Source organism: Canis lupus, chromosome 32 (assembly GCF_048164855.1).
Source record: "Canis lupus baileyi chromosome 32, mCanLup2.hap1, whole genome shotgun sequence".
Lineage (NCBI taxonomy): Eukaryota > Metazoa > Chordata > Mammalia > Carnivora > Canidae > Canis > Canis lupus.
The window spans coordinates 36,302,091-36,444,384 of NC_132869.1; the positions used below are offsets into that span (position 1 = coordinate 36,302,091).

Genomic DNA, 142,294 nt, shown 5'->3' on the forward strand with positions numbered 1-142,294 from the left:
CACTTTGCAGAAGCTTTTTATCTTGATGAAGTCCCAATAATTCTTTTTTGCTTTTGTTTACCTTGTCTCTGGTGACATGTCTAGTAAGAAGCTGCTATGGCCGAGGTCAAAGATGCTGTGCCTCTGTTCCACTCTAGGATCTTGTTGGTTTCCTGTCTCACACTGCGGGCTTTCATCCATTTTGAATTTATTTTTGTGTATGGTGTAAGAAAGTGGTCCCATTTCATACTTCTGCATATAGGTATCCAGTTTTCCCAACACCATTTGTTGAAGAGACTGTCTTTTTCCCACTGGATATTCTTTCCTGTTTTGTTGAAGGTTAGTAGACCATACAGTTGTGGGTCCATTTCTGGGTTTTCTGTTCTGTTCTATGGATCTGTGTGCCTCTTTCTGTGCCAGTACTATACTGTCTTGATCACTACAGCTTTGTAATATAACTTGAAGTCCAGAATTGTGATGCCTCCAGCTTTACTTTTCTTTTCCAAGAATGCTTTGGCTATTTGGAGTCTTTTGTGGTTCCATACAAATTTTAGGATTGTTTATTCTGGGCATGCCTAGGTGGCTCAGTAGGTTAAGCAGCTGCCTTCAGCTCAGGTCATGGTCCTAGAGCCCTGAGACTGAGCCCCACATTGGGCTTCCTGCTCAGCCGGGATCTGTCCCTCTTCCTCTGCTCCGTTTGTGCGTGCGCTCTCTCTCTCTCCTTCCCTCTTTCTCTCTCTCTCAGTCTTTCTCTCTCTCAAATAAATAAAATCTTAAAAAAGAAAAGGAAAAAAAGAATTATTTGTTCTAGTTCTGTGAAAAATACTATTGATATTTTGATAAGGATTGCATTAAATCTGGAGGTTGCTTTGGGTAGTATAGACCTTTTAACAATATTTGTTCTTCCAATCCCTGGATAGGGAATGTTTTTCCATTTCTTTGTATCTTTACTTTCTTTCATAAGTGTTTTACAGTTATCAGAGCACAGATCCTTTACTTCATTGGTTAGGTTTATTCCTAGGTATCTTATGGGTTTTGATGAAATTGTAAATGAGACCAATTCCTTGATTTCTCTTTCTGCCACTTCATTATTGGAGATATAGAAATGCAACAGATTTCTGTGTGTTGATTTTGTATCCTCCAACTTCACTGAACTCATGTATCCGTTATAGCAATTTTTGGTGGAGTATTTTGGGTTTTCTATATAGTATCATGTCAACCGCAAATAGTGAAAGTTTGACTTTATTCTTGCGGATTTGGATGTCTTTTATTTCTTTTTTTTTTAAAGATTTTATTTATTTATTCATGAGAGACATAGAAAGCTAGAGACATAGGCAGAGGGAGAGCCAGGCTCCCTGCAGGGAACCTGATTCAGAACTCGATCCCAGAACCCTGGGATTATGACCTGAGCCAAAGGCAGACGCTCAACCACTGAGCCACTCAGGTGCCCCCAGATGTCTTTTGTTTAATTTTGTCATTTGATTTCTGAGGCTAGGACTTCCAGTACTATGTTAAATAATAGTAGTGAGAGTGGAAATGTCTGTTCCTTACCATAGAGAAAAAGTTCTCAGTTTTTCCCCATTGAGGAAGATGTTAGTATTAGCTGTGGATTTTTCATACATGGCCTTTATTATGTTGAGATATGTTCCCTCTACCCTACTTTGTTGAGGGTTTTAATCAGGCATGGATATTGTACTTTGTCAAATGCTTTTCCTGCATTTATTGAGAAGATCATATGGTTCTTACCCTTTCTTTTATTAATGTGGTGTACCATGTTGTTGGTTTACAAATATTGAAACACCTTATAGCCCAGGAATAAATCCACTTGATCATGGTGAATGGTTCTTTTAATGTACTGTTGGATTTGATTTGCTAGTATTTTGTCAAGAATTTTTGCATTCATGTTCATCAGGAATATGGGCCCGTAATCCTCCTTTTTAGTGGAGCCTTTGTTTGGTTTTGGAATCAGGGTAATGTTGGCCTCATAGAATGAGTTTGGGAGTTCTCCTTCCATTTCTATTTTTTGGAATAGTTTGAGAAGAGTTAGTATTAACTCTTCTTTAGTGTATGTGCTGCTGAAGCAAGCACAGATGATAACTCTTCTTTAAACATTGGGTAGACTTTCCCTGTGAAGCCATCTGGCCCTGCACTTTTGTTTGCTGGGAGATTTTGTATTACTGATTCAATATCTTTGCTGGTTATCAGTCTGTTCAAGTTTTCTATTTCTTCCTGTTTCAGCTTTGGTAGTTTATATGTTTCTAGGAATTTGTCCATTTCTTCAAGGTTGTCCTATTTGGTGGCATATAATTTTTCATAATATTCTCTTATAATTATTTTTATTTGTGTTGTTGGTTTTTATTTCTCCTCCCTCATTTGTGATTTTATTTGAGTCCTTTTTTTTTTTGATAAATCTAGCTAGGAGTTTATCAATTTAATGAATATTTTCAAAGAACCAGCTCCAATCTCTTGGTTTCCTTGATCTCTTCTGTGTTTTTGTTTGTTTGTTTCTATATCATTTATTTCCATTCCATTTTGTATTATTTTCCTTTTTCTGCTGGCTTTCAGTTTCTTTTGTTATTCTTTTTCTAGCTCCTTTATGTGTAAGGTTAGGTTGTTTATTTGAGATTTTTCTTGCTTCTTGAGGTAGGCATGTATTGCTATATGCTTCCTTCTTATGACTACTTTTGCTACATCGCAAAGGTTTTAGATCATCGTGTTGTCATTTTCATTTGTTTCCATGTACTTATTTACTTCTTCTTTAATTTCCTGGTTGACTCATTCACTCTTTAGTTGCATATCCTTTAACTTTGATTTATTTGTGGTCTTTTCAAATTTTTTCTTGTGGTTGATTTCAAGTCTCATAATGTTATGGTCAGAAAATATGCATGATATGATCTCAATCTTTTTGTACTTGTTGAGGGCTGATTTGTGATCTAGTATGTGATCTTTTCTGGAGAATGTTCCATGTGCCCCTCAAAAGAATGTGTATTCTGCTGCTTTAGGATGGAATGTTCTGAATATATCTGTTAAGCCCACCTGGTCCAGAATGTCATTCAAAGCCATTGTTTCCCTGTTGATTTTCTGTTTAGATGATCTGTCCATGGATGTAAGTGGGGATGTGGGGTGCTAAGTCCCCTGCTATTATTGTATTATTAGCAAATAGTTCCTTTATATTTCTTATTAATTGTTTTATACAAATGGGTGCCCCCAAATTAAGGTCATAAATATACAGAATTGTTAGATCTTCTTGTTGGATAGTTCCTTTTATAATGATATGGTGCCCTTCTTCATCTTTTATTACAATCTTTGGTTTAAAATCTACTTTGTCTGATAGAAGTATTGCTACCATGGCTTTCTTTTGATGTCCATTTGCATGATTAATGTTTCTCCATCCCCTCACTTTCAACCTGCAGGTATCTGTAGGTCTAAAATTAGTCTCTTTAGATAGTATATAGATGGGTCTTATTTTTTTTTAATCCTTCCCAACACCTGCATCTTTTGGAGTGTTTAGTTCATTTACATTCAGAGTAATTATTGATATATATTTAGTTCCTTGTTTTGTCATTTTTTTCCACAGATTTTCTCAATTCCTTTCTAGCCTTTCTCACTTTTGGTCTTTTCTTCCCTTCAAAAAATCTCCATTAATATTTCTTACAGGGCTGGGTTATTGCTCACAGACTCCTTTAGTTTTTACTTGTCTGGGAAACTACAAGAGAGTCACTTTAGATGTAAAGACATGTGTAGGTTGAAAGGGAAAGTTTGTAAAAAGATATTCCCATGCAAATGGCAAGCCAAACAATACTATATGACAATATTAAAATTAGAAAAAAAACTTAATTCCAAAACTATTATGAGACAAACAAGGACATAATATATTGGTAGAGGGGTCAATTCATTAAAAAGTTATAATACTTATATACACAAGGCAATAACCCCCTAAATATATAAAGCAAACAGTGATAGAAGTGGAAAATAGTTCTATAATGATAGTTGGAGACTGCAATATCTCACTTTCAATAATGAATAGAACATCTAAACAAAACACCAAAAAGGAAATAGAACAACACTGTAAACCAACCATACCCTAACAGACATACATAGGACATTACACCCAATAATAGAAGAATATACAATCTACTAAAGTGCACATGGAACATTCTCCTAGAGAGACCACACATGAGGCAATAGAAAAATCTTACCAGTTTGTTTAATCATTTACTTACTGAATAACAACTAAGTTGTTTCCAACTTCTTTGGTTATTATGAATAAAGCTGCTATGAAGATTCATGTCCACATTTTTGTATAAACACGGGTTTTCAATTCTCTTGGATAAGCCCCAGGATTGCAACTGCTGAGTCATATAGTTGTTTCATTGGGTTTTATTTAAGATTTTTTTTTTTTTTTTGAGAGAGATCATCAACAGTGGGGAAGGGGCAGAGGGAGAAGGAGAAGCAGGTTCCCCGTTGAGCAGGAAGCCTGATGTGGGGCTTCATCCCAACCCCAGGATCATGACCTGAGCTGAAGTCAAACACTTAACTGACTAAGCCACCCAGACAGCCCTTATTGAGTTTTATAAGAAAATGCCAAACTATCATTCATAATAGACCATTTTACATCCATCAGCAATTTATGAGTAACCCTGTTTCCCTGCATTCTTTTCCTTAAAAGTTTACTTAAGTAGTCTCTATATCCAAGAAGGGGTTTGAATTCACAATCCCCAGATCAAGAGTCACAGGCTTTTCTGACTGAGCCAGCCAGGTGCCCCTTTCCCTACATTCTTGGCAGCATTTGGCGTTGTCACTATTTTTATTTTAGTCATTCTAATATGTGTGTTTTAGTATCTCCTGGCAATTTTATTTTATTTTTTTAATTTTTATTTATTTATGATAGCCACAGAGAGAGAAAGAGAGAGAGGCAGAGACATAGGCAGAGGGAGAAGCAGGCTCCATGCACCGGAAGCCCGATGTGGGATTCAATCCCGGGTCTCCAGGATCGCGCCCTGGGCCAAAGGCAGGCGCCAAACCTCTGCGCCACCCAGGGATCCCTCTCCTGGCAATTTTAATTTGCAATTCTCTAATGGCTAATGATATTAAACATATGTTCATGTGCATTATTTGCCACCTATCGATTCTCTTCAGTGAAGTATGTCTTACCCATCTCTAATTCAATTTTTTCTTTTCTGCTGAGTTTTAAGAACTCTTACTAGTCCTTTGTCAGATTTGTGGTTCACAGATACTTTCTCTAAGCCTGTTGCATGTCTTTTCATCTTCTTAACAGGGTCTTTTTTGAGAAAAATGTTATTAATTTGATGAAGTCCAATTTACCAATTTTTTCTTATATAATCATGCCTTTGGTGTCAGGTGTAAGAATATTTTGCCCAGGTGTAGGTCCTAAACATTTTTTTTAGGTCCTAAACATTTTTTTTTCTGTTTTTTCCCCTAAAGTTTTACAGTGATTCATTTTGAATTCATTTTTGTGAAAGGTGTGAGGTTTAGGTTAATATTTTTTTAACCTCTGGATGTCCAATTGCTCCAGCTCCATTTCTTAAAAAAGTTACCCTTTTCCTGCTGAACTGCTTTTGCATTTTGTAAAAAAAAAAAAAAAAAAAAAAAATATCAGTTGGGTATGTATGTCTGAGTCTTTTTCTTGACTTTCTATTATTTTGCATTGATCTACATGTCTATCCCTCTGCTGCCAATACTACATAGTCTTGATTACTGGTTATTTTTTCAAAGCTCTATACTAACTCTAATGTGCTATGAGAACTGAGAACCACTGCTGGAGCCAGAAAAATGGTTTGAAGAGCCTGACTACTATGATTATCTCTTATAATCCAGAGAAATACAGTAAAAAGCATGCTTAGAAGCCAAAGACCTGTGTTTTGTATTCTTAGTGCATGAGGATGTGGCTAGGTGATCTAACCAAATCTTTTAGCCTGAGTCTCAATTTTCTCATCTATGAAACTGGGATGCTAATGCATATTTAGTCTACCCTTCTGGTATGCCTGTGAATACAAAAGGAAATATAGAGTCTGTCAGGTTTAGACTAAAGCCAGCGATCAAATACAAAGGGCTATTATTTGGGGGGTAGGGGGAGGAAAAGGAGATGCAGAGAGACTAAGGTCTTTCTTACCCAAGGTCACCTTCTATTTGATTTGGTGGCATTAGCTAGAAAAATTCAAGTTATTCAACAAATACTTACAGAGCTCATTCTGCCAAGCACTGTGAAAAGTCCCTGGGACACAAACAAAAAGACACAGTCCTCGTCCTTACAAATCTTCCTATATGTCCTATTTAGGGGACATATATCAGTTTTCAAAAGTTAAGTGAATTAAAATTAAATTTGTATTGAGAACTCCTTTAGAATTTCAGGACTCTTCTAGGTAGATGAATCCATAAATCAATAAATCATTGTTATGACATCTCTGTAAGTCACCAGCCATAGCCTCAGACTTTCTTTCTTTTTTTTTTTTTTTTAAGATTTTATTTATTTATTCATGAGAGACACAGAGAGAGGCAGAGACACAGGCAGAAGCAGGCTCCATGCAGGGAGGCCCATGTGGAACTTGATTCCTGAACTCCAGGATCATGCCCTGAGCCAAAAGCAGAGCCCAACTGCTGAGCCATCCAGGCGTCCCTATTCTTAGACTTTCATGGGATTTTGCATGCTGGCTTTGTAGAGCCAAAAGGAAAGAGGGAGGGATTCCCTGGAAAGAACTAAAAACATTCCTAGGTTCACGTGCTTGCAACCCCTTCCACGCTCTTCTCATCCCCATTCCAAATTTTTTTTGCCATTCATTTACTAAAACAAAACAAAAACATTCCAATTCAGAGTCCTATATTGTAGATAAAAAAATGTAGTTGCCTACCAAGTGGTGCAGAACCTGTAGAAAGAGGGCAATCCTAAGGGTCAGCCTATTTCTTCTGTGTGCTTCCAGGTCTCATTTTAGAAATTGATTTCAGCCCAGGTCTATCTGTAATGCAAATGCGTATGAAGTGGCTTTAACAGTTAGAAGAAGTCTGGATGTACACATTCCTCTAGACAGCCTGCACTGAAGAAAATCTCTTGGAGAATAATGGCTATTATTATGGAATCATTTTTAGTATTATTAAATGCTACTTGGTGTGTTTAGAGTGCAAGGCATAAGAATAAAACAAAATACACAATAGCAAAACATGCTACAGCACAACAAAATCAGAACCCAGTTCCCAGACTCCCAGCTGGAGCGATGCTCAGAATTTTGCGTGCCATCCCAGCCATTGGCGGGACTCTGCTGCCCTCAGGTGGCTGAAGTTATTCTTGGACAAAGCCACTAGTGCTCTTGTGTTAGGAAGTGCTATGATGATTTTTAGAATGGTGGAATGGCTGGATAGGTAGAGAGAAGGGTAGATTCATTCACTTAGAAAATATTGAATTTCAACTATTTTCCCAGGCACTGTGCCAAAAGCTGTTAGGAAGTGACATTTGAGATCTGAGATCTGAAAATTGCACTGGCATTAAGTAAAGCAAGGACTATGGTCAGAGCTGCCCTGTGCATTGGTTCCAGGAGAACAGTGACAAGGATTGAAGAAATGATCTGTGGTGATGGGGACAGAACTTCACAAATATGCTTCATTCTTCAGGGAGAAAACATAACTCTAGCTAACCTTTGCCTATTAATTCAAATCCATTGGGTTAACAAGAGAAAGAATACAGAACAGGTAAATGTGGGCTTTAGATACACACAAGGGGTATAAGGAAAGTTCTAGGTGGGGACAGAGAGGGAGAGTAAGAAGAGCTCTTTGCCTCACTGAAAAACAAAGTGAAACAGGTAAGAGGACAAGATACCATATTTAACATGGTTGGTCCTCAAAGATGATGACACCCAGTATTAATAAGTCTTTATAATTATGTAACTTTTTATTTTAGAGAGAGAGAGAGGGAAAGCATGCACGAGCAGGTGGGTCTGAGAGGGGCGGAGGGAGAGGATCTTAAGCAGGCTCCACATCCAGCAAGGAGCCTGATACAAGGCTTGATCTCATGACCCTGAGATCATGGCTTGAACCAAAATGGAACTGGGTGCTCAACCAACTGAGCCATACAGGCGCCCCTTAAGTCATTATATTATTGATGAGTATGGAAATTGATGCATTCCATTTGACAGCAATCTACAATTAGAAATTTATTGTCCAAGATTACTTGTAGGGATATATAGAGAAAAGAGTAGATGAGACCAGTGCCATTCCTTCATCTGGGCTTAAATAATGGCATCAGAGACACTTAAGAGCTGAGTTTCTTGAAATTGAAATTTGTGCTGGGACTTCTCTGCAGCTGAGAGACTTAGCTCCTTTTAGGATTCTGTAAAAGCCTACGTAAAAAGGTAATACCTTTTAATTTCCTTTGAACTCAAACATGCATTTATTGAACAACCTGTGAATGCAATGCTGGGCTGGGGAGGGTGCCCAGAGATAACTTAGATCTGCTTTTCTGACCTCAAAGATTTTGGTCTAGAGAGGACTGACTTGTAAAAATAAAACACAGTAATTAAATGGGAGGAAAGGCTATAATATAGCTTTGTGGAAATATGGGATAGGGAAAATAAAATATATTCTAATTGGAGGGATGAGGAAGGGGTAGGCTTCTAGCAGATGTGGCATTTGGGCCTTGAAACACAAGTGGATTTTAATAGGTCTGGGAGGCTCAGAGGAAGGACGGGTTGGTGTCTCTTCCTTTAGGTTGAAGAGCATGAACTGTTATGTTAGGTTTTATTGAGCACCAATAAGGTGCTGTGTGAAATGGAGAAGCATAAGAACCACCATTAAGGGATGATACAATATATCCCTGAGGAAAAAAATCATATAATATTAAATGATACTGTGTGATCAAGTATCAGAACAGTTACAGAGTCCAGAAGTGAAGCACAGATAAGGGCCAAATACAATTTTTTGGGTAGAAATTACTCGCTTTAAAAATATTTCAGTGGCTTAGTTGGTTAAATATCTGACTCTTGGACTTCAGCTCAGGTCATGATCTCAGAGTTGAGATTGAGCCTGGCATTGAGCTCCACACTGGGCATGGAACCTGCTCAAGATTCTCTTTCTTTCCCTCTCTCCCTCCTTCACCCTCTCTAAAAAAAATTTTTTTTCAATGAAATCAGCAGGAGAAAGCATGAGGCATAAGATGCATATTACTTTTGCCATTACTTCTCCAAGCTTCTAGATTTTGTAAAAAGTTTTTATTTTTCATTACATGAAAAATGCATAATACATAATACAATTTTGTTTGAAAAAATTCAAGGGATAAGAAAAAAATTAAGAGTAAAAAAGAAAAATTCTTCCTTCAAAATCTCCCCTTTTCCACCCAATCTCATTTCTTTCCTTAAGGTGACCACTGATACCTCAGAGATGGAATGAAAGGTAGTGGGACAAGGAAGCCCAGGGAGGGTAAGACCTCAGGTAATACCTCAAATATAACCCACTACGGTGGAAAGACCTCCACACAAACTGAATATACCTCATGAACACCATTTTAATACTTGCCCAGTATTCTTTTTCTTTTTTAAATTTTTTTTAATTTTACTTTTTTATTTGAGAGAGAGCACAAGCAGGGGGAGCAGCAGAGGGAGAAGCAGACTCCCTGCTGAGCAGGAAGCCTGATCTGGGGCTTGATCCCAGGACTCCAGGATAATGACCTGAGCTGAAGGTAGATGCTTAACCAAGCCACCCAGGCGCCTCTAGTTGCCCAATATTCTGACAATATTTTGGAACATTTATTTAGAAAAAAACTTTATACCATTCTCTTTTTTTTTTTTTTTTAATTATAGACGATGATCCATTCTGGCTATTTTCGGACATATACCCCATTACATTTATGTTATATCATTTACATCATAGTATGTATATTATGTTAAGGCTTTTGGCATATATTCCAAATTGCTTTTCAAATAGTTGTAAGTATTTATTCTAGACGGCTGCTAGCGCACTGGGAGGGCACACCCAAGACTCCTGCATCAACCTTGAAAAAACTGTCTGTGCTAGCTGACACCATATCCTCAGCTCTTAATCATTCCTTGACTCATGTGGTCTGGCTTCTGCCCAAACCAGTCCACTGAAACTGCTTCTGTCAAGGATCCTGTTGCTAATGGAAGTTCTCTTGTTTGACTTCTCAGAGGCATGGGACAGCCTTAAACTCCTCTCCCACAAAGCTTCCATTCTCTCCTGCTTTTCCTCTCCCCACTTTACATCTCCTTTGCAAGTCCATCCTCCTCCTTCTGGCCTGCCATGTTTTCCAGGCATCTGACTAGGCCCAAGGGCCTTCACCTCTCAAAGCTCTGCCCGGGCAATCCCACACATCCCCCCTTCTAGATGCTGATGCCTCCTACATCTTCCTCTTCATCTCAGCTGTCTCTAGAGCCCCACATCTTTGGGCTCACTGGATAGGCTCCCTCAGTAGGAGGCCCCAAGCCCGTCTCAACAGAACTATGTTAAAAATAAACTTCTCCGGCAGCCCAGGCGGCTCAGCGGTTTAGCACCTGCCTTCAGCCCAGGGCCTGATCCTGGAGACCCGGGGTCGAGCCCCACATCAGGCTCCCTGCATGGAGCCTGCTTCTCCCTCTCTCTCTCTCTATGTCTCTCATGAATAAATAAATAAAATCTAAAAAAAACCCAAAAAACTAAAAACTAAACTCTTCCTCCATCACCCACAACTCCTGTATTCCCCGTCTCACACCACATGCAAGGCGCTCAAGCCAGAAAAATGAGCATGATCTCCTTCTCCCTCGGGGCTCACATTCAGACAATTTCCCAGTCTCTCAATGTCTTTTCCGCTGGCCCCATGTGCCCAGTCTCCGTCGTCAATTCCCGCCTGGAATCCTGGAACAATCTTCTCCCCTGGCTCCCCGCCTCTTCCTCCCGCTTCCTTCCCTCCCACCCATCCTCGACCCAGCAAGGAGACCCTTCTGAAATGCAAATCTCATCACACCTTTCCCCCAGCTTTAGACCTTGCAGGATCTCCCCCTTGCCGCAGCATAGAACCTATGCCCTTTTGCCTCCTGAAGCAGAGATACGGGTGCGCACGAACTTTCGGATATTCTCCTCTCGTGAAATTTATTCTCGGTGGTGTCGTTCTGTGCACTTTAACACCTGCGAAGAGTCTGAGGCCACAACTCTCTGCCGCTCCAAACCACACCCTCATCCTATCCTTTTATAGCCACGTTCTCCCCCATCCCTAAGCCCAGACAACCGCAGACCTATTCACCATAGCTTGTCTCCAGACTTTGTCTTTTAAAAAAGGAGGAGGGAGTAGGGAGGGGGGAGAACTTTGGAAAAAGCAAAACAAACCCAAGCCCCTGAACGCGGCTTTAATGCCTACGCAGCTCTCCTCCCTCCCCTCCAACACCTGCACCACCACCACCACCACCACTTCCCCCCGCCTTTGGCTGCAATTAGGCGGGACTATTTCCGGTTGTTGCGGGGAGCGTCCAGCTCTCCCCCGTGCGGGGAGCCTCCTCCCCGCGGTCTTTGGGGCGCGGGCGCCTCCTCCGTGCTCCCCAGCGCATCCCGGACCCCGCAGCTGCAGGACTCGCTCCCGCAGCTGGACGTTCGCAGCCGCGCGCGCCGCCGAGGTCGAGCGCGCATGCGCACCGCGGCGTGGGCGGAGCGTCGTGGCCCCGCCCCCCGCGCGCCGCTCGCGCTCCCCTCCCCCACCCTGGCTGCGCCTGCGCGCTGGGGGCAACCGTTGCAGGGCGCCGACGGCCCCGAGGCGGCGACGGTCGCCGCAGACGCCCCCTCGTTTCGGTGCTGAGGTACCCGGCCCGGCGGCCCAGGACGTTCCCGTCGCATGGCGGAGTGCTGCGGACGATGCCCATGAAGTCCTTGGTCCTCGTAGCAGCGCTGTTGCTCTGGCCTTCGTCCGTGCCGGCCTATCCGAGTGAGTGAGCGCCCGGCGGCGGCGGCGGCGGCGGCACAGGGGACGCCTCTGAGGGAAGCCCCGCCGCCCCCCGGGGCCCTACAAGGGGCGGGGCCCGGGCCTGACACGCGGGGTACCTGGAGCTGTGACCCCCCGTGACCCCTGCGGTTGACCTCTCGCCCCCTTTGGCCAGAGTCTCTGCACGTGGGACAAAACGGGGGGGCGGGGGGCTCTGCACGCTGCGAGCCGAGTGGTGGGTTTTTTTCTTTCTTTCTTTCTTTTTTTTTTTTTTTTTTACATTTTTAAAGGTGCACACAAAAATGTAATGCCTCCAGACACGTGGGAAACTTATGACATTTCCAGTTGACAGATAAAGTTTTATTGGGACACAGCCACGCTCGTTCCCTTCAGGACTTGCCCACGGCTGCTTTCCCGCGTGAACAGCCGCAGAATTAGGTCGCTGGCCCAGAGACAGACGGGGTGGCCTGCAAAGCCTCAAGAACTTGACCCTGTCTGACCTTTTACAGGAAAAAAAAAAAAAAAGAGGAGAAAAGAAAAAAACAAAAACAAAAACGGTCTGTCCTTACCCGCTGTGGTAAAACGTGGAGAGCGTGTGGATCGTGGTGCCTGTCGAGGGCACCCACCGACCCCGTTACCCCATTAGGCGCTCCTGCGGCTCCTCCTCCAGTGCACGCGGCATTCACAGCCTCATTCATTTAAGCGGAAGTGAAACTTTAATAAGAGGACTTGTTCCCGAAAACCAGTAAAGGTCAGAAATCAAAGCCGGCCGCGGCTACTCCGTTAACGTGCGGACGTGAGGCGGTGTTTTACGTGGAGTGTCCCGTACCTGTTGTTTCACGTAGGACTGACCCTGAGCCCAGAGGCTCGTCCGTCTAGTCCATGGTGACAATTTAGTAACGTTGGGGTTGGTTTAACCGGAAAAAAGGTTTGACAGGTAGGTGTGAAAAAAGTACCAAGGAGCGTGCCGGTTAGGAAGCGCTGCGTTTCAGAATTTGTGAAAAGGTCTTGGTTAAAACTTAGATTTAAAAAATGAAAATAAAAAAAAAATAATAATAAAATAAAATAAATAAATAAATAAATAAAAAATGAAAATATGGGGGACCTGGGATCGAGTCCCACGTCGGGCTCCTTGCATGGATGGAGCCTGCTTCTCCCTCTGCCTGTGCCTCTGCCTCTCTCTCTCTCTCTCTCTCTGTGTCTCTCATGAATAAATAAATAAAATCTTTTATTAAAAATGAAAATGCAACACAACCTGCATCATTCCTGGTAGTGAGAAAAATTCTGGATAAAGTGTCCTAGAGAACCAAAGTTAGCCCTTTAAACACCAGCACTTAACGACTGTTAGATTGTTTTAGAGATGGCTTTGTAAAATGTTTCTTCTTTACCGTAAAGAAACAGACACCCCGAAGATGACACCTTTCTTGATGTCTGATGGTCGTTATTACTAACCTCAGTTATTGCATTTTTGGTAGCTGTAGATCAGTGAGTCACAACTGACTGACATGTATGGAGACTTTGGTTGAAGTGACATTGATACAGTCACAAGGGGCACCTGGGTGGTTCCGCCGTTGAGCGTCTGCCTTTGGCTCAGGTGGTGATCCCGGGGCCTGGGGTCCTGGGATCGAGTCTCGCATGGTCCCGCATCGGGCTCCCTGCATGGAGCCTGCTTTTCTGTCTGCCTGTTCTCTCTGCCTTTCTTTCTGCATCTCTCATGAATAAATAAATCTTTTAAAAAAATTACTGTCACATAGTACACTCTGGGATTGCTGGATCCTCACTTAAGTCAGTGCAGTCTCCTGCCTAAGTGCATCATTTCATGGCCAATTCTTTTCTTTGTGCCCTCTTCCTTAAGCTTTCTTAAGGCTTGCAGGAAATGAAAAGATACTTCTCAGAAAAAAGGGCAGTTTTGTGTTAAATATGTAGATGGCCCAAGACAGAAGGAAAATATATATACAGTTCATAGAACACATCTTGAAAATGTAATTTACTTCTTTTCCACAGAAGTGGATTAAGAGATATGTAGGGCAATGTTAGTATGGGTACTTTCTCTAATTCTTTTTTTCTAAGTAATTTTATTTATTTATTGGAATAAGTACACCAAGAGAAACCAGGCTTATCCTTGTGTTTGATTTAAATGAGATTTTTCTTGGGACGCCTGGGTGGCTCAGCAGTTGAGTGTCTGCCTTTAACCCAGGGTGTGATCCTGGAGACCTAAGATCGAGTCCCACGTAGGGCTCCCTGCATGGAGCCTGCTTCTCCCTCTGCCTGTGTCTCTGGCTGTCTCTCTTTGTGTCTCTCATGAATAAATAAATAGAATCTTTTTTAAAAAAAGAGATTTTCCTTATGTTACATGGCCACTATTCCAACATTTGTTGGCAAAAGAATCATATAAAAAATGCTCCACATAGCTTTTTATAATGAAAACTGCAGCTTTGACTTTTTTTCCTAGCATGCTAAGCTTTAAGGTTATCTTATACAGAGATCATGGGTATTAAGTAATTATATTTGTTGAAAATCTCGGTACTTCTTTTAATTGTCCATACCTTTCTAATAAGCTCAACCCAAGTTTAGCTAGTACTGGCTTAATCTAAATTCAGTTGGATATGAATAAGGCTTGGGTATACAGCAGTCTACATTCCTGTACATGCATACACAGCCTGATGGTGCTGGATAAACACTCTTTTACTATATACTTAAGTTTATATACATTCAGTTAATTTTCTTATATCTGATTTTTCCATAGTTTTGGTTTTAAATATTTTCCAAATTTAAAAATGATACCTCTTTAATGTATATGCAGTGTATGACTTGCTTTACTTCTTTTTTTTAAAAGATTTTATTTATTTATTTGAGAGAGAGAGCAAATACAAGTGGGGATAGGGGCAGAAGAAGAGGGAGAAGCAGACTCCCCACTGAGCAGGGAGCCCAATTCAGGCTTGAACCCAGGACTCTGAGATCATGACCCGAACTGAAGGCAGATGCCACCCAGGTGCCTCTGCTTTACTTCTTAATGAGAATTCTTGTTGCTTTAAAAAAAAAAAAAAAAAACCTCCTAAAGTATCATTTACATAATAGTTATATATTTGGATACTATTATGTAATTTGCCTTTTATAATTTTAATTCACCAAATATTCATGAGCCTGAAGCTACAAACACAAGAATGTGAAATATTAGCTTTTGGGCTCTTTTTTAATATTTCATGAATAAATTGTTTTTTCCTGATTATCTCTTTGAATCAGTCAGCAAAAGTAGAGTTAATGATACAGGATTGTTTTAAGCTCATATAAGAAAACCTCTTAACTTGCTTCTCCAGATTGGTGTTTAAAGAAGACTCAATTATGTGTGTTTATTGGCATATATTTGTCCTTAGGAAGGCCTTTGTCCTGATAGACCACAAAAGGCAAGGGAGTAGTAACACAGCAAACAGCAATAATTGTTGAAATGTGTTGGTAAATACATTCAAAAGAAAAGCAGATACCTTTTGTCTCCAGTTCAAAAATAAAATTCACTACTAAGGTTGCAATTTCCCTTTACACTGTTTCAAGGCCCAAGGCTATAGCACTGGGAGGGTCTCTCAGATCTGTAGATGGAAGGCCATAACACACTTCATTAATGTTTTAGATAACGAGGAGCATGTTACCTAATAGGTGAATGTCCAGAGGGTTGCTTTTGGGGGGCATCGTAGTAGTTGCACTAGTCCGTCCTTCAAATGTTTTATCGGAAAAAAGTACTGTCTTTCTGTTCCTTTGATAAGATTTCATTTGTTTTTTTAAAGACTTCTTTTTTTCTGGTATTAGCTGGTTATCCCATCACCACTTTGTATCTTCCCTATTCTGAATGGGTTTGGCCATCCTTCCAAGGAGACAGTAGATAGAACGTAGTATTAGAGACCAAAATACCTGGGATACATACCAGATATTGTTATTTAGGTCATTTTATTGAACAGAACTAAAAGAGATCTATTTCAAAGTCATGAGTTTGATTCTAATTAAATTTTAACATTACTCCTGGAATAATTTGTTTTTAACTTTTTATTGGAACAAAATTTGTTCCCTTTTTGTAAAGAAAATTTGGAGTGTGTGGCTGGCTTGGTTGGTGGAGCATGTGACTTGATCTGGGGGTTGTGAATTCAAGCCCCATATTGGGGGTATAGAGATTACTTAAAAATAAAATCTCAGGGACGCCTGGGTGGCTCAGCGGTGGAGTGCCTGCCTTCGGCCCAGGGCATGACCCTGGAGTCCCAGGATTGAGTCCCGCATTGGGCTCCCTGCTTCTCTCTACCTGTGTCTCTGCCTCTGTGTGTGTGTGTGTGTGTGTGTGTGTGTGTGTCTTATAAATAAATAAATAAATAAAAATCTTTAAAATAAAATAAAATCTTAAAATAAATAAATAAAAATACAGTTTAATGAAGCTGTTTTGGTTATGTGTTGCAGGGTACAGATCACCTCCCAGATTTATTATTTCACATGATTCTATGGGATGATTGACTCAGTAAGGCATTTCTGCCCCAAATGGTGGATTTGAGGTCACTTATTCAGCTGTATTCAGCTGGAAGCTCAACTAGGATGAGAATATCCAAAATGGCCTCTTATCTTCCAAGGTCTTTCTCTACATGACTTATCTTTCAGTACTCTCACCCAAATGTCATTCTACCGTGGCAGCTTGCTTCTAAGTGGGAGCTGTATAAACCACCAGTATGCAAGCTCTTATCAGGCCTATGCTGTGTCAGACTTGCTGATGTCTCCATAGGCCAAGACAGTCACATTGGGCAGGACCATATACACTATGGGAATACACTAACCAAGAACATAAATACCAAGAAGTGCAAAGCCATAAACTTAAATTCCTTCCCCCCACCAAGCTTTATTGAGGTATAATTGACAAAATTCTACTATATTTAAAGTATACAATGTGATAATTTGATATATGTCTACATTGTGAAAGGATTCCCACCACTGAGTTAATTAGTATGTCACCTCACTTAATTATAATTACCTTTGTGTGTATCATCAATCATATTCACAATGTTGTACATTAGATCCTCAGGCCTTACTCATCTTATAACTCAAAGTTTGTACCCTTTTACTAGACTATTTCTTCTACCCCCAAACCTAAAGTTGTATTTCTTTAACTGGAACACTTAATTAATATGAACAAAATTACTTGTTTTGTCTGTCAGCAAAAATTTAAATCAACAAATTATAGGAAAACTCCTAGATGAATAATGTAATGTTTCCCTTTGTGACCATTCTTTAATCTCCGTGGTTTCTCCTGAGAATTCAAACTGCTATCAGATATTTTTCCCACTACAGAGAAGGTGTTATTTCTTTCTTCATTCAAGATTTTTTTCTTTGTCTTTAGTATTCAGAAGTTTGACCATATGTCTTGGCATGGATTTCTTTTGGTTTGTTCTGTTTGAGGTTCACTTAGCTTTTTGAATCTGTAAGCTCATGTGGTTTTGTTTTGTTTTGTTTTGCCAAACTTGGGATTATTTTCAGCCGTTTTATGTCTTTGAGTACTTTTTCAGACTCACCCACTTTCTTCTTTATTTCCAAGATATGGATGACATGAATGTTAGGTCCTTTTGTTATACCCTCACACATCTCTGAGGCTCTGTCCATTTCTTTTTCAGTCCATTTTCTGTTTTTCATGTCAAGTATTTGCCATTGTTCTGTCTTCCAGTTCATAGATTCTTTCCTCTGTCCCCTACATTCTGTTGTTGAGCCTATCAAGTTTTTTTCATTTCAGTCTTTGTGTTTTTCAGTTTATAATTTCAGTTTGGTTCTTCTTTATACTATTTCTTTTGCTGAGATTTTCTAGTTATTTGCTGAGAGTTTCTATTTTTCTTTCTTTTTAAAAAATGTATTTATTTTAGAGAGAGAGAGGGTGCAAGCAAGGGGTGGGGGGGGAGAGGGAGAGGGAGAGAAGCATACTCCTCACTTAGCATAGACCCTAATGCAAGGCTTGATCCCAGGACCCTGAGATCATGATCTGGGCTGAAATCAAGAGTTGGATGTCCACTCTACTGAGCCACCCAGGTGCCCCAAGACTTTCTATTTTTCAGTTGTGTCAAGCATGTCTATAATTACTTGTTCAAGCATTTTTATGATGACTGCTTTTAAATGCCTGTCAGATGATTCTAACATTTGTGTCATCTTTGTGTTGGTATCTGTTGACTGCTTTTTCTCATTCAAATAGAGATTTTATTAGTTCTTATTGTGATCATTGGCTTTTGATTAAAACCTGGACAATTTGGGTTTTATATTGTAAGACTCTGGATCTTATTTAAATCTTCTGTTACAGGGCAGCCCTGGTGGCTCAGCGGTTTAGCGCTGCCTTCAGTCCAGGGCGTGATCCTGGAGACTCAGGATCAAGTCCCACATTAGGCTCCCTGCGTGGAGCCTGCTTCTCCCTCTGCCTGTATCATTGCCTCTTTCTCTCTCTCACTATCTCTGTGTCTCAAATGAATGAATGAATGAATGAATGATCTTTTTTTTTTAAATTAAAATAAAAATTATATTCCCCCTCCTTTTTTTAACCAAAGAAGAGGTGGGAATGGTTTAGTTCTCGTTTTTAATTCAGCTTAGAAACTATTGAATCTTTGCCCAAGATTTAAGGTGACATGTTTTTCCTTTCTTAAAAACTTTAGAGTCAGAGAAACTAGGTATATTATTGTATAAGATTTTTAATATTAGCATTTTATTACTATCATATTTTATTGTAATTTTTGGCATGCTGTCACTTTTTAGGAGCATAGAGTCTTTTATTTTATTTTTTTCATTTTTGAGTAAAGTTTTTCTGGGAAAAAAATTGTTAAAACAGGTAATGCATAATACATTTTAGTTTTACCAATTAGGAAATCCCTCCAGAAACAAATAAGGGTGTAGCCTTTTGGATTTTTACAAAAAAATACATCTATATATACCCATTCTTTTAAATAGACATTGTAGAAGAAATTATTAGCTTTTTTACACCCGTTACCAATTGAAGTTTTAAGTATGCAATTAGATATTTTAATTTATGCTTGATAATATATTTTTTAAGAACATGAGACTTCCAAACATCATTTTTAAAGCTCAATTGGTTTGTAATATATTTGCATAGATAATAGAGCATTAGGTTTTCTTGGGGTGGTTTATGATGTAGTTTCACTAAAAAAGAAAAGCCACATAATTTACATGTGTTAAAAACCAATATTTATTGTTTAAAATGACTGACTAGAGCTAAAAATCATACTTTTTATTTTAAAAATTTGTAATATCTCTAGCCACAGAAATCATAATTCCTCAGCTGAGATGGGGAAATCAAACCACTCCTAACTCTTTGGTAGAAGAAAAAAATCTTATGAGGTCTACTGTCATATCCATAATCTTAAATTTAAGATATTTTATATTAATTTTGTCATAGTTCAAAATAATAAAAGTTATGGCATAATGAAACTGGGAAATATAGCTCAGTTTATAGAATATCTTCAATTAGTTCTACTAACTGAAATGAAAATAACATCTATTGATAAAAATCAAATTTTTATAAACTAGTTCTTTAAAAATGATTTTTTTGTTTTATCTTTATGTTAATATCCAGTAACTCTAATTCAAAACAGAGTGATAAGCATGACATATTTTAAATTTTATTTATTTATTCATGAGAGACAGTGAGAGAGAGAGAGAGAGAGAGAGGCAGAGACACAGGCAGAGGGAGAAGCAGGCTCCATGCAGGGAGCCTGATGTGGGACTTGATCCCAGGTCTCCAGGATCACGCCCTGGGCTGAAGGCAGGTGCTAAACCGCTGAGCCACCGGGCTGCCCATAAGCATGACATTTTAAGTATATATGTACAATAAAGTACACAAGTCACAGGCTTAATACATTTTTATGGTTAATGTCCCTGTATAACCAATGCCTGAACCAAGTGACAAAATATTACTAGCCTAGACTAGTTTACAAGTATTGTATTTTAATGCATGCAGCTATTTAAAATCTTGCATAGAGGGGTGTTTGGGTGGCTCAGTTGGTTAAGCTATAGACTCTTGATTTTGGCTCAGGTCATGATCTTGGGGTCGTGAGATCAAGCCCCTTGTCTGGCTGAGCCCAGAGTCTGCTTAAGATTCTCTCTCTTCCTCTGTATCTCCCACCACTCACTTGCTCTCACTTGCATGCTTGCTCTCTCTAATAAATAAATTCTTAAAAAAAAATTAAGTAAATAAATAAATAAAAATAAAATCTTTCATACAAATTTAAGTAACTGAAATTTCCTAAATTTCTTACATTTCCAAAACTAAGTTTCTCCAGAGAGAACTTATATAGAGAGAAAGACTATTCATATAACCACATGAATCATTAGGTTAACCAAATAAGATTCTTGAATATGACAGATCAAATGACTTGTATTTTTCATCTATCTCGAAGTGTACTAAAAAAAGAACAGGCTTCTTTTAAACCCTAGTACTGTAATGCTGCTACCAAAAAAGAATTGTCAATTAAAACATTAACAATCTCAAATGAAAATTAAGCAATTAGAATAGAGAATATATCAGACTGTAGTGTGTTTAACAACAAAACAGTTTTAAAAATTACACACAACCCCAAACAAGATAATTTGACTGTTCACTAGTTGGAGTGGAATGTAGTCAAATTATCCAAAAGCAGTTTCAATGTTCAAGCTTGTTATTCAGTCAGTATTTTTGTAGTAAGTTTTAATATTAATAAATTGTTATTGACAGAACCAATAATTATGTCAGTTTTAATCAAGATTTCCAACTAAAGTAATAGTTGTATGGCTTATTATAAAAGGGAATGCAATTATAATTTAGAGGAGGGTTTAAAACTCAGGTAGATGTGCTTTAAATTAATGTTAAAAGTCAATTGGAAAAGATCAGTTAAAATTAATGTCTGTACATATATATTTTTTACTTCTGTTAACCGAAATGGCCTAATAACAATGTCGCTCTGTAATGTTGTTTTTGATATGTGCTTCCAGCCCTCAGATTTTTGTCTTTAATATTTTCCATAAAAAGAAACTAAGACTCCTTGAATAGATAGCTGATTTCTGTCTTTTGGGAAATAAAGTACAGATTGAAGGGGTAAGGATGAGAGTGGAGCAGGAGATGGCAGGGAGTCAAGCAGCAGTAACTACCGGAGAACAAGCAAGGATCCTTTAAAAATTCAGAGGTTCTCTCAAAAGGATACAGGAGACAGCTTTCAGTGGCTCCAGCTGGCTAAGTTGTGACCATTTGAACATAAAAAAAGAAATTTATAATAACTGTTAAAAAGTATATGAGTCATAATGAAACTCAAAAGTGTAATAACTACTTTTCAAATACTTAATACTTGGGTAAATTTTACTTATATGTTTAAAAATAGTTTACATTTAATTTTATTTATGTGACCCAAATAGGCATGGTATTTCTTTACACAAAAACTAATACAAATCAGTGCTTACAAGAAGATCTTACTTTCTCCCTGTAAAATATTTATGGACATGCCCATGATTCTTTTGTCAACCTCCCCTAACCCAGAGGCTACCCCCCACACACACACAGGATTCACATATTAGAAGATATGCTGCATATTATTTCAGACGTTAATGAAATGTGTCAAGATGGTCTGTTTACACTAAGGTGCTCTCCCAACTGGTCCTGATAGCTATACCACAACAGGATGAAGAGAACTTGATGCCAAAGCCAAGTGACCTCTTAAATGTGCTTGAAACATAGAAAATTATGCTTTTTATTTTCATTTGTTTGCTTGTTGATGTGTTTGTTAGTTGTTGCTGGTGGCTATTTTAACTTTTCTTCTTGCCTTTTGTGGTTCTTAAAAAGAATGGAGTAGATGAATACATCCCTACAATGTTAGAAGCCAGGAACTTACACGCTAGGCCTTCTGCTTTCCTGGTCCAAAATAATCTTGCCCTGAGAATTTCATTTGTACCATTTGGTCCTAGGTGATAAAATGAGAAATAATTTGTGTTGCTTACTCTTCAATGAAAAATACCTAATTTTTTAGATTCTTGACTTTGTGGTTTCAAGGCCAAGAACACTTAATGACTTAAAAATGCCTAAGAGGCGTATTTCAATAAAAAGTTTAATTTTTTTTTAAAGATTTCATTTATTTATTCATGAGAGACACAGAGAGAGAGGCAGAGACATAGGCAGAGGCAGAAGCAGGCTCCCCGTGGGGAGCCCAATGCAGACCTTGATCCCAGGACCCTGGGATTACAACCTGAGCCAAAGGCTCAATCACTGAGCCACCCAGGTGTCCCTTAGTAAAAAATTTAAATGTTGATCAAATGTAATAGCTGTTAGAGAAATACAAGTCAAAAACTCAATGTGTTACGACTTAACCCCCCCAAGGGTGGCTAGTCAAAAGGACAGATAATAAGTATTGAAATGATAGGGAGAAATTGGAACCCTCATGCATTGTTACAGGTGGGAATGCAGCTGCTTTGGCAGTTCCTCAAGGGTTAAACATAGTATTACCATATAATTTAGTAACTCCACTCCCAGACATGTGTTCAAGAGAAGTAAAAACACACATCCACATAAAAACTTGTACATGAACATGACAGCATTACCCATTATCACTAAAAAGTAGAAACAAGCCAAATGTGTAGCAACTGATGAATTCATCAACAAAATGTGGTATGTCCATACAATGGAATATTATTTGACCATAAAAAGGAATGAAATACTGACATCTACTACAATATGGATGAGTTATAAAAATATTATACTAAGTAAAAGAAGCCAGTTACAAAAGAACTCATTGTTTGATTTAATTTCTTTGAAACATCAAGAATAGGCAAATCCATAGACAGAAAGTAGATTAGTGTTTGTCTAAGGCTGAGGGAAATGGGGAATGGGTTTATTTGGGGGATGATGAAACTGTTTTAAACTTAGAGTGTGGTGATGGTTGCACAACTGTGAATATACTAGACACCATTGAATTGTATACTTTACAATATATAAAAGATAAGTTATGAAGATATTTTTTTTTATTTTTTTAAGATTTTATTTATTTATTCATAGATACAGAGAGAGAGGCAGAGACACAGACAGAGGGAGAAGCAGGCATCATACAGAGAGCCTGACGTGGGACTCGATCCAGGGTCTCCAGGATCACGCCCTGGGCTGCAGGCGGCGCTAAACCGCTGCGCCACCAGGGCTGCCCAAAGATATTTTAATCATAGTAACCCTTAGAGATTTTTAATCCCCAAGGTTGTAATTTACTTAAAGTTATGTTAATGAAGTGTTACCTTAGAGATTAAAAAAATCTAATAAAAGAAAATTAACAGAACTTAAATTTAGTTAAATTTATGTAATCTAAATTTGTATTAGGCCATTTAGTAAAGGCCAGTTAGAAGAAGTATAGGGGGGCAGCCCTGGTGGCTCAGTGGTTTAGCACTGCCTGCAGCCAAGGGTGTGATCCTGGAGACCCCTGATCGAGTCCCATGTCGGGCTCCCTACATGGAACCTGCTTCCCTCTCTGCCTCTCTCTTTCTCTCTGTGTCTCTGATAAATAAATAAAATCTTAAAAAAAAAAAAAAGTGTAGGGACTTTCTGAAAATTGGGGCTATTTAACTACAATATTTATAATGTTGTTGATAAACCTCAGACTTAGAAATTTAGAAAAATATAAAAACTACCTTTGCCTAAAATAAGAGAACTTTTTTTTTAAGTCCAGATTTTCTCTCTAATAATTATTGGACAATTAGCTAAGAAACGAAACCAAACAAACAAAACTCCAAACCAAAACAAAAGACCATCTTTAGACCAGCAGATTTATTTTAAACATAACGTGGCATTTAGTTTCCTTCTACAGCATTCTTATAGAATTTTATGAAATTTTTCTTTTACCTGTGATTATTTCCTTAAGATAAATTAGTGGAGGTACAATTAATTTACATACTTGCCAGCATTTGGTTCATCCATTCAGTCATTCATTTAACCAGTACTTTTTGACTGTCTGCTATGAGTGTAGGCACTGGGTAGATCGGGGGATATAGAGAACAAAGCAGACATGGTCATAGCTTGCAAAGAGCTCACAATATGTAGTAGTTAAAAAACAAACACATATAGCTAAGATTATCTTAAATTCTGTAAAGAAAAGATCAATTTGCTAGTGAGAAACTACTGAAGGATCTGGGGATCATAAAAGAAGTAAAGTTACTTTTTTTTTTTTTTAAAGTAGGCTCCACACCCAACCCAGAGCTCAGTGTGGGGCTTGAACTCATGACCCTGAGATTGAGACCTAGGCTTGATCAAGAGTCAGATGCTTAATTGACTTCCAGGTGCCCCAGGAAGTTACTTCTTTTACTAAGAAAATAACTATACATATGCCAATCCTAGGTTTTATTGTTTTTAAAATATTTTACCTACTTGACTGACAAAATAAAGTTTGTTTTTAACTTGCATTTCTTTTATGAACAATGAACTTTAGCAACTTTTCATGCTAACTGGCTTTTATTTCTTAGACTCTCTTCTGTCTTTAATTGGCCATTCTATGAGAAGGAAATACTTATTTTGAACAGAAGTTTTGTATTGATTGTTGATTGAAGTTTTATATTGCATTGCTCATTTTAAATCAGATTTTATTACTTTCCTCAAAATAAACTCAAAACTAACTTACTTTTTGCTTCTGTGTGAAGTGAATATATTATATATCATTGACTGTCAGTTTCTGCCCACACTTTGTAGTAACAAAAATGTATCAAATTTGGATCAGTTTTAGATATTTTTCCAAAGAAAACATAAGATGGCCAACAGACACATGAAAAGATGCTCATCATCACTGATCATCAAGAAAATGCAATTCAAAACTACAATGAGATACCACTTCACAACTCTCAGAATGACTAAAATCAGCAAAGAAACAGGTGTTTGCAAGAATGTGGGGAAGGCAATCCTCTTGCACTGTTGGTGGAGTTGCAAACTGGTGTAGCCACTGTGGGAAATAGTATGGAGTTTCCTCAAAAAGTTAAAAATAGAACTACCCTACAATCCAGCAATTGCACTACTAGGTATATACCCAAGGGATACAAAAATACAAATTTGAAGAGGTACATGCACCCCGATGTTTATAAAGCAGCATTATCTACAATAGCCAAATTATGTAAACAGCCTAAGTGTCCCATTAACAGATGAATGGGTAAAGGTGGTATTTATATACAATGGAATATAACTCAGCTATAAAAAAAAAATGAAATCTTGCCATTTGCAATGATACCGATGGAGCTATAGAGCATTATGCTGAATGAAGTAAACCTGTCAGAAAGACAAATACCATATGATTTCATTCGTATGTGGAATTTAAGGAATAAACAAGCAAAGGGAAGAGAGAGAGATGCAAACCAAGAAACAGACCATAGAGAACAAACTGATGGTTACCAGAGGGGAGGTGGGTGGGGAATTGGTGATATAGGTGTTGGGGATTAAGGAGTGCACTTGTCATGATGAGCACCAGGTACTGTATGGAAGTGTTGAATCACTATATTGTATACCTGAAACTAATATTACACTGGAATTTAAATAAAAATTTTTAAAAAGTGAAAAAAGTTTTTGGATCAGTTTTTTAAAAATTCTAAATACATCTTAAAATATGAAAGGGATTTTCATCCAGTTGACAGCAAAATTTCACATTTTATTTACATATTGATTGATTGTATTTTAATATTTACATGTATTTTAAAAGAGGGTTGTATTCCTTCAGGACATTTTTTTTTTTTTTTGGTGGTTCTATTTTGCCAGAATCCTTGTGTCATCTTTTTATGACAATATTGTGTAATTGTTATGTGTACCTGCTTTGAAATAAGCCTCTGTCTGAATGCCATTATTACCACCTACAAATCAAATATAATCTTAGGCAAATTACTTATCCTTTCTAAGTGTCCTCATTTTCCTCTTTATAAAAAATTCAAAGCCCGTAGTGCAATGGCTGGCACATAGTAATTGCTCAGAGCTATTATGGTCTTTTCAATCACTGTCTTCCAATTTTCCCCTTCAGATTTCATGCCACTTTTTTCCCTACATTTGTTTTACCAATTTGTTAACTTTCTTATTAGTCCTGTCATGTGACTAATTCTCCCTGTATTGTTTCAAGAAGAGAAGTGCAGACAGTCTCAAACACATCTATGACATCCATATCTGTGATTCTTGTTAAACCTTAAGCCTATTTATGAAGGAGCCATCCTGCTTACTAGAGGCACTGAAAAGCAACATTACAGTTTCTTAAGGCGGAAGGGGTTCTTGTCTTACCCACATTCTGAGACATTGGCTGTGTTTGGTTGGATCAATAGCTGGTAAAGATAGGGATATTATAAAGCACACCAATGTAAACTACACATATCCAAAGTATAGAAACAACTTCTAGCAGAGTAGTCTGGTCTTTGTAAGAATTTGAATTTTGTTCATCTTTCTAGTAACTTCTAAAGAATGGGAAAAAGCAGGTTTTCATACTGGCCAAGGCTATTTGTCAGGACATTTGAGGCTTGACTATCTTTTACAACCTTCCCTGCAAACATTTGTGTAAAGATCAAATTGATTGGCAAGAACAGTCCTGATTAGTGGAACTGAGAAGTCAGTATGAACTATGTAGAGGTACATAAGTAGGAGGTGGGAAGTGTGTGAGGAGAGAATAAATTCAACATTAGAACAATATGGACGGGATCTCTGGGTGGCTCAGCGGTTTAGCACCTGCCTTCAGCACCGGGCATGATCCTAGAGACCGAGGATCGAGTCCTGCATTGGGCTCCCTGCATGGAGCCTGCTTCTCTCTCTGCCTCTCTCTCTCTGTGTGTATGTATGTCATGAATAAATAATTTTAAAAAAAAAAAAAAGAACAATATGGAGACAAAGAGTCCATGAAGAAGAGAAGAAAAACAAGGTAGAAGATAGGGTGCTGTATTGTTCCACAGCCATGAACAGGCTTTTTAATGTTGCCTAAGTAACAGTATAAAGGGATAATGAGTACTTCAAATTTTTTTAGGAATCAGCCAGCAGAAAGGATCTCCTTTTTCTGTCCTTTGACAATCTAATTTACCTAATAGTAACCTGGGTGTCCTCTTTACTGCTCTGAGAGGGATGAAGCTAAATGATTAAAAATGGAATGTTTAGCAGCCTGTAATCTAATGGCAATGCCTTTTTGAAAGCATTTAAGACTTTGTCGACTATAGATTTTAGATGTGCATGTGAAAAGTGACCCGGAATTAAAATTTCTCCAAAACAGACATAAAAAAATTTTATTACGGAAAAACTTAAAATATATACCCAAGTAGGAAGAGTGGTATAATCTGCATGTATCTATAACCAGCTTCAACTACTAACCCATAATTAATTTTGTTTCATTGATATGTCCACTCATGGTCCTTTCCCCTTCACATTCCTGGTCCCCCTTCCCAACTTCTCAGACTTGAATTTTTTTAGAAACAAATTCTATACATTGCATAATTTCATCAGTAAATATTTTAACATGAAGCACTGAAATATAAGTAAACACAATAACACCGAGAATTTCTCCTAAAAAGATAATAATTCCTTAGTATTATCAAATATCTGGCCAATGTTCAAACTGCCCTGATTCTCCCTCTTCTAGTTTGTTTGGTTGAAGTGGGACTCAAATAAGATTCATACGTGTAATTCATTGATATATCTTTTAATTCCATTTTAATTATTTTCCTCCTTAATCTCTATTTTTGTCCTTGCAGTATAATTGTTGAAATTGGGCCAGATGTCTTATAGTTTCCCACAGTCTAGATTTTGCTGATTATATCCCTGTGGTCTAGTATATATCTTCCTTTGCTGTCCCAGGCATTTTCAGCATATTGTTTGTTAGATCTAGAGAGACCTGTTAGAATCAGGTTTTGACCATTTTTGCAAGACTGCTTCATAGGTGGTATTGTGTTCTTTTATCAGGAAATACATAATGTCTGATATATATCTTTTTGTGATATAAATAATCATTGATATTGATAATCATTGCAAATGTCACATAATTATAGGTGACTTCTTCATTTCTTAGAATAAGTTTATAAATTGAAACTTCCCTCAGAGCTATTTTTCCATATGCAGTTGGGTCTGTTTCTGTATTTCCTATTTTGTTCTATTCTTCTGTATATTCATGTGCAATGCTATACTATTTTTATAACAGAGGCACTATAATAAATATTTTAATATCTATTGGGGCTAGTCCCTATTTTTTTGGGTATTCTTACTCATTTTTCCTTCCAGATGAACTTTTCTCTAATTCCAGAAAACAATGATATTTTGTTAGAAGCATATTAACTGTACACATTAACAGGGAAAATATGACATCTAAGCATCTTTATGATATTGAATCCTCTTGTCTAAGAACAAGGTATATCTTTCCATTTACTGAAGCTTACATTCCTTTATCATTTTTCTGTGGCTGCTATAACAAATTACCATAGACCTGGTGACTCAAAATAACAGAAACTTATTTTCTCATAGTTTTAGAGGCTATAAGTCTAAAATCAGTTTCACTGTAGCCAAAATCAAGGTAAAACAGAGTTGTGTTCCTTCTGCAAACTCTAAGAGACAATATTTTGAGTGACTCGTCTAACTTCTGGTAGTTGCCAGCATTCCATGTTTTATGACCCCTTCGCTCTGATCTTTGCCTCCTCATCCATATTACCCCCACCTCTTCTGTGTGTCCAACCTCTGTCTGTCTCTCTCTTATAAAAATGTTCATGATTGGATTTACGGTCTAATGAGATAATCTAGGATAATCTCCTGTCAAGATCCTTAATTTAATCACATCTGCAAAAACCTTTTTTCTTATAAGACAACATTTACAGGTTCCAGGGATTAGAACCTGATTTCTGGACGCCTATATTTAGCCTAATGTAATTACTCCTATAGATTTTGGACATGTATTTTTAAACTTATGATTAGATACTTTCTCTCATTATTTGTTATCAAAATATCATCTTTTAACTGGTTTATGTTTGTATATTGATTTTTGTATGTTGATTTTATAACTTGCTACTTTACTAAATTAAATTCTCTTACTCCTTATAGTAGCTTTTCAAAGGATTCTTTTGTGTTGTCTAGATATCTATTTGTATCATCTATACATAAACATAGTTTAACCTCTTTCTTACCAATTCTCATGCTTCCAGTTATTTTCTATTGTCTAATTACATTGACTAATACCTTCAACACAATGTTAAATAGTAATGGAGATATTAGTATCCTGATCTTATTCTATGTTTTTACATATATATATAAAGATTTTATCTATTTACCCATGAATGACAGAGGGGTTGGGCAGAGACACAGGCAGAGGGAGAAGCAGGCTCCATGCAGGGAACCCAACGTGGGACTCAATCTCGGGTCTCCAGGATCACACCCTGGACTGAAGGCAGCGCTAAACCACTGAGCCACCCGGGCTGCCCTTATTCTATCTTTATCAGGAAAGCTTCTAGTGTTTTTTATAGAGAGGATCCAAGGCATATTTTTAATATGTATATTTTTTAATTTGAGGGATTTAACTTTATATTTTAAGATGAGGAATTTCAGCAATTATCTTTAAAGAGCTTTTATTTATTTTTCTTTCAAGGGCTTTTAAAGAGTTTTTCAAGATCTAATTTATTTGGTTCTATGAGATTAAAGGGCAGATGTAGTATCTTAATTTCATAGTTAAGTAAATGTTGAGAGAAATTAAGTAATTCCCAAGGTTATGATGCTAGAAACTGATACAGGCAGGCCCAGGATCAAAAAAATTTTTTCACTGCTACATATTTATTTTACCTAATATTTTCCTCCAGGAAAACCTGGAGGAAGGACAATGCATTAGATAGATTCAAGACAATGTGTTACAGACCTATGAGATAGATTCAGGACAATGCGTTACATACCTATGAAAATACATACATAAGCTATTTTCCTTTCTAAAATGTGAGTTTTAATCGCTTTACTATAGTAAGCGATTGGGTGTGTGTGCTTGTGTATTTTTAGAGTAAAATATATATAAGTAAGTGTCAAGTTCCCTTTAATGATCAACTTTAATCTCATTTCCTCTCCTCAGAGGCAATGTAGTATAAACTCTGAGGGTTGTGGGGTTTTTGGTTTTTGTTTTGTTTGTTTGTTTTGTAATGCTAGTGCCAAACTTAAGCTTTGGTCGTAGAGGCATTCATTTCAAAGAGCTGTCCATGTCAAAGACCCTTAGCTTAAACATGTTGCCAGCCACTTGCCTAGATAAAGAGCCGCGCCACCTCTCCCTACTGAGGCTCCTTTGTTTTGGAGACTTATTAATTGATTTTGATAACTGACTTTTTGGGCCAGGTGTTTTTTCCTCTTCCTGAGCTTCAAATTCATGCTCTTATGTTTTAAATTCATCAATAAAGAGTGAACCCTAGGGCCCCCACATTTGACCCTAACAAAAGGAGAACCCTTGGCCCATATGCACCCTCTACCTCCCACCACCCTCTCTCTGTCACTGTCTCTGGCTCCTCTGCTTTCCCGGCGCCTGCGTGGGTGCGCTCTCTCTCTCTCTCTCTCTCTCTTTCTCCTCTCTGTTTTTCTTCCTCCATCTCCCTCCACCTCCTGCTGTGTGGCCACAGGTGTGCTATGGAATTTCCAGGTCTTATAAGTAATAAACCTTTATTTTTCAAAGTTTCTTGAGAGTTGTTGCTGAAGGGTGTCTTGCAATCATAGTAAGAACCACGTGGGTCAGCCCAGTTGTAACATTGATTTGAAAAGGGGGAATATCTGTGAGTAGCTCACTCCAGGGCCCAGGTGAGTGCCACCAGGCATTTCTAGCCTTAGGCCTTACTAAGGGATAGGCTGAGACTGGCACAAAATAAGCAATAACTTACAAGGGTTACGTATGTTAGCCTTCTAGTCCATGTTTACAATTCCACAATTCATAGACAAAATGCATGATAATGTGAAGGTGATTTTAAGAAAATTATTACAATAATAATAATATATCAAAATCTACCTCCTTTTTTCGCCTATCATCATCGTATGGATCTTGACGTATGCAAGGCTTTTCTAAGCATAACAACATAAAATGCAGAATCTATTTTTTTTTTCAGAATCTATTTTTAGAATCTAGCTCTCCAAACAAGTCTGGTGTCTTTCCACTATCACTTTGCCTCACAGTTTAGTTCTCATTAAGAAATTTTTAAATTAAAAAAATACTTTCAATTTTGCCTGGAGAGGGAGGATTTAGGTAGGAGTTATGCATTAGAGTTTGGTAAAATGGGACTTATTTTCTTGAATTAAGTCAATTTATATCCTTGATAGTGGCAAAATTATTTCAAAATGACATGTAATACAAAAGAACAGCAATTAAAATTAAAAACTATCTTAGGAGAGGGGAGTTGAGCAGAGTTTCAGAATATATTATTCAAAAATCTTTTTTTGTTTTCCATGTTGGCTTCACCAACCACTCAGATGCAGCAAAATACCAGTATAAGTAGAACTGCCATTTTGTTTTTAAGAGTTAAATGTTGATGATTTAGACCAGGAATTTGGCAAACTTTTTCTGTAAAGGGCCAGATAGTATTTTCAGGTTTGTACACCCTATGGTCTCTGTTGCAACTACTCAATTCTATTGTTACAACCCAAAGCAGTCATAAATAATACATGAACAAATGGGCAAGACTGGCTGGGTTCCAATAAAACTTTATTTACAAAACAACTAGGTGGGAAATAAAGGAAAAAGAAAAAAATTAAATTTCCTTACAACTTACAGCCCATTCACAAGTCCTTGAGACTGGCAGAGTGACTTCCCTCCAGGAACTCAATTCCCTTGATATTGATAGTTTGCTAAGGGCAAAAGGCAATCTTAGCTTAACATTATCCCTGCCTCCTCTAAGTCTCCTTTAACATATAATAATAGTTCCTTTGGAAACTTACTTTTTCTCTCCCCTCCCCCGCCCTCCTCAAGATATATGTTAGCCATCATCCTTCATGTGTATAGCCCACTGATAATACATCTGAAGGGTCTCATGGCTAAGGTTTTACTAGATAGTAATAAATGACCTTTTCCTAACAATAGCTAGCCCCTTCAAAGTCCTGGAAACCTTCCTACCAAATTCCTTAAAGACTTATACTATCCCTAACCCCCTCCCAACTTGAAACTATATAATCAGCCACCCCTCAAAATCCCAGTGCAGCAATTTGTGCCCATGGGTGCTGTCCCTGTGCTTTAATTAAACCACCTTTTTGCACCAAATATGTCTCAAGAATTCTTTCTTGACTGTTTGCTCTGAACCCTAACATTTCCACATCAGATATGACCCACAGGCCATAGTTAGATCTGTTTTGTTTTGTTTTGTTTTAAGATTTTATTTATTTATTCCTGAAAGACACACAGAGGCAGAGACACAGGCAAAGGGAGAAACAAGCTCCTTGCAGGGAGCCTAATGTGGGACTTGATCCCCAGATCTTGTGATCATACCTTGAGCCAAAGGCAGATGCTCAACCACTGAGCCACCCAGGCATCCCCCATAGTTAGATCTTTGCTGGGTTGAAGGCAGTAGTATACTGGTAAATGATCAACAACTGGCTTTTTGGAGGGACTGGTAAGCCCAGATTTATAGCATTTGTCTATTCACATGACGTAAATACTCCCACCATAGTTGATTTCAGGGTATGTATTTGGTGTTACTGAACAGGGACATAGAAAGAGATAAAGAGTGGTACACTATTACATAGCATCTCTACCATACATCTACACTAGATGTAAATAACCTCAAGGCCATAGGTAATAGTAAAATGACAAAAGAATAAGAAGTGATGAATTTTGGATATTTTTGTTACCTTTATTTTGAATACAGTGTATTTTAATTATAAATTAAAATTATTTTAAATAATGTCTATGTTTAACATTTGGCTCACAAAATTCCTTAAAAATTTAATGACTGGTTTTGGTGAGCCAGTATGAACCAATTCTAGCACACCACTGTGGTGAAGGATATAATAAAGAATTTTGTTTTAATAATCTGCCTACTGAATCATATGGAAGAGTAAAAGCAAAAAAATACAGAGAATTGTGTTAACATGCAACTTTTGCACTAATCTTGTTCATCTGTTAATCTGAAAAAAATTTTTTTTTTACTTAAGTGGGAATCAACTGAGTCAAAGGCAAGGTACTTTCTTTTTTTAATCTTAACTTTTAAGTAATAGCATATGAAGTCAATTTGGGTCAGTAATTCTGTCAATATGTTATATATTATATTAAGTGTTATTTACTGTTTGATTTTTTTTTCCTTAAGGCATAACCGTGACACCTGACGAAGAACAAAACTTAAATCATTATGTAGAAGTTTTACAGAACCTAATACTAAGTGTTCCTACGAAGGAGCCAGGTCATGAGAAAAAATTAAAGTCTCCAAATAATGTTTATTCTATAGGACCGAAGGTATCAAAATTAAAGGAGATAATCACACATGGAGACTCTTCAACTGAAAATGATGTTTTAATCAATGCTGCTGGTGAAGAAACCACAGCTTCCCCTACTGGAGGCTTCACACTGGAAGTAAGCAAGAGAAAACCTACTGAAGTTACAGCATTCTGGTCAATTAAACCAAATAATGTTTCTGTTGTTTTACGCACAGACGAACCTTATATTATAAAAGAGCCAGAGCCAGAAACAAAACCAACTGAGGGACCAAAGCCATTGCCTACTATTACCAAAGACTACATAAGTCCAGATGCCACCTCAGCCCATCCATCTGTCACCTCTTTAAATAGGTACACTGACATGGATACCATCACAGAACCAGAAGACGTTCCTCAGCTCTCAGGTGAATACGAAGTGGACAAGCCTGAGTTACAAACATTTGTAAGACAGCCACAGCTTTTGAGTAATGATGACATTTTGAAAAAAATTTCAGATATTAAGTCACAGGTACAACGGGTACCTCTTGCTGAAAGCCTCAAGCCAGAATACAGAGAGGATATTCGAGCCTCTAGAGAGCATCTAAAACGAAGCCTTGCGTTAGCAGAAGCAGCAGAACATAAACTACAAAAAATGTACAGATCCCAGCTATTACCAGTAGGACAAAGCAGTAGTGGAATTGAGGACATTGAAAGTTTTATTAACATGCTGTACAATTCCAGATCTAAATTACCTGAATATTTAGATATTAGATATGTTCCACCAGAGATGAGAGGAAAAGCAACTACAATATACAATGCATTGAGAAAAATATTATGTGTAAGTCGACTAGAAACTCAAAACCTTATTAGGGAGTTATTAAACAATAATATAAAAATGTTAAACCTACTTGATATTCCATGACAAAGTTGATTTAAGGGAACTGTGCATTTGTTTCATTGGAGAAATAAACATATTAGTGATTCACAAGTTGGATGAAAATATTTTCTATCGTTGTTGAATGTGCTAACATCTTTACATGTCATATATTATAAAATTTTCGTATGCCCTAAAGCTGAATAATTTAAAATAAAATTTTGGTTCAGGAGTTTGTAGTTTTTTTTCTCATTAATTAAAAATTGTGAAGATCTAATCTTTAAAATGTTTAAGCTTTGATTTTACTTGATTAAATTCACCCATTTTATGAGTTAAGAGACTGTGTGCAATCTGTAGACTGTTTTAAATAATTGAATATAAATATAAAATTTTAGTACATATGGTCTTTATTACTCTTCCAGAGAATCTGAGTTTTCTGCTTGAATAGCAAAGTTGGAACTTGAATCAGCACTTTTATTTGTATATCTGTCTGTCTCCTTTGAAAGGTGGATGATATATGAAGGTACATCCCTGTTTCTTTATTAAGTACTTTGGAGTATCAGTGAGTGACTGTAACTTGGATTTGAAATGTAGCCATTCTCACTCATTTCCTGTTGTTTGTTTTGATACCTATACAGTGAAGCACTGCAAATCTTTTATAGGAGTATGACTAACATGATTAAGGTTAACTGGGTAATATTGTGATTATGGCGCATATAATTTCTCTTTCATGATTTGACCAGCATTATATTTAAATTCATTTATCTATTCCTTCATCAAACCAGTCATTTATAGTTCAGTGGAGATTTATTGACTTTATACTATGTGCAGAACAAAATGCTAAGCTTTGGGGATATAGTAAGACCTATTTCCTTCTCTCTTGGAGATTGTATTATAGGAGGAAAGACAAGACATTAAATAAATAACTTCGATAATTTTAAATTCTCAGTTGTGACAAGTTGTTACGAATCTGTGAGAAATTTGACCTCACCTAGACCAAAAAAATGCTACCTAGAAAGTAGCATTTAAGGTGTGATCTGAAAGGTAAGAGTGTGTACACAGGGAAGCAGCATTCCAGGCAGAGGGAGCAGCAAGTGTGATGCTCTGAGTTGGGAATGAGTATGGCAAGTTCAAGAAGTAGCTGGAGTGTAGAAAGGTAAGGCCCTTCCACAGAACACCTCAAGGTGAGCTGGTGAGGTACATGGGATTGGAACAGACTCTGCAGGACTTAAACTGTATACGTATTGACAATGCTGGCTGTTCTCCTACGATCAGTGAGAAGCATTTGTGGATTTTAAGCAAAGGATGGGTATGATTAAATTTGTGTTTTTAAAAAACCACTCTGGCAGTGGTTTTGGAGGTAGATTGAAGTAGAAGTGCACTAGGTAAAGGGCAAATTTAGTTTGGACTTGTTTGAAAGAAGTGTTCATTTAGGGACGCCTGGGTGGCTCAGCGGTTTGGCGCCTGCCCTACCGCCCTGGAGTCCCGGGATTGCGTCCCACATCGAACTCCCTGCATGGAGCCTGCTTCTCCCTCTGCCTGTGTCTCTGCCTCTCTCTCTGTCTTTCATGAATAAAAAAAAAAAAAAGTGTTCATTTAGAAGTAGATTCAGCAGTGTTTGGTGATTGCATGGGCATGGAGACAGAGTAGCAGGGTTCAAAAATAATTCCTCTACAGTTAGCTATATCATTAAAAAGCCCACATAGGTTTTGTTTCACAGTAATACTCTACTGTTTCCTGTTGCTTGTTTTTTGTTTTTTTTTTTTAACTGTGTGTATTGCTTGTTTATAAAATTAATTTTACCATGGAAGATTTCAAGCATGTGAAAAAGTAAACAGATTAATGTAATAGACGTATGTACCTAATGTCCAGTACAACAGTGACCTACTAATGACCAGTCTTGTTTCACTGAAACCCTCACCCTTCCCCCTTTCTCCTATTTTATGTTGAATTAAATCCCAGATACTTTTTCATTTCGTTTGTAAATATTACAGTGTGAAGCTCTTTAACTCTTTTTTAAAAAATGACCACAATATCACCACACATACAAATTTAAAAATTCTTTAGTTTATCATCAGATATCCAGTCATTGTTCAAATTTCCAACTGTCTAATAATTTTTTTAAATTTAGAGTTTGTATGAATCAAAGATCCAAATAAAGTTCACACATTGAGATTGGTTGATTTGACTCATAAGTCTTTTAATCTGAAGAGTTTTCTTCCACTTCTCTCCCCACCCCGAAGCTTATTTATCAAAGAAATTGGTCATATGACCTATAGTTTTACACCTATGGATTTTGCTGACTGTATCCTCATAATGTCACTTAGTATGTTTTCCTGCCCTCTGTATTTCCTGTATATTGATAGATGAATCTAGAGAGGCTTTATTAGACTCATGTTTGTCTCTCTTTTTTTGGTCAAGATAGTATAGATCACCTAGTTGTGTTTACTTTTGTATTTATAGAGCAGTCTGTGATGTTTATTACCTAGATAGAATGTTGATCAGGTGTTGCAAAATGAACATAACATGCCTTCCTGATTAGCGGGAATATCTCTATAATGAGACACTTCCCCCTCTATTATTTGATTCCTAGGGGTCCAGTGTGTATTGGAAAGACATCAAATCTTTCTCTAACAGTTTTCAAAATAATTAGTTCATAAAAATCCTTCAATGGTGACCTGCTTTTTTCAATTAGATCTTTATTCTTTTGGAACAGTTGGAGGCTTACAGAGAAATTGATCAGAAAATAGAGAGTTCTCACATGCCTCTCTCTAGTCTACCATAGTTTCCCCAATTATTTACATCTTATATTAGTGTGGTACATCTCTTACAATTGATGAACCGACACTGATACAGAACTATTAACTGTAGGTCCATAGTTTACATTAAGGTTCACTCTTCCTGTTGTACATTTTATGGGTTTTGACAAATGTATAATAACATATATACACCATTACAATAGTAATTGTAAACCATACACAATAGTTTCACTGCCCTAAAAATACCCTGTGCTTTACCTATTCATCCCGCACTCTTCCTCTTCCATCCCTCCAATCCCTGGCAAAACTGATACCTATTTTTTTTTTTGAAGATTTTATTTATTTGAGACAAAGAGAGCATGAACATGAGCAGGGAGAGGAGCAAGCAGGGGGAGAGGGAGAAGCAGGCTCCCCACTGAGCAGGGAGCTTGACCTGAGGCTCCATCCCAGGACCCTGAGATCATGACCTGAGCTGAAGGCAGACACTTAACTGACTGAGCCACCCAGTCGCCCCAAACTGATAGTTTTACTGTCTCCATACTTTTCCTTTTCTATGACGTCATGTAGTTAGAATCATTTAGCCTTTTAAGTTTGGCTTCACTTAATATGTGTTTAAGATTCCTCCATGTCTTTTTGTGGCTTGACAGCTCATTTCTTTTAGTGTTAAGTGATATTACAGTGTATGGATGTACCATACTTTATATACTCAGCCTTTGAAGGACATCTTGATTACTCCCAAGTTTTGGCAATTGTCAATAAAACTGCTATAGACATCTATGTGCAGGTTTTTGAACACAAATTTCAGTTGTGCCAGTTTTTTTCACACCTTTGAACATATAAAAATTAGCAAACCTTTATATTTTGGCCAATCTGATAGATGAAAAGTGTTATCTAGTTATTGTTTTAATTTTTTTTTAATTTTAATTTATTTATGATAGTCACACAGAGAGAGAGAGAGGCAGAGACACACAGGAAGAGGGAAAAGCAGGCTCCATGCACCGGGAGCCCGATGTGGGATTCGATCCCGGGTCTCCAGGATCGCGCCCTGGGCCAAAGGCAGGCGCCAAACCGCTGCGCCACCCAGGGATCCCTAGTTATTGTTTTAATGTATATTTCTTTAATTATGAGTGAGGTTGGACATCTTTTTATATTTATATTTTTATTTCTGAAAATGGCTCATTCGTGTTTATTTCTCTACCATTTGCTTTTCCGTAGCAATACATACAACCTTTTAATGTAACAAGGAAATTGGAATTTTGTGTCATAATTTTGCAAATATTTTGCCTGCGTATTATTTGTATTTTGAACTTTCCATGCAGAAATTGAAAACATTTATAAATCAAATTTATACCTTTTTCTTTGGGTGCCTTCATGTTTTTTGTCTTACCTTTCCCACTCAGATTTTACAAAATTCTTCTTTTTTATTCTCGTGTTTTAATGGTTTTACCTTTTTAAAAATAAACATTTTTAGAGCAGTTTTAGGCAAAATTAAGCAGGAGGTGCAGAGAATTTCCATATATATACACACATGCATGGCCTCCCCCATTATTGCTTTCCCCCACCAAAGTGGCACACTTGTTAAAATTGATAAACTTACATTGATGCATCATTATCACCTTTAAGTCTGCAGTGTACATTAGGGTTCACTCTTGGTAGTATACATCCTGTAGGTTTGGACAAGTGTATAGAGACATGTTTTCATTGATACTATTATAGTATCATAAAGAGTAGTTTCACTGCCCTAAAAATCATCTATGCTTTGCCTACTCATCCCTCTCTCCCCTCAACCTCTAGCAACCACTGATCTTTTTACTGTCTCCATAGTTTTGTCTTTCCTAGAATGTCCTATAGTTGGAATTATATAGTATGTAGCTTTTTTAGATTGGCTTCTGTCACTTAATAATGCATATTTAAGTTCCTCCATGTCTCTTCATGGCTTCATAGCTCATTTAGTTTTAGCTCTGAATAATGTTCCATTGTCTGTACCACAGTTTATCCATTCGCCAAAAAAGGACATTTTTGGTTTCTTCCAAATTTTGGCAGTTATGAATAAAGCTGCTATAAACATCCATGTACAAGTGTTTGTATGGACATAAGTTTTCAATTCCTTTGGGTAAATACCAAGGAGCACAATCGCTGGGCTGTACAGTAAGTATTTTTAATTTTCTAGAAACCAACTGTCTTCCAAAATGGCTGTACCATTTTGCATTCTCTCCAGCCATGAATGAGAGTTCCTGTTCCTCTACATCCTCACCAGCACTTGGTGTTGTCCATGTTCTGGATTTTTACCATTCTGATAGGTGTGCAGTGGTCTCATTGTCATGACTTATTACCTTCTAATTAATTTTTTAAATTTTTTGATAATTATAAACATGCAGTTTTAAGAAATAATGTGATGAGATCTAGTTAATGTACTCTTTACTCATTTCATGCAATGTTTATATCTTTGAAAACTATAGTACAATATCACAAGCAAGATAAATATGTTGATATAAGATACAGAACAATGGGATCCCTGGGTGGCGCAGCGGTTTGGTGCCCGCCTTTGGCCCAGGGCGCGATCCTGGAGACCCGGGATCGAATCCCACGTCCAGCTCCCGGTGCATGGGGCCTGCTTCTCCTTCTGCCTATGTCTCTGCCTCTCTCTCTCTCTCTCTGTGACTATCATAAATAAATAAAAATTTAAAAAAAGATACAGAACATTAACAATACCACAAGGATCCCTCTTTATAGCTACATCTACTTTCCTCCTGCTTTCACATCTCCTTAACCTCTACTAACCACCATTCTCTTCTCCATTTCTGTAATTTTGTCATTTCAAGAATGCTCTATAAGCAGAATCATATAGTACACAATCTTTGGGGATAGTCTTCTTTCCCTGAAGCTCAATTCTCTGGAGCTTGAGCAAGGTGGTTAACAACCTCTGGGTCATTTCCAGGTTTTGGCTATTACAAAACTCCTATCAACATTCATTTACAAGTTTTTGTGTGAACGTAACTTTTCATTTCTCTGGGATAAATGCCCCCAAGTGAAATTGCTGTGATGTATGGTAGTTACATATTCAGTAATATAAGAAGCTGCCCACAATTTTCCAGAGTGGCTAGACCATATCCACTAGCAACATAAGAGTTTCTCTGATAGCTCCCCAGCATTTGGTGTCATCACTATTTAACACTTACTTATTTTAAAGTGTACTATTTGATAGTTTTGGTGTATTTATAAAGTTTTACAATGATAATAAGGATTTCCAGAATATTTCAACATCCCCAAAAGAAAACTCCATATTTATTAGCAGTCCTTTCCCCATTCCTCTCTCTCCCACCTGGCAACTGTGTTCTGTTTCTGTGGATTTGCCTATTCGGGACACTTCATATGATGTAATCATACAATATGTGTTCTTTTGTGACTGGCTTCTTTCACTTAACAGTGTTTTCAAAGTTTAACCATATTCTAGCATGTATTCAAACCTCATTACTTATGGTTGAAGAATATTCCATATATGGATATATTGGATTTTGTTTTTGCATTTCTCAGTAGATAGACTTTGGGTTGTTTCCACTTTTTAGCTATTAGGAATAATGCTGCTACAGATGTACACATTTTTTTGTGTGCACATAAGTTTTAAACTCTCTTGGTTGTGTACCTAAGAGCAGAATTGTTGGATAACTTTACATATAACTTTGGGAGACTGCCAAACTGTTTTTGAAAGGGACTTAACCATTTTTTACATTCCCCCCAGCAACATATGAGGATTTCAGTTTCTTCACATTCTCCCCAATACTTATCAATGTCTTTTTTTTTATTATAGCCACCCTTGTGGGAGTGAAGTGGTATCTCATTATGGTTTTGACCTGTATTTGTCTGATGGCTAACGCTGTTGCACACCTTTTCATGTGTCTATTTGCTATTTGTATATATTCTTTGGAGAAAAGTCTATTCAGACCCTTTGCTTTTTAACTTGGGTTCTTTTTCTTTTTATTATTGAGTTGTAATTCCTTATATATTTTGGATACTTGTCCCTCATTAGATATACAATTTGAAAATATTTTCTCCCATTCTGTCAGTTGTCTTTTCACTTTCTTAATGGTATTGCCTTCAGCACAAAAGTTTCTAATTTCAATATAGTCCAATGTATATTTCCTTTTGCTACTTGTGCTTTTGTGTCATGTCTAAGAAACAGTTTCTGAATGCAAAGTCCCTTATCCAGTATGGCTAGCCTCCTCAAAAGAAGATTAAAAAGCCACATAAAGACTGAGACCCACAGAGAGAACACAGTGTGATGACAGAGACGCAGATTGGAAGCGCAAGGATCAACGGCCATCACGAAAAGCAAAGAAGAGGAAAGGCAAGATTCTGCCCAGAGTCTCAGAGGGAGAATGACCTTACTGACATCTTGATTCTTGAATGCTAGCCTCCAAAACCACGAGAAAGAAAATTTCTGTTTTTTATTTTATTTTATATTTTTAAAGATTTTATTTATTTATTCATAAGAAACACACAAGAGAGAGGCAGAGACACAGGCAGAGGGAGAAGCAGGCTCCATGCAGGGAGCCAGACGTGGGACTCGATCCTGGGTCTCCAGGATCATGCCCTGGGCCGAAGGTGGCACTAAACCACTGAGCCACCCGTGCTGCCCAATTTCTGTTGTTTAAAGCCATCTAGTTTATGGTACTTTGTTATGACACTCCTAGGAAATTAGAATAGTCTTGGCATTTAATTCTTTAATATATATGGCTTAATTCCATCTACTAGTATTATTAAGGATTTTTGCACCTATATTAGTGAACAATATTGATCCATAGCTTTCCATTTTTTGTCTAGTTTTGGCATCAGAGCAATATTAGCTTCATCAAATGAATTGGGCAGTGTTCCTCCTTCTTCCATTTTCTGAAAAAGATTATGTAAATTGGTTTTATTTATTTATTTTTTAAAACCCCCCCCTTTTTTTTAAAGGTTTTATTTATTTATTAGAGAAACACACAGAGAGACAGGCAGACAGGCAGACAGGCAGAGGGAGAAGCAGGCTCCATGCAGGGAGTCCCACTCGATCCCGGGTCTCCAGGATCATGCCCTGGGCTGAAGGTAACTCTAAACAACAAAGCCACTGGGGCTGCCCTGTGTAAATTGGTTTTAATTCTTCTTTGAATATTTGGTAGAATTCTGAAGTGTACCCTCAGTTTTCCCGTTCTTAAAATATCTTCATTTTCCCCTCATTCCTGACAGATATTTTTTGCCAGATAGAGGTTTTGGGGTTGATAGTTCTTTTCTTTTCATCCCTTTAAAACTGTTGCACTAATTCCTTCCTGCCTCCATGATTTTTGGTGAGAAACCCATTGTCATTTGCCTTGTTTTTCTTATTGGTAAAATGTCATTTTTCTCTCACTGCCTTCAAGGGTTTTTCTGTTTTTCTTTGGCATTAAATTTCAGATATATTTTTAAAAGATTTTATTTATTTATTCATGATAGACACACAGAGAGAGAGAGAGAGAGAGGCAGAGACACAGGCAGAGGGAGAAGCAGGCTCCATGCAGGGAGCCTGATGTGGGACTCGATCCCTGGTCTCCAGGATCGTGCCCTGGGCCAAAGGCAGACGCTAAACCACTGCGCTACCCAGGGATCCCCAAATTTCAGATATTTAACTATATGTCTTGGTGTAGATTATTTTAGATTTATCCTATTTGGTATTTGTTCAGCTTCTTAAGCCTATAGGTTTAGGGTTTTTGCCAAATTTGGAAAATTTTTGTCCATTATTTCTTTGAGCACTTTGCAACCTCACCTTCTTCTTTCTTTCTGGGATTCCAATCACATGAACACTAAATCTTTCATTATAGTCACGTGGATCCTGGGCATCTGTTCATTTTTTTTCAGTCCACTTTCTTTTTATTGTTCAGATTGGGTAATTTCTATTATTCCGTTTTCAAGTTTACTTATTATTTCCTCTGTTTCCTCCATTGTTCTGTTGAGCCCATCCACTGAGCTTTTTGTTTCATTTTGTTTTATTTTTCAGTTCTAAAACTTCCACTTAGTACTTCTTTATATCTTATAGTTCTTTGCTAAGACACTATTTCTTTGGGAGGAGATTTTATACTTTTTTTCATTTATATCAAGCATGTTTTTAATGTTCATTGAAGCACTTTTATGATGGCTGCTTTAACAACTTTGTCATATAGTTCTAAAACTGCTGTTATCTTGATGTTGACATCTATTGATTATTGTTACTACTGGGTAGTGGTGAAAGTTCTGACTCTCCACTAGGTCTCCTCTGACACTACTCTAGTGGTGAGGAGGAGGGATGCTTCATTACTGCTGGATAGGGGTGGAATTCATGCTACTCATATACTCTTCACTAATATGAAGTGAGGGGTTAAGTACACCACTGGAGATGAAAGTCCTGGCTTTCTACTGAGCCTTATCTGAAACCACACTGGTGAGAGGACGGTCTTTATTTGGCTTTTGCCTTTGGGAATGGGGATTGAGTTGGAGGTTACAATTTTTCTGTAATGTTTGGCTGTAATAGAGTGGCTACTATCTAAAAGTTTTGTGTGTTGCTAGCCTGCCCCTTTCCAATCCTTTTGTTAGAAAGAATGGCTTTTTTTTTGGAATTTTTATCTCAGTGCCTGCTATGTTTCTGGTTTGTCAGCTTTTTTTTGCTCTAAGTCTGGGATATATGAGGGGAAAAAACAAAGTGTGGAGAATGCACCACCATGTCATTTCTTGGATTCAGAGTTCTGTGGCCAGGATGCCTTCTTTTTTCCCACTATTTAGAGTGTTCTTAGGTTTATTTTATATATAGTGTCCAGGGTTTTTAATAGTGTTTAGGAGTACTTTATCCTAAAGACAGTGAAAATATATTGCAATATTTTAAGCATTTTTAACAAGTCATTCTAATTGGTTGCAGTGTAGTTAAAGGATAAGACAGAGCAAGACTGGAAGTAGAAGCCAGTTAAAAGCCTGCTACAGGAATCTTAAAGACAATGATGTCTTGCACTTGGATGATAACAGAGGAAGTAGAAATCAGTAGTTGAATGTGAGAGATATTTAGGAATTAAGAATCAATAGAACTTGGTGATTGTTTGATATCCAAGATAAATAAAGGAGACAGGAGTAACTTCTATGTTTCTGACTTGCACACTGGGTGGGTAGTAGTTTGTTTTTTTAACAGCATTTATCATAATTATGATTTTATAGTTATTGGTATATTTATTTGTTTAATGTTTGTCTCCCATGGAAGGGCCATGAAAGTTTTGTTCACTGCTATAATCCCAGTCCCTAGTACAATGTTTGGCCTGTAATTATATGCTCAATAAATATTAATACATTACAGTATATTTAGAAGAGTGAACATGATTGGGACTCCTTGGTAGCTCAGTTGGTTAAGTGGCCAGCTTTATTTCACCTCAGGTCATGATGGTTTTGAGATCAAGCCTGGTGGCAGGCTCCATGCTCACTGGGTAGTCTGGTTGAGGATTCTTTCTCTCTCGCCTTTTCCCTCTGCCCTTTCCCCTGCTTGTGCATTTTCTCTCTCGCCTTTTCCCTCTGCCCTTTCCCCTGCTTGTGCATTATCTCTCTCTCTCTCTCTCTCTCTCTAAAATAAATAAATAAATCTTTAAAAAAATAAAAGAGAGATCATGATTGTGGGGAAGATTATTTTGGAAATGTTATTTTGAATGTATTAAATTTAAAGTGTCTATGAGACATGTCTCAGTTACACATTGGTCTAGAGCTTAAGAGATAGCAGTAAATAAGGATTTGGTAACTATCTGCTTATAAATGGAAATCTAAGACATTGATATAGAGAGATTGTTCATGGAATATTTAGAGGAGCAAAGAAAGCCAAGAATTAAGTCTTAAGGAACTCTACATTAAAGTGACAACAATAGGAGCTTTTTAAGCAGCAGGGTAAGAGTAGTCAGAGTAGTAGGGGATATATAGGAAAAGTGTAGTTAAATAGAAGGCAAAGGGAAAGTGTTTAAAGAAAGAGGGAGGAGTTATCTCTGTTGCAACTGAGAAACAAGATAAAGACTGAAAAGCATCCACAAATTAGTTTAAAAATGGTTTTGGTAGAGACACTGGTGAAGAAGGCATATTGGAAGAATACTTTGAAATAACACGGGGCAGCCCGGGTGGCTCAGCGGTTTAGCGACACCTTCAGCCCAGGGCGTGATCCTGGAGACCTGGGGTCAAGTCCCATGTCGGGCTCCCTGCATGAAGCCTGCTTCTCCCTCTGCCTGTGTCTCTGCCTTTCTCTCTCTCTCTCTGTGGGTCTCACATACATACATACATACATACATACATACATACATACATAAAATCTTTTAAAAAAATAAGAACATGGAAGCAGAAAATATAGAAAATTATTGAAATGCTTCACTGAATAAGAGAAAAAGATGAGAGCTGGAGGGCAAAGTAAAGCCCAAGGAAAATATTAGTTTCTTTATTATTTTCAGATAGACTAGACTAGACCATGTTTATCAATGGATGAAAAGGAGCCAATAGAAAAGAGATTCAAGACAGGGTGGGAGGGTGGAATAATCAGTAGAGGAAATTAGATCCAGAACACTGGTAAAGGATTTTTACTTCATTTTTTTAAAGCTTTTATTTAAATTCCAATTAGTTAATGTATGGTATACTATAATTTCAGGTGTATAAATTCAGTGATCCAGCACTGCCATACAACACCCAGTGCTCAACACAACAAGTGTGCTTCTTACTCCCCATCACCTATTTCACCCATTCCCCCCACCCATCTCTCCTCTGTTAACCATCAGTTTGTTCTCTGTAGTTAAGAGCCTGTTTCTTGGTTTGCCTCTCTTGTTTTTCCCTTTGCTTGTTTATTTTGTTTCTTAAATTCCACATGAGTGAAATCATATGGTGTTTGTCTTTCTCTGACTGACTTATTTCTCTTAATGTAATACTCTAGTTCCACCCACATCATTGCAAATGGGAAATTTACATGCATTTTGATGGCTGAGTAATATTCCATTGTGTATATACACCACATCTTCTCTATCCATTCATCGGTTGATGGACACTTGGACTGTTTACATAATTTGGCTATTGTAGATAACACTGCAGTAAACATCAGGGTGTATGTATCCCTTTTCCTTTACAGTCAAGAACAAGACAGGGATGTCCTCTCTCACCACTGTTATTTAGCATAGTATCAGTAGTCCTAGCTACAACAATCAGGCAACAAAAAAATAAAGACATGCAAATCAGCAAGAAAGAAATAAAACTTTCATTATTTGTAGAAGACTTAATGCTCTGTATGGATAACCCTAAAGACTCCACCAGAAAACTAGTAGAACTGATTAATCAATTCAGGAAAGTCACAGGATACAAAATCAATGTGGAGAAATCTATTCCAGTTCTATACACTAGTAATGAAGCAGCAAAAGAGAAATTAAGAAAACGATCTCATTTATAATTGCGCAAAAAGTAGTAAGATACCTAGGAATAAAACTAACCAACCTGTGAAAGATCCGTGCTCTGAAAACTATAAAATATTGAGGAAAGAAATTGAAGGTGATGAAAGACCTTCCATGCTCATGGATCAGAAGAACAAATAGTGTTAAAATATCTATACAACCCGAAGCAATCTACACATTTAATGCAACCCCTATCAAAATACCAACAGCATTTTTATTTTAGATGGAAAGATGAACATTTCCTTTATTGCAAAGGGGGCAGAGAAATAAAACAAAGAAGGAGAAAGAATGGATTCAAATAAAGATAGGTTTATAGGTTTGGTAGCAAAAATTGAAGTAATTCTAGATTGTAGGTGCTGATGCTTCTCTTTCTTCTCCTTCTCCTCCTTCTCCTCTCTCTTGCTCTTTGTCCTCCTTCTCTTCATCCTCCTCCTTCTTCCTCTTCTTCTTTTCTTCTTTTTTTAGTGATGTAGAAATTGAAGAGATCTGCTGAGGTTGAGTGAGTTAGAAGGTTTAAAAGGGATAGCATATGTTAAGGGCAGGTGTTAAGGAATGGTAGTTTTGTGTTACTTATAGCTTTAGAAAGTATGATTATATAGAAACTGCAGTAAAATGTGATTTGAGAACATTCAAATATCTTCTAACAATGTGCTTGAACTTCTATTTTAAGAAAATGTTTACATTGGATTAAAGCATTGTGAGAGGGGACACCTGGGTGGCTCAGCGGTTGAGCGTCTGCCTTCAGCTAAGGATGTGCCTTCAGCTAAGGATGTGATCCCAGGATCCGGGATCAAGTTCCACATCGGGCTCCCTGCATGGAGCCTGCTTCTCCCTCTGCCTCTGTGTCTCTGCCCCTCTCTCTCTGTGTGTGTCTCTCATGAATAAATAAATAAAAATATTGTTTAAAAAATAAAGCATTGTGAGATACTGCTCTGTTTTATATGTTTAGGTTTTGATAGGAAATATTACTTCTTTTTAAAGATTTTATTTATTCATGAGAAGCACAGAAAGATAGAGGGGCAGAGACACAGGCAGAGGGAGAAGCAGGCTCCCTGCAGGGAGCCAGATGTGGGATTCCATCCCAGGACCCAGGATCACGCCCTGAGCCAAAGGCAGACACTCAACCGCTGAGCCACCCAGGCATCCCAGGAAATATTATTTTAAATTGAAGCCAATTTCTACTTGATTTCAAACTTATTAGTTCCTACTACAATCCCTTTTAAATTCTTTTTAAAGTAATCTATATACCCAACATGGGGTTCAAACTCACAACCCTGAGATCAAGAGTCACATGCTCACTGACTGAGCCTACCAGGCACCCCTCTACTAAATCCCCTTTTGATGTTTTCTGCAGATTGAGATTTGACCCTCAGAATGACTGGTTTTGACTTTAAGCAGGAATGATATAACTCAACACTTATGGACTTAGCATCAACTCAACTTGAGTATTAAACTAGCCTTGATCTTGTGCACGGTTCTAAGTTTCCTATTGCTTCCTTATTCCTGAGACTTCATCCCCACCTCACACCCCAGGTTTAGTAATCAGAACCTTGTACCTGAATCCCAAATTTAGTGATCTGTCGTCCCTTTAGTACTGCCTTAGACTAATTCAATCCCTGGTCAGGGTCAGATCCTAGCCCACTGGGTTGGCACTAACTAATAGGCCTAGCTGACGCTTCTTGCCTTCATGAGTATTCTCTTCTTCTACTTACTAGGTTGCTTCTCAAACCAGCAGCATGAGCATTGTCTAGGAACTTGTTAGAAATGCACATTATTGGGCCACACACCCACCGTCTCTAATTCAGTGGTTCTGGGAGTGAAGCTCAGCAATCTGTGTTGCAACAAGCCCTCCAAATGATTCTGATGTGTGCTAACGTTTGAAAACCACTGTATCATAAACCTGCTGCTTTCTAGGGCATCCACCCTCCTGTGTTAATGACCGAGAGCACATCAATATTCTATATTCTCATCTACATGCTCTGTCTGATAGACTATATGCTCAGTGTGGATAACTGATCCTCATTGCCTTCCACATCTTGTGAATTGTTCCTGTCAGCCTGTTCAATCCTATTTGCCTTCGTGTAGAATTAGGAAAGCTGTAATATGTAGTCAGAATTTTGAGAGACAAAAAGTCTACATTATGTATTAATTCTTAAAGCAGAGTCACAAATTAGCATATGTGTCATTAAATTAGTAATACTAATTGTATTTATTAGTAATAAATACAATTTGTATTGTTTTGTAAGGAATAGCATCTAGTGGACAACTATTGGACAGTACTTTGTATTTTGCTTTGCAATGGACACTGGATAAAGATGATAATTTCTGATTCAAACATGATATAAAAACAATGAAATGGAGACACCTGGGTGGCTCAGCAGTTGAGCGTCTGCGTTTAGCTCAGGGTATGATCCTGGATTCCCGGGATCGAGTCCCACATTGGGCTCCCTGCGTGGAGCCTGCTTCTCCCTCTGCCTGTGTCTCTGCCTCTCTTTCTGTGCCTCTCACAAATAAATAAATAAAATATTTTTTTAAAAAATGTGTTCTGCTGAAAAAATATACTAGTGACTTTGCTAGAATTTCCTACGAGAGTTTATTAGCATTTCCTTTATAAAATGGGAGGTGTTTTCTATAAATTATTTTATACTTATTTTTTGCTGTTGTCATATTTCTTTTTTTTTAAAGATTTTATTTATTTATTTGACAGAGAGAGAGAGAGTAGAAGCCAGGGGGAGAAGCAGGGGGAGAGGGAGAAGCAGTCTCCCCGCTGAATAGGGAGCCCGATGTGGGGCTCGATCCCAGGACCCCAGGATCATGACCTGACCTGAAGGCAGATGTTTAACCGACTAAGCCATCTAGGCACCCTGTTGTCATATTTCTTATTTAAAAATTTTCCAACTTTATTAAGGTATAACTGACAAAACTGTAATGTATTTGAAGTGTACAATTGATAATTTGTTGTATGTCTACATTGAGAAAGGATTTCCACAATCAAGTTAATTAACACATCCACCATCTCACACAGTTACCTTGTTTTGTTTTGTTTTGTTTTGTTTTGTTTTGTTTTGGTGAGAACATTTAATTAAGATCTACTTTCTTCACAAATTTCAGTTATACAATACTGTATTATTAATTAGAGTCAGCATGCTATACTTTAGATCCTCAGACTTTATTCATCTTATAATGGAAAGTTGTGTATCTTTTTAACAAACTCTCCCCATCTCCTCCATCCCCTATCCCCTGGCAACCACCATTCTACTCAGTTCCTTTTAGATACTATATATAAGAGATACCAGGTGGTATTTGTCACTGTCTGTCTGGCTTACTTAATTAGCATCATGCCCTCAAGATTCATTCGTATTGTCATAAATGGCAAAGTTTCCTTCTTTTTTAAGGCTGAATAATATTCCATCACCTCTCTCTCTCTCTCTGTCTCTCTCTCTCTCTCTGTCTCTGTGTGTGTGTGTGTCTCTCTCTCACACACAACACACACACACACACACACACACACACCATTTTCTTTATTCATGCATCCAATGACAGACATTTACGTTGTTTCATATTTTGGCTGCAATAAGTATGAAAGTACAGATAACTCTTTGAGATCATGATTTCATTTCCTTTGGAAATATACCCAGGAATGGGATTGTTGAATCATATGGTAGCTCTATTTTTAATCTCTTAGGGAAACTCCATACTTTTTTTTTTTTTTTAATAAGGGCTGTATCTATTTACATTTACCAATGGAGTATAGGGATTCCTATTTTTCCACATCCTCACCAGTATTTGTTATCTTCTTTCATCTTGTTAATAGACATATAACAGGTGTGAAGTGGATATTTCACTGTGGTTTTGATTTGCATTTCCTTGATGATTAGTGGTGTTGAGCACCTTTTCATATACCTATTAGCCATTTGTATGTCTTCTTTGGAAAAGTATCTATTCAGGCCCATTGCCCGTTCTTAAATTGGGTTATTTGTTTTTGCTATTGAGGTATATGACTTTATCATGTACTTTAGATATTAACCACTTTTCAGGTATATGGTTTGTAATTTTTTTCTCTTATTCCATGGATTGTCTTCAATTTGTTGATTTCTTTTGCTGTGCAGAGGTTTTTAGTTTGATGTAGTCTCCACTGTTTATTTTTATTTTGTGGCCTTTGCTTTCGGTGTCAAATCAAAAATCATTGCCAAGATGTCAAGGAGCTTTTCCTCTGTGTTTTTTTTTTTCTTTTTTCCAGGAGTTTTACATTTTCGGGTCTTACATTCAGATCTTTAATCATTGCGAGTTGATTTTTTATGTATGGTGTAAGATAGGGATCAAATTCCATTCTTTTGTATGTGGATGTTCCCAGTTTTCCCAACACTATACTTTTCCCCATTGTGTATTTTTTGGCACATGTGTTGAAAATTAATTGACCATATATGAATGGGTTTATTTCTGGGCTCTTTATTCTGTTCCATTGACCTATATGTCTGATTTTATGCCAATAACATACTATTTTGATCACTATAGCTTTATTTTTAAAAAATATTTTATTTATTTATTCATGAAATACCCAGAGAGAGAGAGAGAGAGAGGCAGAGACACAGGCAGAGGGAGAAGCAGGCTCCATGCAAGGAGCCCAACGTGGGACTCAATCCCTGGACTCCAGGATCATGCCCTGGGCCAAAGGCAGGCGCTAAACCACGGAGCCACCCAGAGATCCCTGATTAGTATAGCTTTAAAATGTAGTTTGAAATCAGGAAGTGTGACACCTACAGCTTTGCTTTTCTTGGTCAAGATTTTTTTTATTTATAGACTCTTATTCCACATGAATTTTAGAATTATTTTTTCTCTTTCTGTGAAAAATATTTTATTTTTTTTAAGATTTTATTTATTTATTCATGAGACACACACACACAGAGGCAGAGACACAGGCAGAGGGAGAAGCAGGCTTCCCTGTGGGGAGCCTGATGTGGGACTCAATCCTGGGACCTCGGGATCATGACCTGAGCCCAAGGCAGATGCTCAACCACTGAGCCACCCAGGTGCCCCAATATCATTTTAATTTTGATAGAGATTGCATTAAATCTGTATATTGCTTTGGGACTATGGATGTTTTAACAATACTAGTTTTTTCCAATCCATCAGCATGAAACATTTTTAAATTTATTTGTATCAGATTATAGATTATAGATCTTTCACCAAGGTTTACATTTATCTTGAATATTTTATTCTTTTTTTTAAGATTTTATTTATTTATTCACGAGAGACACAGAGAAAGGCAGAGACATAGGCAGAGGGAGAAGCAGGCTCCCTACTGGGAGCCTAATGTGGGACTCAATCCCCAGACCTGGATCACACCCTGAGCTAAAAGCAGATGCTCAACCACTGAGCCACCATAGGTGCCTATATAGAAGATCATGTCATCTGCAAAAAGAGATAATTTTCCATTTCCTTTCTGATTTTGATGCCTATTATTTAATTTTTCTTGCCTGATTGCTCTGGCTAAGACTTCCAGCACTGTATTGAATAAAAGTATTGAGCACAGGGCAGCTCTGTCTTGTTCCTGATCTTAAGGATTAAGTTTTTCACTATTTAGTATGACGTTACCTGTGGGTTTGTCATATACCACCTTTATTATGTTCAGGTAACCTTTTCAAAAACCAGCTCTTAATTTTTTTGGCTTTTCTATTGTTTTCTAGTCTCTGTTTCATTTATTTCTACTTTAATCTCTGTTATTTCTTTCCTAATATCTTTAGGATTAGTTTGTTCTTTTTCTAGTTTCTTAAGGTATAAAATTAGGTTATTTATATGGAGTCATTCTTGTTTCTTAATGTAGGCATTTATTATTATAAACTTCCCTCTTAGAACTTCTCATAAAAGTAAGCATTCCAAAATACACATAAGACAAAAGAATTTAAATTTTATTAATCAGGACAGCCCGGGTGGCTCAGCGGTTTAATGCTGCCTTCAGCCCAGGACGTGATCCTGGAGACCTGGGATTGAGTCCCATGTCGGGCTCCCTGCATGGAGACTGCTTCTCCCTCTGCCTGTGTCTCTGCCTCTCTCTCTCTCTCTCTGTGTGTCTCTCATGAATAAATAAATAAAATCTTTAAAAAATTTTTTTATTAATCAGATATTTTAATATGCAGGCAGAAATGTTATTCAAATTAATTTTACCTAAGCAAAGCCTTAAAAGAAACTTCTTTATTAACATCTTTTCAATGCAAATTGTGAGGTTTAAAATAACTTTAATTTTGCTTTTTAATTGTATAAGAATACATATTAATTATTGGAAATTGAAACTGTAAATAAGCCAACAAAATAAAAACCAGTAGGATTCTTTTGAACCATTAACATGTACAAGTAATACATATTCTTAGAGGTAATACATTTTTCTTGTATTTCTTATAAGTAATACATGTTTTTTATATTCTTATTTGTATTGAGCAAATAGATTAAGTGAATCAAAAATTAAAATTTGGTAAAAAAAAAAAAATAGGGACACCTGGGTGGCTCGGTGGTTGAGCATCTGCCCTTGGCTCAGGATGTGATCCCCGGGGTCATGGAATAGAGTCCCACATTGGGCTCTCTACAGGGAGCCTGCTTCTCCCTCTCCCTGTGTCTCTGCCTCTTTCTGTGTCTCTCATGAATAAATAAATAAAATCTTTAAAAAAATTTTATTGAGACTTTTTTGTAGCCTAACATATGGTTTATTTTAGTAATTTTTTATGTGCACTTAAGAAGAATATGTATTTTGCTCTTGTTCATTGGAATGTCCTTTTTTTTTTCTAAGATTTTATTTATTTTTTCATGAGAGACGCAGAGAGAGAGAGGCAGAGACATAGGCAGAAGGAGAAGCAGGTTTCATACAGGAAGCCTAATGTGGGACTCAGTCCTGGGACCCCAGGTTCACACCTTGAGCCAAAGGCAGATACTCAACCGCTGAACCACCCAGGCATCCCGGGTGGAATGTCCTATATAAATGTCTGCTAGGTCTAGTTTGCTTACGATGTTGTCCAATTATCTAAATATTTAAAATATAAAAATATTTGTAGATCAAGTTTTAAGAAGTCAAATGTGTCCTCCTACCTCAAAAAAATACAACAATATAGAAGGTTGGCATTTAGAATTTTCTAAAAATTCTAAAACTGGAATTCTACTCTGGAGTATGGCGGCCCCTGCTCCATGGGTAAAGGCCTACAAGAACAGGTCTAAGGGCAGTAGTGGCCACTGTTGTGGTCAGGCTTCATTTAGACAATTTAAGAGACTATTATAATACTACTTCTCATACCCCTACCCAGGGCTTAAGCCACAACATTAAGTCCTGAATCTTGAGTAAGTGCATTCAGGTCAATAAACTCAGCTACTTCTGGGGTATAAGGACAGAGGTGGAGGGGGGTTCTCTGGTCACATGCCCATTGTCATATTTCCTTCACCATAAAATGGGTACCTTAGTACCAGTTTCACAATCACTTGATAGGCCATGGTTACAGATTCACTTCAGGACCTCCTTTCCAAACAAAAAGCTGTGTTCTGCTGCAGAGGGCGTGGCTTTGCTCCAACCTCTATGTCTGTATTATAGGTTCCTTATCAAGGCTTGCCAGAGACTCCTCATAGTGTATTTATCTACCATGCATATCTCTAGTGCCTTGGAGAGTCTGCGTCTTACGGTCTAAATGTTAGCACTGCTCACAGCCTGGATCTGTAATAGAGCCCTTTCTTATTTTGAGCCTCACTCAAAATTGATAACTTCTGAGTTACCCACTAAGTGAATTGAAGCAATGTTTTCAAATAAAGTTTCTGTTGTCTCCAAAATCCAGAGACCCATCAGATGCTGTGTCTCTTTCTTAAAGATAAGGGGTAATAGGTACAAAAAATTGATCTTATGGAAGGATGAACTGGCATGACCAGACTATTCATTAATATGACAGGCTTCCAACTTTTGGTAGGGTTTACCTCCTACCCTCTGGCACATTACCATAGAACTTCCCACTTTTTGTTCACTGAATCTGATTAACATGATGTTTTATCAATATAGTGGACCAGCACTATATTCCATGAAATGTGGACTATCGTGTGACAGAGAACAGAAGCATTAATATAGCATTGGAGCAAGACAATGAATGTGTACTTCTGTCCTTTCCATGTAACTATTATCCTCATTTCCTCTTTTTTGCTGATGGAGATTGAAAATACTGCATTTGCCAAAACACCCATCACATACTAAGTATTAAATATGTTGTAGCAAACCAGTAACACTTGGCACAGTAGCTATAATTAAAACTACCACTTGGTTGAGTTTTTGGTAGTCCACTACTTAATGCTACAATCTGTCTGGTCTCTGCAGGGGCCATAAAAGTGCATTGAATGGGGGATATGATGGGGATTACTACCCAGCATCCTTTAAGTTTTTGAGAGTGACTCACTTAGCCAATGCATAAAAACCCATTATTTCTACTGATTTGCCATCTTGGTTGTTGGGGGAGGGTGCTAATTTAGGAGCTTTTACTTGCCCTTCCCATATAATGATTCAAATGCTACAGGTCAGGAAGATAATGCAAGGATTAGGAGCTGCTAAGGAAATCTGTCTCAATGCACTCAAGGATAGTGAAATAACCAGAGGGTATTGTATGGACCCTTTGGAACAACTGCAAAACAACAACAAAAATAGAACAAAGAATCAATCTACCATCTGGCATCCTAAATCCTAACCACTCTAACCAAGAGCCATGATGAAAGGCCAGGACTAGGATGAGCAAGTGAAACACTTTGGTGCAGATTTTAAGGAAACACTCTCGAATGCATTTGTATGACCTTCACTTGCATGACCCTAAGAATGTATACCTCCTTGCATGCTGTACCCAGGCATCTTACTTGCTTCACCTTAGTCCTGGCCTTCTGTGATGGCCTCACTCCAAGTATAGAGCTCTTGCATATCCCAGTACTTCCCCTCCCTCTTCTACTCCCCTCCCTCTTATACCTCCTACCAACTCACCACACAGGAGAATCTTAGTAATTATGAAGCTTCAGCATACCAGGGATTGCAACCACACTACTTACTACCAGCAATGAGATGCTTGCTGCCATCTGACTCAATGGCCCAGTTTCAGAATCTCATCCCAAGGGGACTCCTTTCTAGGGCCATTCCCGGCACCAGTTATGTTCCTTTGGCGTCTCTGAGAGAGCAGAGTTTATGACAAAGATGTAGATACAGGAATTTTATTTGTAAGGTGATCCAAGAAAGCAGGGATAAAGAAATTTGGGGGGAAAGACAGGAAATGCAAGAGTATTTCTGAGATGGTAGCTCTGTGAGCAACTGGAATTTAATAATCCTGGGGGCCCTCTGACAAATTGTGAGGTATATGCCTCAGGATTGTCCCTCCAGAAGAAAGGTGGAAGTCTTCTATTTCTATTATTCCTATCTCCCAAGTGTGGAGGGTAGCTCTCTTATAGATCCAAGCTGTGTGTTCCTTGTAAACTGAGCACATCCTCCTGGTTTAGTTGAAAGCCCTGAGGCCGAAAGGGTGGTGAGGACTAGGCAGGTATGGGAGGCTGAAATCAGAGACAGGCTGAGAGAATGTGGCAGGAGAGCCCTTCTGATCTCTACCATGCCACCTCAGTGATAATATGGGCATTTTTAATACCACTGTGTGCTATGGATTGCCTGCTTCTTCATTTCTCCCAGACAAGGAGTATATCCTTATGTCCCTCAAATATGTGAGCAATCCAACCCTTGAATCCCATTCTGAGGGTCTATTTGGGGGGGGGGGGGCATATTCCATACTATTTAGGGAATCAGATGGTGCTCTCAAGTGAGGTAATTCAAGGACAGTTAATAAACTTTTTCAAAGGTATGGGCAGGGGATCCCTGGGTGGCGCAGCGGTTTGGCGCCTGCCTTTGGCCCAGGGCGCGATCCTGGAGACCCGGGATCGAATCCCACATCGGGCTCCCTGTGCATGGAGCCTGCTTCTCCCTCTGCCTGTGTCTCTGCGCCTCTCTCTCTCTCTGTGACTATCATAAATAAATAAAAATTAAAAAAAAATTAAAAAAAAAAAGGTATGGGCAGGCATATCATAATGAAGAATATAGTGTCCCATGGCAAGAAACAGCAGGAACACCATTATTTCCCTCAGTCCACAGGCGGAGGAGAAGGAGAATTATCAGAACCTGGAGACAGAGTGTGCTGTGTGGGGAGAGGTACTAATAGGAGCCGGCGGGACCTTGGTTAGTAATACAATCAAGTAAAAGGTGGTCTGTTTTTCATTGTCACCACACAAGAGCAATTGTAAACATCGTGAGTGGTAAAATGCATCAAGCTCCACCATGACAGCCTGGCCATCTTGCCTCTATCCACATAGGCCATGCAGGCAATGGCTTGAGCCCCCAATCTGAGTCTTGAAAGAAAGTAAAGCTCAGTACCTGGACAAGGCCTGGGTTAGGTGGGCATTTGGTCCTCAGTAAGTGAGTGGTGAGTCCACCCACCCACCCACCCTCCCACATGGGGACTTCCTCTCCCAGGACTCAGGGCTTTGTCTTCTTTGTGTTCTCTCTTCCTGCTCCTCTGTTCACTCAGCTCAAACCAGCCCAGGCATTCCTCTCTTGTTCCTAAATCCTTTCCAGACCCACCTCCCTTATCCTTGCCCTCTTGCTTACAAATCCTTAACAGAGCTTTTACTTTTTCTACTGGAATCTTTCTGGTGTTTTGCTCTAGCAGTGCCATATCCACTGGTCAGTCTTATTTGGCAGTTCTTGGGCAGAGGGCACCGCCTGAGTGTGTAGCTGTCTGACCAACTTACTACCGTCTGAGGGTCTGTGTCTATCAACCTTTATTAAAAACATGCAGCCTCCCACCTCCTGGAGCATCCTATCACATTTCTTGTCTCCAGCCAAGATCTCACCCTTCAAAAGAACCTCATTCAATTTGACTTCCTATGTGACCTTATTTCATTCTATCACCATGATCCCAATTAATGGGATCTAATTCAAACTGCTGAAGGACTGAACCTACTGCTGGTGCCAAAAGCTGACACTCAGGGAGCTGCGGTGGGGCTTGTGCTGGGGACACCTTGGTAAGGTCCCTAGCTCTGCTCCCTAATGGTCACCCTTAGTAGTCCTGGGAAAGAGCTTGAGGAGTAGGGATCACCAGTGTCCCAGTTGGGAGACAAACTGTCCTGGTCTGCCTGGAATCAGGGGTTTTGTAGGATACATGACTTTTAATGCTAAACTAAGAAAGCCCTGGTCACTCTAGTCTGGGACAGCTCAAGAGACTGGAAGGGAATCCTTTCACTCCCTATTTGGTGCAAAGGCTCCTCCACTGATTTTGCTCAATAGGTGAGGGTGTAAGCAGGGGTTTTTGCCTGAGCTCAAGTGCTCTGTCCCTGTCCAGGTAAGTGGTGACAAGAGATAGGCCCAGGTAAATCCATGCTGGCCCTCGCATCCTGCCTGAGCATGTAGGGAAGGGAGACCCGTACACAGGGAGAACAGAGAAACAGCCATGTTTGTTTTCTCTGAGATGGCAAGGCTCCATCAAGATAAGAGAAACCCTGGAAATAATGATACAGTCCCTTACCAGGTAAGTTTGCTGTTGCCCAGTGATGCCTGTGTACGGGGTCCAGAAGAAGGTATAAAACAGACTTTTTCTTCAGGTGGACACTGTGGGGAAAGAATTTGGAAATGCATCCTAGACAATTTCCCTAGGCGCAGGCTGCTCCACTGCCACCATTCAAGACACAGAGGCACACACACATGGCCCCTCATCTCCTCCCCTCTTGCTGCTCCTGTTTCAGATTACAGCCCCCTCCTAGGCTACCAGATGCACAAAGGGGAGCCAAGACTTTTGGCTGATGGATTTCAGTCCTAACAGCCTCCTCTTGGTCTCACAGATGTCCTGATATCGCCATTTTATGATGGGGGGTGGAGGGATGCTGCATCTCCCCCTGAAGAGATGGGCTGAGGCATAGGTGTGGTACGTGTGTGCAGGCTGGAGGCCGCTTCTAATGTAAGTTAAAGCTTCCTTGAACAGTGAGGACTGACAGGAGGCCAAAGACAAAGCCACTCTTCTGTGCTGACAAGAGAGGACCTGTGCCCGCCCAGGCATGGGGCTTACTCGAAGACCAACATACAACACAGCATGGAGCTCTGGGGTCAGGCAGTTTCCAGTCCCAGCTGTGTCCCTTATGGTTTGTGGCACAGGTAAATGACTTGATCCCTGTGAACCTCAGTTTCTTCATCTGTGAAAAGGGGTGATCCAAGCAACTTCACAGAGCTGTCGTGGAAAGGCATACGATCACAGCTACGGGCATACACACATGGTCTAGTCAGTGCCATAGAAACATATTAGGCGTGCATCCATGCATTACCGCTGTCTCTGTATTTTCTGAATGTAATCTTTGACATCTGGGATCTTGCTGATCCTGTAGGAACCACCCCTCTCAGGGTGGGTGAGCTAATTCCTAGAGGTAGCAAATCACTCCCATGTGAGTGTACCTCTCAGATGAGATCAGACATATTCAGTTGGCATGGCCATAGTGTGACTGTACCTTTCGATGTAAACCAACCACTCTGGAGCCCACACCCCAACCATGTCCTCAACCACCTCAAACCAGTCTCCCAGAGGGCTCTTGAACTCTGGGATACTCTTCACCTCAGGGCCAGGTACCAGAGAACAAGGGATAGTCCCTAACCCCCCAAACCTGCTATAATTATTCAAATTAGCCCATCCTCAGCCTGCTTACCCTGCCTCACCCATCCTTGCCATGGAGATGACAATGAAGTCTCCTGCCCACAGCTTGCTCTCTTCCCTTCACCTCCTGACTGACCCTGGTGCTTACCCCTGTGGCCCTGAGAGCCCTGGCATGGGTCCCATTTCTGGGGATCTACAAGTCTCATTTTATTGCACTTTGCTTTATTATGCTTTGAGAATGTTGCTTTTTTTCTTTTTTTTCTTTTTCTTTCTTTTTTTAAGATTTTAATTTTATTTATTCATGAGAGACACAAAGAGAAAGGCAGAAACAGACAGAGGGAGAAGACTCCTCACAGGGAGCCTAATGTGGGACTCGATCCTGGGACCAGGATCACGCCCTGAACTGAGAGCAGACATTCAACCTCTGAGCCACCCAGGAGTCCCTCTTTCTTTTTTCTTTTTTCTTTTTTTCTTTTTTCTTTTTCTTTTTCTTTTTTCTTTTTTTTTTTTTTTACAGATTGAAGGTTTGTGGCAACCTTGCATGGAGCAAATCTACGTGCACCATTTTCCCAACAGCATTTACTCACTTCATGTCACGTTTTGGTAATTCTTGCAATACTTTATCATTTTTCATTACTATTATTGTATCTGTTATTGTCTGTGATCTGTGGTCAGCGATCTTTGATGTTACCACTGAAATTATTTGGGGGACTCCACAAATCACACCCATATAAGATGGTAAACTTCATTGATAAATATTTTGTGTGTTCTGACTGCTTCTCAGACTGGTCATCCCCCCATGTCTCTCCCTGTCCTTGTGCTTCCCTACTCCTTGAGACACAACATTGAAATTAGGTCAATTAAAACTCTGCCATGGCTTCTAAGCGTTCAGGTGAAAGTCAGAGTTATGCGTCTCTTGTTTTATATCAAAGGGTAGAAATGATTAAGCTTGATAAGGAATACATGTTGAAGGCAGAGACAGGCCAAAAGCTAGACCTCTTGTGCCAAACAGCCAAGTGGTGAATGCAAAGGAAAAGTTCTTGAAGGAAATGAACAGTGCTACTCCAGTAAACACGCAAGTGATAAGAAAATGAAACCGACTTATAGCTGATATAGAGAAAGTGTGAGTGCTCTAGACAGAAGATCAAACCAACCACATTTCCTTGAGCCAAAGCCTAATCCAGAGTAAGGCTCTAACTCTCTTCAATTCTATGAAGGCTGAGAGGTGAGGAAGCTGCAGAAGAAAAATCTGAAGCTAGTGAAGGTTGGTTAAGGGAAAGAAATTGATGGATTTGAAGGGCCCTGGGGCAACCCCTGCCTAGAATTCCCATCCAGTGACCCATTTCCAACTGTTCCCTACCCCCCATCTGTCAGTTGAGGTTTTATGTTACGAATAACTTTAGCAACACTTGATTAGACTATTAGGGTGTTCAAGATTGATGGAGAAGTTGAAAAGCCAGGGGCAGAGACTTCACACATCCAAGGGAAGCTAGTAGATAGGAGGACTAAATCTCACTTGGTCGTGGTGAATAATCCTTTTAATGTACTGTTGGATCCTATTGACTAGTATTTTGGTGGGCATTTTTGCTCCATGTTCATCAGGGATATGGGTCTATAATTCTACTTTTTGGTGGGGTCATTGTCTGGTTTTGGGATCAAGGTAATGCTGGCCTCATAGAAAGAGTTTGGAAGCTTTCCTTCTTTTTCTATTTTTGGGAATAGTTTGAGGAGAATAGATATTAACTCTTCTCTAAATGTTTGGTAAAATTCTCCTGGGAAGCCACCTGGCTCTGGACTCTTGATTGTTGGGAGATTTTTGATTACTGCTTCAATTTTCTTGCTGGTTATGGATCTGTTCAGGTTTTCTATTTCTCCCTGTTTCCGTTTTGGTAGTTTATATGTCTCTAGGAATGCATCCATTTCTTCCAGATTGCCTAACTTGTTGGCATATAGTTGCTCATAGGATCTTGTTTTGATTTGTATTTCTTGGTGTTAGTTGTAATCTCTCCTCTTTCTCTCTCTCTCTTTTAAAATATTTTATTTATTTATTCATGAGAGACACAGAGAGAGGCAGAGACAGAAGCAGAGGGAAAAGCAGGTTCCCTGCAGGGAACCCTATGTGGGACTCTATCCCAGGACCCTGGGATCATGTCCTGAGCCAAAGGAAGCCACTCAACCAACCACTGAGCCACCCAGGCGTCCTGATCTCTCTTCTTTCATTCATGATTGAAAGAGAAAAGAATTAGAATGGAAAGACTAAAGAATCATGGGGGAAAAACCCTGCTGGGGTTTTGCAGTTCTCAATGATCAGTAATCATTGGCTGGATGTTCTTGTTGATCTTCTGGGGGAGGGACCTGTTGCACTGATTCTCACACGTCTTTGCCTAGGTGAAATTGCACCACCCTCGCCAAGGGGCCAGGCTAAGTGCTCTGCTTTGGATTGCTCTAGGTGGCTTTTGTTCCCTGAAAGCTTTTCATGGTACCTTTAGAGTTTGAGAGTGAAAATGGTGGTTCCCCCATCTCTAGCCACCGAGCTGAAAGCCCAGAGCCCCACTTCTCAGTGTACCCTCGGGGGAAAAGCAGTCAATCACTTCTGTCTCCCTGGTCCTGGTCTGCACTCTGTGCTCACCCAGTCTGTGACTGAGCATTTCTGTTTCAGGCACGCTCAAGTCTCCAAGGCCTGCAGATTCATGTGGTGTGCACCTGCACCACTCCTGGAGGAGGAAAGAGGAGTCTCACTGCAGTTCAGCCACTTCCTGGGCTCCTGCTCAGACAGCGGTCACCCACCCTGCCGAGATTGGAGGTATATGGCAACCCCCCCGCTCCTGGGCTCACTCATTACAGTTGGCTTCCCCCCTCTGATGCCTGGGAGCTCTGCTGCACTCAGGCACCTCCAGTCTTCCTGTGACTCCAAAGATCCTGAACCACACTCTCCCACCTGGGATTTCCCCCACACTTGGCCATCTGAGCACCTTTCAGGCAGAGACATCCCTCACTGGAGCCGACTTCTAAAAGTTCCAATTTTGCCCTCCACTGCTATAACACTTTCTGGTAGCTGGCTGACAGAGGTTCCCTTCCCCTGTGGTTTATCTTCCCATAGAGTGCCTTGGATTCACTTCTCCGCACCTCCTAGCTTGCAGAAAGTGTTCACTTTTCTGTTTGTAGAGTTGCAGCTGTTCTTTTCTTAGATCTCTGGTTGAGTTTGCAGGTGTTCAGAATGATTTGATAGCTATCTAGCTGAATTCCTGGGACCAGACTAAACTAAGATCTAATCCTCCACCATCTTGGATTCACCTCTCCCATTTTATATATATATATATATAGTGAAAGTTTCACCATCTTCATGCTGATTTAAATTATTTAAATATATATATGTGTATAATATATATATACCACTTTTTTATCCATTCATCAGTAGATGGACATTTGGGCTGTTTCCATAGTTTGGCTATTATAGATAATGCTGCTATAAACATCGGGGTGTATGTATCTCTTTGAATAACTATTTTTGTATTCTTCGGGTAAATACCTAGTAGTGTGATTTCTGGATCAGAGGGTAGTTCTGTTTTTAACTTTTTGAGGAACCTGCATACTGTCTCTCACAGTGGCTGCACCAGTTTGCATTCCCACCAACAGAATAAGAGGGTTCCCCTCTCTCCACATCCTTGCCAATACCTGTGTTGTTGATCTGACAGGTGTGATGTGATATTGTAGTTTTGATTTGCATTTCCCTGATGATAAGTGATTTTGAGCATCTTTTCATGTGTCTTCTTTGGAAAAACATCTATTCATGTCTTCTGCCCATGTTTTAATTGGATTATTCATTTGGGGGGGTGTTGAGTTTTATAAGTTCTTTATGTATTTTGGATATGTCACTTGCAAATATCTTCTCCCATTCCATAGGTTGCCTTTTAGTTCTGTTGATTGTTTCCTTTGGTTTACGGAAGCTTTTTGTTTTGAAGAAATCCAATACTTTATATCTGCCTTTGTTTCCCATGCCTCAGGAGACATATCAAAAAAAGTTGCTATGGCCAATGTCAGAGAAGTTACAAACTGTACTTTCTTCAAGGAGATTTCTGGTTTCAGGTCTCATATTTAGGTCCTTGATCCATTTTTTAAAGATTTTATTTATTTATTCATGAGAGACACAGAGAGACAAGCAGAGACACAGACAGAGGGAGAAGCAGGTTTCCTACAGAGAGCCCAATGTGGGACTCGATCCTGGAACTCTGGGATCATGTCCTGATGCTCAACCGCTAAGCCACCCAGGCATCCCCTTTAATCTATTTTGAATTTATTTTTGTATATGGTATAAGAAAGTGGTTCAGTTTCATTCTTTTGCATGTAGTTGTCCAGTTTTCTCAGCATCATTTGTTGAAGAAACTGTCTTTATTGCATATTCTTTCCCGCTTTGTCAAAGATTAATTGACCATATAATTATGGGTTCATTTCTGGGCTTTCTATTCTGTTCCAATGATCTATGTGTCTATTATTATGCCAATACCATACTGTCCTGATCACTGCAGCCTTGGAATATAATTGGAAGTCTGGAATTGTGATGCCTCCAGCTTTACTTTTCTTTTTCAAGATTGCTTCAGCTATTTGGGGTCTTTCAGGTTTCCATACAAATTTAGGATTATTTGTTCTAGTTTTGCAAAAAAAAATGCTATTGGTATTTTGATAGAATTTGCTTTAAATCTGTAGATTGCTTTGGGTAGTATAGGTATTTTAACAATATTTTTCCTCCAATCCATGAGCATGGAATGTCTTTCCATTTCTTTGTGACCTCTTCCATTTCTTTCATCCGTATTTTATAGTTTTCAGAGTTTGGATTTTTTACCTCTTTGGCTGAGGTTTATTCCTAGATACCTTATTATTTTTGTTGCAGTTGTGAATGGAATTGATTCCTTAATTTCTCTTTCTGCTGTTTCATCATTGGTGTATAGAAATACAACAGATTTCTGTACATAGATTTTGTACCCTGCCACTTTACTGAATTCATGTATCAGTTCTAACAATTTTTTGCTGGAGTATTTGGGTTTTCTACATAGAGTATCATGTCATCTGCAAATTGAAAGTTTCATCATCTTCATGCTGATTTAAATGCCTTTTGTTTCTTTTTGTTGTCTGATTGCTGAGGCTAGGACTTCCAGTACCATGTTAAATAACGATGGTGAGAGTGGACATCCTCGTCTTATTCCTCACCATAGGGGAAAAGCTCTTAGTTTTTCCCCAATGAGGATGGTATTAGATGTAGATTTTTTGTATATGGGCTTTATTATGTTGAGGTATGGTCCCTCTTCTCCTACTTTGCTTAAGGTTTTTTATCATGAGTGGGTGTTGTGCTTTGGCAAATGCTTTTTCTGCATCTACTGAAAGCAATATATGGTTCTTATCCTTTCTTTTATTAATGTAGTGTATCACATTGCTTGATTTGTGAATATTGAAACCAGGAATAAATCCCAGTTGATTAGGAGGAATGACTTTTTTTAATGTGTTGTTGGATTTGGTTTGCTAGTATTTTGTTTAGGATTTCTGCATCAATGTTCATCAGCGATATTGTCCTGTAGTTCTTTTTTTGTGTGTGTGGTGGTATCTGTCTGCTTTTGGTATCAGGGTATGGTGGCCTCATAGAATAAATTTGGAAGTTTCCTTCCTTTTCTATTTTTTGGAATAGTTTGAGGAAAATAGATATTGACTTTTATTTACATATTTGGTAGGATTCCCCGGGGAAGACATGTGGACCTGGACTTTTGTTTATTGGGAGATTTTTGATTACTCATTCAATTTCTTTGCTTGTTTTCAGTCTGTTCAAGTTTTCTATTTCTTCCTGTTTTTGTTTTGTTAGGTGATATGTTTCTGGAAATTTATCTATTTCTTGTAAATTGTCCAATTTGTTAGCATATAATTTTTCATTATATACTCTTATTGTTTATATTTCTGTGATGTTGGCTGTTATTTCTTCTCTCTCGTTTGTGAATTTGTTTATTTGGGTTGTTTCTCTTTTCTTTTTGATAAGTCTGGCTAGCAGATTATCAATTTTATTAGTTTTTTCAAAGAACCAGTAGCTGGTTTCATTGATCTGTTCTATCGGGTTTTTTTAGTTTCTATATTATTTATTTCTGCTCTAATCTTCATTATTTCACTACTTCTGCTGGATTTAGGCTTAATTTGTTGTTCTTTTTCTAACTCCTTTAGATGTAAAATTAAGTTGTTTATTTGAGATTTTCCCTGTTTCTTGAGGAAGGCCTGAATGCTACATGCATGCCTCTTAGAACTGCTTTGGCTGCATTTCACTGGTTTGGGATCATTGTGTTTCCATTTTCATTTGTTACCAGGTACTTTTTAATGTCTTTGATTTCCTGGGTGACTGATTCATTGTTTAGTAACATGTTATCTAACCTCTATGTACTTGTGTTCTTTCTGGATTTTTTCCTTGGTTGACTTCTAGTTTCAGTGTTGTAGTCAGAAACGGTACTTGGTATGATATCAATCTTCTTGACTTTGTTGAAGCCTGTTTGTGGCCTAGTATGTGATCTATTCTGAAGAATGTTCCATGTGCACTTGAAAAGAATGTGTATTCTGCTATTTTAGGATAGAATGTTCTGAATATATCTGTGAAGTTCATCTGGTTCAGTGTCTCATTCAAAGTGCCTGTTTCCCCGTAGACTTTCTCTCAGCAACTTTTCAAATCATCTTCCCTGATGGCCCCCTGGGAGGAGCTCACCGAGCCTCAGTCTGGGAGGGGTGCCCTCCATGATGACACCCAGACTTTAGAAGTGGCACTGAGACAAATAACAGCTGGAAATTGTTTAAGGATACTATTGCTCAAATGTATTCCACAGAAGCAGATGCTGAGATGTGAATTTGTAAGCAAATCATGTATTAAGCTCCCAGGGAATGCTGGTAAGGTGATTGAGAAGCAGAACAGGGAAGGGGGAAAGCCAAGTCAGAGCAGCCTCAGAAAAAGACCTCACCTGTCTCCTGAGAGTGCCACCCAACCCCACAGGGGCAGTCCACAGTTTAAGTGATACCACAGTATTAGTGACACCTGGGGTCAGGAAGCTGGGCCCTCATGATGCCCAGCCCATCACTCTCTGGGACAGTAGAAGGATGTTGGCTCCCAAGCAAGCCCTGCATTCTTGGCTTTAGCAGTTCTCCCAAAAGAGGTGAGTGTTCCACCTGTGGAATGTGGACAGGGGTAGAGAAATGATGAGAAGCAGTCTGCAGGGAGCACCAATGCTATCCACTATAAGCCAGTATTTCCTCAAATCCTAGGAAGCCCAGGGCTTGGTCGATAGAGACAGTGGAAAGGCAGCCTCATTTGGAGGCAAGTTGGGGCTTGGAGCCCAAAGATTCTGTTCTCATTATTCCATGAGTCTCTCTCTTGGCTGTATACTTCCAGTCCACAGAGCAAAGCAGGCCCCCCCTCACGTATCTGACAAATTCTTTTGCTCTTCATATAGAGACTTTCAGAAAAGTTGTTTTTCAAGAAGTGCAACATCTTCCATTTTAACTTGGCTAATGATTTCATCACACTACAACTATATTTTACTGGAAAGTAGGGTGTATCAGCCTAAGGGGCCTGCAGGGGGTGGGGGGAGTCTGCACGGAGATCGGCACTTAGGAGGAGAGTCAGCTACTGGCTCCACAGACAGGAGCCTGCACTGCCTAAACAGAACTGAATGTGGAGACTGGAAACATGTGGGATGTGTGATCGCTGGAGATTATTCAGTCCGTGGCCTTATTTTAGAGATGGGGAAACTGAGGCCCAGAAAGGCAAGACCCCTGGCTTCTTCTGCTTACATTTTCTGAGCACATCTCTGTGCCAGGACTTGAACTAGAGCTAGGAATAGAGTAAAAGGGTGCAGGAAACTCCAACCTTGTCATGATCATTTTTTTCCTTGAAATAATTCTAGATTCCCAGGAAGTCGCCAAAGGTCCCGTGTATCCTTCACCCAGTTGCCCCCAATAGTAACATCATAAGTAAAGCCACAGTGTAACATTAAAACCAAGAAGTTGATATTGGTACAACCCCACAGACCTTGTTCAGATATCACCAGTATTGACATGGACTATTCGTGTGTGTGTGTGTGTGTGTGTGTGTGTGTGTGTGTGGTTCTGTGTACCAACATCACATGTATAGTTTGCCTGCCACCACAATCGAGGTGCAGAGCTGTTCCATCACTACGTAGGAGCTCCCTGGGTGTTCCCCTTCATGTTGTATCCTATCTTCTGTTCCTCACCCTTGGCCACTACTAAATTGCTTTCCCTTTCAAACCTTGCCTTTGAGGGGTGGTGCGAGGCTCAGCCCAGGATGGGGCGGTGGGGGGGGTGGAGATAAGGATTACAAATCTTGGTGATAAGATTATGTATAAATACATGTAAATATAATTGCCTGTATAAATACAGAAATGAAACTATACCATGAAACTTGGGATGCAGTCCATGTAACACTCCTGAGGGTGTCTAAATCAAAGAAAATCCATTGAACCGGGACTGGCAATGGGATGCTTTCAGCCATTCAAAGGAATGAGGTGGTGCATGCAGGCACCTCTGTGATCATGTGTAAGTGTAAGTTCACATGTGGTGTGTAAGTATACAAACAAAACACCACAAATCCTCTTACCCCTGGAAAGTGAGACCAGGGGCTGAGGAAGGAGGGGGACTCCTTTTTCCCCTGTCTACTCCCTTGCACTGTTCCATTTTCACTATGGGCATACCTTGCTTTTATTAAAAGGAACTAAATCCTGTTTGAATGCTCTACAAGCAGTGTGGAACAGAAAATCTGTATCATCCTAGCCTTGCTTTCTTCTCTCCCCTGGGTTTGCAAAAGGTCCCCTCGGGATGTAACAGGCTGAAAAGGGTGTCTGCAGCCTTCAGTTGCCATGGCAGCCACTGCTCCTGGTGATACAGGAGACAGGCCTGGCTTTCTCAGCCCTGTGTGCAAGGGGCTTGAACACCCCCATCCCCACTGGAACAGCAGCATCCTCACACCAGTCTGGATTCCAAGTATTTAAAAGGTGCCTCTAGTAGCACTAGTGTGTGAGCGAGTCAGCAGTGTTCTTTCGGGAGGACAATGTTCCATGCTCTGTGCTGCCCCATGTACATTCTCTAAAGAAGGAATGTTTGCCACCTAAAAACATCTTTAGCTCCTGCCTTCGAGCACCAAGTCCCCCTCCTTCTCCACTGGGATAATCTGTTTTGCCAGCCTCCACTGCTTTCCAAACACCAAGTCTTGTTCAGAGGCTGTCTTTGGGCAGCCCATTCCTACTCCAGGGCCCATCACCCACTCAACTTCCTCGCTCACACCCAGAAACAAGAAGGATTGTTTATGGCTTCTGAGGAGAACCCTCACTGACTCTGGGAAGAAAATCAGACTGCCCTCCAAGAGAAGGGCTCCAGATGGCTTGCGTTCTTTTCCGGTGAAGTCAATAAAAACAGCAAATGACATAAATAAATTTCTCAAGGAATTACACTACATTCTCAACAAATACTTCTACTTTAATTCAGGTATGTCCTGATAGAGTGAAAATGCAGAGGGAACTAGAGAGAGCTAAATCAGCTTTCTTGGGGAGCAGCGGGCTGGGGAGGAGGACATTTGCAGTGGCCTTCAAAGGCTGAATAGGAGTTTACCAGGTAAAGAAATGAGGAAAGCTATTATATGTTTGGAATTTAAACCAAGGACCTGACTCTGTCTAGAGATTTCCTAAACTATCATGTTCTAATCCTTCTGCATCTCCAGGATTTAAGGAGCAGGTTCAGGGGCACTCAGAGTCTGGAAACAGGCAATGGCTCCTTGCCAGGGGCTAGGACAAGTCTGGTCAACATGGGGCCTGTAAAATGCCAATATATGCTGAATCCCAGATGCTCCATTGCTTCTCTAAAGGAACCAGTGTTCTGGGAACTGTTCCCAGCCTAGGGTAAGGTTTTGCCATTCGTGCTGTGGTTCCTATGGATACAAATGAAAGGGTTAAAGGAACACAAGGGCAGGGACAAAAAGAAGGACAAGGCAAGGTACAGAAAGCAGGAGAAGTCAAGCAAGTCTGCTTTGGGGAAGATCTTAGGCCAAGACTCATGGTAGGAACCAGGGACAGACTTTCTCCAGGCGAACATTTGAGCTCACACCCCTTCCTCTGGAATTCCCAGAGCCCCATGGCTCTTAACAAAACGTCTTCAACAACAAAAGGCAAGAATAATATTTTTATTTCTTCCAATTAAAAAATCTGAGTTAAAAAAAAAAATCTGAGTTTACAGCTCCTAGCCTTATTCCAAGAACCAATTCTTAGGAAACTAGATTAAGATATAAACATGCAGAGTTCCTGGATCAGCCCAAAATTCTTCTTGCACATAAGTAAGCTGCAAGGACTCCACCCTCCCTGCCTCCTTCCTCCTCCCATCTCATGCCAAGCAGGGCCTCACTTTGGCAGGCACCTTCTCAGTGTGGAGGCTACTGGAAAGAATGCTGTGTTAGGGAACCAGGGGTCAAGTCCCAGCCCCCGCAACTCTCAAGCTGCCTCTGGGAAGCCACATGCACACTGAGGCCCTAGCCTCAACTTCCCCATCTGGAGAGGAAAGGTTGTACTAGATCTTTCATAGAAAAAAAATCTGTATACATATTTTTAGTGAAGTCAGTTAAAATATTACCCAAGGAACTAAAAATTAATCTTAAGCATTTGGAAGCCACTAAAATAAATAATCTCCAAAGTTCTATGCAGACATAATTTCTGTAAGCCTCCACCCTGCTCCAAGCTCAAAAGTGGAGGGAGAGCAAGGAGGATAGAGGTGGACTTCCTTTCTGCAGTCGAGTCCCCACAATAACCCTTGCCTCCCATCGCCTGCTTTTAGTTAAGGGAGTCACACTTGTCAACTGTCTCCTGAGTTGAATGGTGCTGGCAGCGGCAGCCGGCACCTGCTGTGTGTGTTTTCAAAGGCTGCAGCAGTAAGTGTATCCTGTGCTAAGGATACAGAGGCCCTTGCCCTGCTTTGGAACCCTGCCCTGATCTCTCTGGAGAAAAGATCCCTCCAGGAGGAGAAGTGAAGTGGGGACAGGAGCCAGCATGCATCCAGTGCAACCTGCCTGGAGGTGGACTGGTGGTGTCTTCAGGAAGCCCAACAACCTCATGGGGGGGGGGGGAGGTCTGAGCAGCCCCTGTTTACAGGTGAAGAAAACAAGGAACAGGGAAAGGGAGCATGTTGGCCTGAGGCATCAAGAGGTGGACGCAAAGTGTCCATTTTGTGGGTGGTGGAGTGAGCTGGAGCATCAGGACCGTGGCCTGGCATCATTGCCCTGGCCTGGCAATCGAAGTCACGCGCACTCAGCTCATTCTACTTCAAGAAGGCTAACCAGGGTTCCTTTTTAGGAACTTGGTTGAGAATAACCAAAATGACCTCCTGAATGAGTGAAAATGAACTGAGTGTTCTGGGCCAGGTATTTCATCTAATCCTGCCAAGCACATGGAATGATGAACAGAGCAGACAAAGCCCCACGACTGAGAGCACAGGCTTAGAGGCCTCTCTCTTTCCACCTACGTGATCCTGTGCTCCAGAACTGCTCCCACTGCTAGGGGAGCAGGGAATCATACTTCAGTGGGATCCTAGGAGAAGAACACTGCTCTAGGAGCTCAGTACGGGAGTGACCACGACCCTCTGTGTGCCTCGGTTTCCCCCACCTGTGCCACAAAGTGTTCCCTTGGTGAGTCTTAAGGCCTCTCTTCAGGGCCTAAGGGCTTTGAACTTCTATGGGTGGGCTCCCAAAGTATCCCAAAAGCAGCACCCAGAAGGAATTCCTTCCCAGGGTTGTCACCTAGAAGCTGCCCACGCTCTGTGGTCCTTCCTGCTTTTCTACTTAAAAACAGTCCCTACGTGGCTTTGACCAGATCAAAGGGACACGCACTGCTAAACTCGCTGGCCAGAGGCTATCTCCATGAACTCTTGCCTGCTGTCTATAGGTGGACCATACTGACTTCCGTGAGGATATAAAGAATAAATAAGAATAAAGAATAAATAAAAGCTCTGTAAGGGCAGGAACCATGTCTCCCTCGATCACCGATTTATCTCTTGGAGGAATGCATGAAATAAAGAAAGTGTGGAAATAGTTTCTGCCTATTTAGAGCTGATGGGCTGGTTGGTGAGAGAAGAGGTACACGTGTAAAAGTTAAATAATGACCCAAGGACTGAGTTACCATGCAAAGCAATGATATGAGATATTGCAAGACAGCACATGTTTGTCTGTGGTGCAGCCAGTAAGGGCTGCGGAACACAGTGTAGCTCCGACCTAAGGACAGCAGGCTGGGACTTGAGGGTCAGGCCGGGTTTGCAGTTGGTGGGGTGGAGAGCTCCCAGAGGCTTGTCCCGCAGAAGTGAGGCAGTTCCCGCAGGGGCTCTGTGTTGCAAGGGAGCAAGGCACACTCAGGGTCTCCAGCAGAGGATGCATCTCTGCCACAGAGGGAAGGAAGCCTGCGCAGGGGTGGTGGGGCTCAGAGCATTCTGGTCCAGCCTCTGCCCCCTCAGAATGTCGACTGCACTGGGGGGTCTTACTGGAATTTCCTGGGATATGTTTGCACAAGCACTTTGCAGTCTAAGACCTGTTCTGCTAATGCTAATGCTCCCTGTGATTCTAGGGCTCCCTGCAAAAGCTGCCCTCTAGGCAGGAACAGCATTGGCTCTCCTCACATTTTCCATAAGCCGGGGGACAGCGAGTCAAGGCCCAGCAGATGACAGACCAAATGAGTAACTACTGGGAAAGCAGCTACAGGGGATGAAGGGGAGGAAGACATGTCTCAACCTTGCAGGGTTTAAACAGGTGATAAGGAAAGCTGGCGAAAATGTAATATCCTCTGAAATTTTATACATCAAAGTGATAACAGAATTTGCTGAAATTATGTTAGGTGACCTTAACTGCCCTGTTTCCCATGGATAGTTCATTTCAACTTTAGAGGGGTGGAGTTGGGCAGGATATATCATATTTCATGTTGTGATAGGATGAGCTCTGCTTGCATAACAGGACATGAGCCTCTGTGTATTTTTTTGATCTCAGGGGTGCCCAACTGAGGAACAGGCCACCAGGAGGAGAATTAGCCTTAGCAAGTGACCTGTAAACAACCCCTTGTTATCCTTCCTGCCAGATGTTTGTTGCATAACATGAATGAGGTCAACTTTTTTTCTTGTTCTACTCTTACACAATCTCCATAGGCAGGGGGAAAAATTCTTCCATGGAGCAGATGAGAGACTGAGTCCTGGAGAGGTGACTTTTCCAAGCCGTGTGATGAGTTAGCAGGCTGGGTGGGAGAGCCACTTCTCCTGGTTGATGCCTGGAGCTGGCTGGCCTTCAGATCCTGCTGACCCTCCTTAGAACCAGAGCGGGGCACTGTGAACCTTTGGCTGGAGTGGGGGAGATTGCTCTATGGGATGCTCATCTAGCCAGCCTGATTCAGTCATTCATTAAATATTGACCAAGTGACGATCACAGCCCAGGTACTGTTTGAGTTTTGAGACTCATGTGTAAATAAAACAGACATAAGTCCTCACCCTCCTGGAGCTTATATTCTAGTCGGGGGGAGGCAGACAAAAAAAAAAAAACATCATAAAGAAGCTCATTATTCAAAAAAAAAAAGAAGCTCATTATATAGTGTGTCAGAAGATGATACATGCTGTGAAAAGAAGAGAATAGAGCAGGGTAACGGGAATTAGTAGTTGGGGTAAGGTGAGATCTAATTTTAAAACAGGTGCTCTGGGTACACTTCCACTGAGAAGGGGTGAGACAAGAAGCTTGAAGGATGTGAAGCAGTTAGCCAGGTAGTTGTCTGGGAGAAGAGTATTCCAGAGGGAATAGTCAGTGCAAAGGCCCTGAGGCAGAAGTGTACCTGGCATGATCAAGAAATACTGAGGAGGCCAGTGTAGCTGGGGCTGAGTGAGTGAGGAGGAGAGCCCGAGGTGAGGGCAGCCAGGTCATGGGGCCATGTCATGGAGGCGCTATGAGGGCCATGTCCCTGGTGGGTTATTCTAAGGATGAGAAACCATCCTGAGATGGCTTTAAGCAAAGGAGTGACTCCATCTCATTTACATTTGGACAGAATCACCAGGGCAGCTGAGCAGAAAACAGACTATAAGGGGGTGAGAATAGGACAGGGAGCTGAGTTGGGCTGTCAGAGTTGTCCAGGTGAGTGGTTATGTTGGCTCTGGCTGCAGAGAGGGAATCAGATTCTGGATCTATTTCCAGTGCAGAAGCAATAAGGTTGTGGGTTGGAGGTCAGGTGTGCAGGAAAGAAAGGAATCGATAACTACCTCATGGTTTGTTGTCTGGAAAGCTCGGTAAATGGAGAAGGGATCAATTCACTGAGGCAGGAACACCGGATGGCTCAGACTTAAGGATACCACTAGTCCAACTTGGGACACGTTGAGTTTGAGATGCAGACTGACATCCAAGCGGAGTCGTGAAGCAGGCAGTTGGATCTACGAGCCCACAGTCCCATGTGCACGTCTTGCACTTGCCAATGCGCTTGAGAACCATGGAGCTAGATGAACTTAACCGGAAGTTAATCTGTAGAGAAAAGAAAAGAGATCTGAGGACTGAGCCTAACTTTCAAAAGTCAGATGAAAGACCAGCATGGATGCTAAGAAGGAGACAGTGAGTTAGAAAGGACACCTGGACAGGACAAGATCCTAGAAGTCAAATGAAGACAGAGTTCAAAAAGGGAGGAGGACCCTCTGCTGAATGCTGCTGAGGGCTGAGAATGACCCCTCCACTCAGCCATGAGCCGGTTATTGGTGATCTCATTAGGAAAGGCTTCTTTGGGGCCTAGAAGTCTGATTCAAGTGGGATCCACCCTCCCCCAACCTCCCACAAAAGAGGGAATGAGGAAGTAGACACTGAGTATAGGGAACTCGTTCAGGAAGTTTTGCTATTGAGGAGAAATTGAGAAATAGCCAGAGGCCTCAAGTGGGTAAAGGGGGTAGGGCTCCAGGGCACAGGTGGCGGGCTGGCTGCCCAGAGGAGCCCAGGTGGCTGACTCGGTCTTCCGTGGGGTTTGTCCACATCTCACCTGCCTTCCCTGACTTTTCCTGGCAGAGGAAAGCGGCCATAGCGCAGTCTCCATCCTCCAGCAAGCAGGGGAAAGCCACAGGCTATAGACTCAGGACTTAGAATCACACCCCAGAAGCAACAAACAATCTGCCATAGTGATAGAGTGAAAATATGTCATGCCTTTGATTTTAAAAAATGTGGAAAAAGAGCACTCTATTCCAAAAACCACCAGTTGGGAGCATGACTTTAGAAAAGAAGCTCAGTGTCCCCCGCCCAGAGGAAAACATGCCCCAATTCATCTGAGAAGTGAGGAAAAGAGGATTTCATGATTTTTCTTCCCATGGTGACATTTCACTTCACTAATCCGACAAAGGTGAATAAGAACTGCAAAGTATCGGGTGCCTCAGTGGTTGAGTGTCTGCCTATGGCTCAGGGCGGTGATCCTGGGGTCCTGAGATCGAGTCCAGCATCAGGTTCCCACATGGAGCCTGTTTCTCCCTCTGCCTGTGTCCCTGCCTCTATCTCTGTGTCCCTCATGAATAAATAAAATATTTTTTTAGAAAAGGAACTGCAAAATATCTTTTTTTTTTTTTTTTTTTTTTTGCCTGATGGACCAGTATTTTAAAGAATAACCTCTACTATTCACAAGTGTTTGCTGAAAGAGGCGTTCTCTGAAAACACGGATGGGAAAGAAAACTGGTTTGAGATTTTGGGGAAGCAATTTGGCTTTATCAAAAGGCTTCAGGAAGTGTAGAAGTTTTACCCAGCAGTTCCTCTCTTGAGAATCCAATTGAGAGACACCATCTGGAAGTTCAGGCAAAGAATGAATCACAAGATTTTTCAGAAACTTGTTTACAATAATGGAATAAATATAGGAAAATCAAAAGTCCAGACATAGAGCACTAGTTTACAACATTCCAACACATTTATATTTATATTTAATTTTTATAAATTAATATTTATATTTAATAATATTAGAAATGCTTAGAATATGTTGGTAAGTGGAAAAAAGCTATAGAATTATTTCAAGTGAGTGATTCCATGCTGTCTTAGAGAATGTGCATTCACTCTTCAACTCTTTCTAGTTTAAATTTTATCCTATTGATTGAATTATTTTAAAATTATAATAACCATATTATTCTCCATATTTCTAACTGGGTTTTCTTCACACCAGCTAAAACTGGTTTGCTTTCTGCACATTTTTATTTCTAAATGTCTTTTCTTTTTAATGGGTGGTTTTCTTTCTTTTCTCTCTTTAAAGACTCTACATATGCTTAAAGAATGATTTCTCCCTATTATTGGTTTGAATGGCTGTCTTCTTAGCATTCATTCATTTTTTTTTGCAGTTATAAAATGAAGTGTTTTTTTAATTGTATTTAAATTCAGTTTTCCAACATAAAGTATAACACCCAGTGCTCAACTCATCGTATGTCCTCCTTAATGCCCATCACCCAGTTATCCTATCCCACCACCTACCTTCCCTTTTGCAACCCTTTGTTTGTTTCCCAGAGTTTGGAGTTTCTCATAGTTTGTCTTCCTGTCTAATTTTATTTTTTTCCTAATTTTAAAAATATGAAACACTTCATGAATTTGCATGTGATCCTTGCTCGGGGGCCATCTTCTCTGTATCGTTCCAATTTTAGTATATGTGCTGCCCAAGCAAGCACTGAGCATTCACTCTTTTTGGGTCTTCTGGAATACCAGCTTCTTGGCTCACCTTGAATGGTGTGTGTGTGTGTGTGTGTGTGTGTGTGTGTGTGTGTGTGTTCATGCTTGATCTTTCTCTAAAAGTTTCATGGTTGCTTCCATCTAGCTTTCTGAGCTCCCCTAATTTAATACTGGTCTTGGTGGCCTAGGGAGGACATTGTGAGTGCAGTCACCAAACAGGTGTTGGCCTGGTCCAGGTCTGGGCAAGGAGGCTATGTCAACTCCTCTTTTTCTCCTAAATACAAAATATAACTCAGTCCTAGGCAATGGTCAGTCACAGCTTTTTTCAGCCCTGTCCCATAATCAGGACTCCCTCCGCTGGAGGCTCACATCCTTTCCCAGGAGCAGAGTTCTTAGAAGCCTCTGCACCCAGAACTGAGCAGGACTGGGGCTTCCACTTTACAGCCCTTGTGTATTTCCGTTTCATCTATGGTCAACAGAGATGTTTATCTTGTTTTTGATGGCAGCTGGTCTTTTAAATTTTTATCTTTATGTCTTTTTTTCAAATTTTTATTTAAGTTAGTCAACATACAGTACAATATTGGTTTCAGGAGTAGAATTCGGTGGTCCATCACTTACGTGTTAACACTCTCATAACAAATGCTCTCCTTGATACCCATCACTTGGGGCACCTGGGTGGCTTAGTGGTTGAGTCTCTGCTTTTGGCTCAGGATGTGATCCTGGGGTCCTGGGATTGAGTCCTGCATCAGGATCCTCACAGGGAGCCTGCTTCTCCCTCTGCCTATGTCTCTGCCTCTCTCTGTGTCTCTCATGCATAAATAAATAAAATCTTAAAAAATACCCATCACTCTTCTATCCCAAACCCCTCACCCACCTTCCTCTATCAGTCTTCAGTTTGTTCTCTATTAAGAGTCTCTTATGCTTTGTTTCCTTCTCTCTCTCTCTTCCCCCCCCCACCATATGTTTATGTTTGTTTCTTAAATTCCACATATGAGTGAAATCATATGGTATTTTTAAAAATTTTTTTATTGGAGTTCAATTTGCCAACATATAACATAACACCCAGTGCTCATCCCGCCAAGTGCCCCCCTCATTGCCCAACACCCAGTCACCCCAACTCCCCGCCCACTTCCCCTTCCACTACCCCTTGAGTTAGGTGTCTCTCATGTTTTGTACCCTCACTGATATTTTCACTCATTTTCTCTCCTTTCCCTTTATTCCCTTTCACTAATTTTTATATTCCCCAAATGAATGAGACCATATAATGTTTGGAGGGTATTAGGCGGAGTGAAATGTCAATCGGAAAATCATATGGTATTTGTCTTTCTCTGTCTGACTTATTTCTCTTAGCATGATATACTCTAGCTCCAACCACATCATTGCAACTGGCAAAATTTCATTCTTTTTAATGGCTGAGTAATGTGTATATATATATACATATTGATATAATATATATACACGCCACTTCTTCTTTATCCATTCATCAGTCAATGGACATTTGGGCTCTTTCCATAGTTTGGCTATTGTAGATAATGCTGCTATAACATGAGGTATTTTTTTGGATCCTTTGGGTAAATACAGAGTAGTGCAGTTGCTGAATTGTAGGAGTAGTTCTATTTCTAACTTTCTGAAGAACTGCCATACTGTTTTCCAGAGTGGTTGTACCAGTTTGCATACAACACTGCATGAGGATTCTCCTTTCTCTGCATCCTCACCAATACCTGTTGTTTCCTGTGTTGTTAATTTTAGCCATTCTGAAGGTGTGAGGTGGTATCTGATTGTGGTTTTGATTTGTATTTTCCTGATGATGAATGATGTTGAACTCCTTTTCATCTGTGTTAGCCATCTGGATGTCTTCTTTGGAAAAATGTCCATGTCTTCTGCTCATTTCTTAACTGGATGACTTGTTTTTTGGGGTATTGAGTTGGATGAGTTCTTTATCAATTTTAGATAATAACCCTTTATCAGATATGTCATTTGCAATTATCTTCTCCCATTCCATAGGCCGCCTTTTAGTTTTGATGTTTCCTTCACTTTGCAGAAGCTTTTCATCTTGATGAAGTCCCAGTTCTAGTTCTTTTGTTTCCCCTGCCTCTGGTGACATGTCTAGTAAGAAGTTGCTATGGCCAAGATCAAAGATGCTGCACCTGTGTTTTACTCTAGGATCTTGATGGTTTCCTATCTCACATTTAGGGCTTTTATCCATTTTGAATTTATTTTTTGTGTATGGTGTAAGAAAGTGGTCCAGTTTCATTCTTCTGCCCATGGATGTCCAGTTTCCCAACACCATTTGTTGAAGAAACTGTCTTTTTACCCCTGGATATTCTTTTCTGCTTTGTTGAAGGTTGGTAGACCATACAATTGTGGGTCCATTTCTGGGCTCTCTATTTTGTTCCATTGATCTGTGTGCCTCTTTTTGTGCCAGTACCATACTGTCTTGATCACTATAGCCTTGTAATGTAACTTGAAGTCCAGAATTGTGATGCTTCCAGCTTCACTTCTCTTTTCCAAGATTGCTTTGGCTATTTGGAGTCTTTTGTGGTTCCATACAAATTTTAGGATTATTTGTTCTAGCTCTATGAAAAATGTTGTTGGTATTTTGATAGAGATTGCTTTAAATCTGTAGATTGCTTTAGTAATACAGACATTTTAACAATATTAGTTCTTTCAATCCATGAGCATGGAACATCTTTCCATTTCTTTGTGACCTCTTCAGTTTCTTCCATCAGTGTTTTATAGTTTTTGGAGTACAGATCTTTTATCTCTTTGGTTAGTTTTATTCCTAGGTATCATATGAATTTTGGCGTAATTGTAAATGGGATCAATTCCTTGATTTCTCTTTCTGCTGTTTCATTATTGGTATATAGAAATGCGACAGCTTTCTGTACATTGATTTTATATCCTGAGACTTTGCTAAATTCATGTATCAGTCCTAAAAAAATTTTTGGTGGAGGCCTTTGGGTTTTCTACATAGAGTATCATGTCATCTGCAAATAGTGAAAGTTTGACTTCTTCCTTTCCGACTTGGATGCCTTTTACTTTTTTGTTATCTGATTGCTGAGGCTAAGACTTCCAGTACTATATTAAATAGTAATGGTGAGAGTGGACATCCCTGTCTTATTCTTGTCCATAGAGGAAAAGCTCTCAGAGGGGTGATATTAACTGTGGGTCTTTTGTATCTGGCCTTTATGATGTTGATGTATATTCCATCTATACCTATTTTGTTGAGGGTTTTTGTCAAGAATGGATGCTGTATTTTATCCACTGCTTTCTTTTGAGATTTTTACTTATTTATTCATGAGAGACACAGAGAGAAAGAGAGGCAGAGACACAGGCAGAGGGAGAAGCAGACTCCATGCAGAAAGCCCGACGCGGGACTCGATCCCAGGTCTCCAGGATCAGACCCTGGGCTGAAGGCGGTGCTAAACCGCTGAGCCACTCAGGCTGCCCTCCAATGCTTTTTCTGCATCTATTGAGAATATACGGTTCTTATTCTTTCTTTTATTAATGTCGTGTATCATGTTGTGTTGATTAATTTGCAAATAGAACCACCCCTGCAGCCCAGGAATAAATCCCACTTGATCATGGTGAGTAAGACTTTAGATGTTCTGTGGGATTCTATTTGTCAGTATCTGGTTGAGAATTTTTACATCCATGCTCATCAGGGATATTGGCCTATAATTCTCCTTTTTAGTGGGGTCTTTGGTTTTGGAATCAAGGTAATGCTGGCCTTGAAGAAGCAGTTTGGGAGCTTTCTTTCCATTTCTATTTTTTTGAATAATTTGAGAAGACTAGGTATTACCTCTTATTTAAGTGTAGAATTTCCCTGAGAAGACATCTGGACCCAGACTTTGTGTGTTGGGAGGTTTTTGATTACTGGTTCAACTTCTTTCCTTGTTATGGGTCTATTTAAATTTTCTATTTCTTCCTGTTTCAGCCTTGGTAGTTTGTATATTTCTAGGAATTTGTCCATTTCTTCTAGATTGCCCAATTTGTTAGGATATAATTTTTCATAATAGTCTCTTAAATTGTTTGTATTTCTGTGGTATTGGTTGCAATATCTCCTATTTCATTTGTGATTTTATTTATTTGGGTCATTTCTCTTTTCTTTTTGATAAGTCTGGCTAGGGGGTTATCAATTTTATTAATTATTTCAAAGAACCAGCTCTTAGGTCCAGTGATCTGTTCTACTATTTTGTTTGTTTGTTTCTATATCATTTATTTCTGCTCTACTCTGTATTATTTCCCTTCTTCTGCTGGCTTTAGACTTCATTCACTGTTCCTTTTCTAGCTCCCTTAGGAGTAAGGTTAGTTTGTGTATTTGAGACTTTTCTTGCTTCTTGAAGTAGGCCTGAATTGCTATATATTTTCCTCTCAGGACTGTCTTTGCTGCAACCCAAAGGTTTTGAACCATCTTGTTTTCATATTCACTTGCTTCCATGTATTATTTTATTTCTTCTTTAATTTCTTGGTTAATCCACTCATTCTTTAGTAGGATGTTCTTTAACTTCCATGGATTTTCAGTACTTCCAATTTTTTTCTTGTGGTTGATTTCAAGTTTCATTGTATTTTGGTTGAAAAATATGCATGGTATTATCTCAGTGTTTTTGTACTTGTGGAGGGCTGATTTGTGACCTAATATGTGATCTATTCTGGAGAATGTTCCGTGTACAGTCAAAAAGAATGTGTATTCTGCTGCTTTAGGATGAGATGTTCTGAACAGATCTGTGAAGTCCATCTGGTTCAGTGTATCATTTAAAGCCAAGTTTCCTTGCTCATTTTCTGCTTAGATGATCTATCCATTGCAATAAGTCCCCTACTATTATTGTATTATTATCAATAAGTATCTGTATATTTGTTATTAATTGATTCATATATTTCAGTGCTCCCAAGTTGTGGACATAAATATTTACAAGTGTTAGATTTTCTTGATGGATAGATCCCTTAATTATGATACAGTGTCCTTCTTCATCTCTTGTTATAGTCTTTGGTTTAAAATCTACTTTGTCTGATATAAGTATGGCTACTCTGGCTGTTTTTAAATAGCCATTAGCATGACAGAGTGTTCTCCATCCCCTCACTTTCAATCTGCAGTTTTCTAAAATGAGTCTCCTGTAAGTAGCATATAGATGAGTCTTGTTGTTTTTTTTTTAAATCCATTCTGATACCCTATGTCTTTTGATTGAAGCACTTAGTCCATTTATACTCAGAGTGATTATTGAGAGATATGAATTTAGTGCCATTGTGTTATCTGTAGAGTTGGTGTTTCTGGTGGCATTCTCTGTTCCTTTCTAGTCTTTGTTGCTTTTGGTCTTTTTTCCCCATTCAGAGTCCCCTTTAATATTTCCTGCCGGGCTGGTTTACTGGTCATGAACTCCTTTAATTTTTCTTTGTCTGGGAAACTCTTTATGTCTCCTACTATTCTGAATAACAGCCTTGCTGAAAAAAAGTATTCTTGGCTGTATATTTTCCCCCATTCAGTATGGTGAATATACCATGCCACTCTCTTCCTGCTTGCCAAGTTTCTGTGGACAGATCTGCTGTGGACCTGATCTGTCTTCCCTTATAGGTTAAGGACTTTTTCTCCCTTGCTGCTTTCAGTATTCTTTCCTCATCTATGTATTTTGTAAATTTGACTATATGTCTTGGTGATGGCTGGCTTTTGATTAACTTAATGGGAGTTCTCAGGATGCCTGGGTGGCTCAGCAGGTTGAGCGTATGCATTTGGCTCAGGGCATGATCCCAGGGTCCCAGGATCAAATCCTGCATCAGGTTCCCTGCATGGAGCCTGCTTCTACCTCTGCCTGTGTCTCTACCTCTCTCTGTGTGTCCCTCATGAATAAATACATAAAATCTTTAAAAAAAAATAATGGGAGTTCTCTGTGCTTCTTGGATTTTGATGCCTGTTTTTCTTCTCCAGATTAGGGAATTTTTCAGCTATAATTTGCTCAAATAAATTTTCTGCCCCTTTTCTCTTTCTTCGTCTTCTGGGACTCCTGAAGACTCCTGAGATGATATGAACGTTAATATGTTTTAAGTAGTTGCTGAGTTCCCTAAGTCAACATTTATGATCCAATACTTTTCTTTCCCTCTTCTTCTTAGCACAAATGTTGGTTGAGCTCTGTGACCTTGAAAATCTTTCTAATCCTGATTCTTTTTTTTTTTTTAAGATTTTATTTGTTTATTCATGAGAGACCCAGAGAGAGAGAGGCAGAGATACAGGCAGATGGAGAAGCAGGTTCCATGCAAGGAGCCTGACGTGGGACTCTATCCCGGGACCCCAGGATCATGCCCTGAGCGGGAGGCAGATGCTCAACCACTGAGTCACCCAGGCGTCCCTCTAATCCTGATTCTAAGGAAAACATGTCAAACCTAAGCCAAGATCATGGGACTGAAGTTGTCAAATGCTATCATTATAGCACAAACTCTGGGATAGTCACCCTTGAAAGAGAACCAGATGTTCTTCATTGTCTCTGACACTGTCTTAAATCATTGGTACCCAGTGAAATATGCCAAGTTGGAATAGGAGATTTTTCAGAGATCACCAGAAGGGATCACCAGTTTTGCAGATCTTACACTGCCTTGGGACTAGCCCAGTGAGAACTGGCTGAGCCTATGGGCAGAGGAGTATGTGGATGACCACAAAAGGGCTTCAGGTGAGCCCCTAATGACTCTGGAGTCCAGGTGGGACTACGATCCAAGGAGCCCTTTAAAGTATCCCATCAAGGGCCATATATTGGAAGAAATTTCTTTTTTTATAATTTTATTTTTTTAAGATTTATTTATTTATTTATGAGAAACACAGAGAGAGAGAAAGAGAGAGAGAGAGGGGAGAGAGAGAGAGAGGCAGAGGGAGAAGCAGGTTCCATGCAGGGAGCCCGATGTGGGACTCGAACCACTGAGCCACCCAGGCTGCCCTGGAAGAAATTTCTTCTACCAACCTGCCTGCTTTAAGACAAAACAAAGCAATTATTATTTCCTTCATTTTGGAAATTAGTGAGAGACATCTAAAATCGCCCTTTGGGGGTCTGAATCTGCAACAGATGTCCAGGGTTATCAGCTTCGGCTGATGTCTTGCCAGGCAGGATGAAAAGCGAAAAGCACTTCAAATTTTAGTTGCAGTGTGGCCTGATCTAAGCCTTTGTATAATTTCTCATAGATTTTTGGCCAATAGGGCTCACTTTCTTCCCTCCCTCCTGGGTCCCTTGAACTGGGAATCTCTTCATAGGACAAGTCTAATACATTTTACTGGATTAATTGGGACTCAGTTTTGCTCCCCATGTATTTAAATGCACAGTCTCCAGAGTCAGCCCAACATGGCTGTCCAGCCATCTGGACAAGTCACTCACCTTTCAGAGTTCCACTTTCTCCTTTGGTGCAGTGATGATAATAATGCCCACCAAACAGGGCTGTGTTACATAATTAATTGAACACTATGGGTAAAGTCCTTAGCAGAGTGCACACGGCTCAAAGTGAGTGCTTCAACATTTCTGTTGGCAATCAATATTAGTAGGATTAATGAAGTCTCCCTTGGCTCATTAAGGGCTGAGCAGAGCCTGCTCCGAATTATTGGTGATTTTTTTTTCCACCGTGCGTTTTTGGATTTCCTACCTGCTGGTGTCCCTGAGGAAGAGGAAATGGAAGACATGCAGTCAGATGGAAGCCGGCCAACATCGTTCCAGTGAAATCCTTGCCCCATCCTTGTACCTTCAGATTTCTCTGGAACAAGTCAGCCACTAGCCAGCATATGGATGATTAAGGGGCTGTGGGTGTGAACTCTTTAGGAAAGTCAGGAAGAGGAGGAGCTGGGGAGAGGTGAACTGTGGGCTTCACAACGCAGGCTGCTATTCAGACCACAACCTCTCTGGGACCTGCGGTCTAGAAGACGGGAAAAAGGATGAGCATGCTGGAAGACCCAGCCCAGCCAGACCTTGAAAGCTGCAGAGGGTGAGTGGCCCATTCCTCTAGCTTTCGATGCCAGTGAGAAGAGAAAGGCAAGGGTTCTCTCCCTTTGGAGGGGAAGCTATGAAGGATGACTCTGCCTGGGACAGAAGTCAAGAGACATGAGCTCTGCTCTTGCCTGGTTGCTAGAAAGCTGTGCAACCTTGGGCAAGTCACCAGACCTCTCTGGGCCTGTTTTCACATCTGGAAAATCAGGAATTGGCCTAGTCAGAGTAATGACAATATCTAGCATTTGTACAGTACTTACCAGTTGCGCTTCCCAAATAGCATCTCATTTGATCCTCATAGCAGCCCTTGTTGGAAGGATGCCTGTCACATGTTGCAGATGAGCAAACTATAGCACAGTCAGGCTAGTGATTCAGTTAGGGCAAAGCAAGCCTGGACCTAAACTCCTGGTCCCTGAGGATAATTCTGGCCTCCGGGGAGCACGTTGTTCCCCTAGACCTCTGCAATCTGAAGATTCCTGGCTTCTTGCAAGGACTTCCGTCTCCTTTTCTCCCCCATGCCCTCCCTCCCTCCTTCCAGCCAGCTGTTCCAGCCTCTTCTCCACCAGCTTCCCAGAATTTCTTCTCCTTCTGCAGCCCCAAAACACTAACGTTTCTGAGAAGAGGGAGGTGAACACCAGATACCCTGTCCCCACTCTCCCCGGGTTAGTGTTTACACACAGTCTCATTTTCCAGAGTTCTCTCTGCATTGTGGAATGCCTTCCTGTGGGTCCCAAGAGGTGAAGTAAGTGGGGCTGTTTAACCTTCAAGGGTGAGCCTGGACCAGCCGGCAGGGGTCGCAAACATCCAGGGTGCTGGTTAAATGCTCAGATTCCTGGGTCCCATTGCAAAGTTGGTGAGTCAGAGTGGGCATTTTAGCAAGCTCTCCCTGTTTCTGATCGGCACATATCACAGCTTGGGAGCTGCTCCTCTTCTGGATACTGCACCGTTGGGACAGCAGAGTATGGTTGACAGATTTCTTGATAGTGAACTATCCTTGTATATGTGGAAAAAGTCCTTCCTGATAAAGGTGGATTACTATTTTTTAAAGTAAATTCCAGGATTTAGTTGGTTATATTTTAGTTGGAGTGTTGGATCTCTATAAGTTACACTTGTCTAGAATTTTCCTTTTTTGTACACTAACTTCATTGGGATTGAGTAATGCTAGCTTTGTAAAATAAATTGGGAGTCTTACCATTATTATTATTTTTTTTTAGACAGCATGGGAAATGCAGTCAATGATAGTGTAACGACGTTGCCTGGGAAGAGGTGGCTACACTTGTGAGCACAGCATAACTAGAGTTACATCTGAAACTAATGCAACATTGTGTGTCAACCATAGCCCCTCCCAAAAAAATGTTTTAAGAATGAAAAAAATAAATAAATAAGGAGAAAAAATCACCAATCAAAAGCCCCAAAATACAAAATTTGCAGCACTCAGTAGATCACGGAAAGGACGCTTGTTTATAGTATGAGAGCTGAAACAGGAAGGCAGAGGGTCACTTTGTTTGATCTCAGCTGCGAACGTGTATGTACATCAGGCAGCTCAAATTTATCACTGCTTTGTTCATGTCCATAATGTCTGGGAAAATGCTGCAAGTTTGGGGGTTACTAATAAGTTTTAACAAATAAGTGAGTTCACGAATATGAGATCAACAAACAATGAGCAATGAGGATCGACTGCAGTTAAGTCATTTAAGGTTATATTGAACTCATGGGATACAAAGCCACTCTCTCAGAGGAACGTTTATAAATCCTCACTCACAGCTTCAAGTTTGGTCTGTTGGGTTCTGATGCCACAGAGAGTGGTATCCTCATTTATCACTATCACCTCTGTTCAGGTCATTGCATAGTTAAGCTTGTTTGTGAGGGTGCTAGTTAGCTGATACCCTGGGGACATCAAAGAATATGCCCTGGACTCAGGGAGTCAAGACTCAAGGTCTGAATCCTGGTGTGGCTTGTACTAGAAGTGTTGAAGCAGAGGGTGGCGTCTCTGGGACACGGTGGAGAACACGCTGGCCTCGGATTTGAATTCTCTCTCTCCCTTTCTCACTGGCTGAATAAATTTCGCTAAAATACTCAGCTGCTCTGAATCTATTTCCTCCCTATAAAACATCATGACTCACCAGGCTATGAGACCAAATGAAGTAGGGGGTGGGAAATATTTGGAAAACAGTAAAGAGCTGTTGGAATGCAAAGTGGGGAAGTAATGTCATCATGTTACTTGCATTCCCAGAGTTTGCCACTCTCTGATCTTATGCCCACAATCTGGGCTCCATCTCATGGGACCCTATGATTCCAGAACCTAAAGACACATGAGGCCAGGCTAGCTGATGCCAGATGGAAGAAAGAGACAGGGACTTAGGGACTTAAAGAAGCAATCTTGCAGAGGCTTGCATCCCACAGGCGAAGCTGATCCAACCCATGGAAGGCCCGAGGCCATAGTGAGAAGAAGGCACAGGTCCTGGAACCACCAGGAGCCCTTGACCACCTCAAACCCATAAACCTGTCTCCTTTTCTCCCAGCACCATGAGTACCGAGGAAGATGCCAAGTGGCTTCAGTGGGTGACACACCAGTTTGAGACCATTGCGGAAAAAGACAGGGAGATCAACCTGCAACAATTCAAAACAGCCCTGAATGTCAAAGAGGCAAGTGTCTACTCTGGAAGTGGGGCCCTGCATTCATAAAGGAAGGGCAATCTGGCTCTCAGGGACACAGCACCTCGCTAGGAGGGAAAGATGGCTCCCTGGGCGTCCTCAGGGCTTATGGCCCCACCCTGATCAGGATCAGAGAATGTTTCTGTGTCTGCTGCTCATGCTCTTCCATCCCTCTGGTGGCCACGCCTCCTGGGATCTTCAGCACGACATGTGAAGTTAGGTATCAGTAGCTCACCAGATTTTTTCTTTTTAAGATTTTATTTATTTATTCATGAGAGACACAGAGAGGCAGAGACACAGGCAGAGGGAGAAGCAGGCTCCATGAAGGGAGCCTGATGCGGGACTTGATCCCAGGACCCCAGGATCATGACCCAATCCAAAGGCAGTTGCTCAACCACTGAGCCTCCCAGGTGCCCCTTGCCAGATCTTAAGAAATATATTTGGCCTCATATTTTCCACCAGCCTCATGGGCAGAGTGGATGCTGTGATGTCCATAAGCCTCCTTCCAAGAAATAAGTTTCTTGATGATTTGTATACACGAAACTCCCACACCATTCCCAAGGGAAAGAGAGAGAGAGAAAGAAAAAGAAAGAGCAAGCCTTAAGTGTAGGCCACAGGCAGCCTAAACAATGAGTACAGGGATGATCCCAGTATTCAAGTACCATCTGCCCTCTAAGAGCTACCTTCCTGATTTCCTTGGCCCTTGTGGTCATCCCAAGGGGATAAGACAGGACCTGGAAGGAGCCTGCAGACGCAGCCCTCTGACCCTTTTCACATGCTGAGGGGTCTGGACTGCATGGCTGATGAGGGTGACGGCGTGCAGGGGACACAGAGCCTGTATAAATGACCAAGTTGAGAACTAGCAGGGGGCCAGAGGCCCAGACACAAGCCCATCCTTCTCCTGGGATCTGAATAGTTCTTCCACGGGAGTCCAAACTTGCTCTGGGCAAGCAGGATGGGCCGTGGACACCACCTCCTGGTGTGGCCAAGTGGTAAATCACACCGTGTGTGCAAGCCCCGGGGTCCTGCCTCGAGCCCACCACCCCAGGGCGCATGCGCACACCCCCTGCATGACCTCTAATCCAGGCCCCACAGCCAGCTGGTGCCTGTCTCCTGTCTTCTCCCCGCCACAGTCCTTCTTTGCAGAGAGATTCTTCACCCTGTTTGACTCCGATGGAAGTGGCACCATCACCCTCCAGGAGCTGCTGGAGGCGCTGACCCTGCTCATCCACGGCAACCCCATGGACAAACTCAAATTCCTCTTCCAGGTGTACGACGTTGATGGTAAGGACTCTGGAGGTGTCCTGTTTTTAATCTTTCCAGGAATGCCTTACTCTTCATAGAGGTTGCACTGTTTTACCTTCCCACCAGCCATGCACAAGGTTCCAATTTCTCCACATCCTTGCCACACTTGCTATTTGTTTTTTGTTTGTTTGTTTGTTTTTTAACAGTAGCCATCCTAGTGGGTATGAAGTGGTAACTCAAGTGTATTTAGAGCATCACTTTCTGTGGCTGCGTCCTATTCCACAATATTGACATATGCGACCCTGTGTCCTGTGTCCCACGCAGCACAGCCTCGGACTTAAGATCTCTGACTTGGAGGTCAGGCTGCCAAAGTTCAGATCTCAGCTCCACCACTTTTTAATAACCATGGAGCCTCTGGCAAGTCACTTAACTCCTTTGTGCCTCAGTTTCTTTACCTATTACATGCGAATAATGGTTATAAAAGTGTACACTCATGAGGCTGATAGGATTAAGTTAACTTATGTAGATTCAGAACAGTGCTCAGCACACCTTTATAGGTGTCACCTGTTATTTAGTACTATTTATTCAAGCAAACTGGAGAATTTCATTGTCTCCCTTTCCCAGCACTCTTTCTTTCTTTCTCTTTCTTTTCTTTTCTTTCTTTTCTTTTCTTTCTTTTCTTTTCTTTCTTCTTTCTTTCCATTATAAATGACACTGCTATGAATGTCCTGCTTTCAAATCTTTGGCTGCTCTATGGCATCAGGCATCTCTGACGGCCTGGAATCATCAGAAGAAGAGGTATTGCAGTGAGAAAGAGGCACCCAGTGAGACTGGACAGGTCTCCAAGGTTTGGAGTCTCGGTTTGGAGTCTCAGTTTGGTGTCTCAGCCTCAGCCACAGGGAGCCACTGAAGAGTGTTGAGCAGAGAAGTCACTGGGCTGGATTTGCATCCTGAAAAGCTCTACCTAGCTGCAGGCCTGCTCCCAGGGAAGGGCCCTCTGGCTTATGGGGTTTCTTTACCTCCCGGTCCTACCTGATTCAATCTAGCCAGACCTCATTCCTGGAACCCACTCCTCAAATTGACCTCCTTCCCCTGGTACATAGGCAGTTGGCCATACCTGCTACCTAAACATCTTCCTCCCAGTCTCCATGGGACAGTCCTCACTGACTGCCTTCTGACCACCAAGCTTTGGTCACTCCCGAGAGGTTGGTTTGTGACAGGAGAAGCAGCACACTCACCTTCTCCTTGCAGACAGTGGAGGGGAGGAAGGCAGGGAAGAGCAGGAGATGTATAACTAGAGGGCATTCCCTTCCAGTGGCTTCTGTTTTCTTTGACAGCCAGGCAGGGATTGGATGCGCATAGAGGTGAGAAGTGGTCCTTGCAGACAATACAAGAGTGATCTCACTAGGAATACAGGAGAAGGTTGGTAGGCAAGTTGAAGGCCTTGCTGTGGCTGGGGATCAAAGCTTCCTGCTCTCTTGGGTGCTTTTCTGCAAAAATGTTCTATTAGCTGCCCTGGTGCAGGAAGGGAGAGAACAGGTGGCTAGATTCACTCAGGGATGGGATATGTTTAGGTTGCTGGAATAGGATAGCGGGACAAGGGAGAGGAATGTGTGTATGAGAATAATAGTGAAGAGGAATCCTGGATTTGAAATTAGCCAATGAGTGAATAAAGCTGGACCACTGAGAGGATATGAAGGGAGCTGGGGAGGAACTGGAGCTCTGGCTGCAGTTAGAAACCTGTTGCGTGCTGGCTCTTAACCAGGCGAGCTGAAGGACAGGACATGTGATGGGAGAGTGGTACGTTCGACTCTTCCCTGTCATGTGATTACGGACTTTGGCTTGGGCCTTCATGGTGATCACGGTACCAATACGACTTTCCATGTATATGCAACTACCTTTTTCCAGATACTGCAATAAGTGCTTTATAATTATCAATTGTCCTTGAGCCAGTTCTTTTTTTTTTTTTTTCTTGAGCCAGTTCTGAAAGGGACGAATTATTATCTCCATTTTATAGATGAGCAAAGTAAGGTTCACTTCCATAGGACTTACAGCCCACCATCAGTTAGTAAGGGGCAGAAACAGGAAGCTACCTCAAGTGTGTCCGCACCAAATCACGCCAAGAACTCATTAATCACAGGCTCTGCTGCTTATGAAGAATGGAAATATATACAAAAACAAAACAAAACAAAACAAAAAAACCCGCCCCCAATCTCATCTCAGTGGGTAGATTTGGCTTCCTTTTCCCATCACACCCTCATGTGCATGTAAGGTCACATGGCCAGACGTGGGTACCCAGCTCTGACCTCTCAGGACAACATGGAAGAGCAAATTCTGCTACAAGCTGGAGAACAAAAGGGAACTTCCTTCACCACCAACCCATGTACAATTTGCCTCTGGATAATTGAGGCTCTAGGCACCTAGCTCCTTACAGATTAATCAAGCAAAAATGTTCTCTTCTGTGCAGATGGTCTTGGAAGCTCAGTACTTAGAAAGGAGGCTGCAGATTCTGGAGAAAGGCATGCACTAAGATTCTCCATGTTTGGGCAGGAGTTTATCTCTGCTGAGCAGGACAGTAGGGAGCCACGCAACGTTTCTGAGCCAAGGATGACATTGTGTACTTTGCCTGGTCTATACCCCAAAAGGGACTTGGTTGGCAGAAAACCGGAGGTGGGCGCATAGGGAAGGTTCACCACCCCACGCAAAGGCTGGGCACGGCAGGGAGGGGTCTGCAGGTACAGAGTGGGGCCCAGCACAAGTCCTCACTCGGCTGCATCCCCACTTGGGACAGGCAGCGGCTCCATCGACGCGGACGAGCTGCGCACCGTGCTGCGGTCGTGCATGCGCGAGAGCGCCATCTCGCTGCCCGACGAGAAGCTGGACCAGCTGACGCTGGCGCTCTTCGAGTCGGCCGACAAGGACTGCAACGGCGCCATCACCTTCGACGAGCTGCGGGACGAGCTGCAGCGCTTCCCCGGGGTCATGGAGAACCTGACCATCAGGTGCGGCTCTGCGTCCCGCGTGGGTACCGCCCGCGTGCAGGTGCCGCTCCAGCTGCGCAGGCTGGTCTGAACGCTCGGGGATCCCTCAGCCCAGCCCCGCCCCTCCGCAGCCTGCCTGGCCCCGCCCCGCCCCGCCCCACCCCGCCCCGCAACAGCCCGCCTAGCCCCGCCCCTCCGCAGCCTGCCCGGCCCCGCCCATCCCGCATGGCCCCGCCCATTCCCACCCCTCCTGTCCTGCTTGGCCCCGCCCAGCCCCGCAGCAGCCTGCCTGGACCCGCCCACCTCCCCGCCTATCCTGATTGGCCCCGCCCAGCCTCGCCCCTCCGCAGCCGGCCCGGCCCCGCCCACCAGCCCCCTCCCGTCCTGCTTGGCCCCGCCCAGCCCCGCCCCGCAGCAGCCTGCCTGGCCCCGCCCCCTCCCCGCCTATCCGGATTGGCCCCGCCCAGCCCCGCCCCTCCGCGGCCGGCCCGGCCCCGCCCACCAGCCCCCTCCTGTCCTGCTTGGCCCCGCCCAGCCCCGCCCCGCAGCAGCCTGCCTGGCCCCGCCCCCTCCCCGCCTATCCGGATTGGCCCCGCCCAGCCCAGCCCCTCCGCAGCCTGCCTGGCCCCGCCCACCCAGCCCCTCCGCGTTGCTCAGCCCCGCCAAACCCCCTGCCTCGCCCTCCCCGCCCAGCCCTGCCCCTCTTCATCCTGCCTGGCTCCGCCCACCAGCCCCTCCTATCCGATTGGCCCTGCCCAGCCCCGCCCCGCTGTAGCCTGCCTGGCCCCGCCCACCCAGCCCCTCCGCGTCCTGCTCAGCCCCGCCCAGCCCCGCCCCGCAGCAGCCTGCCTGGCTCCGCCCACCAGCCCCTCCTATCCTGATTGGCCCCGCCCAGCCCCGCCCCTCCGCAGCCGGCCCGGCCCCGCCCACCAGCCCCCTCCCGTCCTGCTTGGCCCCGCCCAGCCCCGCCCCGCAGCAGCCTGCCTGGCCCCGCCCCCTCCCCGCCTATCCGGATTGGCCCCGCCCAGCCCCGCCCCTCCGCAGCCTGCCTGGCCCCGCCCACCCAGCCCCTCCGCGTTGCTCAGCCCCGCCAAACCCCCTGCCTCGCCCTCCCCGCCCAGCCCTGCCCCTCTTCATCCTGCCTGGCTCCGCCCACCAGCCCCTCCTATCCGATTGGCCCTGCCCAGCCCCGCCCCGCTGTAGCCTGCCTGGCCCCGCCCACCCAGCCCCTCCGCGTTGCTCAGCCCCGCCAAACCCCCTGCCTCGCCCTCCCCGCCCAGCCCTGCCCCTCTTCATCCTGCCTGGCTCCGCCCACCAGCCCCTCCTATCCGATTGGCCCCGCCCAGCCCCGCCCCGCTGTAGCCTGCCTGGCCCCGCCCACCCAGCCCCTCCGCGTCCTGCTCAGCCCCGCCAAAACCCCTGCCTCGCCCTCCCCGCCCAGCCCCGCCCCGCAGCAGCCTGCCTGGACCCGCCCCCCTCCCCGCCTATCTTGATTGGCCCCGCCCATCCCCGCCCCGCTGTAGCCTGCCTGGCCCCGCCCACCCAGCCCCTCCGCGTCCAGCTCAGCCCCGCCCAGCCCCGCCCCGCAGCCGCCTGCCCTGCCCGGCAGCATCCTGCCTGCCCAGGTCCATCCAGCCTGACCCGCTTTCTCAGAGGGGACAAAGGTCTGTAGTGCGGGGCAACTGTTGTCAAGCCTCCGTTTTCAGTGTCTTTTCAGAATCAACTTCACAGTGTTAAGCACCCACTATTGGCTGGGCATTTTTACGAATAGACCCGTGCATTTTATAGCAACGCCCAAAAGGAAATTAGTCACGTCACCTAAAGGAGCTTATCTAGGATCACACAAATAATTAGCAAAGGCACACACTTATTCAACGTGGTCGGGCAGGCACGGCTGATTTATAGGTAATGTCTATAATGCCGATAAGCAGACGCATAAACTAGAGGGGCACTAAACAGGTAAGGGCTGCGGAGAAAATAAAATAGAGGGTAACAACACACCTAAGTTTGACTCCAAGCCCTCGCGGTTGATTCTTTCGGTGTGTTAGCTCACTTGTGGGTTATCCACCACAACATATCTCAGATTCTTCCATTCTTTCTTTCTTTTTTTTTTTTAGATTTTATTTTTTTTAATTTTTATTTATTTATGATAGTCACACACAGAGAGAGAGAGAGAGAGGCAGAGACACAGGCAGAGGGAGAAGCAGGCTCCATGCACCGGGAGCCCGACGTGGGACTCGATCCCGGGTCTCCAGGATCGCGCCCTGGGCCAAAGGCAGGTGCTAAACCGCTGCGCCACCCAGGGATCCCTCTTTCTTTTTTTTTAAGATTTTATTTATTTATTCAAGACAGACACAGAGAGAGAGAGAGAGGGGCAGAGACACAGGCAGAGGGAGAAGCAGGCTCCATGCAGGGAGCCCGATGCGGGACTCGATCCCGGGTCTCCGGGGTCACGCCCTGGGTCGAAGGCGGCGCTAAACCGCTGGGCCTTGGGGGCTGCCCTCTTCCATCCTTTCGGATCACTCCCCCCTCTCCTTGGTTGGCAAGTAAAGGAGGTAATAAGAACGGCGGCGGATGCAGCGTCAGACAGGTGGGAGTTCCATCTCGGCCTTGCCGAGCTGTGTGACCCTGGGCCAGTGGCTTGGCCTCTCTGTTCCCGGGTGTACCGGGAAGCCGGCCGGCTTGCCACGAGGCCCCGGAGAGTGGGTGGAAGGCAGCGGGCGTGGGGTGCCTCGGTGCCCCCGGGGCCCGTTCCCCTCCGCAGCTGCCCTGAGCACAGCCGGTCCCTTGCAGTGCTGCCCACTGGCTGACGCCCCCCGCCGCCCCGCGCCGCGCGCGCGCTCTGACCTGGGCCTACTGGCACAACCACCGCAGCCACCTGCTCTGCCTGGCGGCCTTCGCGGGCCTCCACCTGCTGCTCTTCGCGCTGGCGGCCAGCGAGCACCGGGCCCGGGGCGCCAGCGTCATGGTGGCCAAGGGCTGCGGCCAGTGCCTCAACCTCGACGGCAGCTTCATCGCGGTAGGACTCCGCGGGCAGGATGCCCAGAGGTGGCCGGGGTGGGGTGGGGAGAGTGGGGATGCTGATGTAGGTTCCTCAGGGCCGCAGGGACCCACACGTGGACTCCTGGAGCACCAGGGCGGGAGGGCGCCTCGGAAGGTCAACACTCGGTGGACACTGAGGCCCAGAGAGGGGCAGTGACTTGTCCGTGGTCACACAGCCTGTAAAACACAGCAGGCATTTTTGTGCAATTACTATGGACATTCAGGGGGTGCTAAGCCCTTCCCATCTGATGTTCACAACATCCTGCGGTGACCCCAGGGGGAGATGGGCAGCTTCTGTGCAGGGCGCCCAGCAGATGGAGTCCGGGATAAGAGCCCTTGAGTGACAGGCTAATGCGTCCGAATATGATGCTCTGGGCCAGGGAGCGAGGTCTCCAAGCATCTTTTGATTGTGTGCTCCTATAATTAAAACAGCGAAAAACCCTTCCAATGACACAACATATTTCCTTCGGATGATGTGCATGCCCTATTATCAGTAGCCGTCAGACGCGGGGCACGCGGTAACTATCAGGCAAGAATCATCCTTAATGATCAGGGATGTACATCTCTAGTCCACATACTCTTCTTGATAATGTCAGCCTCTTGTGTGGGTTTTATTTTTATCCTCAGACCTGGCTACATACCAAGGGTTAGAGACCCATGACTCATTTGCTTGGTCACTTGAGTTATTAACACTGCTTTGAATCAGCGCTTCCTCTGCAGGGAAACTCCTTGAGCTACTTGTCCTTTCTGAGAGAGGCAGTTTAGCTTGGCTAAAATCAGACAATGAAAAAAAAAATTAAAAAAATAAAATAAAATAAAATCAGACAACGTCATCACCAAGTCCACATATCTGGGCTCACATATGTTAAAGCAAATGAGCAAGGAGGGCCTTGGAAAAACCCGGTGTTCCTCCAGGACACCTCGAGAACTAGACATAACAGGTGCTGGGCTGACGTACAGATATATGAGGGTCCACCCTGTGGACACAATGTGCTTCTCGTGGGTTTAGGTACAAGTAACACCTGCAGTCATCCTGTAACCTGTTCTCATCCTGCCACAGTTCCCGGAGACTGTGCTTTGGACACCCTCAGCTCTGGACTTAGGGGAGCAGGGAAGGCTTGGGGGGGCAGGGGAGCTGGTGAAGGGACCGGTTCAGGAAGCACAGCCAGCTCAGAGGGAGGCAGGGAGACAGCTGCTGGGGAAGGGGGAGTGGGGGGTTTGGGAGAGAGCCAGGGGGTCTCTCTGCTGCTGTGTCCTGCCAGGTGCTGATGCTCAGGCGCTGCCTGACATGGCTGCGGGCCACGTGGCTGGCTCAGGTCCTGCCGCTGGATCAGAACATCCAGTTCCACCAGTTCGTGGGCTATGTGGTGATTGTGCTCTCCCTCGTACACACCGTGGCCCACATCGTGAACTTCGGTGAGTGGCCTGGGGCTGCGGGAGGGGCCCTGGATGAGCCTTTCACAAACCCCCAGCCCTGGACACAGGGCACAGGCCCTGTGTGTCCTGCAGACCCGGTTGGGGGTGGGGGGATCGGTATCCCGCCTAAGCCGGTGGTCTGGAGGGAAGTCCCTACCTGTGGGGGGAATCTGGTGGGGAGCCCTGGGGCCCTCAGAGGAAAGGCGGACAGGGAAGAGCTTGTCTTGCATTTGTCTCCAGCGCTCCAGGCTCAGGCCGAGGCCAGCCCCTTCCAGTTTTGGGAACTGCTGCTCACGACGAGGCCTGGCATTGGCTGGATCCACGGCTTGGCCTCCCCGACCGGTGTGGCACTACTGCTGCTACTGCTTCTCATGTTTGCCTGCTCCAGCTCCTGCATCAGAAGGAGCGGCCACTTTGAGGTGTCCATCCTTGCCCTTTGCTATCCCAGGCTGGGCTCCCATCATTTCATGCTGCATCCCCTCTCATTTACTGCAGATCCCAGGAAGTGCCCGGGCTACTCTGCACATCACATGCCTGTGCCTTGGGTTCTGCCCTTGGGTTGTAGTGTATGTCTGCCGAGTGGAAGCTGTGTTGTTCTGGAAGACTCTGCCTTTTTGCTGGCGTGCCCACCCTCACCCCCTCCCCGCCCAGTTGGATTAAAGCTTCCTCATCTATCAAGTGAACCTATAATTCTCTACCTATGAAGTTATTTTAGGCATTAAATGAGATAACATATGCAAAGCCACTGACTATTCCCCTGGCACGCAGATGCTCCAGACACTTCCCCATGTGTAGTGTCCTCAAGATGCAGGAGGTCACAGATTTGGTTTGGAGCCCCCTGGACTGATCTGGTCACATCAGATAGTCGTTTTCAGAGCCCCAGCAGCAGTGCTTTGAGGGGAGAACCCGCATCCTTATTTGACCAACGAGAAGTCTGACACTCAGACCAGTGATTGCCCGGCCCACGCTCCTCCCACTTGCTCAGGCACTCAGACTCCGGCTCTGCCCTTTCTTCTCCATGCCCAGGAAATTACCGTCTTTCTTTTCTTGCTCCCCCCACCCACCCACCCAAAAGGGTCAGTGTGATGGGGACATTGATGCTCTTGAGCCCTTCAGCCAGGATATCCCTAGGCAGATGTTTCAGATGTTTGGTGCAAGCACCAGGAACCCTTCTATTATCCCGGGGCCAAGCCCCCAGAATAAAGAAGCACCAGAGCTTCCCATCCCCAGCCTCCTACCCAGCCCTGTCCCCAGGAGAGGGTGTTTGACCAAGGCTCTGTCTGGGTGCCGCCCTGGCTTTGAGGATGGCCCTGAGCCCTGGCCCTGTTCCACCCTCCCCCGTCTTGAGCTCTGCAAGCTTACTACTACCACTCCCCCCCCCCACCCACAGGTGTTCTACTGGACCCATCTGTCCTACCTTCCCATGTGGATTCTGCTCATTCTGCATGGGCCCAACTTCTGGAAGTGGCTGCTGGTCCCTGGCACCCTGTTCTTCCTAGAGAAGATCATCGGGCTAGCGGTGTCCCGCATGGCAGCCCTGTGCATCGTGGAAGTCAATCTGCTTCCCTCCAAGGTGCAAAGGGGAGCTGCAGGTGGTGGGGCGCAGCAGCTGGGTGCCCTGTTAGACCCCCAAGGAAGTAGGGACTAGTGTAGCCAAGCCCCTGTGCAGTGGAGGAGACAAGCAAAGCCCAGGATCTGGTCTAGCCTTCAGGGGTGATGCTTCAGGCGGAGGAATGACAGGATCCTGCTGCTCACGAAGCATATATGAAGAGCCTGTAAGTTGCCAGCCCTGTGCTAGGTGACGGAAACACAGAGACAGCTCAGGCACCGTCCTGCTTGGCCCTGGCATTATAGGGCAGGGCTGTGTTGTTGAGAGTAGAGCATCAGGTGGTACAAAACTATCCTTGAGAGGTCAGAGAGGGCTCCAGAAGGAGGAAGGAGATGCCCCAGCAGGGTTCTGAGAGACGAGCAGGGGTTCCTTGGCTAGACAAGACAAGGAAGGGTGCTGCTGGGAGAAGGAACAGCACCAGCAAAGGCACCGAGTTGTGGGAGGGTATACCGCATTTGGGGCCTGTGGGTAATTTGGCATAGCTGGAGCCAAGGTGCCAGGGAGAAGGTGTGGGTGGGGCCTGGGGGACCGAGGCTCCTTGCCCTACAGGCAACGGGGAGCCCCTGAGCAGGCTGGGAGAGGGTGCTATTAAGTGGGTTTGTGTTGCAGCTAGATTTCTGCAGTCACTATTTGGGAGGCTGCTGCACATGTGCAAATGAGAACTCGTGAGGGCCTTGACCTTGAAGGGGGCTGTGGAGTGGGGGTGGGGGCATATCACAGAAGGACTCAAGAGGTAACTGGCTACACTTGGGGGTGGGAGGTGTCTGAGTGACTGGGCCTTTTATGGAAAAAGGAAAGGCACTGCCAGGTGGGCTCACCTCTGGGCAGCTGAGCACGAGGACACGGATAGTGAGGTGCTTTATATCGAGCTCTGGCCTCAGCTCGCCGTGATTAGATTCACATCCCATGGTTTCCTAGCTGGCAGCCTTGAGCAAGCTCCTTAGCCATTCTGAGCCTTAGCTTCTCATCTGTAACGTGGAGAGAGAATGGCATCCGTCTCAGAGAATGGCTGTGAGGACCAGAGATCACACTTCCTTTTTTTTTTTTTTTTTTTTAAGATTTTATTTATTAGACAGGGAGAGAACACAAGAGGGAGAGTGGGAGAGGGGACAGCAGGATCCCCGCTGAGCAGGGAACCAATGTGGGATTCCATCCCAGGACCCTGGGATCATGACCTGAGCTGAAGGCAGATGCTTAACCCATAGAGCCACCCAGGCGCCTGAGATCACACTTTCTGTGCTTCACACAGCTCTGCCAACAGTGAGTGCTCAGCATATTGAAGCCGTTCTCCCAGGGGAGGTGCCATTAGTGGTTGGAATACCATCCAAATACTACAGAAGTTCCAAGCAAGGGGCCAGAGCAGTCAGGGGCTTTACAGAGAAGGACCCACTAACAGCGGTGTTCACACCATAAGAAGTGGGATCAAGCCACGAGCCTCACTTCAGACACATCTCAGCTCTCCCTTCCTCTGCTCATCGCCCACCCCCTGGCTGGCGGATGTGCTACAGGGGGAGCCCCACTCACAGGCAAGAAGGGTCTCACGTCCAACGCTGGCCTGCCTTGTGGTGGAGGAGGATGGCTCGGGCCTCTGCCCTCTTGCCCAGTAGGCCCCTGGCAGCTTTGGACCTGCAGGGATGACACGGATGACCCTGACCTTCTTCTCTCCCCAGGTCACCCATCTCCTCATCAAGAGGCCCCCTCTCTTCCACTACAGGCCGGGCGACTACTTGTACCTGAACATCCCCACCATCGCACGCTACGAGTGGCACCCCTTCACCATCAGCAGCGCTCCAGAGCAGAAAGGTATGCCCTCCCCCCAACTCGCTCTGCAGATGGTAATTTTCCGAGTTCTCCTGGTTGTCAAGCACAGGCTGGAGACCAGGAACACAGAAGCGAGTAAGACCAGAGACCCAAAGCCACCCTCCAAGAACTCCCTCCAAAACCGGGAAGCAGTTGCCCAAACTCTTACTGAGTGGGGAGGTCAGGGCTGTCGTGAGGATCCCATGAAGGCCGGGCATGGTTGGGTAGGTTACAAGGCTCCACAGACCCGGTGGTATAGCAGCCGAACTCTGAAGGGTTGGTTGGAGTTTACGAGATAGAGAAGGAGATGGGGGAGGAGACAGAGCGAGATGCATAAGCAGCAGCATGGAAACCTGGGAACCATTTCTCTCTGGCTCCCCAACACCCACAGAACTGCGGACCCCCCTTCGCCCAGCAGACCTCTGGCCCCCCAGTCATGTGTGTGTCTTCCTTCTGGTCCTGGGCTGTTGGTGAGGCCAGCCCCTGGCCCTCTGCCCTCTTCCTAGGCCAGAGATTGGTCTTTCCACTTAGGTGGTCCTTCTGGCAGGGAATGCCCTACGTGGCCTTCGAGAGCAAGACCCTTGCTTGACTTCATGAGGGGGTAAAGGGTCCTGGTTGCCTGTTTTCTCTCACCCATCCTTATGAAAAGCTCTAATTCCACTCAGGATGCCTCCCAGCCCCAACGTGTCGAGACCCCTGGGCCAGCTCCCACATTTCAGGGTGAGACCCCAGGCAAGGGTTCCCCATGTGAGGCTGCACAACACCCGCCCTGGAGCCACCTGAGTGGTGGCTCGGATGTACAACGGGGCAAAGGTGGGAGTGGTGGCGGGAGAAGGAAGCTTATTTTCTTCCTATCTTTCATCCCTGTTCTGTTTCTCAAGAAGATCTACGCTCGCAGAAAATTCAGATAGTATAGAAATAGGTACAGAAGAAAATGAAAATCCCTCATAATAATTCCATCCAAAGAAAGCCGCTGTCCATCTTTTGGTGAGCAGTCTTCTAGATCCGTCTTTATATTTCTACGTGGCTCGTTGGCGTAGAGATAGTTTTGCATACACGGGGTCACACTGTTCACTCTGTTGTGCAGTCCACTTTTTCTCCATGAATGGTACGTCATGAAGGTCTTCGCAAGTCAGTTCTTTTAAAAAAAAAAGAACTTTTCCTTATGTAGCTGCATAGTATTCCAGTGTATTGACATGAGTGTGATTACAATGACTGTGTGCACTCCGTGGAGGTGCCCTTGATTGGACCCGTTCTTCAGGGGGTTTCTTCAGGGTCTCAGCTTGGAATCAGCCTGGCTCCCGGGCCCCAAGTCTTGTGCAGTGAACTGAGTGAGTCCCTGTGAGGGCTGGTACGTACCCCAACTCTGTTTACGGAGCTGGTTTCCAGAAACCGAGAGGGGACTCAGGTTGCCAGTGGTGGCTGATTGAATTCCACCAGCGTTTTAGGGAGGCCTCCTACCTGGAGTTGCTGTGTGGGGCACTTCAGAGTGCATTTATGTAAACAAGGCACAGTCCCCCACCCCCACCCCCAGCCCCGCACTTGTCCCACCAAGTGGACGAGGCCTCAGAGAACCCACTGAAATTTAGCATCCTCTTCAATTGTGAATGCAGACAGGTTTTCAGTGGCCACGTAGTTCCTGCTGGATCTTGTCGTTCCGTGTGTTGATAGGCACATGTGTTCTTAGATCATGTGTTTGGGGTTTTTTGTTGTTGTTGTTTTGTTTTTGCGAACACACATGGTTTTGCGATTTCTCTGTATGCTACTTGGTGTATTTAAAAATCTTACTCTGGGGGCACCTGGGTGGTTCAGTGATTGAGCATCTGCCTTCAGCTCAGGGCGTGATCCCCGGGTCCTGGGATCGACTCCCTCATCAGGCTCCCCACAGGGAGCCTGCTTCTCCCTCTGCCTGTGTCTCTGCCATTCTCTCTCTGTCGCTCATGAATAAATAAAATAAAATAATAATAATAAATAAAATAAAAATAAAATCTTTAAAATTAAAAAAAAAAAAAAACCTTACTCTGAGAAGGAATTTCTCTGTTGTAATCATGGAATGGCCAAAAGAGTCTATGGTTTAAAATTTTTAAAAAAGGGCAAGAATGGGCAGCCCCGGTGGCTCAGCAGTTTAGCGCCTGCCTCGGCCCAGGGCGTGATCCTGGAGACCCGGGATCGAGTCCCACATCGGGCTCCCTGCATAGAGTCTGCTTCTCCCTCTGCCTCTCTCTCTCTCTCTCTCTCTCTCTAATAAATAAATAAAATCTTTAAAAAATAAAATAAAATAAAAAGGGCAAGAATGCCCAAGCAGGAGATCCCCTTGGGGGGCCTCCTTGCTCTAATGCTGTGGCTTCTCTCCAGTGCCCTTCAGCAGAGGGGTAGCTACACCGCCTCTCTGCCCAGCTTTCCATTCAGCGGAGAACCTGAACAAGCACCTGTTTTGTCCCAGGCACTGGGCACAATGAAAGCCATTGGTCCCACCCCAAACTGAGCACCTCCAGGGTGCAGAGCCATTGACAAGCATCTGGTTGAATGTGGGAGGGAATGGTCTCTGCCTTGGGGAGACCCTGGCCCAGTGATGAAGGAGGCGGGGACACTCTGACCCCGCCTTAGCAGAGGAGACTGAACCCTTACTCTGTAGGTTTAAGTTGGCTTCCTAGAGAAAGACTACAGTGTTTGCACCTGAGAGATGAGATTTCCAGCTCCCGTGGCTGTGACCCCTACTGTGGGCCTAAGCAAGGACATTCAGTCTGGGGCTTGAGCAGTTCATGCCCAGCTCCAACTCCTCAGGTGAGACAGGCTGGCTCCATGCTGGAGGCCAGCACCCAACCCCCAACCCCCTGCCCGTCTCTTGCTCAGACACCATCTGGCTACACATCCGGTCTGAAGGTCAATGGACCAACAGGCTGTATGAGTCCTTCAAGACATCATGCCCCATGGACTGTGACCCCAAACCACTGTCAAGGAGTTTGAAGATGAAGAGGAGCCAGAGGAGGCCAGAGGTAGGTCGCTTTGGGGGAGGAAGGGTCCACCGTGGAGAGAAACCCAACAGGGACTATGTTGCTGTCTTCTCAGCTGGTGAGCATCCATCATTGAGCAACTGCTGTATACGCTGACTGGATGGCCGCACAGGGGGTGAGGCGGCTATGAACTAACTATGTGATCCAAGAGCCTGACCATCCCAGTACACGAGTCCCGTGTACTCTATTAGAAGCCAGGGGGACGTTGGAAAGAGATCCGAAAAACCCACCTCCATGTCTTTGCTCCAGCACATTCTGACTGTTAGGCCTGGCACATCCTTTTGCCTCACCGAGCTTTAGCTTATTCATCAATGAACTGGAGGTGGTCCCCCTCCTTGGCCTCCGTTTCTTACACGATTCTTTTAAGGATCGGTGATAGAATAATGCATGTAAAGTACTGAGCTGATCGGACAGCATGGTCCACGTGGACCCTCATCATCACCATTAACAGCATCAGCGGCGGCATCGTTATCTTTTGAACCCCAACGAAACCCACAAAGCTGCCAAGTTGCCAGTGTTCAAAATGGATACAGGCCCTGGGAGGTTTGGGAAGAATACAGCAAGGTCACAGTAAGGACAGACGGAGGAGGCTGAAGGTACCTGGACACAGAGCTGGTAGACAGTCCTGCTCGCCTGGGAGGCATGTTAATATGGGGAAGCTCTGGCCAAGGTCAAAGAGAAGATGCCCCAGGTCCAGCTCAGCCCTTGTGGAATTTAAAGTCCAGGGGAGACCAGAGGCAGGCATCCCTCTAGAAAGACGCCAAGAGCAAAGCTTTGGGAAAAATTAAAGGGTAGGTGGAAACAAGCAGGGTGTTCTCTGCTTTTAATCTGGGGAAGAAGGAAGCTGGCTTGTCAAACCAGGTGAGACCTACACCTGAATCAGCGGGTAGATATGTTAAAGGCTCTGTTTCTTTGGGACCTTCGGGACCACCACCAAAGAATAAGTTAGCACAGTCTTGCTGGCAGGCAGTCTGGCCACACGAGTCGGCATCTTAAATATGCCTACCCACTGGCCCGGCCATTCCATCCTTAGGGCTTTGTCCTAAAAAGCTAATTGGACAGTTGCACAGGAAGTATGTTAATCACCTTGTTCATTCATTCATCTAACTAACATTTAGTGAGCGTAGCACTTCCAGTTTTCCAAGTACTAGTCTAGATGCCGGAGATACATCAGTAAGCAAAACGAACGCAGTCCCTGGAGACTCTCTACCTTCTGGAGAGAGAGAGAGACAATAAACAAACAATATACATGCATAATGTGCCAAGTGATAATAAATGCTACGAAGCAAAATAAATCAGGGTAAAGGGATAGAGACAGGAGAGGTGCTATTTTATATATGCTGGTTGTTCACAGTAATGAGAAAGTGGGAATGATCAAAATGCCCAACCAACAGGGGTATAGCTAAATAAATTACTGATCACCCTTATCATGGAATAGTAAGTCCCTAAAAATATTATGTAAATGTATATGCATTAGCATGGAAAGCTAGTCAAGATGTACTAAGTGGAAAAGACAGATTACAAAGAAATATATTTCATTTATGTAAATGTGTGTGTGTGTGTGTGTGTGTGTGTGTAAGTATGGAAGGACATAGAAAAATGTTTAGAGAAGCTATTCTACTTTATTCAGGGTACTTTTTGCTTTATTCTTTCAAGTCCTGTAACATGTGAATCTTTAAAAACCACGTGTACTGGGGCACCTGGATGGCTCAGTAGTTGAGCGTCTGCCTTTGGCTCAGGTCGTGATCCTGGGTCCCGGGATCGAGTCCCACATTGGACTCCCTGCAGGGAGCCTGATTCTCCCTCTGCCTGTGTCTCTGCCTCTCTCTGTGTCTCTCATGAATAAATAAGTAAAATCTTTAAAAATAAAAAAAAGAACTAACATGTACTAATTTCATGATTTAAGTAATAAAGCAACTTCCATTTCGAAACCAGAGTTTGGAGCACCAGCACATCCATTCGGGAACCTCGGTACAGGGAGCGGTGGCCTACAGCAAGGATGTCACTGTGGAACTGACATCCTACAGGCCCAAGGGAACCCCACAGCAGGGGGACCAAGGCCTAGTATCCACGGCGGTGACAAAGGAAGGGGCTCAGGCACGGTGGAGAGCCATAGCCGAGCCAGGCCAGGTAAGGCTGCGGAGACGGGGGCTGGAGAGGGGGAGAGCCCATGTTTGTCTTCCCATGGGTGGCAAGTCCTTGGAACCCAGAGGAGAGGTCCTTATGGGCAGGCCACACCAGGAAGCACTGCACATTATTATGTGGTGCCCCTGCACCCGAGCATGGGTGTGCCCCTCCCATAACTATTGCCATAGTCGCACCCTATTGAGATGAGACTATTGCCTGCCTACCTGGCCTCTCTCTTTCCTCCCCAGCATCACTTTAAACTGAATTGTATTAAAAGGATGCTTGAGCTTGCTGTCTTTAATGGGAAGTTAGTAGCATGTGCTGTAATCAAGATAACTTGAAAAGTAAAATCAATAAAAACCAGTGTTACTAAGTTCTTTCCAGATGTTTCTGCCTGCTAGTGCTCTGAGTCTGAAGCTGGACTCCACTGCTTCTCCCTTTTCTCTCTCTCTCTCAGACTCTCGTGCTCTTTTTTCTCTCTCTTGCTTTTGAAAAAGAGAAGAAAAAAAAAAAGGGGTGGGGCTGGTAAATGTTACGTGTCAGATTGCTAACCATGACGTGGGCTTTCCCCTTGCAATCAGAAGGCTTAAAGAGAACAGAAAGGAGAATAGCCCTTGTCCGGTGTACCTCCTACACCGCTAGTTCAAGTCTGACACCTCCTCTGCAAGGACGCAGCATGCAGGGGCCCCCAAACAAAGAAGCAACGTGTTGTCATGCGATGAGCACTGGACAGTCAGCAAGAGACCCAGGCTCTACCCTGAGCATTTTGGGAACTTGGGCAAGTCATTCTCAACACTGTCAAGCTGGGTTCCTCTTTGGCGAAGTGGGGGATTACTCTGGATCATTGTGAAGGTCACCCCTAACTCTGCCTCCCAGCACCAGACAGAGAGTTATCCCAGGCCCCTGCAGCCTGTTTGGGAGGATCTGCTTCCTTCAACTTCTGGAAGGAAGTGCACTGACCTCCCAAATGCAGTCTGCCAAGTGCCCAGGCCCGGAAAGGAGGCCTGCTCCCTGCTCTCGGTGGCTCCCGTCAGGAAGCCCAGGACAGAGTGCCAGGGGCAGGGTGAAGCTGTGAGCCAGGCCAGCCACTGGCTTTTCTGCCTGGTGCAGCTGGGCACAGCTATAAGGAGGAACAGATGCTTCAGCTGAGCTGGGTTCTGAAGGATGCACAGGGATCTGTCAGCTGCGGAAGAGGAAAGGGTCTTTAAGCCAAGTGGGGGCGGGGAGAAAGTTATGGGAGTGGCTGGAGACTGGGGGGAGTGAGTATTCATTCTCCAGTCACCCCTTGAAGCTGACTTGCATTGGACCACAAGAGCCAATTGTTAGATTTTCAGGAGCCTTGAGAGCCAATTATTAGACACAGTCATTACGGTGGAAGCCACGATGGCAGTATTTACACCAGAAATCTCTGGACACTACCAGTCAGGATTTTGGTGTCGTCTTCTTTTTCTGAGGAGTCAGTTTGCCAGCACGCCACTGATCTTCTCCCTCAAAAGGACTCCAAGCTCCCTGGAATGCTTGGGGCAGGAAAAGCAATTCCCTTTTTGTACAGTTGCCCAGAGTGGCAAGGGCTGGATTGCCTCTGAGAATGACTTGATGCGCCCGTTCCCAGAGGCCCACAGCTCTCTGCTCCCCACAGGTCTCTGAGAAGTCCTCTGAGAACCACCTGTTTTGTAACATCAAGGTAAGAGGCTCCCATGGCTGAGCATGACCAAGGACCCTGCTTCAACCAGAGGAAGAGAAGCCTCTGCTTACAGAGAGGGCTTGCTGTGACCCCAGGGACCCCAATTCCTCAAGTCCCCAGGTGTCCAGAGAAGGGGACCAAACCTGTGCCCTCGCAGGTGCTGGGTCCCACCCTCCCTAGTTCTGCCTTCTGACATTCCAGGGCTCTTCCAGACTTGACCTCTGAGCCCTACAGTGGGAGCCACTTAGGCTTGGGCTGCAGCCCAGGAGGGCTGCTGAAGCCTTGGGGTCCGGCTCTCCCCAGGCACCCAGCCCTCTCTCCTCCAATGCTCTCCCGTCCACAGTGCTACATTGACGGCCCTTACGGAACCCCCACCCGCAGGATCTTTGCCTCTGAGCATGCAGTGCTCATCGGCGCGGGCATTGGCATCACCCCCTTTGCTTCCATCCTGCAGAGCATCATGTACAGGTGGGCGGACAGGCTGCCACCCCTGCCTGCATCCTAGGGAGCCCCCCTTCTCCCCTCACCCTTGTTCCCATCTTCTCTCCTTTCACCCTTTCTTCTCTTTCTTGCTCTGGCCTTCCTCCCTCTCTCTTTTGGCTCTCAATCCTCCCCTTCCTCATAGGGTGGGCCCTGCTACCCTGCCCTTTCCCCCCATCCCCTGCATTGTTCTTTGGGGTCCTGAGAAGACTCACTCATCGCCTCCCCTCAGGCACCAGAAGAGGAAGAACATTTGCCCCAGCTGCCAGCACTCCTGGATGGATAGCGCCCAGGATGAGGACATGAAGCTCCACAAGGTGAGTGCCACCTCCTACAGGCAGGCCTCTAGGACCCTCTCCCCTGGAAGAGTAAGCTCTCCTGTGCAGATGCAGGGGAGGGACGGATGGAACAACTGGTCCCTATGCTTCCCTTAACACCCCATGTTCTCCTCGTGCCTCCCAAGTGTCCAGGCCTCCCCTTGCACCTCTGAGAGGCAGCCTGGGCCCTGAAGATGGAGTCCCAGTAAAGACCTTCGGAGCCTGCAAGTCAGACAGCTGGGATCCGGTTATAGCCGTGATGTGTACTAGCCATCACCTGCTGGTAGTTTTAAAAATGAAAACGTTTGCCTTCTGAAAATTCATTATTTTGTATAGGCCACTTAAAAGAGCTTCTCAAAAAAAGAATTATTATTCTTCTGGCTTCTTCCTAAGCTTAATAGTTGAGGACACTGCTTACTATGAACATTAGGTTATTGCAGAAAATCCTGACCTGACAGTCAGGAACCTGGGTCCTGATCCCATGCTGCTCTGTGACCTGGGCAAGGTTCCTACCTCTGCAAGTCTGTGTCACCATCTGTTAAATGGGGATGATAATGCGTGTCCTGCCAACACCAGGGCGTCATCCAGGTGCTGAGGATCACAGACGTGAGCATGCTATGAATGAGGCTGGCTCACTCTGAACAGAAGGGCCCCTCTCCCCAGGTGGACTTCATGTGGATCAACCGAGACCAGAGATCTTTCGAGTGGTTTGTGAGCCTGCTGACCAAACTGGAGATGGACCAGGCCGAGATATCACAAGAGGGTAGGAAAGGAACCGGGCCTGAGGAAGATGGCAGCAGGGCGGGGCTCAGGGTCTTTGTAAGAGGGTGTTTAGATTATTCCATTTCTATCAAAAATGGGAGGGAGAGAGGAATGCTTTTTCTTTCCCCACTAAAATGTAACATGTGTCAAACCAAAAAAAGAGGAGAAAAAGGTATTCATAATCTCATCCAGCTATCCAAAGCATTCCAAGTATTTTAAAGGATGTCCTGGTATTTTTTTCTTATTTACATTTTACAAAAACATAATTTTTTTTTCTAATTTCCCTCTTTTGTGGCATTTTTTTATTTTTTTAAGTCACGATGAATACCTGATGAAAATTTAGATTCCCAGGCCTCATCCCAGACTTCCAAATCAGGGTCTCTGAGAGCAGGGCCCAAGAATGCTTTTTTTTTTTTTTTTTTTTAAGTTATTATTCATTTGAGAGAGAGCGAGAGCAGGGGCGAAGGCAGAGGGACAAGCAGACTCCCTGCTGAGCGGGGGGGCTCCATCCCAAGACGCTGAGATCATGACCCGAGCCAAAGGCAGAGGCTGAACCGACTGAGCCACCCAGCCATCCCTCCCCAGGAATGTACATTTTAACGTGCTTTCAAATGACTCCTAGTCACACTTTTTTTTTTTTTTAGTTTTTTAAGGAATAATTTATATACCATAACATTCGCCAATGCACGTTTACATGAATACAATGACATTATGACAAATGTGTGCAGCGGTGTAACCACCGCCACAGTAAAAATATAGAGCATTTCTATCATCTGCCAAGGTTTGCTCATCCTCCTTTGGCATCATCTCCTCCCCCCATGTGCAGCTCCCGGCACCCCTGGATCTGCTTTCGATCACTACAGTTTTGCCCCTTCTAGACTCTCCTGTAAGTGGAATCATATAATATGCAATGTTTTCTAACTTCTTTCCCTTAACGTAATACCTTTGAACTTCCCCATGTTGCTGCATGTATTAGTAAGTGGTTCGTTCTTCTGCAGTGTTCTGTTTTATAGATATACCAAAATCCCTTTTGCCACTCACTTGTGAGAGGATGTTAGAGTTAGTCCCACTTTTTAGCCATTTGGAAGAAAGCTGCTCTGACCATCTGCCTGTAAGTGTGGACATATTTGCCGGGTAGTATGGTCTGTGTTAAGTTTAACTTTCTAAGGAGCAGCCACACTGGTTTTCCAAAGTGGCTGTCCCATTCTGTGTTTCCATCAGCAATGGACGAGAGTTCCAGTTGCTCTGCAACCTCGCCAACATTTGATATTGGCAGTCTCTTACGTTTCAGCCAATCTAGTGGGAACATAGCAGTATCGCAATGTGCTCTCTCTCTTTTTTTTTTTTAAAGAATAGTCTTTTCATTTTTTTTTTTAAGATTTTATTTATTTATTCATGAGAGACACAGAGAGAGGCAGAGACACAGGCAGAGGGAGAAGCAGGCTCCATACAGGGAGCCCGACGTGGGACTCAATCCCGGGACCCCGGGATCATGCCCTGAGCCAAAGGCAGACCCTCAACCGCTGAGCCACCCAGGCGTCCCTCAATGTGCTCTTAATTTGCATTTCCCTAACAACTAATGATGCTGAACATGTTCTCATGTTATTTGCGGTTTGTGCATTTTTGAAGTGTCTGTTCAAGTATTTTGTCCACTCCTTTGCCTTCTTTTTTATTAAGTGGTAAGAGTTCCTTACATATTCTGGAAGCAGGTTCCCTGTCAGGTGCACATTTGACATATACATTCTATAAGTCTGTGGTTTATCTTTTCATTTTCCTAAATTGCCTTTTGAAGGGCAACATTTTGAATTTCAGTGTTGTCCGGTTTATCAGATTTTTTTTTCTTTTATTCTTCATCCTTTTGTGTCCTAACATCTTTGTCCCACCCACGGTCATGAATATTTTCTCGTATGTTTTTCTTCTAGAAGTCTTGTAGTTTTAGCTCTTCATTTCAATCAGTCTCATAGTGAACTCCACAAGGCATAGGATATTAGGTCACAAAATCAATTGTATTCCTGTTTACTAGCAACAGATAATTAGTAATGAAAAACTTTAAATAGAGAGTTTAAAAACATGAAATACTTAAAGATAAATTTAGCAAAATAAGAGCAAATGTGTACACTGAAAACTACAAAACAGTTCTGAGAAATGGTTTTCTCTATGTGTTTCTTATATTTGTAATTCATTGAATTTCTGGGATGGGTGGGCTTGTAATTTTCATCAAATTTGAGCAAATTTGGGTCTCTTCTATGTTTTCCATTTCTCTCTCCATTTTATCTGCTTTCTTTTATTTTTACATTCTCTCATCCACACTTTTAGTATCTCTTGTGATAGGTTTGCCTAAATCCATCATCTCTGTTGTTTCTTGGTCTGTTTCTAGTAACTAAATTTTCTTCGAGTTCTGGAACATATTCTCTACCTCTTTGCATGCCCAATAACTTTTTTTGGATGTCAGGCATTGCAAACTGCACGTTGTGTGTTCTGGATTTTGTGGTATTGCTTTACATAGCACTGTGCCTTGTTCTGGCACACATTTATATGACTTAGGAGAATTGGGATCCTTTCAAGACTTGCTTTTAACTTTTGTTAGGGTGCGTGTGGAGCAGTGTCAGCATAGGGCGACACCTCTGAGGGCTCTACCCACTCCCCTGAACATTACAAGCTGTCTCCACTCTTGCTGATGGAAACACAAATTAACCCCAGCTCTATTTGAGCTCCTAGTACTGTTAAGCCTAGTGTTTTCTGGTAATTTTCTTTCGTATCTGTATTGATTAACGCTCAGCCAAAGACTTAGGGGAAATTTTATGTGGATTTTCAGAGCTAGGGAGCTCCTGCCTCCTTCCTTCTCTCCCTTCTTCCCTTCCTCTTTCTCTCCTGTTCCCCTTGCTCTTTTCTGTGCATTTTCCTTTTCTCAGTTTTATGACTGGCAAATCCCGGCTGCCTTGTGACTTCTCAATGCAGTGAGACCAGCACCAGGCAGTAAGCTGGGGTTCACTCCATCTGTTTCTCTCTCTCAACGACTACAGTTCTATGCTGCTTGATCACATGTGTCTGGAAAACATAGTTTTGTATATTTTGTCTATTTTTCTAGTTGTTTAAGGTGAGAAGGTAAATATGATTCTTTTTTCCTCCAACATAACTTTTCTAAAGATTGATTTATTTGTTTTGAGAGAGAGCAAGCATGCAAGCAAGGGGAGGGACAGAGAGAGACTCTCTAGCAGATTCCCTGCTGAGCACAGAGCCTGATGTGGGGGCTCGATCTCATGGCCCAGAGATCATGACCTGAGCTGAAATTAAGTCGGATGCTCAACTGCCTGAGCCACTCAGAAACCCCTCCTACATAATTTTTTAATGTACATCGTCTGCTAGTAGAGATGAACAGGTGAAGAAGCATAGGTGTTGATTGGGAATGAATGCTCAATAATTGTCCTGCTGAGGTGGCAGGGAAAAGGGTGTAGAGAATGCTTTAAGGTAAAGGTTAAACAACTTAACACGTACGAATTCTTTTCCCATTTGGTCCCTTCTTTTACACTTTTATCAAAAATGAATGTTTGGGGGCACCTGGGTGGCTCAGTGGTTGAGCATGTGCCTTTGGCTCAGGGCATGTTCCAGGGGTCCAGGATAGGGTCCCGTATTGGGCTCCCTGCATGGAGCCTGCTTCTCCCTTTGCCTGTGTCTCTGCCTCTCTGTGTGTGTGTGTCTCTCATGAATAAATAAATGAAATCTTTTTTTCTTTAAATGAACATTTTGGGCAGCCTGGGTGGCTCAGCGGTTTAGCGCCTGCCTTCGGCCCAGGGCGCGATCCTGGAGACCCGGAATCGAGTCCCACGTCGGGCTTCCGGTGCATGGAGCCTGCTTCTCCCTCTGCCTGTGTTTCTGCCTCTCTCTTTCTCTGTGTCTCTCATGAATAAATAAATAAAATCTTTCAAAAATAAAAAAAAAATAAAAATGAATGTTTTGAATGTCCTCCTCCAGCCCCACAGTTTCTCCCTCCCACCCCTAAGGGTTGCTGCTTACATCCTATGCTAAGCCAAGGCTGAATCTGTATGATAGCATGGTTCTCTGGGTTCCATCTTGGTCTTCACAGGACATCTTTATGGAACACTGAGGTTTTATTTTATTTTATTTTATTTTATTTTATTTTATTTTATTTTAGATTTTATTTTATTTATTCATGAGAAACACAGAGAGGAGAGAGAGAGGCAGAGACATAGGCAGAGGGAGAAGCAGGTTCCATGCAGGGAGCCTGATGCAGAACTCGATCCCGGGTCTCCAGGATCATACCCTGGGCCGAAGGCAGGCCCTAAACCCCTGAGCCCCCCGGGATGCCCATGAACACTGAGGTTTTATACTGTGTTTTAAAGTAAATCTGTTAGAATCATTGTTTTGTTTTACTTATGGAATAAGTAATATGAGGAGGAATATCTTTAGATATATTTCTAACTTTAGAGAATTGGTGGTTTTTTTTTAAATACTTGTTGAGTTCAATGGAATCAGATCTTATTTGGCTGTTTAATTATCCTATGGCTGCCATGAGTGAGTTTAAATTCCTATGATAAATAGTTTCTAAGTTCAAGTAATCAAACACAGTTTTGTGTAAGAAACATTCAAACAGGCATAGTTAATTATAACAAACATTCAGAGCCCTAAAGCACGAGTCAACAGTATTTGACACAGAATTGGTAAACTTTAGAATGTTGCAATAAAGCTCCTTGCCCTTTCTTATAAATAACAATTATAGCAAATATTTATAGAACCTCCACTTTGTTCTAAATGCTTTTATGTATATTAATTCACTAGAAACTCAATTTTATGATGACAAGCTTGGGGGGGAAGTTTAGATTTCATTTAAGTTTCCTGGTTACTGGTATATAAATATTTGCAATTTGCTTCTTCCTAATCTGTATAAACAAAGGGTAACAGTGAACCCGGTGCTTTGCATTTTCAAAGCCACTTGAGTCAACAACTTTATTACCTCAAATTTCTTCCAAGGTTTTTCATTAACTGCAACAGAAGCTCATGACTTCTGATTTCAACTTTAATTATTTACCAAAGTTTGAGTTCAAGAATTTGTAGTTTATTGCTTTTAATTTCTACAGTTTAAGCTTCGAACATTCTGTTTGCGCTTGAATCTTTATTCCATCCCATAATAGCTATCGAAACTTGGGGACATTATCTAACTGCTTTGCTTCGATTTCCTCACGTGAAAAATATGTATGTGACTAGTACCCACCTCATAGGGTTGTCATGGGTATTCAATGAGATCATCTGTGCAGCACACAAAACGGTGGCTGGAGCTTAATAGCTGCTCAGTAAATTTAGCAGCATCAGTAGTAATAGTAGTAATAGCAGTAGCAGCATCTGCCTTTGGCTCAGGGTTCATATTCCAGGGGTCCATGATTCCAGTAGTAGCAATAATAGTGGCAATAGTAGTAGCAGCAGCAGTTGTAGTATTTTTTTTCTTTTTTTAAAGGGTTTTATTTATTTATTCACGAGAAACACAGAGAGGAAAGAGAGAGAGGCAGAGGGAGAAGTAGGCACCATGCAGGGAGCCTGACGTGGGACTCGATCCCAGGTCTCCAGGATCAGGCCCTGGGCTGAAGGTGGCACTAAACCACTGAGCCACCCGGGCTGCCCAGCAGTCATAGTATTTAATGACTATATAATGAATGACACAGTTAGTGGTCTGCCGTGCTGCAACTACTGGACATTTTATTTGTTTCTGTTTCTCCACTCTCATATATAAAGCTGCAATTAATCTGTATGTGCACCTAGTTTATTTCCCTCCTTTGGATGATCTACTTCAGAGACTTTTCCAGAAATGGAATGAATGTCTCAAACACTACAGATTTGGAGAGGGTGAAACCCAGCTCATTCTCCAGAGCTCCTCCTCTCCGCCCCACCATGGTGTCACTCTCCCCTCAGCCCCTCTTTGGGGGATGGGGACTCTGAGGAAGGCGAAAAAGGGGGGTCCCTCTCAGGCATGTGTCTCTATGGTACCTCTTGTTCCCTCCCAGCCACCCAGCCCTGCTCAAGTTAAGTGATATGTGAAATAAAAGGTGTTTTCTTCCTAGACCCATTTGCATTTTAACAGTGACTGAGACTTTAAGCCACAGGAAAAGAGGGCTAATGGCAGCACAGGAGACAGTAGAGAGCCAGCTGGGATGGCCTGAACACTTTAGTCTTGGGAGAGGAGAAGGATGAAGCTTGTGGACCCCACGTCCCAGATCAGGCCCCATCATTTCCAGCTGGGATCGATGCGCAGGTGGAAGGTGGCACTTTGCAAGCCTTTTCCTGTCATGGCACACGTGGAAAATGGTAACATTTGTATGCCAAGTCAGGGAAAACGGGGGAAGCTGCTCGAGCACAGAGGTGCCCAGCAGGGAGCTCCAATCACCCCGAGAGCCAAAGGGACCAATGCCTCAGCAAACCGATCCCGTTGCAGGCACTGGGCTGTGGACGCTCACCAGTATCCAGGCCTGTGTCCAGGCAGATCCAGGCCAATCTCTGCCCTGTCCCTCCTGTCCTCTGGCTCCCCTTCTGGGATGCTGTTCTCATCCTGCCACACCATGCTCCAGTCCCCACTACCTGCCACCACTTGCCAGCTGGGCAGTCAAGGCCTTTCACATTGGGCCTCAATGTGTGTCCGGTCGCATCTCCCATCTCCTGTTGCTCCTGTGCAAGGATCCTGTGTTTCAGGCAGGCAGTCCCATCGCGCCCCACAAACACCACGTCGGTTCCAGCCTCTCCTCCTTGGCTCCTCTGCTCCCCCTTCTCAGCATGCCCTCCTTTCACACACCCCACTCCAGCTTTGAATCCTGCCCCTCTCCCAAGACCGACCCCTGTCCCCACCCTCCCAGGAAGCAGGTCCGTCTGCTCCAGCCCTTCCCTGTAGATCAGTAGCATTGGCCATCTGACCGGCTCATTCAACCTTTGACCCTTTAGTCTCGGTCACCTTTTCAGGCGCGCATGGCCTGTGTGCCCAACCAGACTGAACAGACGCCATAAGATGTGAAAGCGTATGAGCTTCAGAGCCCAAAGACTGCTATGCTGCTAGAAGGGGATGCATTTCCCCTCCTAGTCCTGAGGTGGTTTTGGGGTGCAAGTCAGACAGAGGTCACACAGTCACTGCCTACGCCTTGCACAGAGTAGGCTCTGATCCAGCGGTGGGCCATCCTTCCTTTCTAAAGCATTGGTCACTTGGAGGTTGCAAAGAGCACAGTGGGCTCTGAGCACTCTTAGTCTCTCTCCAAGCTCTGGGGTAGGGGGCTGACATCCTGCCGTGTCCCCATTATAGGCGTGAACCCCTCAATGTCACCTTCTCCCACCACCAGGCCCCTTCCTGGAGCTGCATATGTACATGACCTCTGCACTAGGCAAGAATGACATGAAGGCCATTGGCCTGCAGATGGCCCTCGACCTCCTGGCCAAGAAGGAGAAGAAGGACTCCATCACTGGCCTCCAGACACGCACCCAGCCTGGGCGGCCTGACTGGAACAAGGTAAAGGCCTGCTAGGACCAGCGGGGCTGAGAGCCTAAGGCAGTGGCTGGGGCGGTTAGGACCAAGCAGCTCAGGGCCAAGCATGAGACCAGCATCCCGGGTCCAGCCAGGATCACTGGCGCCATCACTATCTCACCTTGTTCCATCATTGGGCTCAGTTTCCCTCTGTTCAGAGAGAAAGTTAGCCAGTTGGACCTCCTAGGCTTCCCCCCGCCCTGATTCCCTATGAACCAGGGTCAGAAGGCCTGAGTAGACGGGGTCTTGGGGAAAGCATCAAGTCTTATCCTTCCCGGTACAAATGGAAAGATTGAAGCCCAAAGGCACAAAAGTTGGTGGTCTTTCTATTTGATTTCTCAGATTGGCTTTTAAATCATTTCTCCCCCTGAATACTTACCAGTCAGGGTGCAGTTTGCATGAGGAGCCAGAAGGTACTGCTTTTCAATCTGATGGCGATAATCATGCCCAGGTGGTGAGGGGACAGGACACCACTGATGCCTGGGCACCAAAGAGGGATTTTAGCAATGGCCTCCTTAAGCAGAATTTGGGGTGGAAATGGGTCTTCACTGGCAAAAAAGCTGGACTTTAGGAAAGAGGCATTTCAATGGAGGCAGGTGACCGACCGGTGGACGACTAGCACGAGGTCTGGGCAGTCGGGGTTCAGCGTGCCCACGGGGCCCTGTGGCCACCCTCCAACACTCCCCACAGGCGTGCTCTAGGAGTGGAGGGCCTGGGTCTTTCTGGTCCAGCCCCTTCCCGGGGTCTGGGTCAGGTCAGGGGTTGAGCACATGGCTCCTTAATGGATGGCGATGTGTTGGACCCTCCGCTCTGAAGCCAAGCCTTGGAGCTCCTGGTGGGGACAGAGGGCCATCACTGCCACCCCTTACGTTGTCAGCTCCAGGTGGGCGTGTCCCCGAGCAGCTCCGCAGCCTCACTGGCCCCCCTCTGCTCTCTCCTGACCCTGTGTGGGCCCCAGGTGTTCCAGAAAGTGGCTGCTGAAAAGAAGGGCAAGGTGCAGGTCTTCTTCTGTGGCTCCCCAGCTCTGGCCAAGGTGCTCAAGGGCCACTGTGAGCAGTTCGGCTTCAAGTTCTTCCAAGAGAACTTCTAGCCTCATCTCCCCCGGTTCTCCCAAGCCCACGCTGCTGGCCAACTTGATCCCGTCGCCCCAGTGCCCCACAGAGGCCAGCCTCAGGAGCCACCTGGCCCTGCTCCACACACACAGCAGGAGCACCCAGGCCAGGTGCACCTCCTTCAGGACCCTGGGGAAAGGCCGGTGGCCTGGGCCCTGTGCTGCTGTGCACTCTGGGGTTGCTGAGAAACTGAGGGGGGGTGCTTCCCAGGCCACTGCTCCTCCCAAAAGTCCTCCGAGGGAGACTTCCCCTACAACAGTGGTCCCCCACCTGCCAAATCATTCGGGATTTTTATCCCAACATTTTATTTTCTTTTCCATGCATCCACGTATCTTGTCTTTCCGATGCATTTCCAAGCCCGCTTTGCCCATCTGAGGAGCGTCCTTTACGTGCACACTCCTGGGTCCCGCTTGCAGCAATTCTGATTGTGAAGTTCTGGAGGTGAACCCCGGAAAATGTATTTTATTCAAAACCCATCCTCTTAGGAGGAGATGAGCAGCAGATTTCCCACCTCTCTCTCTCTGTCACCGTCTCCCTATCTGTGTCCCTTCCCACCCCGCATCGCTCCCCCTGCCTCTCTGCCTCTCCCCTGCCTGCGTGTGTCCCCTGGTGTCCCTTCCCAGCTCCACGTGTTGGTTTCTCCCTTGTCCCCATGCCCTGAGTCATCAGAGGAACAGATAGGAGACAGTCTGTGGCTGCGTCCACCCGAGGGGGACACAGGAGAGCCAGGACACAGGACACAGGAGAGCCGTGCGCCTGGAAACCTCGTTGCTTGAAGCTCAGCTGAGCCACAGGGCTGTGGTGCAGCCCTGGAAACCTCTCCGCGACTGACTCTTCATCTGAGAAATGGCACTGGTGACATCACCTGGTCACAGTTGTCATGAGAGCAAAATGGGACGTCGGTGCTCAGGACATACATCTTCCATCCCCGCATGGCTCTCCGTGTCTCTGCACCTTGTCCCTAGGCAGCCTTTGTCCCATCTGTCACTGTGTGCTGGAGTACCTGGCAGGGAGCGCGAAAGCCCAAGTTCTCCTGTGAGACACTGTGTGGAGGGCAGGGGTGGGAGGGGGGCTGGCCTTGCTGCTCGGATTTGAGCTGGGGGGTCCCGCCTGCCCCACACCGTGAGCCCCTGGGAACCCCCAAGGTCCTGGGTGGCCTCCACTCTGCAGCCTGTCCTGCTAGTTAGTTCTTTCTCTTGTGTGGGAGCCTAAACCACTCCACCCCAAACCCGCTTTGGGGAGGGGAAAGGGGGCTTCGAATGCTGCACTTTCCCATAGAATCACAGATTGTGCCTTTCTTTTGTGTGGATTGGAAGGCCCAGAAGGGGAACAGGTAAAGGAATTGGGTGAGGAGGACACCCCTTATATAGATCTGGGCATCCAAAGGGGGAGCTGGGACCCAGATGAGGGGGCAGTGTGCAGAGGGTGAGCGGAGAGGGCCGAGGGAGGCATCCTGTGGGAAAGTTGTCTTCACAGAGCAGCAGCGAGAGGAGGGGATGGTGGCGGAAGGAGTGGAAGGACACCCTGGGGGAGAGGGCACAGTGCTCCTTGAGGACAGAGGCAGTGGGAGAAAGGACATGGGGTACAAGAAGCAGGAGGAGCAGGAGCACGTACGAGAGGAGGAGGGGCCCAGCTGGCAGCCCCACAGGGAAGCACTGGGTGCAGAGGCGGGGAGGAGGGGACCCAGGCTCCCCTGAGCCCCTCCTTGCTGGGAGCCTGCACACCTGGGAGACCTGGTGCCAGGCACCTTCCACCCGGGCCAGGTGCAGTTTCCAGCAAGCCCGGGGTGGGCGCACAACTCACACGGAGGAGTCGGAGGAGTCGTGTTATCAGCCTGAGGTCACACGGTCTTGGAACCCATTGCCCTGCTGGGTTGGTTCTTTCCCCTTCATCAGACCTGCGAAGGCTTGGGGGCAAACTGTCACCACCTGTAGCGCAGAAGTCAACAGGGTGTCCTGACTCAGGGCTGGGGCATGTGCTGGGAATGTACCAAAGTCATTTGGAAAGTTGACAGAGCAGAGTCTGTTTAGCATAGGACTTCCCTCTGTGTCTGTCTGTCTGTCTGTCTGTGTTCATCTGGAATTTTATATCACACAGAGGGTGAGAGGAGGGGGAGGAACTGGGACATAGATCTAAAATCCACCCAGGGGCCACACGTTTGACATCTGGCCACCTTAGTCCTGAGGCTTTCTCTCCAGACATACTGCAGGTACCCACTGGAGGGCGCTGCAGAACCAGAGATCTTGGAGGTTTTGTCTGCGGGAAAGGAGCCGGGTCCCTGAGTGGCAGTGAATCCAAGGCAGGCCCGAGGACACTGTGCCCCACCCCGAAGCTCGGGCTCCAGGAGCACCTCCGCCCCAGACCTGGGCAGATGTGTGAAGTCAAGAAGGTTCATGTTCCAGATCAGAGTTCCTGGAGCTGCCAGCCCCTAGCACCAGCACACAAATGCGCACACAGACCCTGTCCCTACCACCCCCCCCACACACACACACACATACCCCTCCCTCCCTGGGCTTCCCACTTTTCCATCTGTAAGTAAGGACAGGATAGGCCTGCTGGGGGACAGTGTGCAGGTCCAGGCTCCGCCCTGGGGCTCGGCCATCTACCTCTCTTCGTAGGTGGCAGGATCGAATATGTGGTCTGTCCATCTGGATGTTGCCTGGATGTGCAGATGGGGGCCGTCCTGCCATCAACCAGAAAGAAATGCATCCGCATGTCTGGCTGACCTTCCTCCGTAGGCATATGGGCATCTAAGAGGGTTCAGGCAATCACACACACACACAGGGAACAGAGGGAACACAAGCCAACTACAGGTAAGGGGTGGGTTATGTGGCCGTGAGCTCCCCACGGTCAGGCCTGGGCCCCAGCATCTAGCACAGAGGGAGGGGCGGGAGCAAAGGGCTTATTTAACTGGAATTATCCTTGGGAAGGAAGGGTCCTCTGCATAGAACTGTCATTTGGAATCTGGGATGCCAAAGTGCAAACTCTGAGCCCACTGAACCAACGGCCTCGCCAGGCTCCACGAGGCTGCTGTGCCCCGTGGTCAGCTCCCACAGAGCCAGCAGGGGCTGGCGAAGCGATTAGACAGGCCCACCCGGATGAACCAGAGGCACAAGTGCAGTCTATTACACTGAGAGCCAACGGGCATGGACGGGAGGGGAGGTGACACGGGTCATATTGACAGGTGTCAGCAGTCTTGCAGACAGAGTCAAGATGAGGGAGGGATCAGAGATACCAGCCAAGGGCAGCCCTGGTGGCTCAGCGGTTTGGTGCCGCCTTCGGCCCAGGGCATGATCCTGGAGTCCCGGGATCGAGTCCCACGTCGAGCTCCCTGCATGGAGCCTGCTTCTCCCTCTGCTTAGGTCTCTGCCTCTCTCTCTGTGTGTCTCTCATGAATAAATAAAAAAATCTTAAAAAAAAAAAAAAAAAAAGAGAGAGAGAGAGATACCAGCCAAGACTGGCCCTGGGCAAACATCTTGGAGGTGACCAGGGGGCCTTTGCCCTCCGAAGACCGAGCACTGGGTCCCACATTTGCCTGTGTCCCAGTCAGCTGTGTGACCTTGGGTATGCCCCGTGACCTCTCTGAGCAGTTGCTTCCTCATTTATAAAATGAACAGATTAAGGATGAGTATTTTAAAATGCTAGTATATGCATATTCCTTTCTTAAAAGATATGCAAAAAATAGATGTTTTTCATCTGTTTGCTTTGGGAGTGGGAATGGAGGGACAAGAAGGAAAGGATTTTGTTTGGGGGTTGTTTTTATTTTTATTTTTTTTTTTACGTTTTATCTTCTAATCCTCCATAAAGTCTGAAGTTTTTATGATAGCTGTAGGTTTTATAGTTTTGTTTTGTTTTTTTTTAAAAGAATGCTGAGTACAAGAAAAAAGAAACAACTTCACGTAACCCAAAAGAAACTGCTTATGTGTATGGAGCAGGGGATAAATCGGTAGAAATGCGTTGGGAGACAGGAGACACACCAAACATCCACAGTGGTCAATGGTGGAGGGGGTAAAGGAGGACCTTCACGCTTTCCTCTTTCCTATTTTATGTATTCACGTATTATACACGTAACGTTTCACATTACAGTATAGAAATTTTACACCACGCTCTTCAGGAATTGCTTGTTTGCTTTTTAAACTATGCCCTTAGGTTCAGGCCTAATATCGTTTCTTTTTCAAGAATAAACAAAACGGAGAGGTTGTCTGAAGTGTCATTAAGATCCTGAATGGGGATCCCTGGGTGGCTCAGCGGTTTGGCACCTGCCTTCAGCCCAGGGCGTGCTCCTGGGATCCCGGAATCGAGTCCCACGTCGGGCTCCCTGCATGGAGCCTGCTTCTCCCTCTGCTGTGTCTCTGCCTCTCTCTGTGTGTGTCTCTCATGAATGAATAAATAAAATCTTTAAAAAAAAAAAAAAGATCCTGAATAATGAGTGGCTCCCAGATGAAAGTGTGTGGGACGGGGCTGGGCAGTGGGATCGGCCCCTCCAGCTGGGGGCGCTCTGGGACTTCTTCTGCAAAGGGATGTTGGGACAAGCCAGGATTCAGTGTGCCAACCTGTGGGCCCCAGGGGGCTACGAGTAAAACACAGGGCCCCTTCCAGGCCTGAGGCTGGTCCGCAAAGGAGACTGCAGAGGCCTCGGGCACTCGGGAGAAGCCGCCTGCTGGGGCAGGGGGGGGAGGGGGGGAGAGGGGGGTTGGGTCCAGCGACAGCACAGCCGCTGGGGGCGCGGGTGGGGGACACTGTTCCTGCTAAACAAGCACTCATAGTAACCAGCCTTCCCGACAGATTGATGCCTCTTTTTATGATCTGTCTTTACAATATGATGACTCTCTCCTTTTAAAAATAAGATTCATTCAGACAAGACATTTATTTTATGGGGAAAGCCATCCCGGGGGGGGGGGACAAATCCTCAAGCTGAATGGCAGAGATGGCTGGAAAGAGACTTCACTCTCCAGGCAGCTTCCAGCCTCCCAACCTTGGCCACGTGGCAGTGGCCCCAAAAGGGCTCCCCTATCCTGCCCACGGACCATCTTGGGCAATGGGGCCACCTTGAATCATCTCCACTGTGTGGAGTGTAGCCTGGTGGAGAAAGCAAAATAAAGAAAAATAGGTAGTGAGTTTCTGTGTGGCAGGGGAGAAAAGGGCACATTTTTTGTGTAAAAAAAAAAAAAAAAGTTCAAGATGTGGTAGGATAGGAGTTTACATATATAGATTAAGCTTGTCTTTAAATGCCCCTGAGAGCCGTCAAGAGAAATGGATTATTTGTCTCTGTGTCCCTGTGATTGGAATAGCGCCACCACCTAGCAGGCGCTCGGCTGTGTGTCGTCAATATTTCTCTCACCGCGGTCCCTGTTTCTGCTGGTGGCACCAGGAGGTAGCATCGACTCTTCTGTCTCCCCCACTCTCGGGCCCCAGCCGGTCACCAGGCCCCGTCACATGACATTCCCCGTGTTTCTCACATCCATTCCCTCTCCCCTTGGCCCTGCCCAGGTTCAGTCTTTCAATCGCCTTTTGCCTGGACCCTGGCAGCAGCCTCCTGGCTGGTCTCCCTGCCTCCAGCCTCTCCCAGCCATCCCCCCACACACACACACTGTTGCGGATCTAATCACACAACTTCCTGTTGTGTAACTGTCCCTTTGCAGTCATCCGAGCCCCGAGACTGGCACACGGGCCTCCCCGATAAGCTAAGGACTCAGTTAAGATCTGCAACCACCACGTTATTACCGGCCCTTCCTGACCTCTTGAGTCTTACCCTTGCCATCTCCCTCTCCAGGTAACAGAGCTCCCCCCAGAGCACCTTCAAAGCCTTGGCCTCTGCAGCGCCTGTCGTGCGGAGCACCCTTTCCCATCTTCAGATCGAGGTTTCAGAACATTTCATCACCTTGATGAAATCCTTGATGACCAACTTGTCACGGAATAAACAGCCTCCTTCGTATGATGGCACAGGACCTGCCTCCACTAGGGATCTTCCACAGGTACTTACCTACTAGCCTGGGAGTCCCTTGAGGATAGGAACAGAGTCTGTCTGTCTTTCTGGCCCCTGGCATGTAACAGGCGGTCAGTGAAGTCGTTGGTAAGCTAACGGGACCCCCATCTCTTCTTCCTTTCCTTATCCTCTTTGCTGCTCCCCCTCGAGGGTGGGAAAACCCTAACATCCCTGCAGGCAGACGGGACCTTTCAGGTGAGTTAAGCAGGCAGCTGCCTTCAAGGCGGGACTTTAGGGCTCCTGGAAAGGCTCCTGCCTCCCTCACCTCCCCTGCCTCCCACACTGGCTTCTCTCCCATGAGCGCAGGTCAGGTGTAATAGAGACATCCCAGTGACAGGGGTGCTTATGGACTCCAGCCCTCTCTGTGAGACGTGGAGGTGGGGCTTGTGGTCCCTTGCACCTGAGACACCTCCTCCTCCTCTTCCTCTTTCTTCCTGTAACTCAAAAGAGATGAATGACTTAGAAAGAGCAAATGAATCAGAAATAGGGAGAGAAAAAAAAGAGTAATTTTGCCAAGTTATTATTCAAAGGAGCTCTCCGGGACTCAGAGCGAGAGCAGCCCCATCCATCACTCCGCAGAGCTGCTCGGCCGGTGGGGGAAGTGGCCGGGCTGTCCGTAGATGGCTCTGCGTGAGGGAGCAGGTGCATGAGTGGGCAGCCAGGCCGGGAGCCCGCGGCCCTTTGCCAGCCATCACAGGGGGAGGGAGGCCAGAGGGACACCGAATGGGGTCAGCCAGCCCGAAGGCCCGGGACAAAGTCCATTGACCTGCTTTTTCTTGGCAGGCCAGAGCCCTGCAGGCTGTGCTCTGGGCTGGGGCCAACTGGGGGGCGGGGAGCACCCCTCGGGCCAGAGAGGAGAGAGAGGTGGTGGGGCAAGCCTCCGGCCTGGAGCCTGCTCCCCTCAGCTGCTCCCTCTAGGCCTTTGCTACCCTGGGGGGTGCCAGGGAGTGGAGGGGCAGCCCCTACCTCCTCCCACCAGAAGGAGAGCCTAAGCCACCCTCAACCCTGCACCCCAAGGCTGAGCCCAGTGAACGCTCCTTGAGCGGGCGAATGAATGAATGAATGAATGAGAAAATTATGACAGCACATTGCTTCCTTCTCTTTGTGATTCTTATTCCTTTGCCATAATCTTTACACAAAAGTTATCCCTTGCTTATTAAATTATAATTATAATCTTGACTTGGGGGCAAAACCTAAATCAGATTTCGCTCTATGTGACAGCGCTGCACCAGGGGGCCTTGAGCGATCCGCGGGGATGAGCAGAGGGCAGGAGGGAGGCGCAGAGCCTCTTGAAGGGCAGGAAGGCCTCGGTCCATTTCCCGGGTCCCACCATACCATCACCTGGGAGGCTGTGGCCCCCCCGGGGTTCCACATTAGGGCGCATTTCCGTGCCCTGAAGGAGACAAGTCTGTGGAATCCCTACCATTCTGGGCACTGGAGTTCTACAGTGGATGGGAGGGTCGAGGTGTCTGCCCTCGGTTCCCTCATCTGTGAAATGGGGACGAAATCATCCCGGTGCCTATTAGATAGGACCACGGTTAGGATTAAATGAGTTAATGTGTGGGAGGTGCTTAAAACAGTGCTGGGCATGTAGTACATTCCAATAAATGGTTATTTCTGTCCTCGTCGGTTTGGACTGCTGAAACAAAATAGCACAGACTGGGTGGCTTATACACAACACAATTTATTTCTCGCACTTCTGGAGGCTGGGGGTTCAGGAACGATCAGGGTGCCGGAGTGGTGGGGTTCTGGCGAGGACCCTCCCAGTTGCCCCACTGCCATCAGGAGACACCTGTTGTCCCTTGTCTTTAGATCCTTGATGACCAACCATATTTGGAAGCCTCCTAAGAACCCCCCTCCCATCCCAGGGAGGACCACCCTGCTCCCGGGGGTCAGCAAACACCACCACGCCGCCCCGCCTGCGGGCCCTCACACCCCGGCAAGCCCTGGCCAGGCCGCGTGGATCCTGCGGCAGCCGACGGCGCCCCTCCCTGTGTCCTGTCCCCAACCCACCAAGCCTGGGCTGCAGGAGGCAGAAGGAGATCAAATCATAGCTCCTCCAGCTCATTAGCGCTGCCTTGTGAATTCCGGGAATAATGTATGTTCTTTTCTCCCCTGATTGCTTCTGAAATCTCCTGCCTGTTTATCAAATCTGAGCCACACTTCCAAGCCTCTGCTCTTGGGCTCTGCACTCCCCTTCTCCAAAGGGGAAAACAGCAAAATTTTCCTGGGGGTTTCGATTCAGGGTTGAGGATAGGAAGGCCAGTTTCAAATAACCTGGCCCCATGGCCCCAAAGGGTGCAGGGAGATGGGGTGGGGCTTTCCGGGGTCGGAGAGTCTCAAAAAGAACCTGGTCCCCCAGGGATGCTGGGTGACTCAGTGGTTGAGCGTCTGCCTTTGGCTCAGAGCTTGAGCCCAGGGTCCTGGGATCGAGTCCCACATCGGGCTCCCCGCATGGAGCCTGCTTCTCCCTCTGCTTGTGTCTCTGCCTCTCTCTGTGTCTCTCATGAATAAATAAAATCTAAAAAAATAAAAAGAACCTGGTCCCTCACTCAGACTGGACGGAGGCTAATCTCCCAGGGAGTGGAGCTGCTGCTCGTGCCCTACTTCCCCAATAAAACCCTATGGAATCAGCTGAGGCTTACTAGTCCAGTTTTTCAAAATCATTCATTCATCCACTCATTCATTCACTTCACATGCATTTGCTGGATGCCTGCCTTGTGCCAGGAATAGTGCCAGGCGATAAGAACAGGGAGCGTGGTGCATACAAGGAAGCAGATGTCCCAGAGAGCCTCATAAGGTGCTGTGATGGCCGAAGGAGGAGGGAACCAAGGTCGGGGTAGCGTGAGATGCCCCCTGGCCTTGGTCTTGAACATGGAGTAGGAAACAGGGGCGGACATTCGTGGGTACAAGTCGGAGCATGTGTGCAGGCTCAGCGCCATGACTGGCTCTGGGGTGGATAGGGGGAGACAGAAGGGTCAAGGTGGGGCAAGTAGCAGGGGAGGCGGGTAGCAGGGGAGGAGTGCAGGGTGGAGCTGAGCCCTGAGAAGCCACTCCAAGATTTAAAGCAAGGGCATGCATGACAGGGTCATGAAAGATCAGTGTCCACGTTTATAAATGAAATGGAGGCTGGAGAGCAAATGCAGGGAGACCCAAGGGGGAAAGAGGACCAGGACCCAGGCAGAGGAGGGGGTTGGATTGGGGAGCAGTGAAGAGGCGATGAAGGGGTGAGGGGTGAGGGCAAAGCCTTCCCCACACCAATACCATCCAAGCCGAGACACACAACCCACTCAAACCAGCCCTAGCGAAAGGAAGGTTGGAGGTTAGGATGGAACCACCCCAGGAGAGGATGGACCCAAGTCAGGAGTGAGGATGCCCTTCCCTTCTCAAGGCCCTGAGGTGGCCTCAGGTCCCTCTGCTCCCTGCTGGCTTCCTCTGCTTGCAGGACCCAGCATCCAGCCCCAACTGGTATCAAGACCCCTTCGCAGAAGGCCTGGAGGGCTCAGGGATTGAGTCTACCCTCGGGTCAGGGGGTGACCCGGGGATGGGATCAAGTCTGCATGGGGTTCCCCGCAGGGACCCTGCTTCTCCCTCTGCCTGTGTCTCTGCCTCTTTCTCTGTCTCATGAATAAATAAATAAAATCCTAAAAAAAAAAAAAAATGACCCCTCACTGAGGGGCCATAGTCTCTGTGTCCCTTACTTCAGATTCTCCAGAGATAGTATCTGAGTGCCTGGGCTCGCCTCCGTGCCCCCAGGTGGGGACTGGCTGTCTCAGGTGGGGGCCCTTGTCTGGCCATCAGCCATGGTTGGGGTGGGGAGGGGCCTGGACGTCCCAAGACTCCCCCTACAGCAGCTGTGAGCAGGACGTGTTCTCCAGGAGAGGTGTGGACAGGAGGCGGTGAGGGTGCCTCGTGCAATGATCGCCTCTACGCGTACCTCGATGCCCTGTGCCCTCAGATCCCACCAAAGCCTCTCATTCTCTGGCAGAGGCTAGTGAGTGCGTGTGTGTGTGTGTGTGTGTGCACACGCGTGTGATCTCCAGCTGGTCTCAACGTTCCCTGAGGCTCCTGGAACCTTTCATCCCTCTCATATGTCCCTACAGAGCACTTGGAAAAGAGCTTAGTAAACAGCAGCAAACAAAGAAAGCCTTTTTGCTTGATCTTGGATTGTATCTAAGACCATTTTTAAACTGTTTCTCCCTACTTGAGATCCGCAATAGTACATTTGCCCATCGAGTGTTTCCCTGTGTGGCGTCCGCCAACCCCACCCATCAACAGTGAGGGCACAAGACAACCTGACCCCAACGTTCTTCCCCCTTTTCCTTTGCAAATAGAACCTGACTTTGTTTTGGACAACCCCAGGTGATAAATAATGACCAGATTAGCTGGTCATGCAAATTCTGATGTAGGCACACACCGCCACCAGGTCCCCCCCACCCCCACCCCCACCCCAGGTTGATGGTAAGTGAGAATCTGCTGGGGGTTCCTCCAGGAAAGCTTTTGTTCTTTTGCCACCTCTGAGTCCTGCTTCCTGACTTGACTGAGTGGGATTCCTGGACACCCTGAGCCGTCCGTTGACCATGAGGCGGAAGCCAATCCGTGGGGTGATGAGAAGAGAAAGGCCCTGCCCTCGCCTGCGCTGCTTCTTGCTCCAGGACAGGAAGTCCGCGTGTCTCTGCTCTCACCCCACAGCCCCTAGAACAGTGCCTGGCGGGGGGGCAGCTCTCGGTAGTTCTCTGTGGATCCAAGGAATGACTGTCTTGACCGCGTAGGGCAACGTTCGTTGGGTGATGTGTTTCTTACAACTGAACAGATCCCTAACCAGTTCACACTCCATGCCTATAGAAATCCATAATGGTCTAGGCTAAAATTATAAATGGAGTAAGGTGAGTGGACTCACAATTTCAGGTGCCTACCTAAAATTTGAAAAGAGGGCAGCCCGGATGGCTCAGTGGTTTTGCACCGCCTTCGGCCCAGGGCGTGATCCTGGAGACCCGGGATTGAGTCCCACATCGGGCTCCCTGCATGGAGCCTGATCCTCCCTCTACCTGTGTCTTTGTGTGTGTGTGTGTGTGTGTGTCTTTCATGAATAAATAAAATCTTTTAAAAAATAAATAAATAAATAAATAAATAAATAAATAAATAAATAAATAAATAAATAAAATTTGAGGAAAAGAGATGCTGCGAGAAGCCACTGGGTCCCCTGACCCTCTCAACCTTTCTGTGCTTAGAACAGGGCCACACGCCCCTCACCCTACAACTTACACCTGCACCCCTCCTTGCTCCTCAAGGGAAGGGCAGGACCACTCATTGTCTTCTGAACTAATGATTTTGGGTGCTAGCCATCGCCTTCTGGTCCCGACTCCAGGAGCTGAGGAGGCACGTGTGACCCCGATCTTCCCAGGTAGGAGAGGTCAAAACCCCACCAAATATGGGAGGAGGGAGAGGACTGGAGGGGAGGCTTTATCTTTTCCTGCCATGGCTCCAGCCTCCAATTAGCCCTGAAGTGAGCCATTAACCTACTAATTACCAACCAATTAGCTCCAGTGGCTGGTGCTTCCACAGCTAAGTCTTCCTCCTCCTCCTCAGCTACAGGAGGGGCCCCAGCAGCCTCACTTCTCACCCCCCACAAACTGTCCTGGGGGGGAACTGCGCATCCCCTGAGCCTCCCCCCGTGGGTGCTGAACATGGACAACTCAGCAGCAAAGGGATGTGGCCATTCACAAGTTATATTTTTATCAAATGAAATGGAGAAAGGAAATCTCATGAAATAACCAGCTTTTCTGCAGGCCTAGAACCTAACTTGGCAAGATCTCCATTAGCCTCCCTAGTTTTATATCCAGCTAGTACCAGACTTCAAGTTTCTCAGCTCCAGCTCCACGTGCTCCTAATGGTCTTGCCATGCTGCTGTACGTCTTACCCATGGTTCTCTGAAATGTCACCTAATGTCATCTGCTCTTCTCTTCAAAATCCAGCTCAAAACTCCTTTTCCCTAGGAAGTATTCCTGCTTCGCCTTTCCAACCTCATCATCAATAGTCTGTGCCTCATGCTTCTAAGCACGCACTTGAGCGTGGATTAATAAATGTCTCAAATCTTCATGCTTGCCCGCGTGCAACCTCCTTGCCCAATCTAAGCTCCCAAGGGTAGTGCCTGCAAATCTCTCATAATGAGCATCCGTGGTTTGGTGCACAGTGAGGACTTGAAAATCCTGCTATTTCAATGATCTATTGCTGTATAATATACACAATTTAATGGCTCAAGACAACCATTTTGATTGTCTCTTGAGATGGGAGGGTGATTGCATCCACCGGACAAATCTTCCATTGCACATGGTATGGGTGGGGGCTGCAGCCACGGGAGAGCTGGACCAGGCAGGAGGGCCAGGAGAGGTCATGCCCATGGCTGGTGCCTTACAGGTGTGGCTGGAAGGCTGGGTTCAGGGGGACATGGAGACAGTTGCATTTCCCTCTCTCCACCCTCCCCATATATTCTTAGGGTTTCTCCTTTTCCATGTATTCTCTTGATACGGTCTCTCCAGCACAAAGACACCAAATTTCTTACATATTGGCTCAAGGTCCCCCAAAGCACAAAATTGTTAGTTTCCAGGGATACTCAAGGCCCAGAACTGTCTCAGTGTCCACCACATTGTATTGGTTAAAGCAATCCACAGACCGGCCCAGATGGGACACCAAAGGAGGGCCAATCCCTAGAGCGGGACTGTAGGGACAACTGGTTGACCAGAGGACATCTTTGATACCCACCACCCCCTGAATGCCTACTAGCATTTTATAGAGGCTGGGATCTCCTTTTCTAAGGTGCTGAGATTTCTTCTAAGACTCATCCACCCCACACACAGTGTTTCCATCAAGACACACACACACACACACATGCACCCTGAAACCCTGCCACCCCAACCGGTAAAAATAATCAAATCCCTAAGATGGTGAAGCACATTACATGAGTTATGAAGGAGAGATTAAACACCAGCCTTTTTTAGCTGCCTATTTATAAGGTGTCTTAAATATATTATCTCGTTCGATCCTGATTGCCGTCCCCATTTCAGAGAGGAAGAAACAGGCCAAGCAGCCTGCTCACAGTGGTGAGCTGGGTCTGCTAACCTCCAGACGCTGCCATCATACCAAAAGGAATGATTAGACAATGAGGTAATGTTTCTAGTCTGGACAAATGAGGCCCCGAAAGGAGAAATTGCCCAAGGATCCTGATGCCCACCCCCTTACCCTGTAGAAGAGAACAGATGCCAAAGAAAGCACGGGCCTGGCACAGAGCAGGTGTCAGTGAATGCGGGTCCTTACCTCTCCTCCCCAGACCTGATTTCTTCCTCAGTTCACCATCACTGGCCCCAGGAGCGCAACACATGCTGCACGACGGGCATGACCGTGGCCTTGACCGACCCGTCTGATGGGGCGGAAAGCTGGAGGGCGAGCTGGAAGGGCCCTGTGCCCTCCACCTCATCCTCCCCCCCTCACGTTACCCAGCAGTCATTTGCACTCTGAGCAAACCGTTCCTGGAAAGCGGAGGAGAGCGACAGATTGATGAACTGACCGTGTAGGGCCAAGTGATTTATTTTTAATGTGACTAAACACGACACACACCTGCCTGTGGAAATGTAATCGCATTGAATCATTGGGGACTCAGGTGGCCATTTGGGCCAGGACAAGACAGAGAGGGAACAGGAGAGAGAAGAGAGGGGACACGACATAGGCGGGGAGGGAAGAGGGTGAGAGGAAGTCTGGGCCAGCTCCCCCCAAAAATTATGATTTTGACAGTGTCAGTGAAGCACCTCCGAGTGGGCCAAGTGCCCCCACTTAGCTTCACCGGTACCGGAAATCTCAGTTAGATCTGCATGTGGTCTAGGCAAGCACAGTCTGTCGCCCACCAAAGTGTGCATGTGACGGGAGCAGTGCATAAAGCGACACCAATCAATTTTACTTTAGTGAGAGAGAATTTAGAAGATCGTTTATAAAAGCAGGTGTTTTGGTTTTTTCCTGGGATGATGGGTATTAAAGTCTATGGGAGTCACTGGAGAGGAAAGGGGGTGGCGGTGGTTCTGGAGACTTTCTTTTATGGCTTTTCTTAATTATCACAGCTGCCTGGACTGAGGCTCTGCGGTGCCCAGGTGCTGTGGGCGCAATCCAATCCACATGCAACTTCATTCAGTCCTTGCACTGGGCCTGGCAGTTGTTCCCACTCTCCAGGTGAGGGATCTGCAGCCCAGCCTGGCCTGTTGTCCCTCTCAGCCCTCCAAAGGTAAGCTCCAGACACAGCAGCTTCTCACGGATTGCCAGTGGCACACAGCAGGCACACAGCAAGGACGTGTCAACAGAGTCAAGTGGCAGAGATGGGACATGAATGCAGGGAACCACACTCCATCCCTCTCTTATACGAAGGTCTAAGCTGGTAGGAAGTCCTGGGAAGAGGGGTGGCTCTGTGAGGTGATCCAGGGACAGGTTCTTTCCACGTATCACCCCATGATCTCCCCGGGGGAGGAAGGAAGTAGGCCAACAGCTTCCTTTAAGGGCATGACCCAGTTTGACATGATGCCTCTCATTGGCCAATACTTAGTGAACTGTCCCCACATAGCAGCAAGGGATGCTGGGAAATACAGTCCCGAGCTAAGCCAGCTCGAATGGAGGAGGTCTGGGGCTAAGGGGAGAAAGACAGATGATGGATATTAGGAGGTGGCTAACAGTTTCTGGAACAAACAGGAATTATCAAAATTAAAAGTGCATATACCACTTGATCCAGTAATCCCAGTCCTAGAAATCTGTTCTTGGGATACACTCATATAAATCCACAAAGATTATGTATAGGGGCAGTACTGATGGTTTTAAAATATGTTCACAAATCCTGTGCACTCCTCCCTTCAAAAGTGCTAGACTTAGTGACTCATTTCTGATGAAGAGACTGTGGCCCAAGTGACAACTGTGTGACTTGTGAGCTTAGGTTGCAAGAGGCATTCGGTGCTCCCACCTTGTTCCCTGTTATATAATTCTCTCTGGGGGAAGCAGCCACCATGTTGTAAGAACACTCAACCTTGGGGAGAAACTGAGGCTCGCCACCACCAGCCAACAGCCATCTGGCCCACCCCCCCCTGCAAGTGACTGTACCCTCCAGCCCTAGTCAAAACCCAGTGACCAAAAAAAAGAAAAACAACAACAGTGACTGCAACCTCCTGAAAAATGCTGAGCCAGAAGCCACCCAGCCGAGCAGCTTTCAGATTCCTGGCCAGCAAAAACTTGTGAGTGATAATAAATATTTATTATAGGTTTAAGCCACCGAGTTTTGGGGTAATGTGCTAGGCAGCAATAGATAACTAGTATAATAGTCATCACTTCCTTGTTTGTGATAGCAAAATAAAAATTAGAAACACCAGAAATGTCCATAGTGAGAGGTTGAAAAACCATTAGGACTCCGCAGATTGGAACGTGCAGCTGTTAGGATGAGATAGGGCTCCAAGTAGACCGGTGTGTTCTGTGATGGACAGCTCCCCTGGACACATTATACGAAAATGGCAATTTGCACAACACTTATGGCATGGCCCCAGTTCTATAAAAATACCCCCAAAAAGGGTATGTACACACAGGCATATACGCAATGGAGCCGTATTTGTGTATGTTCAGACGTGTGTATTCACATGTGTGTAAATGCAGGAGCTTCCCTGAGGGACGGCGATGGAATGGTGCAGACCAAACTCTGGCTGGGGTTCCAGCTGGGAGGAGGGAAAGGAAGTTGAGGGGTGGGGAGCAGCGGGGCTGGAGATGATGCAATATGACATTGAGATTTTGCTGTGTGATCTCAATCGTGTACGGTTTCAACATCTTCCATGAAAATGTGTTTACGTACTCCCTGTGTGACGGAACGAGGAAAATCATGACGAGAGAGAGAGGGGCAGGCAGAGGGTATGGAAGGCAGCAGACAAGAGGGAGAAGCATTTCACAGCTCACTGGGTCCTCACTATAGGCATCTGGTCCCCCAAAAAACCATGGAAGCCTCTCCATGACCATGACCTTGGCCTCTCCGTGACCAGGGCCTTGGCCCTGCTGCCAGCAGGGAGGGGTACTCAGGAGGAAGAGGATTCGAACTATCTGACTTGATCCCTCCTTTTCCCTGAACCCCGCACTCCCCTTGTGGTTGAAGGGCTGGGGAGGGTGTCTACGCCCAAGGGGCAGGGCGTGAGAAGAGCGGCTGAGAGACATCAGGGGAGAAGGGACGAGGGGGATGCAATGGGGAGCCTGGAGCAGGGTGGGGTGTGGGGCGTTCTCGCTCCCCGGGGTGCTCTGTTCTGCTTGCCCTGCAGGAGCAGTGGCCACCAAGGAGTCCTCAGGCTCCTGAAGTCCGTGAAGATCCTGCATAAAGGCCCACGGAAGAATCAATCGAGGCCTTGAGACTGGAGGAGGGGGCACAGAGAGGCCCCAGAGTTTGCTCCCCTACGAGGTTGTAGCTGCAGTGGCGGGGCAGACAATCTGCTCTAGCTCTAGGATCTGGCCTCTTGGTCACCACCCTTGTCCCCACCCTGCCGAGGCATCTGCAGGAGAAGGGGACACGGAGAGGGCTCTGGACTGGGGATTGCAGACCTGAGACAAACCCCGTGTTCCCTCTCTGCCTCCTGCCCTGCAGCTGGGTACCCCCCCCCCCCAATCCGGGCAGCCTCACTGAATCCACTTCCCTAGACACCAGAGATGAAACAAAGAGAAAGCTAACCTCTTACTTACCACCCGCTCCCCTGCCTAAACCCTCCAATAGCTCCTCTCGGCCTTCAGGAGCTCACAATCAGGGCCCCATAAAGCCCCCTAGAGGCCCTAAACGTTACAAAGCCTCCGGAAGCCACCACCTCCACTCCATCTCTAACTGAAAGCTGAAAGCCATACGCAAAGGACACTTTACAAAGAGCTGATTTTCCCCCATCAAATGATTTCCTGGGCAACCACACGTTTAGCCCCTTGCCTTGCAGCGCACCAGCTTGAGCACCAGCTGACCCCGCAGTGGTGCCAGGCCTGCTGGGGTCTCCCCCACCTCTCCCCACCTTGCCTCCGCTCTGGCCCCAGCACCAGTCCCACCAGCCAGGTTCCAGTTCCTCTGAGGCTCAGCTCGCTCCCCCCCCCCCCCCACCGGCCTTTCCAGAGAAGTTCCCAGGGCCTGGCAGGTGCACCAGCCCTCTCCACCTAGCTAACCTGTCCTAGGCCTTCCCAGCGAGCTCTCACTCCCAGCACCCTCACCCCATTTCCCCCACCCCAGCTTTCCTGCCAGTCTGCATTGGGGGCCTCAGGCTTTCTCAATCACAGGACTTACCGCACTGCAAGCCCATGTCGGGGTCTGCACCTGTGCATCCTTTCCCCTTGCCCCGCCCCCCCAACAATTCATATGTTGAAGGCCTAACCATGAGGCTCTATTAGGAATAAGGAGGCAAAGAAGGTAAAATGAGGCCATAGGCTGGGGTCCTGATCCAATAAGGCTGGTGTCCTTATAAGGTGAGACACCACAGAGCTTTCTCTCTCTAACCTGCACCAAGCAAAGGCCATACGAGAACAGAGTGAGAAGGTGGCCATTTTGTGCCCCAATAAATACATCAATATTGGAAATTAGCCACTTGTGCGTAGCAAAATAAATAGTGCCCAATAAAAATGCACAATTCATTCTGGCCTATGCAATTAATTAATCATTCCTTCACATTATTCAGCTTGTCAACATTTATTGAGCTCCCCCCTATGCACCAGACAGGTAACGCTCAATACAAGTTAGCTTCCTTCACGCTAAAATGGACGTGGTGTCCACCCAACTTTGCTGGAACCCTAAAGGAAGCCAATTATCCTGCCCTTTCCCTCGGTGTCTGATTGAACTCGGCGCGCCCGTCATAGCCAGAGGAATATCACTAACAGGCGATGCCAGCAGGATTAGATCTGCGAAGTGTTTAAAGTTTAGCAAGAAAGCTTTCTGCAAATGTCAACACTACCGCTTGTTCCCTGCAAACCAGCATTCTAATCAGCAGGGCTGCCGTTTCCAGCTCATTGAGCAATGACATAAAAAAGTCCTGACACGATCAGTTCTCTAGAAGAAAACACCAGAAGGCGGAGGGAGGGAGTAACAATCAGAACAGCCTACTACGTGCTCGGGGCAGTACTTTCTGCTTTAGTGATGGACACCCCCAATTCTTCCAACAGCACAGGTGGATGGAGAAACAGAGGCTCTCAGAGGTCACCCAGCTCCAACCACGGCCACTTGAGGGGCTGCCCTTCAATTTTATGTCAAAGTGGGAGTGACTGCAGAGGCGACTCATAGGAAAAGAATAGCTAGGCTCCTCTCGCCTGGACGTCCCGGAACCCCAATCTTGTCTTCTCCCTCTTCAATTCCCCTCACAGGCCAGGTGTAGGGATGTAATGATTTTGGAAATTTTGAGCTGAAAAAGGAAATCATTTTTTTTTCTTTGCTTTTCTGTTCTGTTCTTTTATTTTTTTTTTAAGAGAGAGATGTTAGGATGTTTGCCTAGTGGGTTCCTGGCATAGCACCTGATAGACTTGATGGGATTTCAAAATGAAGTTACTAATGGAAATGATACACTGGGGACTTTCCAAAGAAATTGCTAATGAAGAGCAGCCTGTGCTCAGTGACTGGGAGCGTTCTCCAGGTAGTCACAGCTGTGCGCAGAAGGTCTTGGGGCCTGGCGGGGCTGAAATGTTATAGTAGGGGTCACCGCTCAGATTTGGCTCTGTACAGGAAGCAGAGCCAAAAAAAAACAAACCTTTTTTTTTTTTTATAAAAGTATAAAAGCAGATGCAAAAACACGGTAGTCCAGTTGGCCACCAGTCTGTCCTTGGGTGTAGATCTGAAGACATTTAGTCTTGGACAGGCGGGCAGCTGGGTGGAAAGGCCTAATGCAGGCCTCCTGGCCAGCATGGGCAGCGGACAGCCCAAAGGCAGCAAGTTCCTGATTTCTGATCTCCAGCCATCCCTGAAGCCAAGGGCTTGCGGCAGCCCACTAGCATTACCAGGTGAGCTTGTATATAAATACAAAACTCGGGACTCACCTGGATGGATTAAATCACAATATTTAGCAGAGGAACCTGGGTGTCATATACTTGAGAGCTCTGCACGTGATTCTATCATGTGGCCAAAGTTCAAAACCTCTGATCCAGCCTAGGCCTCCAGTGATCACAAGAAGCAACTGGAGCATTCCTTCAAATGATTTCGCCAGGTCTCTCCCCTGGAGGTCTCAGATCAGTGGGCCTGGCAATGGGCCCGTGAATCTGTTTTTAATGAGCTTCCTGGTGCTTGTTATGATCAGATAAGCCTGGGGACCCCCCCCAAATATAGCAAAACGCTATATTTTCCTATTATTATCATCATCATAACCACCACTTCTGACATGTTATATATTTGTATTTGTGCGTATGTTACTGTCTCACAGTCATCACTAGATTGTGAGCTGGGGGCCGGCAGGGGGTGGGGGGAGACGTGGTCTTACTTGCTGTGGTGTCATCAGTTTGGAACAAAATGCAGGCAAAGAAAAAGAAAAAAGAAAAGAAAAGAAAAAAAAACGCAGGCAAATCATCATGGGGCCTCCGTGGATGTTTGTTGAATGAATGAATATGTTCTTCTGCACTTTGTCACTTTTACTGTGTAAACCAAGTCAAGGATTGGATGGAAACACTGAAAGAAAATAGAAAATATATATTTTTCCCTTTGATTTCACTTTCCTGTATAGACCTGAAGTCCTGCCGTTAGAAACACAAAGATGTATTTTACATGGAACTTGATTTTCTTCATTCCATCAAGTTTGGGTATTTGGAGACCCAAAGACCCCAAGAAAACCAGAAATCTTTAGGAGGAAAAAAACAAAACAAAACAAAACTTTTTGAAGTTTTCAAGAGGAAATCCCCTATCCCTAACCCATTTTTTTTTTTTTTATCTGAAATTTCTAGCTCATTGTAGAATTTATTTACTGTGTCCCTGCTGTTTCCCAGTAAGTGCCACTGGGGATTCAATGAAAAATCACACACAGGACAGCCCCCAAAGATATCCCAGTTAGTGAGAAGCTAGCCGTGGAACTAGACAGTTATAGTACAGAGTGATAACACGTGTCATCAAATCTAAGATGCCTTCTGTTGTAAGATGTGCTGTTAATTCACGGTCCTCCAGGAAAAATGCTGTGGATGAAACTGGGACATGCTGTGGATGGTGAGCCCTATTCTAATTTCAGATGTGCGCACGTAGAGGGGGAAATGTACCTTTTCGAAGTGGTAAAATGTGTAAGTGTTGAGGGGTCCATTCAGACCCAAAGGGCGTTGGACAGAATCAGGGATGGGGGTGGAGAGAAAGAAGAATGAGGGTGCGGGAAGGAGAGAGAGTATGAGGCAGAGAGGCAGGGGGAGCAGCCCCTGTGCGGAGGGCTGGCCTGTGGCTGGGCTTTGGGTGCCCCCCTCCCACCCCGAGCTGCGGGCAGTGAGGTGTGGCTGGGGAGGGCAGCACAGATCAGGTCACAACTGCCGCATAGGTGGGTGACCTTAGCCTCGGGTTACACATGGAGCACCCCTTGTCGACCTCAGAACTGCCCTGTTGGGGAACACATTCTATGGTCGCCCCTACCACCAAGCCATCTGGAGGTGTGCACTTGCTATTTATGCTCTCGGCAAGGAGAGCCATGCAGGGGTTGGTTGGTTGGTTTTTTAAAGATTTATTTATTTAGTCATGAGAGACACACAGAGAGAGGCAGAGAGAGACCCAGGCAGAGGGAGAAGCAGGCCCCATGCAGGGAGCCCGACGTGGGACTCGATCCCCGGACACCGGGATCGCGCCCTGGGCCAAAGGTAGGCGCTCAACTGCTGAGCCACCTGGGTGCCCCTGTTCTCTTAATTTTCTGGGTAGATTGTTCATCTGCTCCCTGGCAATGTTTCTTGGTGCGTCTTCTTGCCTGCTTTGTGTTTTTCCCCCACCACCCCCACCTCCACCAACCGCTTTTAAAAAAAAAAAAAAAAAAAGATTTTATTTATTTATTCATGACAGAGAGAGAGAGAGAGAAAGAGGCAGAGACACAGGCAGAGGGAGAAGCAGGTCCCATGCAGGGTCTCCAGGATCACACCCCGGGTTGAAGGTGGTGTTAAACCGCTGGGCCACTGGGGCTGCCCCCACCCCCCTTTTTTTCTTGTCATTGCTTTGTATAGATTACTCATCCTTGGAGCAGGTGGGTTATTTTGCTCTTGCATGACAGCAGCCACGGGGGGCTTCCAGGAGAGCTACATTTTCCTTATGACCCAGGGTCAATATAAGAGCACTTAGCCTTGGATTCTCTTTACCAACGATGAGGCTCTTCCCGGTTCAAAGTCTCTCCTGCTCCTCAGTGTTGCCACGGAGACGGACTGTGTCCTGGTCCCGCAGAACCCCTGCCACCAGCGTGCGCACCTGCTTCATGCTGTTGCACATGAGGCCTCTCCCTTGCTCCTCCCTAAGACTTACCGTCCCTAAGACTCGATGGCCCGGTGCCCCCCCATGCCACTTCCTCCTGCGAGCCCCTCTGCTGAAGATCCACTGTTTGGGGTCAACCCTGCCACCCATTTTGTGTTTTAGGTTTTACTGAAAATGGAGCTTGAGCTTGGTGTGAGATGGTTTCCAGTAAAAGAAAGAGGCCTTGCCACCTTTTCACCATCTTGCAAACAGAAGTTCTCAGCTGGCAAGGGTCTCGTTGGCTATGGCATGCGGACAAGATGAAGTTTTGGAACGTAGGTGAGGTCCGGAGCCCACAACCAAGAAAGAATTCTTGAGACGTCTTTGGTGTGAAATGGTGGTTTTATTAAATAAAGCACTGGGACAGGCCCCGGGGGCAGGAAGAGCAGCTGTCCCAGGCTTGTGAGGGTGGCTGATTATATACCTGGGAGTTGGGGGAGGTAAGGAAAAGGGAGATTTCAAAAGGATTTTCATATGCTAAGGAGGATCGAGAGATACTGGAGGCCTTGCCATTGTCAAGTCAAAGATTGCTTTTCCCTCTAGCAAGGCAGTAACAATAAGAAGATGAGAAACTTCCTGAGGAATGTCACACCTGTCTCATCTCCTTGGGGGTAGTTTGTGGGGTATCAGCTGTGCTTTGTCCTCAGCTAGCCCTGCTCCCCATCAGACAGACTGGAGGCAGAAAGATCTGAGGTTGGTGGACCGGTGAGGAGACTGGTCCCACCTTGGGGAGCTGGAGACGGGGAAGAAGAGAAGTGGATCCTGGACGGCCTTGGGAGGTAGTGTGGAGGACTCTGGCTGCTTGGATATGTGAGTGGGGCTGAGGGACTATTTCAGGGCCGGCTGCCCGAGCGTGTGATGTAACACAGCTTCCCTCTAGTTCCAGACCGCATCTGCTCAGGCTGGGCGCTCTGGGAAGGCCATCGAAGAGTCCTCATGGGGCAGTGAGCATCCCACCGCTTCCCTGGAAGGTCCCCCACAGATGTCTGGATGAAACTCAGGACTGCTGGGAATGTCTGAGAAGACCCTAAGGTAGTCAGAAGCAGAGTTCCTTGTTATCCCCCAATTCCTGTCCTATCAACCAAGTCTCCTGATGATGACACCTGAAAACAGTTTGCAAAACAAAACAAAACCACCTGGGTACCAAGATGCTCTGTAAAACTGTTGCCATCTCAGCATTTCTTGCTTTCTGGAGGCAGATGTGCCACCTATTGGAGGTCACATAGTCCACCCCCTGCCTTAGAAAGGTGTTCTAGAGCATCTAATGTGCACAAACCGAACAGAGAGCTTTGTCTTTCCCGAGGGCTCCCCAGAGCAAAAATAAAATCTGATTTTTTTTTCCCTTTAATCAGAATGTGATTAAGTCTTGGGCATTTCCTTCTTCTTTTTTTTTTTTTTTTCCCTTAATGGTCAGTCAGGGTTGAGAACTGAGGGCTTACCTAGTCCCAGAGATGGTCGGAGCTCAAAATTAGGAATTTGCTGGCTGCAGTTCTGTTCATTCCCATCCGGGAATACAGCTGTCTGCCTGTGTCCAAGATGAAATGTCATTGGATCTACTCCCTGGGGACAGATTGATGGCTCTTGACACAAACATCCAGGTAGGGAGCCTTTAGTATATGGGCTGGGTTGTCTCGGGTTGTTAAAAATACATACTTTCACCTTGGCTCCTCCTAGGATATGTTTCTTGACCCAGCTCACACGATTCCAGCAGGTTTGGCCTCGATGCTTCCTGCACACAGCTTTGATACCCAGAACAACATTTTCAACTTAACATAAGCTGCTCCCTATTAGTGATTTCTTTGGAAAGGCTCCAGCAATTCCCCAGCTAGTTATTAGGGCTCTGAAGGATTTACTTTAGCAAGAATAATCCTGGGACGTTGACTTTCTGCCCCTAAAAAAATCTCAGGCTGTGTTCTACAATGGAATGTTACACAATCGTTTAAAATGGTGCTTATATAAGAGGGCTTTTAGGGAATTTTAAAAAATTTGGGAGCATGTTTATCATCTTGTGAAAAAAGCAGGATGGAAAATCGTATAATTTCAAGTATGTTTAAAATGTGTGTGGAATAGATGGAGAGAGACCTTTCACCCCTCCGTCCCCACCACCCTATGCCCACCCCAATTTCCTTCCCAAGCAATTAAAGCAATATGCTTTTTTGCCAAGTTAATGAAGGATATCTTGTCATCTAACCTTGACAGAGAGGAGGTAAATGTTCTTTGGGGCTAATAAGGTCAGCGTGTTTGCTCACAGGAAATAGAGTTACGAGTAGAGTAATAGGAAGAATATTAATTTCTTATGTGTGTCAAGTATTATTTGTACGGTTGTGGGACTTTCTTCCTGGAAGAAATTAGTCTTGGGGTAGAGCAATAGGTCGTACTGTAGATGCGTTTTTGGGCGAAGCAGCTAAGTTTGGGAGAAAAATCCCTCCACCCCCCCACCCCCCACCCTCCATCCCTGGGCTCCAGAAAACAGGGCTCCTCCCTTGCCCCCTTGCACCCTCCTGCAGAGACCTACTAGTCATCTAGAGCACAAGCAGCTGGCTGCAGTGGAGACAAGCCACCTTCATTCAGAGCCAGGGGATGGGAATGTGGGTGGTGCAGGAAGGGATTCAAGAGTTCCTTAGGGGCGCCTGGATGGCTCAGCGGTTGAGCATCTGCCTTCAGCTCAGGTCGTGACCCCGGGGTCCTGGGATGGAGTCCCACATCGGGCTCCCTGCATGGAGCCTGCTTCTCCCTCTGCCTGTGCCTCTGCCTCTCTCTCTCTCTCTGTCTCTCATGAATAAATAACATCTTAAAAAAAAAGAGAGAGAGAGTTCCTCATCTTTTGGAGAGGAGAGGTCATTCCCAGAAGGGGGTGAGTGGGAAGAGGTAAGAAGTGGGAGGGGCGGCAGGAGGACAGGAGAGGCAGAAAGACACCCAAGCAGGAGAGCTCACAGGTGCAGGGAATATGGGCAGATTCCTCCTCCACCTCCATCTTCACCTCCCCACCACAGAGGACCCCAATCCTGTAACACTTGGACGCCGTCTTCTGCTCTCATTCAGTACAGGATTGAAATCCTCCTTAAGGTCCCAGGGCCACTGCCAAGAAGGTTCAACCTCCCCTCTGGTGACTTGGGCCAAAGCAATAGAGGGCATGAATGGCACCCCCCTACTAGGGATGCCTGGAGGAAGCTCATCTCCAGATGCCCCCTCCCCTGAAGACCCCAGAAAGAAGCGGCTCACAGTAATAGTAATTACAAATACATATGCAGAGTAAGAAGGCGGGAAGGAAATAGGCTAAAATGTTAACCATGGTTCCTTCCAGACATCTGGATTATGGGTATTGGATTTTGCTCCTTCTTTATGTTTTTCTGAAATTGTTGTCTTCTTCTTCTTTTTTTTTTTAAACAATAAGAGGTATGTACTATTTTTAAAATCAGGAGGAAGGGCGCCTGAGTGGCTCAGTCTGCAGTTAATGTCAGCCTTTGGCTCAGGTCACGATCCCAGGGTCCTGGATGGAGCTCCACATCTGGCTGCCGGCTCAGCTGGGCGCCTGCCTCTCCCCTGACTGTGCTCTCTCTCTCTCAGATAAATATTTTTAAAAATAAAAATAAAGTCTGGAGGGAAAAGGGTTTCCATGGCCATTTGTCCAGGGAGATCTCAAGTCTGGAGGTTTCAGAGAAGGAAGGCTGAAGAAGGTCTGCAGGGGTGAGGACGCAGCACTTCTGGATCTGCCAAAGTGGTAGTGACCCCGAGAGGCCATCCGGTCCATCACCCTGCCTCTGAGCAAGACACTGAACTCTGTCCTTGTGCCAGAAACTGTCCCTTGCCTCCTCACCTCACCACCCCCAGCAGAACCCCAAAAGAGGTTCGACTTCATGCCAAGTGTCCCTGTTGCTCTTGCGGTGGCTCCAGCGTCCTACCGGGGAGAAAAGAGGGCCGGGTCCTCCTGCAGAGTCTTTGCTCCCAGGTGGCTCTTAGAAAACCCAAGCCCCCAAGGGAAGACAGAAGTCCAGCTGAGTCCCAGGTGGGTGGAGGCCCTCCGGAAAGGGAGCCGCCTTTGTGCAGGATTGTATGCAAGGCCTGCTGGGCTGAGGGCAGCAGCTCCCTCCCTTTCTTCTAGATCCCCTTCCTTCCTTTTCTCTCTGATGCCAGGCCAGGCGTTCTGGGTACGAAACAACAATAGCAAGAGCTGAAGACTTGACCCTAGGCTTCCAGGCGCCTAGAGCCTGGCAAGGAAGTAAGACCCAGCTCAGAGAGTTGATTACTTTGCACAAGAGTTTGATTTCCAGAAGTTGTCCCTGCTCCCCATTGGGGGTGGGGTGGGTGGGGCAGGAGAGAGTAAGAGACAAACAAGGCAATGTGACAGCCCTTGAAGAACAAGGATGTCACCTTTTAGGTGGGGTTGGAAGAAAAGGTCTGTGATGAGGCTTAGGTCACGCTGCATGTAGAAAGTTCCAGAGTGCCAGAGTTGGAGGAGAGATGGCTATGCTTTGGAATAATATTAGAATCCCTCCCTCCTTCCCCTCCTCCCTTTCTTCCCTGAATAAGCCTGCCAAAAGGTGTCCATGTCCTAATCCCTAGAACCTGTGGCTGTGTCACCTTATGCCCTCTTGGCCTATTGAAGATTTTGAGATGGGGTGATTATCCTGGATTATCTGGATGTAATCACAATGTAATCACAGGGATCCTTATAAAAGAAAGCAGGAGGCTCAAATAGAGAGAAAAGGTGGAAAGAGGGAAACAGAGCCAGGGAGAAGAGAAGATTCTACGATGCTGGTTTTGGGGACAGGAAGGGGCCACAAATCAAGGTGGACCCCAGAAGCTAGAAGATGGGTTCTCCCCCACAGCCTCCAGGAGCCCTGCTGGCCCACTTTAGACTCCAAACCTCAGGCAGTAAATTCAATTGCTTTTAAGCCACTAAATTTCTAATAATTTTTATGGCAGCAATAGAAAGCGAATACAGCCTCCCACCGCCTTCCCCATGGTCCTTGTGAAGCAATCGTTTGAGCTACATCTAGAAACAAGACGTGCTAACATGTATCTGAGATTGTACAGTGAAAGATGGAGAAAACGTATTTGTTTCACATAAAATTGACCAAAATCTGATTTCCGTAAGTTTTTCTGTTTTTTTTTTTTTTTTTTTAAGATTTTATTTATTCATTCATGAGAGACACAGAAAGAGGCAGAGACACAGGCAGAGGGAGAAGCAGGCTCTTTGTAAGAGCCTGATGCGGGACTCCATCCCGGATCCCAGGATCACGACCTGCCCCAAAGGCAGGTGCCCAGCCGCTGAGCCACCCAGGCGTCCCTGAATTTTTAAAATTTATACTTCAATTTCCCCCCAGTTTTATTGAGATATAATTGACAGATGACATTAATAAGTTTTAGGTGTACAACAGGACGATCTGATACATGTATATCTTGTGAAATGATTACTACGATAAGTTTAATTAATAGTTTTTTGCTTTGTTTTGTTTTTTTGAGACAGAGACAGGGAGATGGGGG

The 142,294-nt window shown here is 44.5% G+C and overlaps 2 protein-coding genes, 1 long non-coding RNA gene and 1 pseudogene across 7 annotated transcripts; 3 read left to right on the top strand and 1 right to left on the bottom strand.

The window, feature by feature from the left end:
* Positions 1-11,751: 11,751 nt before the first annotated feature.
* SPESP1 (sperm equatorial segment protein 1) lies at positions 11,752-34,339 on the top strand. Its single transcript, XM_072809381.1, has 2 exons — positions 11,752-11,887; positions 33,128-34,339. The coding sequence occupies exons 1-2, from the start codon at positions 11,818-11,820 to the stop codon at positions 34,153-34,155; spliced, it is 1,098 nt and encodes a 365-aa protein (XP_072665482.1). The 5' UTR covers positions 11,752-11,817; the 3' UTR covers positions 34,156-34,339.
* NOX5 (NADPH oxidase 5) lies at positions 11,761-119,778 on the top strand. 4 transcript variants are annotated; one of them, XR_012022861.1, is made up of 19 exons: positions 11,761-11,887; positions 61,625-61,768; positions 86,130-86,253; positions 87,396-87,546; positions 90,299-90,509; positions 93,282-93,507; positions 94,793-94,946; positions 95,187-95,365; positions 96,337-96,519; positions 98,226-98,358; positions 101,209-101,351; positions 103,305-103,499; positions 105,136-105,180; positions 105,524-105,648; positions 105,893-105,977; positions 106,641-106,740; positions 114,071-114,237; positions 115,211-118,177; positions 119,544-119,778. XR_012022861.1 is itself a non-coding variant. In XM_072809377.1 (18 exons), the coding sequence occupies exons 2-18, from the start codon at positions 61,656-61,658 to the stop codon at positions 115,340-115,342; spliced, it is 2,466 nt and encodes an 821-aa protein (XP_072665478.1). In that variant the 5' UTR covers positions 11,761-11,887; positions 61,625-61,655; the 3' UTR covers positions 115,343-119,778. The 4 variants fall into 4 exon arrangements, 3 of the variants coding, with proteins under 3 accessions (XP_072665478.1, XP_072665479.1, XP_072665481.1); XM_072809377.1 differs by having other exon boundaries at positions 115,211-119,778; XM_072809378.1 differs by lacking the exons at positions 11,761-11,887; positions 61,625-61,768 and adding an exon at positions 83,104-83,605 and having other exon boundaries at positions 115,211-119,778.
* LOC140623392 (U6 spliceosomal RNA) lies at positions 75,557-75,657 on the bottom strand (annotated as a pseudogene).
* A 16,008-nt stretch (positions 119,779-135,786) lies between the features above and the next one.
* Positions 135,787-138,155, top strand: LOC140622809 (uncharacterized). 2 transcript variants are annotated; one of them, XR_012022473.1, is made up of 4 exons: positions 135,787-136,173; positions 136,931-137,086; positions 137,475-137,586; positions 137,688-138,155. It is a non-coding gene; the product is annotated as an uncharacterized lncRNA (long non-coding RNA). The 2 variants fall into 2 exon arrangements; XR_012022472.1 differs by lacking the exon at positions 137,475-137,586 and having other exon boundaries at positions 135,797-136,173.
* Positions 138,156-142,294: the final 4,139 nt, after the last annotated feature.

Bases quoted from the DNA above. Each gene is read 5' to 3' on its own strand.
- SPESP1 (XM_072809381.1), top strand. From the start codon at position 11,818: ATGCCCATGAAGTCCTTGGTCCTCGTAGCAGCGCTGTTGCTCTGGCCT. The intron at 11,888-33,127 runs GTGAGTGAGCGC...TTTTTCCTTAAG, and splicing joins GTCCGTGCCGGCCTATCCGA to GCATAACCGTGACACCTGAC.
- NOX5 (XM_072809377.1), top strand. From the start codon at position 61,656: ATGTGGTGTGCACCTGCACCACTCCTGGAGGAGGAAAGAGGAGTCTCA. The intron at 101,352-103,304 runs GTAGGTCGCTTT...TTTCGAAACCAG, and splicing joins GGAGCCAGAGGAGGCCAGAG to AGTTTGGAGCACCAGCACAT. The intron at 106,741-114,070 runs GTAGGAAAGGAA...TCCCACCACCAG, and splicing joins GGCCGAGATATCACAAGAGG to GCCCCTTCCTGGAGCTGCAT.